The sequence below is a fragment of the Phyllobates terribilis genome, unplaced genomic scaffold, assembly GCF_046119375.1.
Source record: "Phyllobates terribilis strain yellow unplaced genomic scaffold, ASM4611937v1 Scaffold_10__3_contigs__length_209671492, whole genome shotgun sequence".
Classification (NCBI taxonomy): domain Eukaryota; kingdom Metazoa; phylum Chordata; class Amphibia; order Anura; family Dendrobatidae; genus Phyllobates; species Phyllobates terribilis.
Genome location: NW_027362770.1, coordinates 134,515,554 through 134,659,732, shown reverse-complemented (window position 1 = coordinate 134,659,732; position 144,179 = coordinate 134,515,554). Strand labels below are relative to the sequence as shown.

Here is a 144,179-nt window from a genome sequence, read left to right as displayed (position 1 = left end):
TAGCGAGGGGTCGCACCAAGATATGATCACGACCGCCGGTCCTTGGCTGAGGATTAGTCACCTCCACCAACTTGGGATCCGGTACCCTGTTCTGCCAACCCGTCACCCGCAATCTCCTGGGTCCTTAGGGTTCCTTCTGCCTTCGAGTCTCTGGGCCTCTCTTAGTGTTCTGTTCCTTTCTTCCTTTCCTCTCTGTTCCTCTCTGTTTCCGTTCCTCTCCTCTGGCTCTGGCCTCCACTCCAGGCCTGCCTCGTGGAGCTGGGCCCAGACTGAGCCAGAGCTCCCTGTCAGCCCTCTCTGGCTGAACTCCTTCTCTCCTCCAACTCGCTGCACTGACTTCTTCTCTTCCAGTGCTGGCTGGGCCTCACAGGCTAGGCCCGCCCCCGGAGCAGAGCTCCACAGAGGCCCTGCTCTGTCACTTCCTCTCTCAGACAGAACACTGATCTAAGATGGTGCCCACCTTATATACCTCCCTCTCTGTGTATGAGCCCAGGTGACTTGAAACCAATGGGCTCCTACCTATGCCCAGAAACCCAACCCCTATCTGCTCCTACATCACTGGGTTTTCCTCCCCCCTCCCCACTCCAGCCAGGGACAGATTCTGTCGTGCCTGCATTACTGTCTAATGGGAGCACCGCTGAGCTGTCCCCCGGAAATGGGGTGTGTGTGATGCATGCAGCTAAACGATCCCTGGTCCACACTCCATCCTTACCCGGGAGTGGGATATCACACCTCTGGTTTGAGGTGCAATACCCCTGTAGCTGCCGAACCCTCGGGGCGCTACATTCCCCCCTGGTAAACCACAGCACGTTCTCGGGCTGGAAAAGAGTAAAGACAATTCAAAAACATGCAATACTTTTTCAAAACTTTTCACATTAGAAACCTGCCGGCATTATTCAACTTCCCTTTATGGGAAACACTTTCTCTTTACTAGACATTATACTGCACTTTTAATATTACTGGAACTCTTTTGTCATATAACATTTTCTAGCCGCATATAAAACTATTCAGTATATCAAACTTTTTCAGGTAAAACATTTCATTTTTTTAGTAGATTCTCTTCTTCACTGGCCACTGTGCAACTTGCGACCAGGTGTCCATTTTTCTATTAGGGGAATGGCTGCTCTCAGTCCTCAGCCAGGTAACAGTTCAATCGGGATCAACTTTGTATCAGACAAACAGTTCCTTTTACCCTGACGGGCAACTATGTACACAGGTACTCTGCCACTCACTAGTAGCGGTATCCTCCTGATGCTCCTTCCTCATATTGATCTTCGGACCCGTCTGGGTCCTCTGAAGTGTGACTCTCTGCGCCCACCCGGTGGATGTTGAGGGCATACCAGCCCCTTGCGCCGCGGTGCAGTGGGCCTTGCGGCGGGGCCTGGAGAGGGCCGCTGTTTATGACGCCAGGGGTCAGAGGGCGCAGGCTGGTGGTGGCAGCGCCCAGGGCTGGAGGGCTCGGCTGCAGGGCTTGTTGCGGGGTCTGGAGCAGGTCGGTGTCTGCAGCGCCCGGGATTGGCGGCTCCACCAGGGGGCCCGGGATCAGGCTGACGCAGGCAGCGTCCGGGACAGGGAGACTCCTCTTACCTGCTCCCGCGACCGCTCCTGCGTCACGCGTCTTCTCCTGGCGCTGGTCGGGACCCGCGACGGCTGGGGCACTGCCGATGCTGGGCAGCTTAGTCTGCTGCCGGTCCGCCATCTTCCTCTCCGTTCCTGAGGTCTTCCTCCCCCCGGTTAACCGTGGCCTACCTTCCGGCGATCCTCTTATGTAGGCCGCGGCTCCGCGCGCGATGGTCTGCATTGAGGACCTGGCGTCGCGCGCTGCTGACGTCAGCGCTCGCTGGGCTCCTTCCAGGACCTTGTGTGGCGTCAGCGCGTGGGGCGGGGCTTCGGACTTCGCGCGTTTTTGACGTCCACGCCCCTCTTCTTCCCGCGCGGCGTCCTGAAGATGGCGTCCGATGGCGGGAAAACGGCTGAAGATGGCGGGAAACGACTGAAGATGGCGGGAGACGGCTCCCGATGGCGGGAAACGGCTCCGGATGGCGGGAAACCTCTTTCAGGTAAGTGCAAAGTCTCTTTCAGGCACGCAATACCTGTTTGTGGCGGGTTGGTAACGATCCTGCCGACTACGCCAAAGTTGACGCGCCCCCTGGGCCTAGCGTATCGTGTAGTGGGTTACCCAGAACCAGGTCTCTTGGGGGGGGGGGTTGTAGTCTCCGTGGCGGCGACCCGGTCCCGTGGCTCAGGGTGGTCAAACAATGGCAGTCTTTATAGGGTTTTAAGTTAATTGTCCGACTACGCCACCCGTGGATTGCGGTCAGTGTGGACCGCCGCTGCAAGGTAGACCGCTGGGGCTGATGGTGTATGCAGCTGAGGTAGTGTGACTCCCCACGGGAAGAGTGCAGCCCCAGGGCAGTAAGAGTGGATGATGGGAGTGATGGTGCACGGGCGTCCCAGCACTAGTAGTGCTGGTGCGGCAATGAAGCACAGAGACGTGGGGTTGCAGTTCAAGTTCTTTACTCACAGTTCTATATATTCCAAGTCACTCCGCTGACAATGACTGCCCGAGCCGTGCTGCGTCCACCAGATGCGGGGCTCGGTCAACCCCCAGGCAATTCCAGAGTGTGTCACAGGACTCCCTTCTATTCCTTTCTCTGGCTGTGCCCCACCAGTGACACTACGTCTGTCCAGCTCCCGCGGGCCTTCTCTTGGGAGGGCTTCGTGCTCACCTCCCTGACCCTATGTGGTGTGCCTTTCTAGTAGGTGTAGCGAGGGGTCGCACCAAGATATAATCACGATCGCCGGTCCTTGGCTGAGGATTAGTCACCTCCACCAACTAGGGATCCGGTGCCCTGTTCTGCCAACCCGTCACCCGCAATCTCCTGGGTCCTTAGGGTTCCTTCTGCCTTCGAGTCTCTGGGCCTCTCTTAGTGTTCTGTTCCTTTCTTCCTTTCCTCTCTGTTCCTCTCTGTTTCCGTTCCTCTCCTCTGGCTCTGGCCTCCACTCCAGGCCTGCCTCGTGGAGCTAGGCCCAGACTGAGCCACAGCTCCCTGTCAGCCCTCTCTGGCTGAACTCCTTCTCTCCTCCAACTCTCTGCACTGACTTCTTCTCTTCCAGTGCTGGCTGGGCCTCACAGGCTAGGCCCACCCCCGGAGCAGAGCTCCACAGAGGCCCTGCTCTGTCACTTCCTCTCTCAGACTGAACACTGTTCTAAGATGGTGCCCACCTTATATACCTCCCTCTCTGTGTATGAGCCCAGGTGACTTGCAACCAATGGGCTCCTACCTATGCCCAGAATCCCAACCCCTATCTGCTCCTACATCACTGGGTTTTCCTCCCCCCTCCCCACTCCAGCCAGGGACATGGTCTGTCGTGCCTGCATTACTGTCTAATGGGAGCACCGTTGAGCTGTCCCCCGGAAATGGGGTGAGTGTGATGCATGCAGCTAAACGAGCCCTGGTCCACACTCCATCCTTACCCGGGAGTGGGATATCACACCTCTGGTTTGAGGTGCAATACCCCTGTAGCGGCCGAACCCTCAGGGTGCTACATAATGACTCTATATAATATATGAGTTTCACTTTTTGTATTGAAGAACTGAAATAAATTAACTTTTTTATGATAATCTAATTTTGTGGAAAGCACCAGCATATACAACGTACTTTTTTTTACATTTTTGTATTGTATTAAGCCAATTAAATCTTTAAAATGTTATGTTTTTTTACTATTTTTAAAAACTTTTTTAATCTCCGCAGACAACTTGAACTTGCGGCCTTTTGATCACTTTATACTACATACTGCAATCAGTGGCCACATGGCCACTATGAGGCCCATGACTCGGGGGGTACTTGGGCTCTGCACTCTAGCTGGTGTTTTAGTTACAGTAGTATCTATAAGATACAGTTGAATTTAGTGGTGGAACAAGGAGCCATTCAGCCTGTGCCTAAGTCTCAGCACAGCAGGTGCGATGATGTCACAAGATCACACCTCCTGCTTGGAGGCTCTGTCTGCACAGTGCATAGAGCAGAGAAGTGCATCGGGGGAATCGGTGCAAGATAAATACTTTTTATGTTGTCAGTACTTGTTGGGGGCTTTAGGGGCCATGATACTGTGTGTGGGGGCTGTAAGTGTCACAATACTGGATGGGGCATCTGTGGTGGCCATCATACTCTGTAAGGAGACTTGTTGGGACATCATATTGTGTGGAAGGTGAAAGGAGCATCTGTGGGGGTGACCATAATGTGTCGGGGGCTATGAGCAGGAGCAGACATATCATTGATGCAACAGGGGCCCAAGAGGTGAGGGGGCCCATTTCTACCTCCAAAGCAGGTGCAATTTTGCATTTTTTGGAGCTATTGGGCTGCAAAAGGCCCATATATTATTCTTGCACAGGGGCCCTTTTCTGTCTGTGTCCGCCAGTGGCTATGAGATATCATATTGTATGTGGAAGAACTATGAGGACATCATACTTTGTGGGGAGCACTTTAGGGACTTAAAGATTTTGTGTTTTATAGTCTGAAAAATATGGCATAAGCCGGTGTCATCTGGCTTCGATTGCTGCTGTTGGAGGCTTGCCCCATGTAGGGTGTGGACTCCCTCTTTAGACACACCTGACATACATCATACATGTAAGGCCGCGGCCCCACTATCAGTATTTGGTCAGTATTCGGTCAGTATTTTTTCTCAGGAGTGGGAGCCAAAACCAGGTGAGGAACAATCAGAGAAAAGGTATAATAGAAACAAGTCACCAATTCTGCATTTATCACCCACTCCTGGTTTTGGCTCCCACTCCTGAGAAAAAATACTGACCGAATACTTACCAAATACTGATAGTGGGGCCATGGCCTATGATGGATGTCAGCAAGGGGCTAAGCAGGAAAATATTTACTAGAGATGCAGAGGTCACAGTTGTAACCAAACCATTGTATCTAAAGTAGCCCAAAGCCTGCTCAGGCACATGTGGCGCATGCTAGGTGAGGGGCCTTGTTGCAGATTTTGCATTGGGGCCTAGGAATTTCAAATTATTTGTTTATTGCCCATAGCAACCAATCACAGCACAGCTTTCATTTTTCAAGAGCAGAATGCAAAATGAAAGCTGCGCTGTGATTGGTTGAACAACATAGACAGTTTTTCTTTCATTTTATAAGTCCCCGCTGTTGTTTATCAGTTTATTAGTCACATGATGATCAGCATCCCCACCTTCCCTGACTCCTGTGTGACAACGCGTTTATTTTTGTCTCCCCTTCTACCAAGAGCCATAACTTTTATATTTTTTTCTTCGACATTACGATTTGAGGGCTTGTTTATTGAGGGTCGAGTTGTAATTTTCATTTTAACATTCAATGTACTGGGACATGGGGGGGAAAAATGTGTTTGTTTTTTATTGCATTTTTTTAACGCGAGAGCGGTGACGAAAAATTGCAATTCTGACATTTTGATTTTTTTTTCTCCTTACAGCTTTTATGGGTAGACCACCGATTTGGGCGCCACATTTAAATAGCGTCCGCGACCAATCAGCACAGCAGTGTTTAAATGTGTCTGCAAGATCGTGATTGGTCGCGGCCGCTATTTAAATGTGGCGCCCAAATCGGTGATTGGTCGCGGGCAGTGTCCGCGACCAATCAGCACAGCGGTGTTTAAATGTCTCTGCAAGATCGGTGATTGGTCGCGGCCGCTATTTAAATGTGGCGCACAAATCGGCGATTGGTCTCGGTCTTTGGCCGCGACCAATCACTGATCTTGCTGCAAAAGTTAAACACCGCTGTGCTGATTGGTCGCGGCCGCTGCCCGCGACCAATTACCGATTTGGGCGCCAGATTTAAACACTGCTGTGCTGATTGGTCGCAGACGCTGCCCGCGACCAATCACCGATTTGGGCGCCACATTTAAATAGCAGCCGCGACTAATCACCGATCTTGCAGACACATTTAAACACCGCTGTGCTGATTGGTCGCGGATGCTATTTAAATATGGCGCCCAAATCGGTGATTGGTCGCGGGCAGCGTCGGCGACCAATCAGCACAGCGGTGTTTAAATGTCTCTGCAAGATCGGTGATTGGTCGCGGCCGCTATTTGAATGTGGCGCACAAATCGGTGATTGGTCGCGGTCTTCGGCCGCGACCAATCACTGATCTTGCAGCAAAAGTTAAACACCGCTGTGCTGATTGGTCGCGGACGCTGCCCGCGACCAATCACCAATTTGGGCGCTACATTTAAACACTACTGTGCTGATTGGTCGCGGACGCTGCCCGCGACCAATCACCGATTTGGGCGCCACATTTAAATAGCGGCCGCGACCAATCACCGATCTTGCAGACACATTTAAACACCGCTGTGCTGATTGGTCGCGGACGCCAGCCGCGACCAATCAGCGAGCTTGGCGCCAAATTTAAACAGCGCTCTGCTGATTGGTCGCGGTTGCCAGCCGCGACCAATCAGCGAGATTGGCGCCAAATTTAAACACCGCTCTGCTGATTGCGCCCGGTCGGCCGCATACATATTCTAGAATACCCGATGCGTTAGAATCGGGCCACCATCTAGTGTAATATAGTTGGCATCTGCTGCGTATAGAGGGAGCTCAGCTGAGCCTGAGCACTGTGAGCTGTGAGGTCTTATATAGACAGGTGTGTGCCTTTCCAAATCAAGTCCTATCAGTTTAATTAAACACAGCTGGACTCCAATGAAGGAGTAGAACCATCTAAAGGAGGATCACAAGGAAATGGACAGCATGTGACTTAAATATGAGTGTCTGAGCAAAGGGTCTGAATACTTATGACCATGTGATAATTCAGTTTTTCATTTTTAATAAATTTGCAAAAATTTCTACATTTCTGTTTTTTTTTCAGTCAAGATGGGGTGCAGAGTGTACTTTAATGAGGAAAAAAAGAACTTTTTAGAATTTACCAAATGGCTGAACACTTTTTGTACCCACTGTAGTATGATCCAATTCTCTTGGATGAGGAGAAGATGGAGAAAAGAAATTCTCCATCTTCTCCATTCTGCCAGTATGTGGAAATCGGACTGCACTCAGATGACATCCGAGTGCAGTCCAATGTTTTCCATGGACTCATTGACTTGAATGAATAGGTGCGATCTGAATATCGGATTAAATTCAGTCAGGCATTTTTTTTTTTACTCGAAACCACCTTTTCCGAGGAAAAAATTGGGCATGTGCACAGCCCCACAGAATAAAATTTTTCCAAGTGTGAACCAATGTTTTGTCGGAACGCACTCGGACCGAAAATATGGTAATTTTCACAAGCCCTAAAAGTGATCTTTCAGTTGACAAAAATAATCATCTGGTCCCCATTCTCCTCTGGCCACAAAATTGTGACCTGGACCATTTGAGTGAAGAAGATGCTACAGGAGTGTCCATGATACAGCATATAGTTATCAGAACTGTGATTGACAGCAAGCAACGATTTTGAAAAACATGAGCTGTATAAGTTTTCTTTATACAATGAATAAGTTTTATTTGGCGAAAGCAGAGTGCCTCTTTTTAGTTAGCAAGAAGTTGAGTTTTACAATAGAATATGTGAGGTTTAGTTGTGTGATCCCAGCAGAGCTGCCATATGTATGATGAGATCACCTCTGCAGCCTGACGGGGCAAGTCCAAATGTGATAGGTTTCCAGTACAGAGCCACATGTCGGCACAGTGAGCCCATCTGTCCATCTGCTCCGGTACCTAGAAGAGTCATCTCTGCCAGACGATGACGGAATGTAGATAAAGGAGAAAAAACAAGAACTATCTGTACCTGGATGAGCTAATATATGACACAGGGAGAAAAGAGAGGAATATTCCGATTCTTAGTAACAAGCTATTTAATCCTGAATCGGATCACATACAAGCAACATTTTCAGAAATTTGTTTTTTTAATTGAAGGGGTTTTATATATATTATATATATATATATATATATATATATATTATACAGATCATAAACAATTAACAATATTGACCATTTATTTGCACTATAGGGGTATAATTCTGTGTATCAGTGGCATAGCATGGATGGGGGCACAAGTGCAGTTGCTGGGGGCTTAATATTCTTTGGCAGGGCTGGGACAAGGTATTTTGGTGCTCTAGGCAGATGAAGACGATGGTACCCCCCAAATGAACCCTCAGCCTCCAAGTAAAGCAATGGGTCAGAGACTAAAGTAATAGGACCAATAATGCACCCCCTTCGATGGCTCTGACAACTACTTCCACTGGAATTGTTTTCCTTTTCACCCAAAAATAACAGCAAAAGTAAAAAGTAAGTAGTGTACTTCAGGGGTGAGGCTCAACAGGGAGTGGGTTTTCACATTTAGATAGGATTAATTATTGTTTGCGGACCATTTACACAATACAAGAGACAAATAGCGATATTCCTCCCTGACATCCTATATTTTAAATGTCAGACCCAAGGACGGTCACGGAAACTAATATACCGTAACTATAATGGGGGCAGTTTGGTTTCAATTAAGGTGTTCCTAGCGAGGGGTCCCTAAAAGAACTAAGGACTAGGACAAAAATGGGACACCTCCTAAACAGAGAAATTGTTGCAGAGCACAAAAAGACAAACTGACAAAAAGGTACTAGAGATCCCAGAAGGACCAAGCGAACTGACAGAGAAAGACACCGAAGCACCTGGCTAGAGAAACAGTCAAACACTGAAGTCCAGCACAGCCAAAAGGGCGGAGCTGGAAAATAAAGGAAGGTGGTCACATGACCGCAAAACACAAGAAGGAAAAAAAAAGAAACAGGAGAGTTCTAACATTGACATATTCATATAGTGATGGTTGTTCTGGTGCTGTATTGATTTACTACTGATGGCTCTAGTGACGTATTCATGTAGTGATGATGGTTCTGGTGCTGTATTCATCACTGTAACCATTATCAGTACATGAATACAAAATCAAAATCATCATCAGTACATAAATAGAACACCAGAGCCATCAATAGTGCATAAATACGGCATAAATATGGCACCAGACCCATCATCAGTAAATAAATTTGTCGCCAGATCCACTGTCAATACATGAGTACATCACCAAAACCACCAACAGTACATGAATATGGCACCAGAAACGCTATCAGTAGATAAATGCATTACCAGAACCACTTCCAGTAGATGAATATATCACCAGAAGCACTATTAGTACATTATATTGTCACCAGAACCTCCACCAGTACATGAATGCATTGCCAGAACCATAATCAGTACATGAATACATCACGAGAACCACCGTCATTAAATACAACACCAGTACCATCAATACATGTATACGTCACCAGAACCCCCATCAGTTCATGACTACGTCTCCAGAACCACTATAAGTACATGACTACATCACCAGAACCACCATCAGTACATGACTACATCACCAGAACCACCATCAGTACATGACTACATCACCAAGCTTAGTACAGCAATCAATTTTAATGTCAAGTCAGTCCCATATACATTTATATTTCATGAACCTACAACGACCAGTATGTCCTTAAAGGGAACACTATTAACCTGCAGATATAGGGTTAATCTGGAGGTTAATAGCGTTTTTACACCCCTATGACTGAACGCTGAACATTGCCTCTGGGAAGTTCATTTCCTCCCGGCAGCGGGGCTTACAGTGTAGCTGCATGGTATCAGAATGCTATTAACGTACATATTAACCCCATGTCTACAGGTTAATAGCTTTATTTTAGATGACATGTTCCCTTTAACATTGGTAAGGAGATGCTGGGTGTTGTTATCAGTCATTATCAGACTGCGTACTATACAAGAACCTCAGTACTGATGAGACGAAGTCAGTATCACACATGAACATTTACTGCACATCCAGGTAACTTATAGGTGACATCTTCTCTGAGCCATTTCTTTCTTTTCATCTCCATCTTGTCTAGACACCATGATGACTTTTCACATTCACAAGTCTTTTCTGTAGACTTCCATCTTCTGTGGTCTTCTGCAGCATATCCCACACAGTGCCTTTAAAAATAAGAGCGTTATTAAAATGCCGTCTGCATAAAAATATCTGTCCATACTAAGCACTAAGTAAGTCTCTTATGGTATATGATCTCCACACTGTCCGTCTTAATGAGCTATAAGCACCATAAACTGCCATTATCAGCTATAACCACCTCACCATCCGCTCCTTTGAATCGCGGCCTACACCATGGCTGTCCCCTCTCCACTGTTTAGCCTTACACGCTCTATATCTCCATACTGTCTCTCTGCCATGCTAGACTCTCTCCATATTGTGCCCATTTCACGCTGCCCCTCTCTCCATATCAATTCTGTGCCCACTCTTCACACTATACCCTCATACTGCCCACCACGTTGTCCTCTCCAAACAGTATCCCCTCCTCACACTGTCTGCCTACATGGTCTGATGGTAACCACTGCCACCCAATATACACTATGATGTCCACCACAGCACCCCATACAGTATTATGGCCCCCCAGTAACTGATACAGCAAAATGGCCACACAGTCCCTTATATATAGTATAATGTCCCCCACAGTCCCCCAGTATACAATATGACATAAACCACAGCCTCCTATACAGTATGGTCCCTACAGACCCCAATATAAGGTCCCTAACAACACCCAGTACAGTATGGTCACCACAGGCTCCAGTATGTCCCCAACAGTCCCCTATAGAGTATGGTCACAATAGCCCCTTTTACAGTATGACGTCTCCACAGCCTCCAGTATAATGTTCCCCCACAGCCCTCTATATAGTATGATTCCCCTACAGCCACTAGTATAATGTCCCCACCACCCCTCTTTTGATAGCCCCCATTCATTAGGAAAATAATATAAGAAAAATAATTTAAAAGAAAGCTTATACTCACCTAATCCAGGCTCCCCATCCACCGCAAACTCTGTCTCCTCTTCTGTCTGGCACAGCAGTGGGCGCTGGACAGCACTATGATGTCACTGCATCATGCCATCTGATGTCCCCTGCATGCGCAGTCCCCAACAGGGCGCAGGCCAGAAGTGGCCTGTGTTCTGATTTGGATCCCGGCAGAGTAGGCGGCTGATGACAGCTCCTCTGCTCCTGTTTTGGGCAACGCTTACAGCAATTGTATTTGTGTCTGATGTGCTTGCCATTTTTTTTTCTCACACCCATCAGATTTTGGAGTGAAATTGCAACATGCTGTGATTTTTTTTTCTCATGCTGAATACAGCTGATAAAATATGTAAATCTGCACTGCATCATTGAATAACATTGGTCCGAGTTCAATTAGATTTTTTTATCAGATTGCACTAATCCAAGTTATATGCCAGTGTGAGTGAACCCAAAGCTCTATGTAGAAACAGGAGGTCAATTTTCCCTGCGTGAGTCATCTTTAAAACTACAATCCTATGTGACTGACTAAAGGAAGCAAGGATGAGAGATAAAACCAAGGGGGTGGTGGGAGCAGCGGGGTCAGGAGTTGAAGAGAAGGTGAATCTGGGCTACCAGGGACTTTTCAGTTATGTACAGTGGTGTGAAAAAGTGTTTGCCCCCTTCCTGATTTTTTATTCTTTTGCATTTTGTCACTTAAATGTTTCAGATCACAAAGCAAATTTAAATATTAGATAAAGATAACACAAGTAACCACAAAATGCAGTTTTTTAAATGAAGGTCTTTATTATTAAGGGAAAAAGAAATCCAAACCTACAGGACCTGTGGGAAAAAGTGTGGACAATGCTCTTCAGAACCGGATGATTAATGCCACACAACTCCAGGCACATTTAAGAGAGGTGAGAGGCACCCAAGTATCACCTCAGACCATTTGAAACCGTTTACATGAGTGTGGTCTGCGTGCTAGAAGACCTGCAAGGGAACCTGACCACACCACCAGGCACAGGCATCATCTACACTGGACGAGGGTCCAGTGGGCCTCAGTGCTGTTCACTGATGAAAGTTGATTCACGCTGAGCAGAAATGATGGCCGCCAATGATATTGGAGACATCAAGGAAAGCGCTATGCATCAGCCACTTGTCACCAGACGAGCCTTTGGCGGTGGTGGTGTTAGTGTCTAGTCAATACAGAACTGCCCTACACTTTGTGAATGGTACAGTGACAAGCCCCTACTACTTCAATAACATCATTAATCCAGTCATTGTGCCTCTGCATGAACAACACAGGCTTAATTTCATCTTCATGGACGTCAGTGCTCCAGTTCATCGAGATCGCATCATTAGGGAACAGCTACTGGAGACTGGGGAACCTCAAATGGAGCGGCCTGCACTTTCTCCAGACCTGAATCCCATAGAAAACCTATGGGATCTGCTGGGTCGCCGTGTAGAGGCTTGTAACTCTGTACCCCAGAACCTCAATGACCTGTCCTCAGGGGTGTAACTACAGTAGGTACAGGGGTTGCAATTGCACCGTGGCCCTGGAGCCTAAGGGGCCCCAAAAGTCTCTTTGGCCTGTATGAAAAGACTAATAATATTAAAGACTTGCAATAGTTGGGGGCCCTGTTGGAGCTTTTGCATTGAGGCCCATGAACTTGAAGTTACGCCACTGCCTGTCTTTATTGTTTGTACAAGTCTCCTCTGAAATGTAAAGTCCTGCAGACTATAGAAATAAAAATTATTATTATGATAGTCTCATACAGAGCCTAAATTAAACTGCCCCATAGAGATCAAATACCAATGCTGTAAAGTGCCCAAACATTACCTTCATACAGTGTCCAAAAATTATCCCATGCAGTGAGAAATACTGATATATAGTAGAAATACAAAAATGTGCATATATATATTTTTTTATTTTATTCACTGCATCAACCAAAAGCTTTAGGCGCACGTTCTTCGGCCAACAGCAACTTCCCTACAGTGTCTTCTCAATTTCTTGTGAGGTTAAGAGTCAAGTCATCTATAGGTATTCCGTATTTCCAGCATTTTTGTGTATCAGCTTCACAGACGGTTTTTGGTGTGGGTAGGGATACTATTCCATGTGGGCTAGTGAGGGATAGATTTTATGTCACGTATCATTACTAGACTTGCGGACACATTTGGGTAAAGGTGTTTATCGCCCCCGATAGACAAGGGAAAATCCTGCCTGGACACGTACATTAGCCTCCAGGCTTAGAAAAGCTGCATGCCACCAGCTCCCTGAGCGCTGTATATCCTTTCCTCATTTCCCAAGCCCTGGAGCTCGCATTCACAAACACAGACATCCAGACACCAGTCGCTGGTATCTTGTGGCCAATCTACTATCTGAAATTTTTATTGCTTTGAACTTTACATCGGTCAGTAAATGGATCAGTAGGGCAAAGGCTGGCGATATCACCCAACAAAGTCTTCATTCTGCAGCGCCAGGTCTGAAGAGGAGATACCGGGGTCTTGTATTAAGGCGGTCAATAATGATTGACCAATGGGAAATATGGACAGTCATTATGTTGTGAAAAGTTCTGTATCTGTGTAATATTTTCTATTTCAGTCCTTCATCTTGAATAAATTTGACTTAAATGGATAAAAAAAAAATCCTACAGGCATAACATTTTCAAAGCTGAGAGGTTTCCAAAAATTTTTTCCATTGTATGCAATTTTTGAGACGTACAAGAGTAGGGGAAACATTTCTCCAGCCTTGATAGTTTGTTACAATGTATCATGGCAGGTAAATAGATCTGACTGCTTGGATCACAGAGGATTGAGATCAGTTATTCTCGATTTCAGTTTTTAAGGTCAGGTGCACACAAGTGTATTTGCTGTCCGAGTGCAATCCGACAAAACATCAGATCGCACTCAGACCAATGTTAGTCTATGGGGCCGTGCATATGTCCAATTTTTTCTTCGGACATAGACTGTCAGCAAAAAAAATCACTTCATCTCCGAGCTTGATATTCGGATTGCACTCGGCCATGCAAGTCAATGAGTCTGTGGAAAATATCGAAATGCACTTGGATGACATCTGAGTGCAGTCACTGACACAATGGAGAAGATGGATAATTTTTTTCTCTCCATCTTCTCTTCATCCGAGAGAATTGGATCACACTATGCTCAGAGTTAGATCAGAGTGTCATTTGAATTGTCTACTCAATTCTCTCAGATGAGAGAGTCTACGGCCGTCTGCTTCTGCCCTAAGTCCTCCTGTAGTCGTTTTCACACATCCAACATTCACAGTTCAAGTTCTCATCCTAAGGCTACGGCCCCACTATCAGTATTTGGTCAGTATTCGGTCAGTATTTTTTCTCAGGAGTGGGAGCCAAAACCAGGTGAGGAACAATCAGAGAAAAGGTATAATAGAAACAAGTCACCAATTCTGCATTTATCACCCACTCCTGGTTTTGGCTGCCACTCCTGAGAAAAAATACTGACCAAATACTGACCAAATACTGATAGTGGTGTTGTGGCCTAACCAATAAAGTAGCACTCTGTAGCACTATAGTATGCAAGCATGAAATATATGAAATTTGAATTGGATTTCTGCTCTAGAAAATAGGAATAATAGAGAAAACTAAGCTCATAAATTGGCCAATTCATATGTACCCAGCAGCCAAGAAATAATTTGAGAACACTTAGCGAATTGGCCAATTTATGCGCTAAGTATTCTCTATTATTCCTATTTTCTAGAGCAGAAATGCAATTCAAATTTCATATATTTCATGTTCGCATACTTAGCGTTGCAGAGTGCTGCTTTATTTGTTAGTTATATATGGAGATGGCTACTCTTAGTATACAGCAGTACCACCAGTTTTCTGCTTTGGAAGTGACGGTCAGTCTTTTGATATTTGTATACACACAGTTGTGCTCAAAAGTTTACATACCCCGGCAGAATTTTTCCTTTCTTGGCCTTGTTTCAGAGAATATGAATGCTAAAAAACCTTTTTCTCCACTCATGGTTATTGGTTGGGTGAAGCCATTTATTGTCAAACTACTGTGTTTTCTCTTTTTAAATCTTAATGACAACCAAAAACATCCAAATGACCCTGATCAAAAGTTCACATACCTTGGTGATTTTGGCCTGATACCATGCACAGAATTTGACACAAATTGGTTTGAATGGCTACTAAAGGTAACATCCTCACCTGTGACCTGTTTGCTTGTAATCAGTGTGTGTGCATAAAAGCTGAGTCAGTTTCTGGGATCCAGACAGACTCTTGCATCTTTCATCCAGCCACTGACATTTCTGGATTGTGAGACATGGGGAAAGCAAAAGAATTGTCAACGCACAACTGTAGGCTTTCTAACTGAGCACTCCACCCCTAAGCTAATTATAGCAGGATCCTACCTTCCCATATACATGTAGACTTCAGACTAAGAGAGGATTCACATTAGGTAGGTTCCTGGCAAGGAGAGTCGCCTTACCGTGGCTATCAGGTATACATGAATTGGCCAATTTATGCGCTAAGTATTCTCATTTATTTCTATTTTTAAAGCAGTAATGCAAATCAAACTTCATATATTTCATGTTTGCATGCTATAGCGTTACAGAGTTAAACTTTATTTGTTAGTTATATATGGAGATGGCTACTCTTAGTGTGCACCTGTACACACCAGTTTTCTGTTTTGGAAGTGACGGTCAGTCTTTTGACTTCAAGTTCTCATCTGTGGTTCTCCTCACTCGAACTCAACAGCCTTAGGTGCTATATGAAATTGTTGAGTTCAGGTCAGGAGACCTGCGGCCAGTCGGTGCTTTGTGGTCCATACTTGGACCGTGAATGTCGGGCATGTGAAACCTGTCTAACAGGTTAAGTATTAAGAATTTCCTTTGCTTTGTAAAGTTATGGTCTATAGGAATTGCCACTGGTGTTCTTTCAGTGGGATAGCCTCAAATCATGTCCTGTTTGGAAACCTTCAAGATGCAAATTGATCTAGGAGGTGGAAGACAGTTTTTACTTGTGGAGACCACCAGCTGGTGAAGGTTTAGAGGCCAGGCAATGCTTCCTGGGAATAGGGTATGCAAATTAGCTCTCCCCTAGGTGAAAGAAATGGGTCTCTTTAGTGCCACCTACTGGTATAGCCACTCTATAAGTGATTGTCTGACCATTTAAAGGGAATCTGTCACCAGGTTTTTTCCACCTAGCCTGTGAGAGGCATAATGTAGAGACAGAGACCCTGATTCCAGTGATGTGTCACTTATTGGGCTGTCTTGCCAGCTTCTGTTTTGCATCTGTTCTGCATAATTTTTTAGACACTCGTTAGTAGGTCATCATGCACGTCACAACAACAAATTTTTCCATTAACATTCAATCCTCATTTTGATTAGATTGTCAAAAAGGGAATTTATTAGTTTTCTACTTTAATAAGAGCATCTTACTTTTATAGTGTACTCCTTACTAGCATGGTCACCATCTCCAGTATGTTAGCAGTGACCAGTCTTTCTGGCAAGGAGCGCAGCACTTACAAACTCTTTGCTATAGAGCTTTCAAGCGCTGCTCTGAAGCTTGGTCCGGCAGCTTCAGTGCTAGTAATATTGGAGAGCGCACAGTTTGGGACAACAGAGGACTGTCAATCAGTGCGCTACTGGAGACTGAAAGTGAGACAACCTCTTTAATGGCTTTCACAAAACCCAAAATCCAAAAAAGTTCAATTATATCCCTTGAATTTCCCTTTTTCAATAAAAAAAATGAGGGATGATAAGAAATTGTAATGGCGAAAATGTCAGTGTTACAAAGCTGACTGTAGGGATAAGTGCAATATGAACCTAAGACAAGGATTGAGTGGCAGTCAGGGGCATAACGACCACAGTAGGTTCGACCATGACCAGGCCCGTGGGTGAGAAGTACCCATCGGGGCCACTGCTGTTTTCAATTGGAGGTGTGTCCAGTTCCAGTTAAAAACTATTGTGGAGCAGAGATCCACTGGCTCCCTGCACCTTACTCTACAGTCGCAGGCCTATCAGTAGCCCGCGGGTGCTGAGCACTCTAGGTCCTGTCACAGGCCCCGCCTAACATCATTATGGTGCCTCCGCACTCTGCAGCTGCGGCCCTCATAGGACTGCGGATGTAGAGTAAGTGCGGTGCAGGGAGACAGGAGAAGAAGTAAGAGGATCGAGCCACTCTGCGTGGGAGCATAGACAGGTAAGACATTGGGTTGTTTTATCTTAAATAGTAGCAGAGGACCATGGTGGCAGACTACAGAGAGCAGAAAGAGGGCCAATATTAACTTATGGACTCCAAAATTGGCTGACATTATTACAATATGGGGACCACATTGGGGGACATCATTTATGGGACCAGAATTGAAGTACATTATTACTAAATTTGGGCCATCTAGGAGGACATTACTACTATATGGGGACACAATGGTGGCAATTATTGATTTATGGAGGACATTATAACTGTATGGAGGCCATATGTTTGATGTAGTTAATGTATGGGTTCCATATAGGGGAAAATCAATACTATACCTGAGCCACAAAGAGGGGTGTTACACCTGTATGGGGGCATAATAGGTGGACAGTATTACTGAATGGTTACCACGACAGGGGCAAAGGGGACAGAAGCATTACTACTGTATGGGGGACACATAGGGGAACATCACTATTGTATTGTGTTTTATTTTTGGAGATACTGTTTCTGAGGGACAAAAGGAAAGTACTGTTACTGTAGAAGTATGGGGATAGTGGAAAGGGTGGTCTAGAAGCGATCAGCCATATAAGTCTGTGTTGTATTTTGCCGAGACAAGTCGTGGGTGGATGAAGTCATAGCGGTCTGTCCCGGGTGAAGAAGAAAAGTGAAAATGAATTACTTCAATTGGAGAAGTCACTGGTGAGTATTGGAGTTACCTTTACTATATTTACTGATACCTTCCTCTATACGATCATTGTATGGGAGTAATATTAGTGTTAGTACAATTATTTTTATTAGAAATCAGTATGGTGGTGTTATTCCATCATTATTTGGTGGAAATATATGGTCATGGTATTACGGTATTATTTATCACTTATATGTGGTATTTTTGGTTTATTGGTCTTGTCAGTTTTGCTCAGTAACAGGATGGTGGTTACTTAGACATTATTATTAGTGATGAGCGAGTATGCTCTGTTAACCCTTTCGGCGAGCATGCTTGGGTGCTCGCCGAGTATCTTCAGCGTGCTCGGGTGTTATGTTTTAGTCGGGCTGTGTGTATGATTTGGGACTGTTTGACAGTTTTAATACATGTGAGGAATGCCTAAGAAATGGGCATTCTTCACATGTATTAAAGCTGTCAAACAGTCGCAAATCATGCACACAGCTTGACTAAAACATAACACCCGGGCACACTGAAGATACTCGGGGAAACATCCGAGCATGCTCGTAAATCTCGAGTAACAAGCATGCTCGCTCATCACTAATTATTATATATGCATTTTTTTATTTATTAATTTTTATGAAATCATTCAATTATTCCATTGTCTTATACATGTGAAAAGGGTTTAGCAGTATTACTTAGAAAATGATTTTATTTTTCTGTCCCATTTATATATGATATTTGTATTTTTTCCATTGGTGCCTAATACAGACTCTATCAACACTACTGGAGCCCACGCAACTATTCTGGTGGGTGAGATGGGGGACTCATAGGACTCTAGTTACGCCACTTGTGGCAGTGATATAGTTCTCAACCTGGAGCCAAATTTTACTAATGGTATGATGACCCTGGTGTCATAAACGGACAGTAGTATCTGAAGCTACCAAACAATTGGTGGATTAAGGAAAGTTGAGGTTTCCATCCGTCTGCTGTCTATTTGGTTTTATTTGTTACTGCCATAATATTAAGAAGTTAGGTGTGGTACCTTAAACCTCCATGATAATAATACCATGGCGTGTGATGTTTTGCACACAAACATGTTTGCAGATAACTAGAGTTGGTCATTTGTGTAGGCAGATAATGGCAGCTAACAGGGCTGATGAATGATAACTCAATGCTCGTCACTTTTTCCTAGAAAATAAAGTTACTAAAAGGTTGGTTTTGGGAGGAAAAGGATGTCCTTTGTGTTTGTGTCGAGTTTAAAACCACCTTTAGTTATGGAGAAACCTTGGAATCTCTCAAGGTTTCGCAAGGCGTACTATTTCCTTGAAGCATTGAGGTCCTTGGTTTATGAGGATTGTATGTCCTTCCTATGGTCACACGGTTTTCCTCTGAAGTCCAAAATTATATCTATATACAGTACAGACCAAAAGTTTGGACACACCTTCTCATTTAAAGATTTTTCTGTATTTTCATGACCATGAAAATTGTACATTCACACTGAAGGCATCAAAACTATGAATTAACACATGTGGAATTATATACTTAACAAAAAAGTGTGAAACCACTGAAAATATGTCTTTTATTCTAGGTTCTTCAAAGTAGCCACCTTTTGCTTTGATGACTGCTTTGCACACTCTTGGCATTCTCTTGATGAGCTTCAAGAGGTAGTCACCGGAAATGGTCTTCCAACAATCTTGAAGGAGTTCCCAGAGATGCTTAGCACTTGTTGGCCCTTTTGCCTTCACTCTGCGGTCCAGCTCACCCCCAAACCATCTCGATTGGGTTCAGGTCTGGTGTCTGTGGAGGCCAGGTCACCCCATCACTCTCTTTCTTGGTCAAATAGCTCTTACACAGCCTGGAGGTGTGTTTGGGGTCATTGTCCTGTTGAAAAATAAATGATGGTCCAACTAAACGCAAACCGGATGGAATAGCATGCCGCTGCAAGATGCTGTAGTAGCCATGCTGGTTCAGTATGCCTTCAATTTTGAATAAATCCCCAACAGTGTCACCAGCAAAGCCCCCCCACACCATCACACCTCCTCCTCCATGCTTCACGGTGGGAACCAGGCATGTAGAGTCCATCCGTTCACCTTTTCTGCGTCGCACAAAGACACGGTGGTTGGAACCAAAGATCTCAAATTTGGACTCATCAGACCAATGCACAGATTTCCACTGGTCTAATGTCCATTCCTTGTGTTCTTTAGCCCAAACAAGTCTCTTCTGCTTGTTGCCTGTCCTTAGCAGTGGTTTCCTAGCAGCTATTTTACCATGAAGGCCTGCTGCACAAAGTCTCCTCTTAACAGTTGTTGTAGCGATGTGTCTGCTGCTAGAACTCTGTGTGGCATTGACCTGGTCTCTAATCTGAGCTGCTGTTAACCTGCGATTTCTGAGGCTGGTGACTTGGATAAACTTATCCTCAGAAGCAGAAGTGATTCTTGGTCTTCCTTTCCTGGGGTGGTCCTCATGTGAGCCACTTTCTTCGTAGCGCTTGATGGTTTTTGCAACTGCACTTGGGGATACTTTCAAAGTTTGCCCAACTTTTCGCACTGACTGACCTTCATTTCTTAAAGTAATGATGGCCACTCGTTTTTCTTTACTTAGCTGCTTTTTTCTTGCCATAATACAAATTCTAACAGTCTATTCAGTAGGACTACCAGCTGTGTATCCACCAGACTTCTACACAACACAACTGATGGTCCCAACCCTACTTATAAGGCATGAAATCCCACTTATTAAACCTGACAGGGCACACCTGTGAAGTGAAGACCATTTTCGGTGACTACTTCTTGAAGCTCATCAAGAGAATGCCAAGAGTGTGCAAAGCAGTCATCAAAGCAAAAGGTGGCTACTATGAAGAACCTAGAATATAAGACATATTTTCAGTTGTTTCACACTTTTTTCTTAAGTATATAATTCCACATGTGGTAATTCATAGTTTTGATGCCTTCAGTGTGAATGTACAATTTTCATAGTCATGAAAATACAGAAAAATCTTTAAATAAGAAGGTGTGTCCAAACTTTTGGTCTGTACTGTAGGTTCTCTGAAAAATTGGCTTTAGTATATATGTGTGTGTCTGAAACGGGAGAATTAGGGTGTGAGACTCACCAGGTTCTTGGTGATGGAAAGAGTGACAATCTCTGCACATTATAAGAAGATACGATGGAGATATATGTGCAACCCAAAAACAAAATAAAGTGCTATCACAGTATAGGGGAAAACACAGTGATGCCACAATACAAAGGTCCTCATACAACTTAGACACCTATTGGCAGAATGTTCCTTTGGCCCCCAGCTAAAGCCACTCCGTACAGGCGCATGCTAAAGTCAAATGAATGTGCATAATGTTATTGATGGGGCAGGGAAGTAGATTGCTCGAGAGTCGAGAGGACCTCATATACATTAGACTAGTGTTTCCCAAACTCCAGTCCTCATGGCCCCCAAAAGATCATGTTTTCAGGGTTTCCTGCAGAGGTGATGGCAATATTCTCAAGGATCTGGAGTTGCCAAAGGTTCTCTCACCTGTGCAATACTAGGGAAATCCTGATACATGATCTGTTGGGGGCAGCGAGGACTGGAGTTTGGGAAAGATTGCATTAGATGGTCATCTAGTCCTGGTGAAAACAGAAGTCCTGGCATATTACATAATGTGAAGTCACAGCACAGAGATTATCAACACAGTCATGTCACAATAAAGGCACAATACAAGGATTAAAAATACAGTAATGTCACAGTACAGGGATAATGCAGCAATGTCACAATACAGGGATTATAACAAACTGTGAAAGTGCTGTACAAGGATTACAAACAAATTGTAGTCATGGTAGAGGGTTAAAAAACACAGTGATGTCACATTACAGAGATAATAAACACAGTGATGTCACAGTACAGAGATAATAAAGATAGCGATGTGACAGTACTGACAATAAACAGTGAAGACACTGTAGAGACTCAGTGATGTCACAGAACAGGGATAATAAACACAGTGATGTCACAGAACAGGGATAATAAACACAGTGATGTCACAGTACAGAGATAATTTACATAGTAATGTTACAGTATCGAGATAATAAACACAATGACGTCACAGTACAAGTATAATGAAGATGGTGATGTCATAGTGCAGACAATAAACAGTGATGACACTGTAGAAGCTATAAGCTCAGTGATGTCACAGAACAGGGATAAAAATAGTGATGTCACAGTACAGGGATAATACACACAGTGATGTCACAGTACAGGGATAATGCACACAGTGATGTCACAGTACAGAGATAATAAACACAGTGATGTAACAGGAGCAGGGATAATACACACAGTGATGTCACAGGAACAGGGATAATAAACACAGTGATGTCACAGTACAGAGATAATACGCACAGTGATGTCATAGTACAGGGATAATACACACAGTGATGTCACAGTACAGAGATAATAAACCCAGTGATGTCACAGTACAGAGATAATAAACACAGTGATGTCACTATACAGGGATAATAAACACAGTGATGTCACAGTACAGGGATAATAAACACAGTGATGTCACAGTACAGGGATAATAAACACAGTGATGTCACGGTACAAAGATAATAAGTTCAGTGATGTCAGACTACAGGGATAATACACACAGTGATGTCACAGTACAGAGATAATAAACACAGTGATGTCACAGTACAGAGATAATAAACACAGCAATGTCACTGTACAGGGATAATAAACAAAGTGATGTCACAGTACAGGGATAATAAACACAGTGATGTCACAGTACAGAGATAATAAGCACAGTGATGTCACACTACAGGGATAATACACACAGTGATGTCACAGTTCAGGGATAATACACACAGTGATGTCATAGTACAGGGATAAGAAACACAGTGATGTCACAGTAAAGGGATAATAAACACAGTGATGTCAAACTACAGGGATAATACACACAGTGATGTCATAGTGCAGAGATAATAAACACAGTGATGTCACAGTACAGGGATAATACACACAGTGATGTCATAGTACAGGGATAATACACACAGTGATGTCACAGTTCAGGGATAATACACACAGTGATGTCATAGTACAGGGATAATAAACACAGTGATGTCACAGTACAGGGATAATAAACACAGTGATGTCACACTACAGGGATAATACACACAGTGATGTCACAGTACAGAGATAATAAACACAGTGATGTCACACTACAGGGATAATACACACAGTGATGTCACAGTTCAGGGATAATACACACAGTGATGTCACAGTTCAGGGATGATACACACAGTGATGTCATAGTATAGAGATAATAAACACAATACAAGGATTAAAAATACAGTAATGTCACAGTACAGGGATAATGCAGCAATGTCACAATACAGGGATTATAACAAACTGTGAAAGTGCTGTACAAGGATTACAAACAAATTGTAGTCATGGTAGAGGGTTAAAAAACACAGTGATGTCACATTACAGAGATAATAAACACAGTGATGTCACAGTACAGAGATAATAAAGATAGCGATGTGACAGTACTGACAATAAACAGTGAAGACACTGTAGAGACTCAGTGATGTCACAGAACAGGGATAATAAACACAGTGATGTCACAGAACAGGGATAATAAACACAGTGATGTCACAGTACAGAGATAATTTACATAGTAATGTTACAGTATCGAGATAATAAACACAATGACGTCACAGTACAAGTATAATGAAGATGGTGATGTCATAGTGCAGACAATAAACAGTGATGACACTGTAGAAGCTATAAGCTCAGTGATGTCACAGAACAGGGATAAAAATAGTGATGTCACAGTACAGGGATAATACACACAGTGATGTCACAGTACAGGGATAATAAACACAGTGATGTAACAGGAACAGGGATAATACACACAGTGATGTCACAGGAACAGGGATAATAAACACAGTGATGTCACAGTACAGAGATAATACGCACAGTGATGTCATAGTACAGGGATAATACACACAGTGATGTCACAGTACAGAGATAATAAACCCAGTGATGTCACAGTACAGAGATAATAAACACAGTGATGTCACTATACAGGGATAATAAACACAGTGATGTCACAGTACAGGGATAATAAACACAGTGATGTCACAGTACAGGGATAATAAACACAGTGATGTCACGGTACAAAGATAATAAGCACAGTGATGTCAGACTACAGGGATAATACACACAGTGATGTCACAGTACAGAGATAATAAACACAGTGATGTCACAGTACAGAGATAATAAACACAGCAATGTCACTGTACAGGGATAATAAACAAAGTGATGTCACAGTACAGGGATAATAAACACAGTGATGTCACAGTACAGAGATAATAAGCACAGTGATGTCACACTACAGGGATAATACACACAGTGATGTCACAGTTCAGGGATAATACACACAGTGATGTCATAGTACAGGGATAAGAAACACAGTGATGTCACAGTAAAGGGATAATAAACACAGTGATGTCAAACTACAGGGATAATACACACAGTGATGTCATAGTGCAGAGATAATAAACACAGTGATGTCACAGTACAGGGATAATACACACAGTGATGTCATAGTACAGGGATAATACACACAGTGATGTCACAGTTCAGGGATAATACACACAGTGATGTCATAGTACAGGGATAATAAACACAGTGATGTCACAGTACAGGGATAATAAACACAGTGATGTCACACTACAGGGATAATACACACAGTGATGTCACAGTACAGAGATAATAAACACAGTGATGTCACAGTACAGAGATAATAAACAGTGATGTCACACTACAGGGATAATACACACAGTGATGTCACAGGTCAGGGATAATACACACAGTGATGTCACAGTTCAGGGATGATACACACAGTGATGTCATAGTATAGAGATAATAAACACAGTGATATCATAGTATAGAGATAATAAACACAGTGATGTCACAATTTATAGATAATACACACTGAGATGCCATAGAATAGAGATAATGAGCACAGTGATGTCACTCTACAGGAATAATAAATACAGTGATGTCATAGTAAAGGGATAGGGAACAGTGATGTCACATTAAAAAGCCCCAAGCAGAAAATGGACAAGATTTACACAAACTCCACCCACAAATGGGTCCTTCCAGATGAAATGCATGGGACTGGGGCTGGGACTTAAGTGTTCCTAAAATTCCAATGTCTAATAGATGCCGGTCCCACCTCTGGCACTGACAATTATCTCCAGAATAGGGGTTACCTGATCCTCTGTTCCAAGTGGTGTCAAACCCCAGTTGCAGGAGATGTGACTACATATGCAGAGGTGGGAACTGAGCAGACTAACTGTATTCAACATTTATGGCTATGAGACCATACCTCTAGCCAGTCATCAGGGCTGTATTACCCATACAACTGACTAATATGAAGCTTAGAGCCCCTCAAGGACTAGGGACCCATCAATTTTATATTTTTGGAAGCACTGCAACCTTGGGCTCCAAAGGTTAAAGCAACACATTAAAGGTGAAATAATTATATAAATTGTGTAATTTGTTAACAGTAGTCTATGGAAACCATCAACCAATTGATGCCCGGATTCCAAATCACAGATTGATTCCATGAATTTCCTCATGACAACTCATAATATGACTCAGTATTGTGTATGTGTGGCGCCCCTGAGGGTTCAGTCGCCACAGAGGTACTGCACCTCACCCAGAGGTGTGGTGTCTCCTTCTCTCAGGTAAGGAGGGAGTGCTGCCCGGAACCCCAACACCCGCATTTGTCGCGTCCCCGGGGGCCTTACTGTTCGGGGACAGTATATATATCACGGTGGCTGGCCCAGGGCGGACAGTGCACAAAAGGGGTAGCGATTACTAATAAAGTTCCGAGAAATTCATGACGTCACCTGTGGTGTCTGGTGAAGGTCACCAACGCTGCAGCAGTCCTCTGAGGCAGGTGACAAGGCAGCTAAAGATGGTACAGCTCCCCACAGGTGGAGCGGGCCTCAGGGCAGTGTAGATAGATAGATGGTGGGTGCGCTGGGCGTTGTTGTGCAGGTAGAGAACGCAGCAGGAGTAATGGACCGAGACAGGGGGTTTTGCTTCGTTACCTTTACTGGTACAGCTGGTAGATACGGTCCAGGGTACTCTAGGTGAAGGGCGCAATTTTGGACTTCTCCCCAGGGAGCGGGTATAAGGCCTCCTGATCCGTGTCTGCCTCTGTGTAAGCTCCTGACCTGCCTGGAGCTAGGCCTGGCTTCTTTGCTAGATCTCTCCTTCACCTGCTGACTTGGTAGTAGGACTTTCTCTTTGAAGTTCACTCTCCCTGGACGCTGGGACCTCTGTGATTCCTAGTCCTGTATATGAGTTCAGCTTGGTGCTCCTGGGACCTGTAGTTCTCCAGGGGTTCCGGTTGTCCCTATTGGGTGTAAAGGGTCCCTGTAGGCTCGGACCCGGTGTCCGGTATATATATCGGGGTGAGCTTACTATGCTCCTCTGCCCCCTGTATCACTCCTTCCTTCCTCTCGCCTTCGACCACGCTCGGGGCCCTCACCAGGCTTCAGGGCTGCTGGAGGCCTAGATTGCCTCACACAGCAGTCTGCGTGCTGCTACATCCTGAGCACACTCTAAACTCTCTGTAGACTAACTAAGAGCTCCCCTGCCTGGCTCCACCTTCCCTTTATATATCCCTAACCGGGCTCCCTCTGCTGGTATGAGGTGGAAGGTGGAGGTGTTTGCATGTAGTGAGGGCCTCTTGTGGAGAAATCCCTCCGTGCATCCTTCTGGGTTCTGTGGCACCATGCGCAGCAGGGCGCCACATTCCCCCCTAGTAAAACTCAGTACTCCTGGACTGAAGTATTTTGTAAAACAAAGGTTAAAACAATAATAATAACAATTACAATAATAACAACAACAATAAGGTTACAGCAAGTCCCGTAACCTGGTGTCCTTTTCACCAAAAGTACATGGTAGTATGAGGGACCCGTCCGCAAACCCTCCACGTAGGCCCTGGGCGTGGCTGCAGGGCATAGGTGATCCAGGTGATGGACCACGTCTTCCGCCACGCCAAACGGGTTTTTGTTCATTGGTCAGTAACAAGGCACTCCAGGGAGTGCAATTATGAACATGAACAGTTTTTGGGCTGCTCACGGTCCTCAGCCACAGAGTCCTTGTACCCTTACGGGTAACTAAATGCACAAATGTTACTTTTTCAGTTCAAATAAGTAAATGACAGTAGGCAATACCCAACTGGGTAACTATTTACAGAACCTTTCAGCAGTTCAATAATGGTGCTCCCTCCGGGGAAGCACCTGTCCACGATTGGCTGGCCCAGCCGGGTCATCAGCTCTAGATGGCGAGGGTTTGCTCTCCTCCACCACTCTGTGGACATTCAGGGCGTATCAGCCCCTTTCACCCCTATGCCTGGTGTAGGTGACGTAGTCACCAGGGTAGAGATTCCGGTCGGGAGCGTTATCCGGTGCTCCGGCGTCTTGCTGGTCATCGGCCATTGTTGCGCCCCGCTAGTGAACCGGAGCCTACCTTCTTTAGCAGGTCGCCGCAGCTCCGCGGGCAACGGTCTTCTTTCAGGACCCTGCATCGCTCGCGTCTGACATCAGAGCGTCCTCTGGCTCCTTCCAGGACCTGATGCTTCCTGGTACGACGTCAGGGGCGGGGTGTGTCCTCGACTTCGCGCGCTTCCAGCGGTTACGCCCCTCTTCTTCCCGCCCGGCGACCCGAAAATGGCGGACAATGGCGGGAAACAGCGGCAATTGGCGGGAAAAACTTCACCACAGTAAGATTTACAGTCCTTTAAGGCGCACAGTACCCGGTGGAAATGGGCACGCAATCCTGTTCGTGACACCAAGTGGGATGTCGCGCCCCCGGGGGCCTTACTGTTCGGGGACAGTATATATATCACGGTGGCTGCCCCAGGGCGGACAGTGCACAAAAGGGGTAGCGATTACTAATAAAGTTCAGAGAAATTCGTGACACCACCTGTGGTGTCTGGTGAAGGTCACCAGCGCTGCAGCCGTCCTCTGAGGCAGGTGACAAGGCAGCTAAAGATGGTACAGCTCCCCACAGGTGGAGCGGGCCTCAGGGCAGTGTAGATAGATAGATGGTGGGTGCGCTGGGCGTTGTTGTGCAGGTAGAGAGCGCAGCAGGAGTAACGGACAGAGACAGGGTGTTTTTCTTCGTTACCTTTACTGATACAGCTGGTAGATACGGTCCAGGGTGTAGCATCGGCGTCTCTGCCCCGTACTAGGCAGAGACGCCGTCCCTCTCACCTCCCCGCTCCTGGCGCGGCGTCCTCCAGCGCTTCTCTCCCCGCTGCTTCCGGCATGCGCTCCTTCCCCGGCAGCGTGTTTAGGGCGCGCGCGCGCGCGCGCTCCCCCTCTCTTAAAGGGACCGCGCGCGCCGTCCTAAGGAGTCCCCGGGCCAATTGCCGGAGGACCTCCCATATTTAAGGCACCTCCTCCAAAATGGAGGTGCCCGAGCAATGTTGTTGCAAAGCCTTCACTCTGCTTCAGCCCTCAGGTCCCGTTACCAGTTACCAGCCAGTCACCTGCCAGATTCCTGCTTGTTACCTGCCAGTCACCTGCCAGATTCCTGCTTGTTACCTGCCAGTTACCTGCCTGATTCCTGCTTGATACCTGCCTGATATCCGTTTACCTGCTTGCAAGCCTGCGGTCCGACGGTCTGCTTTCCTACACCTGTCAGTCTGTCTATGGACCAGCCTGCTCGCTCACCTGGGAGCGCTCATCTGCTACCTGTCTGCTAGCCTACCTGGAGGCTCTGCCGTCACTTGCCGTGACCACCTGCCTGTCCACAGACTCTTGCCTGCTCACCTGGGAGCGCTCACCTGCTACCTGTCTGCTAGCCTACCCAGAGACTGTCCCTGTCACTTGCCGTGAGTACCCGTCCTTTTACCCAGAGACTGTCCCTGTCACTTGCCGTGACTACCTGCCCCTCTACCCAGAGACTGTCCCTGTCACTTGCCGTGACTATCTGCCCGTCTTCCCTGGGAGCCACCCGCTTCCTTACATGGACTGCCCCCTTGTATAGTTGCACAGAGGTTCCACCTCCCAGACCCGTTACACAGGGTACTCTAGGTGAAGGGCGCACTTTTGGACTTCTCCCCAGGGAGCGGGTATAAGGCCTCCTGATCCATGTCTGCCTCTGTGTAAGCTCCTGACCTGCCTGGAGCTAGGCCTGGCTTCTATGCTAGATCTCTCCTTTACCTGCTGACTTGGTAGTAGGACTTTCTCTTTGGAGATCACTCTCCCTGGATGCTGGGACCTCTGTGATTCCTAGTCCTGTATATGAGTTCAGCTTGGTGCTCCTGGGACCTGTAGTTCTCCAGGGGTTCCGGTTGTCCCTACTGGGTGTAAAGGGTCCCTGTAGGCTCGGACCCGGTGCCTGGTATATATATCGGGGTGAGCTTACTATGCTCCTCTGCCCCCTTTATCACTCCTTCCTTCCTCTCGCCTTCGGCCACGCTCGGGGCCCTCACCAGGCTTCAGGGCTGCTGGAGGCCTAGATTGCCTCACACAGCAGCCTGCGTGCTGCTACATCCTGAGCACACTCTAAACTCTCTGTAGACTAACTAAGAGCTCCCCTGCCTGGCTCCACCTTCCCTTTATATATCCCTAACCGGGCTCCCTCTGCTGGTATGAGGTGGAAGGTGGAGGTGTTTGCATGTAGTGAGGGCCTCTTGTAGAGAAATCCGTCCGTGCATCCTTCTGGGTTCTGTGGCACCATGCGCAGCAGGGCGCCACACATTCAACACTACACTGCTCCAGGCCGGCTGGAAGGGCAAGATGCACTGTGTTCTGCTGAGCCCTGTCCCTGGATGGAGTGGGGGGAACCAAAGAGAGGGGGGACCAGTAGTGGGTGAGGCTGGAGGAAATAGAGAAGGGGAGCACCATTATAGGAGGTATATAAAGGGAAGTCATCTTAAGGTGGAAGGAGAGGACAGTCAGTCAGTGAGTAGTAAGGAGAGGAGGGGAGCAGAGTCTCTTCAGGAGCTCTGCTCCATGACTGGGGCCTAGTAAGAGAGGCCCAGGAGGGGAGCAGAGAAGAAAGGCTCCGGTAACATAAGGGATCCCAGGGGGTACGGTGAGTGCAGGACGGCACCCGTACGCCCGAATCTGCCAAGTGTCAGAGGGATCAGGCCGCAAGAAGAGAACCGGTCCCTGAACCAGCCGTGTTACTCCAGGTCTCGGCTGGAAAACCGGAGGCTTCTGCACTTCCATGGTGCAGTTGCCACAGTCTCACCCTAGTCACCGTGAAGGGCATCAAGTAGGTCCGGGAACTCCAGGTTGCCCAGAGGGACTCCAGAGCACCCGATCGGGACTGTGTGGGAAGCGCAGGGCAGGAGGGAGAAGACCCAGCGCGGGAAGTTGGTCTAGTAAGGAACATAAAGAAAGTGGGGTTCCGTCAAGCGCTCCTGATATACTTGAGAAAGTGCTGGACCCCTTGTCTGGTAGACGCAGTGCGACGCGGGAGGCGGACACCCATACAGTGTACCTGAGGAACTTGAACAGAACTGTGAGTAAACTCGGATGACTGCACTCCACTGCCTCCGTCAGTTATTTCTGCTGCGCCATCTCTCCTGCACCACAAGCCCCAGCATCACCATATCCATACTATACTGCCCTGGGGCCCACTCCACCTGTGGGGAGCCGTTCCAACCCGCTCCAGAGGTCAGCAGCGCTGGTACCTATTACCAGAAACCACAGGTGGCGTCGCTCACGAACACTTCCTAAGAACTACAAATCCCATATATATATTTTCCCTTCCCCTTTTTGTTGACCGCCCTGGGCCACGGATCGGGGTGCCGCCACTGTGACATATCCCTTCCCCAGCATCTATAGGCCCGGCACCGAGTGCCCCACGGCACTGGGGGCGCGTCATATGACCCCCACTTGGTCCTGATGATGCATCAGATGGTGTCTTGGGGGATCTCCACCCAGACCTGGATTAGGGTAACAGTGAGCTACTTTCCAAAGATATGCCTCCTCAGACTATCACAGTCATGCCACTAAACCGGTCATGCTGGATGATGTGGCTGGTAGCATAACGTTCACCATGATGTCTCCAGACAGTTTAACATCTGTCACATGTGCTCTCATTTGTGAAGAGAATGGATCGCCAATGGTGGGTCTTGATCACATGTGCTTGAACTCTCCTAATGGGCATTGGGATTAGCTTAAACAGTTAATATTTATATATTTTTTTAAAAGAACAAATGGCAGCCAACATGAACTGGCACATGTGCACGTCAGAATTTCAAAGAAAAAGGAAGAAATACTGCACAGAAAGAGGTTGGCAAACTCTATTTTAATTGCATGTTGATTGATATGCCAGAGGGGCTCCAAGATACATGAAATCTTAAGGGCCATTATGGGTTAGTACAGCCCCATTAGACTTACACATAAGTCAACGATCTTCTAGAACATATTCAATCAATCATGCCTAATTTAGGGAGCTTTCCCATTGTCCGGGGAGGTTGGCGGTATGTCCTGACTTCAACTATATATATATATATATATATATATATATATATATATATATATATATACCATTCCGTATCGCTAGAGACTGAAGAACCTGAATGGGCACACAGGCAAATGGGACATTTGTGTGGGGACTACTGTGGGAAATTCGTAGTTTGCAAAAATTCTACTTTGTGGGGATAACTTGGGGCATCATACTGTTTGTGGGGGAACTGTGGGGGCATTACACTGTGTGTGGGTGAATTATATTGTGTGGCAGGACTGTGGGTGTATCATATTGTGTGGCAAGGCAATGTGCTGTCATCATACTGTGTCTTGGGGGCAATATAGGGGCATAATACTGTGAGGGGACTGTGGGCATCATACTATGTTTGGTGGACACTATGGGGACATCATACTGTGTGTGGGGGAAATGTGGAGGCATCATACTGTTTGTTGGTCAATTTAGGGCCATTGTTCTGGGTGTTGGTCACTTAAGGACTTCAGGGGAGTCATACTGTGTGCATGTCACGGGGGTGTCAGATGTAACAGACAGTCGTTCTGCAGTTGATTGCAGAAGGTCACTTTGTTTGGCATTACAAACGCCTTCTTAAATCTGTCTTACTTTAGGACCCAGTGGCTACCTCCCTCCTGCTCTGATTGACACCCTGGCCTGGGTGTTTAAGTACTTTCAGTTTTCTGCAGGGAGGTGCCGGTGATATTCACATGTTCCTTTGTGAAGGCTTGGAGCTGTTGCAGTCGGCTTACTTCCTCTCAGGTGCTTTGGAGGACGTTTGGTGTAATCTCTCTGAAGTCTTCTCAAGCTAAGTTTCTCCCCCCTGTGTTTGTCTCCCTTGCTGTCTTTAGTTTATAGTGGGGATTGACCAGTGCTCATTCCCTATCCAGGGCCTAGCTCTAGGGCTATACAGGGCTTAGGTTTCCTGTTTGGCGATTGGTGAGGAATAGTGATGAGCGAGCGTGTTCTGTTTACCCTTTTGGCAAGCATGCTTGGGAGCTCGCCGAGTATCTTCAGCATGCTCGGGTGTTATGTTTGAGTCACTTCGTGTGCATGAGTTGCGACTGTTTGACAGCTTTAATACATGTGAGGAATGCCTAACAAGCAGGCATTCCTCACATGTATTAAAGCTGTCAAACAGTCGCAACTCATGCACACGAAGTGACTCAAACATAACACCCGAGCATGCTGAAGATACTCGGAAAATACCTGAGCATGCTCGTAAATCTTGAGTAACGAGCATGCTCGCTCATCACTAATGAGGAACTAATATAGGGACGGTAGGGGAGACAGAGTGATATTAGATCAGTCTAGGGGTCTCCACTTTCCCTTTCCCTAGTGTCTGGGCTTCCCTTCCCCTCATCCCTTCGTGTTACACTTTGTCTTACCTACATCATGTGTGACAGTGTGGTGGGCAATGTGGAGGTCATGAAAGGGGTATCGTACTGTGTGAGATCTCTAATGGGTTCCACTAGGAGCAATATTTCTGTTTGGTTGCATATAAAGGACTGGGCGAAGTTCTTGAAATGGCTTAGCATAAAGTAAACGGGTTCCACTGGATGTGTCCCTCTTTCCTAACTATCAAAGTTGGGAGGTATTATCATCCTTCAGGTCATTTGTATGTACGACTTGACCATCATATGCGGAACTAAACAGTTCCCAATTTTAGCATCACAAATGATTGTTCGTGTACAATTTCCAAACATCTAAAATGGTCTAAAGTGTTCATTTCAGCCAACATTTATCTGATGTGTATGGGTCGCGTCAAAGAAATAGAGATGCTACTTAGGCCCTAGTGACTCCACCACCAGACCTGCAAATTTCGATCTACACAGTCATACGGCATGTCAACCACTTACTATGCAGGTCAATTGCGTCAGGTTGCAATACTTTCAGTGCATGATGTATATTTTACTGATTGCTACCAACAATGCGATTTTCATTAGAAAAGTTTTTTTTTTGCACGGTTTGTAACAATGCCTTACGTTTCCCCCACGGTAATTGCTGCAGTGAATATAACTATCTGCATACAGATCTAGGATTTGGCTCTGTCACAATCCCTCACCTTGGGGGAGAGAAGCACTCCCTCCTCCTCCTCTTCTACCCTAGCCTGTCTGACAGGAGCTGGGCTTACAGGACACACCTCTCCTGCTTGCTAGCCCTATGCTTCTACCTGTTCGGCTTTCACTGTAGGACACTCTTACTTCTATACCAGGCGTATCTCCATTCAGTAAAGACATGGATCAGTGGACTTTCCTGCATCTTAGGGGAGTCAGACACCCCCTGTCTATGGCTGCCAAGGCCTAATTGACCCTAAAAAAAAAGTCAAACCCCTCACGGTAAGTGATATATTTTTTTTATTTGCAGAAAGTTATTGACGTTGGGATAGGAAAGAGTTAGCTGTAGTGCACGTGGAAAAAAAGCATTCAAACAGGAATTTACAGTAGGTCAAAAAGTAAAAAAGAGTATTGCAGAACAAAGAGATAACAAAAGAGAAGGTCAAACAATGGAACGATGCCAGAAGGCATAAGTGAAAGAAGACCAGGAAAAAAGAAGAAATAAATTGGTCATTATCGGTGCTGGTGGGAGTCCTATGGCGGTGGAGGATGCCCCTTTTTGAAATGCAAAAACACTGAAAAGGAACTTAAGTAAAGACTTTAATGATTTCATTGCACATAACACTGGCATTGTTAAGGTTTGTGGAAAGTCTTAGCTCCAGGCTTAAGCACCCTACAAGGGTTGAGCTCCTTGGATTTTGGAAGAAGTTAGATCTTGAAGCTTGACCTCTTCTAGTTTGGTGTGGCTCCTTGGATTTTGGAAGAAGTTTGAGCTAAGAGTTTGAGGTCTTCTAGTTTGTTGTGGCTCCTTAGATTTTGTAAGAAGTTTGAGCTAGAAGCTTGAAGTCTTCTAGTTTTGTGTGGCTTGTTTGATTTTGGAAGAAGTTTGAGATAGAAGCTTGAGGTCTTAGTTTGGTGTGGCTAGCATGGATAGCATGGAGTAACTTTGACAGATGCACATTGAAGACCATCTGGCTGCGCAACATGGCTAATCCTCACTTCCAATTTTCCACTCGAGCAAAGTTTGTCTTTCTATGAAGCTTAAAAAATATTAATTAGGAAGATAGGAACTGACTAAACCTGCTAGAGGCATTTTGGATCTAGATAGGACAACTGTGGCTAGTGCTGAGGAACAAGTCTTGGAGCTGATGAACAAGGTAGGAATGTCTAAGAATGTAATTGGTAATTTGGATAATTATTAATTATGAGATGTGACTGCGGTATGTGGAAAAAATGTTGTTGGGTAAAATTATTAGGTTTCCATACACATTTGAGTAAGGTTGATGAAAATGAACGATTTCAACTATTTCTTGTCGCGTGGGATTTAACAAAGAAGATTTTTGCCGTCCGTTGAGACACCTTAATCTAAAATGAAGTCGGTCGTGTTTGATTTCTTTGGCTGATCAGATCACTCGACTTATTATGAAAGCAATATTAACTAAAATGTGTATATTGGCAGAAGTATCGTTTGCCATACGAATGTATATGGTTGGTCATAGTTATACATCACTGGTAGAGCACACATGGCCGAGGTGTAACTCAATTAGACTTATTTTTAATTTTTTTCCAATTTATAGCCTTCAAATAGCAAAATTCGGAAAACAGAAAAATCTTCCTTAGATTTTCAAGAATAGGTCTTAATTTCTAATGCGCCAACCCAAGGATATAGCTAGTTGACCACACTTAAAAACATGGACTAAGAACATGATGAAATGTCCAGTAGCCAGGTGTTATCAACATTTTTAGGATTATTAGGACTGTTCCAGGGTCTGTGTCTTCTGGCTTAGAGCAAAGGTTGTTACATTTTTATCTTAGAGTCAACAGGGAAGAAGTAGATACTTTAGGACTTTAGATAATCTGTGTTGGTTATGACACTGAGATGGGAGTTTTTTGAGAGCTATATGTTTCTCAGTTTACATAGGAGATATACGAGTCATAATGAAACCCGGCCTTTTGTCCTTCACCATAAGTGCATATGCACATGGATGTATTGTAGTGTTAAACTGTTCCATAATTTGGTGGTGCTCATAGATTGCAATGGGCCAGTACTTCACCTTATCTGGAGGTACACGGAAGTTTTGGCATGGTCTATCAGATACCGTATCCTGCAGGTGTCCTGTCCTACTGGGCACACGGAGGGTCTGCGGGTCTATGATATGAAGCCATTGGGACCCAATGTGCCGCCAAAGCCCAAGTGTCCCATAAACAAACTAAAAATTTACTATGAAGATACAAGGCGAAGTATTACCCTCTTCTCTCGAGATCATAATCACCCAATTTGATGGGAGAAAACATATCATGGGACATCAGCAATTTTCCATTACAAGCAAGATGACATGCAATGTTCTTCTATCTATTCTCATGCTATATTTTTGCATAGTAATACTTCTCCTGATTGATATGTAAGGTATTGTTCTCTTGCTTTGTCAGTCTGCAAAAGTTAATGCACGGAGGGGTTAGTTTTGAATGCAGGCGATGTTTACAATGACCTATTTTAATGGACGTGTCAATCAGCGAGCGCTCTATGTCTATAGCTTGCCACGCTTGCATATCGGTGTTACTAGAGGTCTTTTTGACTATAGTGCTATATATATAGTATATATGTAGTGAGTGATAGGAAAAGTGTATTGTGAGCTTCACTGGTAGCAGGGACTGATGTGAGTGGATATTTTTTTGGACACGATATCTGTGTTTTATATCTAATGCATAAGGAAGATGTCATTCTATATGTTGTATTATAAGTTTACTGTTCTCTATGTGTACCTTGTTATGTATCTGTACATACTACTCTATATCGGTGTACCTACCTGTAATGACTTCTAAAAAGGGTAAAGCTGGCCATAAAGAGTAACCCTCATTTTAATTATTTTTGTTTTACATAAATCTATAGTAAATGTGAAAATAAGAAACTTTGTACTATATGTTATTAAAGAAATCAAATTGTTTCTCCTCCTGGACTGATCTTACATTCTCAAAATTATCAATGCACAGGTAAAATGTATCTTCAGTGAATACAGACTTTGCCATTACTGAGATAGGAGATGACAGTTGGTGCTTATAAGGTTCTATGGAGAAATGTAACTGTAACTGTTAGAAGTGTAACTGTAAAGTGTAAATGTAGTTTCAGGAGAACTTGCAGCAAAATTTCTATGTCTGACTCTACTCCCTCCCCCCATACAACTTCAAAGCACCAACTGTCATCTCCTATTTTAGTAATGGGAAAATCTGTCTTCACAGATTTTATCCATTAATTGACAATTAATGATCAGTCCAGGAGGAGAAAGAAGCAGATTCGTCTGATAAGATATATTACAACGTTGTTTATTTTCATGGTTACTCTTTAAGATTTCAGCGAAAATGCGGCAATCGATCAAATATCGATTAATCAATCCAGACTGAACTAGCGGATCACAGAGGGAGCTCAACAATAGAGTAGACTTGCACAAAGTGGAGAATGGTATCCACTTTTGGACATTCCTACCACACACTTGTATCTTCAGCACAAGTTGACACAGTCAGAAGAGGGCCCCTGTGCAAGAACAATATATGGGCCCTTGGTAGTCCAATAACTCATCATAATGCACAATTCCCCCTGCTTTGGAGCTGAAATGGCCCCTTAACTCATGGGCCCCTTGTGTAGCTGCACAGGTTGCACCAGTGGCACATTTTTGGCAGAAAGTAGTCCAGTGTAAACGATCATTCATGTACGATCTTTAAACAATGGTTGGTTATAATGGTCAAAATCGTTACATATCTATTGTATTTTGTATTAGTAAAATGGTATACATTGTGATCCCTTAAATTTCCATTCACTTTATGAAAATTTATGAAAATTCAGAGGTAGCTGAGCTGATTTCGAAATTTGGCACAACTGACTTCACAGATGGTATCACAGTGACCCACATTTCAGTCTAAATGTAACTCAGTGGAGCATGTTGTCGGTTAGACCAGTTTTGCACATTCGACTTTAATTTCCCAACAACGAACCGCGATGTTTGGACCAACCGGAGGTCTACTGACCCGAAGTCAACAACCTCATACCAACTTGTTAAGTTCAGGGTAACTGATCCACGCCACTTTGGACATTGCAGTCCATACTTGGAGCATGGAAGTCGGCTATGTGATCTATGTGAATATGCCTTAGTTGGCTTACTCTAGGCCACAAATATCAAACTCTGGCCCGTGGGTCAAATCTTGCCAGCAGGGTGGTTTTATTTGGCCGTCGACACCAGAACGACAACCCTATGTGGAGCCTGTTATTCTGTATGGAGAACTTTGTGGGGCCCATTATTCTGTATACTTGTTGGCCCACAACTTTGTCCAAGTTTTTCATTTTGGCCCTCTGTGTGTTTTAGTTTAACATCCCTGCTTTAGGCCAATATTTTGCTCCTGTAAACTATCGCACACCAATAATACATTTCGGGCATTTTTCATCCTTTGCCCCTTTTTTTAGACACTTTGAAAAAATTGTCTAGCGATGTGCAAAAATTTTCTGTAATATATTTGTCTAAATCGATATATGTCAAAATGGCAGTGTTACCTACTCCAGATTTCCAGCGCATCCACATTAGTAAATGTGAACCAATATTTTACCTAATCTTTTACATAGCTTCAGGTAGTGGTGTAACTTGAAACTCATGGGCCTCGATGCAAAATCTCCAACAGGGCCCCCTAACTATCACAGGTTTTTAATAGTAATAGTGTATTCATATGGGCCAAAGAGATCTTTCAGGCCTCCCTAGGCTCAAGGACCCAGGTGTGACTGCAACCCCTGCACCTACTATACTTGCGCCCTTGTTTCCAGCTACTGGGGCTGATGGACCATGTGCCCAACGGCTTGGATGCCAACAAGTCATGTTGCCTTGTCCAGGGTTTTTAGATCCAGAACTAGGTTAGCAGACTGAATTTTTGTTGAAGGGAAAGAAAACTCTAGCAGAAAAATTAGGTTCTGTTGCATCGATGTAGCTACTGGGGCTGGTGGGCCAGGGGCTTCGATGACAACAAGTCATGTTGCCTTGTCCAGGGATTTCAGATGCAGAACTAGGTCAGCGGACTGGCAGACTGAATATGTGTCGAAGTCAAAGAAGACTAGCAGAAAAATTAGGCTCTGTTGCATCGATGTAGCTAATGGGACTGGTGGGCCATGTACCCAGGAGCTTCGATGACAACAAGTCATGTTGCCTTGCCCAAGGTATTTAGATCCAGAACTAGGTCAGCAGACTGAATTTTTGTCGAAGGCAAAGAAAACTCTAGCAGAAAAATTAGGCTCTGTTGCATGGATGCCATCAATAGTGTCGGTAACAGCCCTGTACAAGGTGTACCATGAAAACTCGTCTCAATAAGCTCTTACTAAGTGATTTCATTAGAATACCATTATTTTACTTCACATTCTACCCATCCCCCATCATCACAAAAGGGTGTTGATAATAAGTAGTAGGGGGTGTGAAAGTGGTCAATGGAAAACCAAAGTATGCTCAAGGGAAGAGGGAATGAAAAAAACCCTTGAGCCGTGGAGCACGTGGGGGAGGGTTGTGTATAGGACTCAATGCCAGGCCACATGTGTGTGCTGGGATAGGACTGAACTCCTACCCCTGACATGTCAATACGACCCTACAGATAATCTCCTCATTATGAATTGTTTTGTCTCCCAGTTCATTGGTGAACAGGGCACTTATCTGATGGGGACAAGTCCGAGAACATGCTGCTGGTGCAAGCTATTGCTTTCTCGTCAATAAATACTACAAAAGGGCATGGAAATACAGGCAGCATGGAAGCCTTTTGTTATTCCACCCCGGATGCTTGAGGCTCATAGTGTTGCACTCACTTGTGTATTCTTCCATTAGCCCAGCTAATAAGAGGTGTCATATTGCATTTCCCTTTATGATTTTGTTTTCCCAGGTAATCTCGATATCTCTGGGTAGATGTAAGGAAATATTTCACACTGGTAGATATTTAGAACTTTCCACAACCAGAAGTGGTAGAGTTGGTCTAGACATTTGATTTCTGTTGGCAGATTTCCCTGATTTCAATGAGATTGGCCAACAAGTCAGGCTCTATGAGAACTGCCAGGTATTGACAACCAGCATCGGGGGACAATAGCTACATACAGAACAATTATTCTGAATTTGTGGGAATGTACCAATTTTTCGCAAACAGTCCTGGCAGGGTAGAGCTAAAAAGGGATAGGGAGCACATAAATCCCACCGATAAATCATTATTTCAGGGCAGGGTTCGGGGGCTTGACTACCAATGTTGAAACCATTGAGAATATGGCATGAACTGAACACCCAGGCTCTGACACAAGGTCCAGATGACCCTACAAAGGTCTATTTCTTATCGGATGATTCACAAATAACTTTTTAATATCATGTTCTGTGTGTTCAATGATAACAACAAATAGGGGTATAGCTTAAGAGGGCAGTCAACCAAGATATTTAGTTACCGGGCTAAGGAGTCAAAATTAGCATTTTTGCCCGGTGAATAAAAGTCTGCCCAAGTTTTGTATAGATTAAGGGTGGGCGCTCTTATGAGCCCAAGGAATCCCAGTCCAGTAATGTTCTAAATTATAAAAAAATGGCTAACTAATTTAAGGCCCCATACACATTTGGTAGTTGTTGGCTAAGCTAGAGTGACATGCCAGATCTGGCAGACCAGTATGAGGAGAATCCCAGTCCAGTTATGTTCTAAATAACAAAAAAAAGGGCTAACTAATTTAAGGCCCCATACACATTTGGTAGTTGTCGGCTAAGGGAGAGTGACATGCCAGATCTGGCACACCAGTATGAGGAGACTTAAATGCCTTGCATGCTCCTCTGGAAAAATAAAAAATGCAAATTGTCTCACCTATTGGAAGTAGCAATCCTATAAGTCAATATCGACCCCTTAACAAGGTTTGCAATATGACTTAGGATAAAAACCAAATCAGAATCTCAATTTGCAGACACTGTGTTTTGGGGTAATGCCCCTCATCAGTGCAAAGTATGAGATCTGATTTGGCTAAGTGAGAGCCTAAGACTGATATCTAAGGGGTAGGGTTTCTCCTTGTGGAGTGTGACATGCCAGTATGAGGAGACTTAAACGCCTTGTAGTTGTCAGCTGAATGATTGTACTGCCAACAGCTATCTATCCCTCATACACTGCAACTTATGTTCTCTGTTAGAGCCACTGCCTGGGAGAATAAAAGGACCCAACGTTGCAAACCTCCTTTTCCCAACATTATTTGTCGGGGAAGAGTCGGGAGGTCTTCATACAATTAGATGGTCATCCTGTAGATATAGGTGGGTTCTGAAGACTTTAGGCAATGTATGGGGGCCTTTACAGATCTGAAGAAAGCTGCCCATACACATAAGATGTATATTGGCTAAACTCAAGGATTTTGGTGGGATCCGTCAACTGTGTTATGTGAATGAGGGCATCCCAACTAAACCCCGACAGTAAATGGGAGGTCAGGATTATGCCGGAGGATTTCAACTGCCTGATCTTTTGTTCTTGGGCAGATAAGTCTCTTCCAAGCCTTCTCTTTTCCAAGTCTGGGTTGGAGAGTTAGCTATCACTGAATGAGCTCTTGGCTGGTGGCAGCAGTCTAATGTGTATGGATAGCCTAACCTAATGAAGTGAGTGCTCTGGAAGATGACTGCCCAAAAATCACCATTCTTTTATATTTAGGGAAAACAAATATTTTTCCTAAAACTGAAAGTGATAACTGACTGACCCCCAGCAATCCTGACAGCGGAGCAGTGCAAAGCCTCATCTGAATGGAGAGGGGGTCTCGTATGTACACCTCTGCTCCATTCATTGTCTACAGGACTTCTGGAGTAAGCCAATATTTGTTTCCCTAAAGATAGGGCAAAGCTTCCAATCCTGGGAAGACCCCTTTAAGTTCAGTCTATGGGGTCAAGTGTTGAAAGAGTTCGGAGGGTTTCCAACTCTAATTTCTGTAGTTTTTGTGCCATCTACACAGATGAGTTTTCTTCAACGGCTCCAAACTGTCATTGATTAACGACATCTTAAAAATGTTTCTCTTTGTCATACATTGGGTAGGGTGCATGGGGGCTAACAAAAAAACCCAGCCCCTATGCCGAAATGGTGCATGTCCTTGTAACAATGCAGTAAACTGACAAAACATAACCCCCGCTGTGCTCTTCAAGAAAACACTGTCTCTGCAGGTAGCAACAAGGCTCACAATAATTACCCCAAGGTAATGTGGCACTTTAAATAGCTAACTAAGCCTTTCTCCCTAAAATGAAAAATGTAAAAAAGCTAAAAAAAAATTAGTTAGTTTTCCGCTACTATGAAGTAGCATACATTTTTGGTAGTGACAGTGTCTTCATTGCATCTCCGCCAAGGGCTGTCCTTTAGGCTTCTCAGTGGCAATTTATACGGGTGATGTCCTGCCAATAACAATATATTTTAAGCCGACTTATAGATCATGTTTTCATGGCCTGATAGTTGGGAATGAGCATTCCTAGGAGCATTCCCCAATTATGGGCCCATCTAATTCAGCATCAGTGTGTCCAGACCCCCATACATATATATTCTTGTGATCACTATAGGAAGAGGAGAAAAAGCCACTTATCTCAAATGATAACAAAAGGATCAGACATGTTGAAATTAGAGATGGGAAAACCTGAACAGAAATGTTCGGCGTTCGTACTGGACAGTCACCGTTCGGGTCTTTCTTCTGAAGTCTGGTGCAATGTTTGGGGTAAAATCTGTGGTCGTGGAAAAGAGAGAGAGAGTTCGGGTTCTGCTGGAAGTTCGGGTACTGTTCTGATACCCAAATCAAACTTTTTCAAAAGTTCGGATCAGCTACCAGAACCTGAACTTCCAATGGTCCACCCATCCCTAGTTGAAATCCAACAGCTTGATTCTGCTTTCACCGAACATCTACCACTGAAGGATAGCAGGGACACCCCCATTACATGTTGTGTTTGAAGCACCTCTACAAGGGCCATTAGTTGTCCAAACCCAAACGAGCGTTCATAAGAATGTTTGTTTCCAATCAATGGCCCTTGCAAACAGGTCTATGACCAGCCAATAAACAAGCTTCATCCAATCATTTGGCCAACGGCCATCTCAACTGTCACTCCCATGCACAGGAGCCCTCGTTTGGCCAAGCCCTCTTGTGTTCTCTATTGGAAAGCTACCAGTTGACTCGTCAGTCGGCGGCTTATCTAAGGAAGAACGATCTGATCGATGATTCGAAATAGGACATGCGCAATTGGCTTCTCTCCTGAACATCAGTTGGCCAGCGCCCCCCAAACACATTACACTGTCAGCCGAATCCATCGATATTCATTCGACATTAGCCTAATGTGTATGGTTTTAAAAACTATTTACACTCCCCGTGTAAACAGGTTCCAACAAAATGCAAACTATATGGGGACCGAAAAATTGTTTGATACCCATACTGATTGCATTAGCACATGTAGAAAGGACTTGCAGAAATCGGCAAGACAAGTAGTGCAAATGGTGGCTAACTGCTGTTGAACCCTCTTTTTTTTAGGACATGTGACAATTGCATATGGCCAGTTTAGGATCAGAAGATTGGAGTTGGCATCAAAACCATAACTTTAGTGTTATCATCAGATTGGCAGGTATCCACCCAAAGAAAGCTTTGTACATTTCCAGGCATCGGAGTGATCTGCCTGCACCTGTATAGTAATATAACCTGCACCATTTTTATATCAGGTCCTAATATGCCCTAAATACCTTCCCTATGTAAACAGATCATTAGCACAATCCGGCTGTGATCATAAAGTGTAAAGCGCTTGATCTTAAGGAAACTGTGTCTGATTATATTATGACTTTTAAAAATTTCAAAGTCGATGTGAGGTTGATTCTTCTCCAAATGATTCCCCTATATGTGAGGTGACCCATGAGTCATGATCACTGCACCTTCAAAATGACAGTATAATTTGTGTTTGTAGTTGTGATCTGTATCTTTCGTTGGTGCTGTCATCTAATATGACAAAATGCTTGGTTTTACTTGTAATTATAGCAGTCGTCAGAAATACCACTTCAATGGAGAATATCTTACGCTACAAAGTGTTTGGGTCAACGACTATATACAGATGTAAAGCCTAAATCCTATCGTGACTGGAGATAACCCCGATGCAGGAGGCTGAGATGTGGTTGGTGGGATCCATAAACTCTAGAGATACTCCTATGTTTGTGACGTAGAGAAAAAAACGCACAGGATTAGTGATAACTTACTGATTGGTGGCGGTTCTAACGCTAGGACCCACTCCGATCGGCAAAACGGAGAATTTTGATCCCGATGGAGCACTTTTATCCCGTTACAAAAAGGAGCGGCAGATCAGATGACCCACAGCCTATGTGGCTGCTGAAAAAAGCCAAGCACAGCATTGGGAGTGAGAGGAACGGTGGTTGAGCATGTGCACTGGTGCTCCATTCTAACTGGGACAAAAGTGCTCCATGCTGAACATCGGTGCTGGTCTCAGCAGTCGGACCATCACTGATGAACAAGTTGTCACCCGTCATGCAGATACAGTGGGGGCCAAAAGTATTGGCACCCCTGCAATTCTGTCAGATAATACTCAGTTTCTTCCTGAAAATGATTGCAATCACAAATTCTTTGGTATTATTATCTTCATTTAATTTGCTTGCAAGGAAAAAACACAAAAGAGAATGAAGCAAAAATCAAATCATTGATCATTTCACACAAAACTCCAAAAATGGGCCAGACAAAAGTATTGGCACCCTCAGCCTAATACTTGGCTGCACAACCTTTAGCCAAAATAACTGCGAACAACCGTTTCCGGTAACCATCAATGAGTTTCTTACAATGCTCTGCTGGAATTGTAGACCATTCTTCTTTGGCGAACTGCTCCAGGTCCCTGATATTTGAAGGGTGCCTTCTCCAAACTGCCATTTTGAGATCTCTCCACAGGTGTTCTATGGGATTCAGGTCTGGACTCATTGCTGGCCACCTTAGAAGTCTCCAGTGCTTTCTCTCAAACCATTTTATAGTGCTTTTGGAAGTGTGTTTTGGGTCATTGTCCTGCTGGAAGACCCATGACCTCTGAGGGAGACACAGCTTTCTCACACTGGGCCCTACATTATGCTGCAAAATTTGTTGGTAGTCTTCAGACTTCATAATGCCATGCACACGGTCAAGCAGTCCAGTGCCAGAGGCAGCAAAGCAACCCCAAAACATCAGGGAACCTCCGCCATGTTTGACTGTAGGGACCGTGTTCTTTTCTTTGAATGCCTCTTTTTTTTTCCTGTACACTCTATGTTGATGCTTTTTCCCAAAAAGCTCTACTTTTGTCTCATCTGACCAGAGAACATTCTTCCAAAACGTTTTAGGCTTTCTCAGGTAAGTTTTGGCAAACTCCAGCCTGGCTTTTTTATGTCTCGGGGTAAGAAGTGGGGTCTTCCTGGGTATCCTACCATACAGTCCCTTTTCATTCAGACGCCGACAGATAGTACGGGTTGACACTGTTGTACCCTCGGACTGCAGGGCAGCTTGAACTTGTTTGGATGTTAGTCGAGGTTCTTTATCCACCATCCGCACAATCTTGCGTTGAAATCTCTTGTCAATTTTTCTTTTCCGTCCACATCTAGGGAGGTTAGCCACAGTGCCATGGGCTTTAAACTTCTTGATGACACTGCACACGGAAGACACAGGAACATTCAGGTCTTTGGAGATGGACTTGTAGCCTTGAGATTGCTCATGCTTCCTCACAATTTGGTTTCTCAAGTCCTCAGACAGTTCTTTGGTCTTCTTTCTTTTCTCCATGCTCAATGTGGTACATACAAGGACACAGGACAGAGGTTGAGTCAACTTTAATCCATGTTAACTGGCTGCAAGTGTGATTTAGTTATTGCCAACACCTGTTAGGTGCCACAGGTAAGTTACAGGTGCTGTTAATTACACGAATTAGAGAAGCATCACATGATTTTTCAAACAGTGCCAATACTTTTGTCCACCCCCTTTTTTAGGTTTGGTGTGGAATTGTAACCAATTTGGCTTTAGGACAATTCTTTTTGTGTTTTTTCATTGAAGACAAATTAAATGAAGATAATAATACCAAAGAATTTGTGATTGCAATCATTTTCAGGAAGAAACTGAGTATTATCTGACAGAATTGCAGGGGTGCCAATACTTTTGGCCACCACTGTAGGTGATAACTTGATTTCTCTGGCCATCCTTAAGTAAGGATTCCCTCAAACTAGACTCTCCAACTACCTGATTGAGCATATCTAGATGTACATGCAACTTCAACATCTGATGGCTCACAGCCATACCTCTCAGCTCCCTCATACACAGGTATGCTTAGATAGGCCAAAAGAAAGGACACAGTATAAGTCGCCATCAGATTCTTTTGGCTTTTGTCATTTGAGAATGAAGGTTTGGCCATGTTAAAATCCAACATGCCCGATACTTCTTTCTTCTGCTATCTGCCACTGGGGAGAGTCAATGTACCCGGTCACTTCCATCAAAAATCATCTAATTTGGTCAAATTACAAAAATCTCAAAATCTCAGATTTAAAATTTAGATTAAAAAAAATCTATGACCATAAAAAAAATGAAGTAAAAAGTGTGCATCAAGGCTGACTCTGGGCATTGTCTTGAGCACTTTTCTTTGGAAAAAAGAATTACAATAGGTCTGTATTACTGACCAGTAGCCACCCAGGGTGGTGGCATATGACACTTCCGCAAGCTGCCATATTCTTCACTAGAAGCATCATGAGAATATTCCCAGTGAATCCTTGAATATAAATACCCTATAATCCCCCATATCAAGTAGTATCAGGAGGCAAATAAATGTGTAGGCCTATGACAGAGTTGTATGGCAATGGCTTTTTCCCCAGTATGTGTATAAGGGATCGTTATCTAAGGTATATGAGGCAATTCTTCTTGTCTCTAATCTCCTCTTAGTACTTTTGATGCCCTCCCTCCACATAAATCTAATTCTGCATGCCCTAAAGGTGTTGACTACTCATGTGCTTGGAGCTATATCTACCCCTCCTGGTCATAATTACTCTACCCAAATTAGGAAAACATTATCAAAGGGTATGAGATCAAAGGAAGAAGGGAACACCAAATCCTCTAGTAGGAGATAAGGTGAGTCCGGGCAGAGCTCATTTAACAAATCCAGGTCTGGCTGAGTCTGTTTAATGACCTTTGCTTGATCATGAAGAAAGATTGCAATGCAACAGTGGATAATGCAATCAATATCTGAGCACACACTGGCATACTGATGTTGATCTTGAGGAACACTTCTAAGCAAAATGGCATAAAACTACTACTGATACCATATCCTGGTAATCCGTAATAAGCTAATGATAGGGAATGTGGGACAAGACCTTTCCTCCAAGCTAGGCCAAACAGATTGTGATGAGAATTTGTTGACATGGTCTTAATAAATAAAATCTATCACTTGCCATAAAAATATATTTTTTTCCCCTGGTGTAAATGCCGCTGTTGTCTTGAATCCTGCTGTTATGCTTCTGGTTTTGAACCTTTGGTTCTGTGTTCAGCTGAACCACAGCAGATTCACCTTTTCTTTGGGTGTTTTAGTTCTTTTATCTTTGTTTCTGTTTTGGGTAACAGGTGTTTTTCATTTACTCTGTGTCTTTCTTATCACCTTTTGGGTGCAGCTTGAAATACCTTTCCCTACAGGTGTGTTTCCTTGTGGTGAGAGACTTTGTTGGATTCATTCACTTTGCTGTAGTTTGTGTTGGTTGCAGTAGTTTTGTGTGTGATTCCTTTATTCCTTAGGGAACTGCTACTCTAGCGATCCTAGGAGCTGCTAAGCACATTCAGGACAAGCCGCCGTCGAGTGGGGGCGCTATTACGTTATCTTAGGGTGCCAACCTCCGCTGTCAGGCATGGACAGACCAAGGTCAGAAAAGAGATTTTCCTAGTCTGAACAGGGACCTGTTAGGTTCAAGTAGTTGCCTTCCCGGTTTGTACTTTACTCGTGTGAATGTGCTTTGGCAGTCATAACACCGGAGTTGTTCTTCTTTTGTTTCTGACACTCTCTGTTCCGGAGATATGGCCTCCTCTTCCCTTTATATAAATCTGGCCTTATTAGTCATGTGGGTGTGGTCAACAACTCTTCTTCATGGGTGTCTTCTTGAAGATCACACCCAGTTGCCTAAAAAGATTAGATTAATATACAGGGAAGAGAGGGCCATATCTCAGGAACGGAGAGGAGCAGGAACAAATGAAAAACTACTTTAGATGCAGGAGAATAGCGACATTTAGACCAGGTAAAAAATGTCATATTTATGGGAAGCCACAGCTTCTTTTTAAGCCTTCTCAATGCATATATGACTGTATCCATTGCTCTTTCGCCTGATTCTTTCCTGACGATTTTTCTTCAGCTCTTCCTACTATTTTTTATCTTGTCTTGCTTCACATTTCTATACTATTTTTGTTGCCATCACTTGTTCTTCTAGTTAATTAAGTTGAAGGTTATTTCCACCAAAATCCAATAAATGACCAATGAATATAAGCTCTTGAGTTGTTCTCTTCTATCTCTTTTTTCTACAGCTCTATTCATTCATTTCTTAGTTCTGTCTTTTTCTAAAACAGATAACGGCCGCCTTATAGAGGTTGTCACCTACTGTTGTCAGGTTCCTGAATGGCAAATCAACCTAGTTATGGTGTGATATATGTTCAAAGTATTATTGCATGTGAAAGCCTGGAAACTTATGTGACAAATGTCTTTGATATAATGTTCCATTGCCATTTTTGGAAAAATTAAAGGGAACCTGTCACGTTGGACGTTATAAGGGCAGTCTGTTATAGAGTCAAACAGAATGATATATGACTTGTGGGAGAAGAGTCAGTATATCTTATATTTTTTTTCATTGAAATCCCTGCACTTTCAAAACTGAGGAGTCAAGTGGGCGGTCCTACTCAGAGACTAATAATAATATCTGTATGTGCAGTCATATAAGAAAAGCTGTCAATCATTCAGTCAGCATCCATCTTGGTATGTCTACACTGGCACTGGTCAGACTAACATCAGTCTTACACCCATCATCTATCATTGGCATAAAAAATGTATCTTTGAATTTCAAGTTTCTATGGCAACAAGATCACTGTCCACTGAATTTTTTTTTTAAAACAGAGTTCCTCCTAAATATTGCTGTTGTTCCACTGATTCTGGAACAGTTTTCCTTTTTCTTCTGTGCCCCTCCATTGCAAAGTTATGTCCCCAGAAATAAGGATGCAAGTTTTCCCTTCAATCAACTGGGCGTGTACCACAGAATTTCTCTGTGGGCGTGGCCATGTTTTGATAGGTCAGCATCAGAAGAGAAAACACAGACTCCCACAGAGAAGTTCTGTGCTACACACCCAGTTGACTGAAAGGAATATTTGCATCTTTATTACCAAGGGGAATAACTTTGGATTGGAGGGGCACAGAAAAAAAAGAAAAACTGTTCCAGAATCAGTGGAGTAGTGTCAATTGGAGGATGTACTCAGTTTAAATTAAAAAAAATAAGTGAAAGGTCCCCTTTAAGAGATTTCAACTTTCATAATATGTGTGCTTGGGAATCCACACAGGTCTGTGCGTGTCAATGATCACCTGCCAAAAATATTCAGTAAAGGAAGGACACAACATATTGTGCTACTGGGTATGTAACGCAACAGAAGTGCAGCATACATACTGTATATATATGTATATACAAATATATATATATACATATATATCGGAATATCCATATACATATACAGTATATGTGGGCATCATGTGTGTTCTCCAATGGAAGATGTCATGAATAACAGACTGGAAAAGTAGCCGTTGGGCAAATGTGTTTGTCTGGCAACCGACATCTTATTTAGCCAGCTTTACCCTCAGTCTGGTACCATTAGGTCTTGAGGAGTCATAGTCAGAGACAGATTGGTTTCTAATAAAACCCTTTCTGACAACCTTGCAGTTGTCAAATAACAGCTCTAGGATGAAAAACAAACCATTCAGATAAGAAACAGCGCCACTCTTGTCCTTAGGCTGTTCTTAGTATTGCAGCTCAGCTTTAGTTACTTCATCTGCAATGTCAGACATAGACAATGGACAAGACTAGCTCTGTTTTTCCTCTTTTTACTAATCTCAAACACCCCTTTTGAGTGTAAGATTGGGAATAGTAAATCGGTAGCAACAGTCACAGAAAATAGATCAATTAAGAATTGTTACACACGTGGTCAAAATTGTTGGTACCCCTCGATTAATGAAAGAAAAACCCACAATGATCACAGAAATAACTTGAATCTGACAAAAGTAAAAATACATTAAAAATCTATGAAAATGAACAAATGAAAGTCAGTCATTGCTTTTCAACCCTGCTTCCATAGAATTAAAAAAAAATTAAACTCATGAAATAGGCCTGGACAGAAATGATGGTACCCCTGAAAATAATGTGACAAAAGGGACATGTTAAATTAAGTTGTGTCCACTAATTAGCATCACAGGTGTCTACAATCTTGTAATCAGTCAGTGGGCCTGTATATAGGGCTACAGATACTCACTGTGCTGTTTGGTGACATGGTGTGTACCACACTCAACATGGACTAGAGGAAGCAAAGGAAAGAGTTGTCTCAGGAGATTAGAAAGAAAATTATAGACAAGCATGTTAAAAGTAAAGGTAGACCATCTCCAAACAGCTTGATGTTCCTGTGACTACAGTTGCACATATTATTCAGAAGTTTAAGATCCATGGGACTGTAGCCAACCTCCCTGGACGTGGCTGCAGGAGGAAAATTGATGACAAATGAAAGAGACGGATAATACTAATGGTAACAAAAGAGCCCAGGAAAGCTTCTAAAGAGATTGAACTTCAAGCTCAAGGAACATCAGTGTCAGATCGTACCATCCGTCGTTGTTTGATCCAAAGTGGACTTCATAGGAGACGACCAAGGAGAACACCATTGTTGAAAAAAAAAACATAAAAAAGCTAGACTGGAATTTGCCAAACTACATGTTGAAAAGCCACAAAGCTTCTTTGAGAATGTCCTATGGACAGATGAGACAAAAAAGAAAGATTTTGGCAAGGCACATCAGCTCTATGTTCACAGACGGAAAAATTAAGCATATCAAGAAAAGAACACTGTCCCTACTGTGAAACATGGAGGAGGCTCTGTTATGTTCTGGGGCTGCTTTGCTGCATCTGGCACAGGGTGTCTTGAATCTGTGCAGGGTACAATGAAATCTCAAGACTATCAAGGGATTCTAGAGAGAAATGTGCTGCCCAGTGTCAGAAAGCTTGGTCTCAGTCGCAGGTCATGGGTCTTGCAACAGGATAATGACCCAAAACACACAGCTAAAAACACCCAAGAATGGCTAAGAGGAAAACATTGGACTATTCTGAAGTGGCCTTCTAAGATCCCTGACCTAAATCCTATTGAGCATCTTTGGAAAGAGCTGAAACATGCCGTCTGGAAAAGGCAACCTTCAACCATGAGACAACTGGAGCAGTTTGCTCATGAGGAGTGGCCAAAATACCTGTCGAGAGGTGCAGAAGTCTCATTGACAGTTATAGGAATCGTTTGATTACAGTGATTGCCTCAAAAGGTCGTTCAACAAAATATTAAGTTAAGAAGAGAATCATCATTTCTGTCCAGGCCTATTTCTGGAGTTTTAATTTTTCTTTAATTCTGTGGAAGCAGAAAAGCAATGTCTGACTTTCATTTGTTCATTTTCATAGATTTTTAATTTATTATTACTTTTGTCAGATTCAAAATATTTCTGTGACCATTGTGGGTTTTTCTTTCATTTAATGAGGGGTAACAACAATTTTGACCACGTGTGTATATAATACTGCAATTTATCAGCTGACCCTCATCTGGCCTATAGCTGGAATGGAGTACCCTTCCAGATTCCATCGTGTCATACCTTTGAAGTATAAGGATTGCCCTCAGCCCTCAACCCTTTGACAGATGTTGAATATCTGTGTGTCATATCAAGAGCTCATGAAGAGTGATTGGATACATTCTAGTCCATTCCAAACATTTCCATCTCCTTCTCATGACAGACGTTTAAAAAAGACAACCTTAACATCTCATATATAAAGCTGAACCTCTAAAAAAGTTTTTCCAAAGTTGACTGAATGCATGTTGACCTTAATCATAAATCCCTGTACCTGACAGAAACATGGAGATATTTTATTCTGGATGTTGTCAGCTTTAGTGCTCCTCCAAAACACCTTAGAAAAGTGATTCTCAAAGGGGAATTATGTTTTTTTTCAATAAATAAGGCTCAGTTAGATGCTATAACTTTATGATAGTTTCTTAGTTCCTAGGCATTGACCATAAGTCAACAACAATCGAAAGGAACCTGCTCATTCATAGACACGTTAGGGATCCTGGATCCATGGACAGATACATCATTCGGACATTATAGAGCGTGCCATGGTCAGAAAACTCCGTAGTCGGTTAAAGGGGTTGTCTACTGACATGACCTCCAGTCGATATGATTTATAAGGGCATATTGACTGTAGAGAGTTAGGAGTCACCAGCTGGAGATCTTCCAAAGCGACAAAACATTTAGCTGCTCAACAAAATTTTAGAGATTCCACTTTGGTGGGCCCAATAGATGTCTACTTTCTTCCAAAAACTGCACCACATCTGCCAAGAGGTAAGTGTGATATTGCAACTCATCTCCCTTTCCTTGTATTGGCAGACACATCCTATGGACAGGGTTGGAGCTGTTTCTGCAAGAAATCAGCCATGATTTTCTAATCCTGAACAACCTTTTTAAGAATGTAGCTCATTAAAGGGGTAAAACTTCCCAATCTCTGGGGGTTCAATTACTGGCACCCTCACCAATCTTGAGAACCAGGGTTCTGAAGAGCCCTTTGTGAATAGAGACATGGTCAATCCTGATCACTGTGGCTCCATTGTTTCTTAATGAGACCACCAGAGATAGCCAAGCATCGTGTTCTGTTGGTCTTCGGCACTCCCATGCACAACCATCACTTGCTCTGTAGGACTGTACATACAAGAGTCCCAATAGTCCTAGAGATGGCTGGGGGCCACACTGAGTGACATTTTTGGCTGCATGTGGCCCCCCAGTCCATGGGTTGTACACCTTGATCTAACCCTTACAACACACCATGTAGTTAGAGGGGTCATGATTAGCAAACATCTAGAAGTAACTCATTCCATCACGTGCCATCACTGAACCAGTTCATTCTGTCAAGAACATCAAAGTAACCAGTTTTTCCGTAAGTTCTCCTCTCCAACCCCCTCCACCACTTCTCATGTCCTATAATAAAGATTTGGCTGTGCCTCCTCCTATTCCTCAGTAACCCCAGGCAGAATGACTGCAGTAAAAAAAGTAGTGTAACCAGAGAATTCGCTCCCAGCAAGTCTCTGAAAGTAAGAGGCGTGTGCTCACAGGTCTTACTGGGAGAGCTTTGGGAAGCTTGTGGTTGGAGCTGAGTGACACCTTCATAATGCTGGGTACAGGAGCATGGAGACAAGGTCAAGCTGGCCTCATGTTCGAGAGTGCCTCTCCCTCTGTAGTGCGTACATGTAGTCATCATTTACCCTTCTATAAAGTACTCCCTGAATGTTGAAGTATAACCGTGACGCGCCCCCTGGGCCTGTGTTGTGCAGGGGATACCCGGAGCCAGATCGCTGGGGATTGTAGTCTCCGTGGCACTGACCCGGTCCGTGCCCAGGGTGGTCAATTCAGTGGCAGTCTTAGTGTAATAACAAATGTCCAACTACACCACCCGTGGATTGCGGTCAGTGGGGACCGCCGCTGCGCTGCAGACTGCTGAGGCTGATGTTGTTTGCGCAGCCGAGTATGGGATTACTCCCCACGGGAGAAGTATTGCCTCAGGACAGCTAGTGTGGATGATGGGAGTGATGGTGTGTGCGTCCCAGAACTAATGGTACTGGTGCGGCGATGAAACACAGAGACGTGTGGTGCAATTTCCAATGCTTTACTCACAGTTCTCATCCAGGTCACTTGTGCACATGAAGGACCGCCTGAGCCGTGCTGCGTTCACCAGGCAAGGGGCTCGACCAACTCCCAGGCAATTCCAGAGCGTGGCACAGGGCTCTCTTCTCTTCCCTTCTCTGGCCGTCCTCACCAGTGACCCACCTTTGTCCAGCTTCCTCGGGCCTTCTCTCGGCGAAACCTATCTCCGGTTTCCCTGACCCTACGTGGTATGCTTTCTTGGTGGATGTAGTGAGGGGTCGCACCAAGATGTGGTCACAACCTCCGGTCCTTGGCTGAGGAATCTTTTGCCTCCACCAATTTGGGTCCCGGTACCCTGCTCTGCCAACCCTTCACCCGCAATCTCCTGGGCCTTTGGGGTTCCTTCTGCCTTCGTGTCTCTGGGCCTTTCTCTGTGTTCCAGTTCCTTATTTCCTTTCTTACTTCCTTTGCTGTTCCTTCTCCTCTCTCTCTCTCTCAGGCCCCGGCCTCCTGACAAGGCCTGCCCGTGGAGCAGAGCCCATGCAGCAGCTCTGCTCCCTGTCACTTCTCTCAGGCTCAACTTCTTCTTCTTTCCCCTGACTGGACTGGACTGAACTCCCTACTCTAAGATGGTGCCCACCTTATATACCTCCCTCTAGCACCCGAGCCCAGGTGACTAGCAACCAATGGGCTCCTACCTATGCCCAGAGACCCACCCCTATCTGCTCCTACACCACTGGGTTTTCCTCCCCCTCCCCACTCCAGCCAGGGACAGAAGCTGTCGTGCCTGCACTTCTGTGGGAGCACCGTTGAGCTGTCCCTCGGAAATGGGGTGTGTGTGGTGCATGCAGCTTACTGAGTCCTGGTCCACACTCCATCCTTACCCGGGAGTGGAATATCACACCTCTGGTTTGAGGTGCAATACCCCTGTAGCAGCCGAGCCCTCGGGGTGCTACAACCGTATTCCATAAATCAATAGTACACGTGAAAATAAGCAACTTTATAAATTATCTTATCAGAGAGATCTGCTTCTTTCTCCTCCTGGACTGACTTTTCCCTCTCAATTCTGGGGTAAAATCTGTTTTCACTGAAGACAGATTTTACCCGTAAATTGAGAATTTTGAGAGAGAAAGTTGATTAGTCCAGGAGGAGAAAGAAGCAGATTTTTCTGATAAAATATATTACAAGTTGCTTGCTTTCATATGTACTATTGATTTATGAAATCAAAATTAAAACGACTGTTACCCTTTAAGTGTTGTGAATGAAGATGTCACAATCACACAATACACCATCAAGTATGAATGGTAAAAGCTGACCCAAGGTGCTAATTGGAAAACCGCCTCCATCACCCAAAATCTGGAAAATCCATATGTGATCCTTCAGAATATGATCATTGAATCTATTTTTCCTTGTAATTGGCTGCTATGCTCGTGATGTAGAATTGAGAATGCCAGTGGGACACCAAATCAGTGCCTTGGCTATGGTGTTTATCTATACTGTCCTGGACAAAGGAAATCCTAGCAATGACTTTTCCTGAAATAACTCTTCTTATCCTGATATGTAAAGGGCTTTATTATGGTAGTCACCAGGCTTTTTTCCTTGTCTTCCACCATGTGGCACTGGTGGTCTGCAGCTTCTGTGATGTGACATTTTTCTGCAATTTCCAATAGCATTAATCCATAGTGATCTTTGCAACCTTAGGAAGGCGATGACATGGGTGGCTAATGGAAGATATAGAACAATTCAGCTTACCACCGTAGACCTACTTCTAAGTATACTTTTCATAGAGGAGATACTTGTTGAATAGCTATAGCCCATAAGAAAATTTGGATGGTACAAAGTCAAAGCTTGGCACATGTCATGCCATTAACTTAAGGCCCTCATAAAAGTTAGATAAAAGTTGGCCAGACCCACCAATTTCGACATCTGATGTCTATGGGGGCATTCCGACTCTTCACCAACAGAAGATGTTGGTGGACAGAAGAATGAGGCCTGTTGTTACAATTTCAACAGTTGATCCTTTTGTTAAGGAAAATAAACTGCTTCCACTGGAGTCTGGCAGCAACTTTCCCCTCTATTCCCATGGAAAACACGAGTGCTCTACTGAGTGCTCCATGCTTGAACTACAGGGAGAAATCAGATTACTTGTCAGTAGCACATAGAGTTCTTATTGACCATGTGTTTGACCATGAGTACTGGGTGATGGGCGCTGTAAGTACGACCCTCTTAGGATCCGGACTTAAAAGCTGTGAATAAGTATTTACTATCCTCAGAACAGAATCAACCTTCTCATTTTGAGGAAAATCTTGTTAAGTAATTTTGTCCGAAAGTCTTCCCATCATGAACATAAGGAAGGAGAAAAATAATGTTGAGGATGAGAAGGTAAAACATCTAACAATCTCTAGATGCCCAAAGTAAACCCCCATGCTTACTGTTCCATGTCAATCTTAGTTTATTTTCCTGCTCATGACCGCTGCAAGCAATCAACACGGAGGTCAGAGATTGGCTGCAGTGGTCAAGTACATCAATGCATCAGGAAAGGAAAGAAAGACAGGCAAGGAACATCTCAGCATCGCCACTGGAGCAGCAGAGGACTTAAAGAGAATGTGTCATCAAAAAATTACCTATTATTTACATCAGTTTTTTTGTGTTACATGTATTTTTTCTTTAATTTGGCAACAGTTTTTTTTTTCAAAATTCAATAAATATAACGAAAAAAAGAGAAGAGTTTCAATTTTCACACTGACCACTGGGACTATTTTAGACTCATATTTCCTGTTATTTTTAGAAGACTTTTCAGAAGTCTCCTTATCATCACAGACAGGATCATATTGACAGGTAAGTAACACCTAGAAGATTACACAGCGTCCACCAATCACAATAGTTGAAGTCATCGCTGCCCCTGCTCCCCTTCTCCCTTCACAATGACCTTTGTACACGCTCATTAGATGCTTCAATACAAAAGATAAGGTCTGAGTCAGTCTATTGCTGCTAATGTACATGTGCATTTCCTGAATGAATGGGAAGTATGAATCTAGAAGAGCCCTAGTGGCTAGTGTGAAAATTCCAAAATTTCTCATTTTTTACTACAGATCATGATATGAAAAATAATAAAAAAAATAATATCAATAATTTATAAGAATGCATTTAACATAAAAACCCGATTAAAACCATAGGTCATTTTTTGATGACACATGCCCTTTCTTTTTATTTCATTTCATTTTTTAAACTCTGTGACATTCCCTTTAAGCAAGAAATTTCTCTTAAACACCTAAACCCTGAAGAAATAAAGAAAAGCATGATTTATGTCAGCTTTGATTAAATCTGTGTTCCCATGAAACTCCGCCACGTGTTGCAAGATTGCAGATTGTTCAGTACCTCGGGCTTAATATTTGATTCTGCAGCTTGTTCAGTGAGATAGGAAGGAAAGTATCTCTGTAAGTGACACTGTGATGTCATTGGAGTGTATTGGTGGTATCTCTAGTATCCCACCAATACACTGCAAAACAATAACAGAGGGAAACCTTTCCAAAAGACCACTCCTATGAGAGAATCACACAGAATGTTAACCAAAACCACCCTTCTAGAAGACTAATGCAAAAAACACACCATAGATAGGTATATAGATAAATATGAGAGAGAAAGATGGATAGATAGATAGATAGACAATAAATAGATAGATGATAGATAGATAATAGATAGATAGATGATATATAGATAGATAGATAGATAAATAATAGATAGATGATATATAGATAGATAGATAGATAGATAGAAGATAGATAGATAGATAGATAGATAATAGATAGATAGAAGATAGATAATAGATAGATAAGACAGATGGATGGATAGATACAGTTAGGTCCATATATATTTGGACAGAGACAACATTTTTCTAATTTTGGTTCTAGACATTACCACAATGAATTTTAAACAAAACAATTCAGATGCAGTTGAAGTTCAGACTTTCAGCTTTCATTTGAGGGTATCCACATTAAAATTGGATGAAGGGTTTAGGAGTTTCAGCTTCTTAACATGTGCCACCCTGGTTTTAAAGGGACCAAAAGTAATTGGACAATTGACTCCAAGGCTATTTCATGGACAGGTGTGGGCAATCCCTTCGTTATGTCATTCTCAATTAGGGTATGTGAACACGATGCAGAAATGAAGCAGAAAATTTCTGCATCATTTCTGCATCTCCCTGGCAGAAAAAACGCATGCAGATTGTACATGCGTTTTTCCTGCAGAATACATGCGGATCCACATGCAGATTCACATGCGTTTCCACATGCAGATTGACAAGCGCTTTCCAGGCGATTTGAGCATCACCTGGAAAGTGCTTGACAACTAGGTCACACTGTATAAATCCATGCAAACAGCGTGGATTTATATAGTGTGACCCGAGAGAGTGTATATACTTACCTCTGATGGCCCGCGCTGTCCTGCTCTATCCGTTCTCCCGGCTGCCGGCAACTTTGAATTGAAAGACCTGCCGACGTCAGCGTCACGTGACCCGTCACATGACTCTGACGTCAGCGCAGGTCCTTCAACTCACTGCAAGTGCCGGGAACCAAGCAGGAGCACAGCGCGGGCCGACAGATGGTAAGTATATATATATTTTTTATTTTATTCTTGTTTTACAGCTTTTTTAATGGTACCTGGGTGTGGATGAGACTCTCCTCTCCTCCACACCCGGGTACCATCCGCACATTAGAACGCGCCAATAACGCAAGTACAGATGCAGTCTTGCGGAATTGGAGCGTTCTAATGCTAGTCAATGGCGGCGAAAACACCGCGTTTACGCAAAATTAATTGACATGCTGCGGATTTTTGAGCGCAGCGTTTACGCTGCGGAAAAATCCGCATCATGGGCACAGCACATGCGGATTTCAATTGGGGAACATTGCTGCCCTTCTACCATGCGTTTTTCATGCGTTTCCGCAACTGCAAAAACGCAGCGGAAACGCATTAAATACGCATCGTGTGAACTCAGCCTTAAGCAGATAAAAGGCCTGGAGTTGATTTGAGGTGTGGTGCTTGCATTTGGAAGGTTTTGGTGTTAAGTAAACATGCAGTCAAAGGAGCTCTCCATGCAGGTGAAACAAGCCATCCTTAAGCTGCAAAAACAGAAAAAACCCATCCGAGAAATTGCTACAATATTAGGAGTGGCAAAATCTACAGTTTGGTACATCCTGAGAAAGAAAGAAAGCACTGGTGAACTCATCAATGCAAAAAGACCTGGGTGCCCACGGAAGACAACAGTGGTGGATGATCACAGAATAATCTCCATGATGAAGAGAAACCCCTTCACAACAGCCAACCAAGTGAACAACACTCTCCAGGAGGTAGGCGTATCAATATCCAAATCTACCATAAAGAGAAGACTGCATGAGAGTAAATACAGAGGGTTCACTGCACGGTGCAAGCCACTCATAAGCATCAAGAAGAAAAAGGCTAGACTGGACTTTGCTAAAAAACATCTAAAAAAGCCAGCACAGTTCTGGAAGAACATTCTTTGGACAGATGAAACCAAGATCAACCTCTACCAGAATGATGGAAAGAGAAAAGTATGGCGAAGGCGTGGTACAGTTCATGATCCAAAGCATACCACATCATCTGTAAAACACGGCGGAGGCAGTGTGATGGCTTGGACATGCATGGCTGCCAGTGGCACTGGGTCACTAGTGTTTATTGATGATGTGACACAGGACAGAAGCAGCCGAATGAATTCTGATGTCTTCAGAGCCATACTGTGTGCTCAGATCCAGCCAAATGCAGCCAAACTGATTGGTCGTCGTTTCATACTACAGATGGACAATGACCCAAAACATAAAGCCAAAGCAACCCAGGAGTTTATTAAAGCAAAGAAGTGGAATATTCTTGAATGGCCAAGTCAGTCACCTGATCTCAATCCAATTGAGCATGCATTTCACTTGTTAAAAACTAAACTTCAGACAGAAAGGCCCACAAACAAACTGCAACTGAAAACCACCGCAGTGAAGGCCTGGCAGAGCATCAAAAAGGAGGAAACACAGCGTCTGGTGATGTCCATGAGTTCAAGACTTCAGGCAGTCATTGCCAACAAAGGGTTTTCAACCAAGTACTAGAAATGAACATTTTATTTACAATTATTTAATCTGTCCAATTACTTTTGGTCTCTTTAAAAACAGGGTGCCACATGTTAAGGAGCTGAAACGCCTAAACCCTTCATCCAATTTTAATGTGGATACCCTCAAATGAAAGCTGAAAGTCTGAACTTCAACTGCATCTGAATTGTTTTGTTTAAAATTCATTGTGGTAATGTCTAGAACCAAAATTAGAAAAATGTTGTCTCTGTCCAAATATATATGGACCTAACTGTAGATAATAGATCGATAGATTGATAGATAGATGATAGATAGATGATAGATAGATAGATAGATAGATAGATAGATAGATAGATAGATAGATAGATAGATAGATAGGTGTTTTTTTGTCTTTGTAACCAGTCATAAAGCTGGGAAAGATAAATGCTCGGTGTGAATTACCACTTGCACAGCATGTCAGCAAGATAGATGTGTCAGCGATTCGTGGTCAGATCATTTTGGAGAGGGCGTTTCATTGAAGGAACACACCTGGCAATCATAAGGAAAAAATACACGTCCAATTCAGTCTGTACTGTTTGCTTAATATTATGAAGTATGTATAATAGGTTTATAGACCTAATCCCAGATGTGACTCCGAACATTAATATATAACCAGGTGACTAATCACTCAGCATTTCCATCATTTTCTTCAACTGTCTTTACAGGAAACTCTATATAATTACTATCCAAGATACATACGTACATGAAATACATGAATCACTTGTTCTGTCCTGACCTTCTTATAGAGCACATGAAATCAGTCTTGTGTCTGGACACACTGAGAATATTCCTTGTGAAAGACTTTAACGAAACAAATATACCCACATGGGTTCATCTATAATTTTCAAACATCACCTATATGATGATCAAGAGCTTCTGCTTCCCCCGATAGGCAATGGCTTATTCCCCTCTACTTGATATGCAATCACTTATCTCCCTCTCCCAATAGGCAATGGCTTATCTCCCTCTCCCCAGTAGGCAGTGGCTTATCTCCCTCTCCCCAATAGTCAATGGCTTATCTCCCTCTCCCCAACAGGCAATGGCTTATCTCCCTCTCCCAATAGACAAAGGCTTATCTCCCTCTCCCAATAGGCAATGGCTTATCTCCTTCTCCCAATAGGCAATGGCTTATATCCCTCTCCCAATAGGCAATGGCTTATCTCCTTCTCCCAATAGGTAATGGCTTATTTCCCTCTCCCCAATAGACAATGGCTTATCTCCCTCTCCCAATAGGCAATGGCTTATCTCCCTGTCCCCCATAGACAATGGCTTATCTCCCTCTCCCCAAATAGGCAATGGCTTATTTCCCTCTCCCCCATAGGCAATGGCTTATTTCCCTCTCCCCCATAGGCAATGGCTTATCTCCCTCTCCCCCATAGGCAATGGCTTATCTCCCTCTCCCCAGTAGGCAATGGCTTATCTGCCTCTCCCCCATAGGCAATGGCTTATCTCCCTCTCCCTAATAGGCAATGGCTTATCTCCCTCTCCCAATAGGCAATGGCTTATCTCCCTCTCCCCCATAGACAATGGCTTATCTCCCTCTCCCCAATAGGCAATGGCTTATCTCCCTCTCCCCAATAGGCAATGGCTTATCTCCCTCTCCCCAATAGGCAATGGCTTATCTCCCTCTCCCTAATAGGCAATGGCTTATCTCCCTCTCCCAATAGGCAATGGCTTATCTGCCTCTCCCCCATAGACAATGGCTTATCTCCCTCTCCCCAATAGGCAATGGCTTATCTCCCTCTCCTCAGTAGGCAATGGCTTATCTCCCTCTCCCCAATAGGCAATGGCTTATCTTCCTCTCCTCAATAGGCAATGGCTTATTTCACTCTCCCCAATAGGCAATGGCTAATCTCCCTCCCCCCAATAGGCAGTGGCTTATCTCCCTCTCCCCAATAGGCAATGGCTTATCTCCCTCTCCCTAATAGGCAATGGCTTATCTCCCTCTCCCCAATAGGCAATTGCTTATTTCCCTCTCACCAATAGACAGTGGCTTATCTCCCTCTCCCCAATAGGCAATGGCTTATCTCCCTCTCCCCAATAGGCACTGGCTTATCTCCCTCTCCCCAATAGGCACTAGCTTATCTCCCTCTCCCCAATAGGCAATGGCTTATCTCCCTCTCCCCAATAGTCAATGGCTTATCTCCTTCTTCCAATAGGCAATGGCTTATCTCCCTCTCCCAATAGGCAATGGCTTATCTCCCTCTCCCCCGTAGACAATGGTTTATCTCCCTCTCCCCAATAGGCAATGGCTTATCTCCCTCTCCCCAATAGGCAATGGCTTATCTCCCTCTCCTCAGTAGGCAATGGCTTATCTCCCTCTCCCCAATAGGCAATGGCTTATCTTCCTCTCCTCAATAGGCAATGGCTTATTTCACTCTCCCCAATAGGCAATGGCTAATCTCCCTCTCCCCAGTAGGCAGTGGCTTATCTCCCTCTCCCCAATAGGCAATGGCTTATCTCCCTCTCCCCAATAGGCAATGGCTTATCTCCCTCTCCCCAGTAGGCAATTGCGTATTTCCCTCTCCCCAATAGGCAATTGCTTATCTCCCTCTCCCCAATAGACAATGGCTTATCTCCCTCTCCTCAATAGACAATGGCTTATCTTCCTCTCCTCAATAGGCAATGGCTTATTTCCCTCTCCCCAATAGGCAATGGCTTATCTCCCTCTCCCCCATAGGCAACGGGTTATTTCCCTCTCCCCAATAGGCAATGGCTTATCTCCCTCTCCCCCATAGGCAACGGGTTATTTCCCTCTCCCCTGATTGGCAAATCGGGAATTTGGCTAATATTTTGTATTTCAAAGTTTTACTGATATTGGAAATGCCACTTTAGTTCTTATTTGCCAACTCTCTTAAAATTTCTGCAAGGCTTCCAGAAGAAGGGACTTCTGCATAAGTGAGCAGAAGCCTCCCTGAAAGCTCAGCTCCCCAACTCTTTTTTTATTGGCCTGACTCCAAACCTCAAAGTCCAGAAGTCAGGTGGGCGTGGAGTTGGGGGTGTGGCTTATAAATGGAGGCATGGTTAGACTTATACAACTTGGCAGGAAGCTTTTTTTGACAGAATCCCCCAGGTCCTGCAAAACTGTTTTAAAAAGGTATCTTATGGACCATAGTATTTCATGCAAACATTATCCCTCCCGGGTTGAAGAACATATTTCCTTACTTATCTCAGGACTGTCTGAATTTTTGCCACAGTGGCCACTTTATAAACAAGGCTAGCCGCATAGTGATAAGTAGGTTAAATTACTTCTTCGCCATCAGTCAACTGTGATGTATTGGTTTCTACACACCTTTCACTTAGTACATGATGTTATCTCTCTGACCTCCTTATCAGACATTTCTATTAGACACTCACTTAGCTCCTCCTGGAATATTCTGCTGTGTTCTGTAACAACCACGGAGTCACGTCATCATCTTCTCCTCTTATAAACCATTGTGAATCTAATTATGAAAACTAGAACGATAGCTTTTCTCAGCTCTTTATCTATCCAAGAGATGCTATCGAATTTTACAGCCTAGATCACAAAAGAAGATGACTATGCCAGCACTTACTGTATCATGTTTTTTTATGTCCTAAGGTCTGGAATTTTGTGATATAAATTTGTAAAAATAAAAATCTAGTGTGATAATCAAAAAATTCTGATAGGTGAATTCATCATCTATACCATTGTTTCCCAAACTCCAGTCCTCGCGGCCTCCCGCAGGTCGTTTTCAGGATTTCCAAAGTGTTCTACAGGTGAGAGAACTCCTGATACCTTGATGATACTTCCATCACCTGTGCAATCCTGAAAAAAAGATCTGTTGGGGACCGTGAGGACTACAGTTTGGGTAACACTGATCTATTCGAACAACCTCATTGGGATTGGGTTGACCCATCAGTAAACTCTGGTTCAAACATAGGGTCACTAAATGGTTCGTAAAGGTCCAGTAGAACCTATTCCATCACAAAAAAAGAAAGAAGATCATCTACCACTGGGGGAGAAGGGCTAATATTTTTGCCAGCCAAACCCTCATGTGTGCGGGGAAGTCGGGAGACAACTGACCGTATATTTAGACCCATCAACGACATGGCCTTTGTGGTCCAGCAGAAGACAACCCAATCTAAAGATGTCTTTGGAGAGGTCTCCATCCCCAGAGTTCTAAATTGGGTCAAGCCAGTGATCACGACCTGGTTTCACAGTAACTTAGGGTACATTTACTTTGGCCAATTATCGTGAATAAGCATTCCAGCCAACCGACAAATGAGAAAAGCGCTCATTCAATCGAGTGACATGTTTTTTAAAGCTTGCTTACTAATAATTGTTCTCGGCATCACATTGACCTGTATAAACAGGACATGTGCTGCCGAGAACAATGACAGTCTATGCACACAGGATGATCTATTACCTGTCATTTTGTCCACATGAAAAGTACGGCCAACCAGTCTAAAGAGGCTATTATACGACCGCCGATCACTTTCCTTCTAGCCGATCGTGGGTCGTTTAATGGATGCTAAGTGCAAGTGTTAACAAGCTCCTAGCTATGGGCTTAAAGAAGTTTTTCTGGAATTTGATACGTCATCAATACTAAATTGCTAGGAGTCTAGCTCTCGCCATGTTCACCAATCTGCTCATTAAAGGCACCATGCGTCGTGAATGGGAGAAAATTTGCAGTACCAGTCACAGCCACTATGCAATGTATGGAGCTGTGCCACTTCTAATCAGCTGATCGTTTGGAAGTTAAGCCTTATTTTATGGATAGGCTATCCATATTGAAGACCCTAAAGACCCCTCTAGACATCTAGCATTGGTATTCTGCCATTACCGAGAGAGGGTGACTGTTAACCAGACACAACTACTGTTTCCTTGTGTGCTTCAGGACAAATATATGCAACATATGTCATGGAGCATATGGCTTTACAGTGAATAACACCAAATACTCCAGTGTGGGTAATATTTGTATGTTTTGTCAAAGATTAAGGGGTTCCAAGCAGAGGAACCCACCTATGACGCCCATGTACACTCATAAGACAATTGGACAAAGGTTGTCCTAATGAGACAATCTCATACTAACAAATTAGGATAAATTTACCTAACTTAACGGATAATGTAATTAAAACTTGACTTTTATTGAGATTATTTAATATGGTCTAACAAATAAAAATTAAAAATACTTAAGTGGTATTGCTATATGAGATTTCTTTAGGACTCCACTATGGGATACCACTCTCCTACAGATAATAATTCTCCTACCTAGATTAATGGCTGCAGTCCACTAGCTAGGATACCTTTTCTAAGGCTGATTTATAAATATCAATTGCAAGACCACTAAAGCTAATTTACAATATGCTTATGTTTCGCCTTGACTGGCTTCATCAGGGGGCTGAGGCTAGATTAAATGAGACAATGTCCACAAAACTATTCTTTGGATATACGGCAGCGGTAGGAGATATTGTAACAGGAGAAATCCCAAATCCTGAGCTAAACTTTAACATATATTTGGCTACTTAATCTCTACCCTCAGATTAAAACCTTATGAGGGTCCGATGGTCAGCCATCATTTCAAACATAGCAGGTATCCATCATCGAGCTTTATGTTTGCGATGAATAGTTTGTAGACTCAAGTGGTCTCGGCATTCTTCTTTTCCCGTCGTACGTGTTATGCATCTGTCTTCTCTGCAGAGGTCACAGAGTCAAAGATGAAGCAAGACGGTGAATGGCTGCTACATGCCCCAACCTGCAGAACGCCTAATCATCACGCCAGTCAAGTCATGAAACAGAACAGGTCACTTTAGTATGACATGGCTGCTTCAATAAAGACCTTGGAGCTTGTCAATCTCTATCGTACAGGCAATTAAAATATTTCATTAAATTGCTTATTTCCTCCCGGCAAAATCGGCAGCGGCCTAATGGCATCTTACTGAAGGGGCTTATCTGTTAAATGGAAAGTGATAACACATTTTTTTGGTGAAAACACGTTCATTTTTGACCCATGTCAATTCAAAACTCTGCGTTGTGTCATTCAATATAACACAACGGAATATAATTATCTTATGCGGTGTGGTGCCTAAAGGAATTTTAAGTCATCGTCCATAAAATAAAAAATTCCAGAGGTTTCTTTGAATCGTAGATCATGGAATTTTACACCCAGTGATCTCATAATGAACTTCTATGATCAGAAATAGTTGACAGTAGAGCGGAGAACTCAGAGGAACCTCGTTTCCCAAACATATGGGACACATAAAACATTAATTTGCTGCAATTTACAATGCAGGGACACACAAAGGTATTCAGAAACCTGTGAAATCTGCACCGAACTGGTATTACACAATGCCGGCTGCCAAGGCATAGGCGTAATGAAGAGCCAAAAAAGACCTGCTCTGTGCATGTTCTGAATCTCAATCGTTTCTCAACACAATCAACATGAATAATTATTTTGCCAGTAGGTCAACCGTATCTTATCATCATCACCTGTACATGTGTTTTGTTATTATTGCTATGCACTTTATATATTTTGCATTACGCACAATATTGCACTTTATGACTTTTAGGTCCTAATCTGTTGACTTAATTGGTCCCGTTTCACTGTCAGTGTTAGGCCTGTTGTGCACGTACACCCCCGTCTCTAACCAGCCCATTCCCAGCACTCGGCATCTTGGTGCTGCCTGCGCATGTCCGTAAACCTTCTGGTGACGCATCCCTACTTCCAGAGATGCAAGGTGCGTCTTGATGGCTTTCAGTCTGGCGGCTGACGTGCGAGGCTGGATGCACATGATCCACACTGATTAATTTTGGGACTGTGGAGTTGCTTGTTCTACTGCACTCCCTGAGGAATCAAATGTGAACATGCGAAACGTACACTCTATAGAGAATACTATAGTTGTATTTACTACTGAGTGTTACAATTTGTTACTTATGATCTGGTTATGTCGTCTGGTATATCTTTAGCCTTATAGCCATTTTTTTTAAAATATACATTAAAATAAATACTTTTTTAGCATCGACAACTTTTTTTGTTTTGTTTTTGTTCGGTCTTAAACATACATACAGTGGGAAAAAATAAGTATTTGATACACTGCCAATTTTGGAAGTTTTCCCACCTACAAAGTATGGAGAGGTCTGTAATTTGCTCTGTAATTTTTATCGTAGGTACACTTCACCTGTGAGAGACAGAATCTAAAAATAAAAACCAGAAAATCACATTGTATGATTTTTACATAATTAAATTGCATTTTATTGCATGAAATAAGTATTTGATCACCTAACAACCAGCAAAGATTCTGCCTCTCACAGACCTGTTGGTTTTTCTTTAAGAAGCCCTCCTACTCTGCACTCATTACCTGTATTAATTGCACCTGTTTGAACTCGTTACCTGTATAAAAGACACCTGTCCAATCACTCAGTTAATCACACTTTAACCTTTCCACCATGGCCAAGACCAAAGAGCTGTCTAAGGACACCAGGGACAAAATTGTAGACCTGCACAAGGCTGGGATAGGCTACAGGACAATAGACAAGCAGCGTGGTGAGAAGGCAACAACTGTTGGCACAATTATTAGAAAATGGAAGAAACACAAGATGACTGTCAATCTTCCTCGGTCTGGGGGACCATGCAAGATCTCACCTCGTGGGGTAAGGATGATTCTGAGAAAGCTCAGGAATCAACCAAGAACTACACGGGAGGACCTGGTCAATGACCTGATGAGAGATGGGAACACAGTCTAAAACATTACCGTCAGTAACACACTAAAAATCCTGCAGGGCACACAAGGTCCCCCTGCTCATGCCAGCACATGTCCAGGCCCGATTGAAGTTCGCCAATGACCATCTGGATGATCCAGATGAGGCATGGAAGAAGGTCATGTGGTCAGATGAGACGAAAATAGAACTTTTTGGTAGCATGGTGGGAGAAACATCATACTTTGGGGATACTTTTCTGCAAAGGGCACAGGACGGCTGCACCGTATTGAAGGGAGGATGGATGGGGCCATGTATCGCGAGATTTTGGCAGCAACCTCCTTCGATCAGTAAGAGCATTGAAGATGGGTCGTGGCTGGGTCTTCCAACATGACAATGACCCGAAACACACAGCCAGGGCACCTAAGGAATGGTTCTGTAAGAAGCATTTCAAGGTCCTGGAGTGGCCTAGCCAGTCTCCAGACCTGAACCCAATAGAAAATCTTTGGAGGGAGCTGAAACTTAATGTTGCCCAGCGACAGCCCTGAAACCGGAAAGATCTGGAGAAGATCTGTATGGAGGAATGGGCAAAAATCCCTGCTGCAGTGTGTGCAAACCTGGTCAAGAACTACTGGATACGACTGACCTCTGTAATTGCAAACAAAGGTTTCTGTGCCAAATATTAAGTTCTGTTTTTCTATTGTATCAAATACTTATTTCATCCCATAAAATGCAAATGAATTATGTAAAAATCATACAATGTGATTTTCTGGTTTTTATTTTTAGATTCTGTCTTTCACAGTTGAAGTGTACCTACGATGAAAATTACAGACCAAAATCGTCAGTGTATGAAATACTTATTTTCCCCACTGTAAATGGCTGAAATTTGCAAAAATAATGATGCCCATTTTTTTCATACACCTCTTACACTTCTCTAGACCTTGTTCCTCTATTCTTCTTAGACAGACACAAGAATATTGGCCAAGATTGTAAAGAAAGATACCATTTTAGCAACAAAAAAAGAGATAATAATCAAGAGCTTTGTTTTAGGCAGGTCCCTACAATTTAGCTGGAAATGATAGATGCTTAGATCATACTAAGGTCATATTAGTGACCACCATAAGGCTGATCATAAGCTTGAAGGCCCCTATACACATTAGACCAATGTCGCCAATGTTTACGGGTTTGGCCAACAGTTTAATGTGTATGAGGGTAGCTGTAAGGTGGATGTTGAAAAAGATAAAGTTCTGGCATGTCCAATTTCGAACTGCTGATGCTTTTATTCTCTAAAATATAAGCCACTGGCAGAACGAGTGCTCCTGTGTATGGGAGAGACAGGCGATATAGCAGCTGGCCGAACAATTGGCCAAACTATCGTTCAAGCCGATAATAATCTTGAGTGTATGGAGGCAACCTGACACCTCCATATGCATGTAGGATCAATGGGACAAAGAAATAAGCCACTGCTAGACACTTCTGTTATCGCCTTTCATCTATAAGAACAACAAAATCGGTATTTTGAAATTCAAAGAGTTGGGTTCTTTTCTCCCGACGTCTGCCGTAGAGAAAAGTCAAGAGGCCTGAATACAGATTAGATGGTTGGCCGGTTCAGCCAAAATCAGTAGGTTTGGCCAACGTTAATCTAACGTGTATTGCCCACTTAAAATTTATGATGAATTCTCAGTGGGTTGCACTCTTAGAAATTCTAAATGGTCCTTCCTTCTACTTTCACTTCATCAGTCAGTGAAATATAATTAAAACAGGTAGACTTTCCCCTACGGCAAAAATTTAATTTGCTGATATTTATCTAAATATTTTGGCAAAGGCAAAATGGCTTGTTGGTACCCATCTTTCCTTCATGGCGGCCAGCCTAGCTATGTCACAAGAACCATGCTTCCTTAGCTGCACCTGGATATACGTGCCCATATATATTAGCGAAATGCTGGCCAATCATTCGTTCAGCTGACAGCTATTTTTCTCCCACTTTCCCCGCAGGCATAAACACTTGGCATCTCCCAGCGACTTATCTGCCTGCAGAACAAGAGGATAACCTCAAACCACAAGATTGGACAGGAGTTTTTGGGGAGAAATGTTCTCATGGTTGAATGCATTTACTGGATCCTTTTGTTTTGCCGGGAGACAAGCTGAATGTTTAAGATGCTGAATGTTCTTGTGTATGGTGGACTTGGGAGGTCCTCATATTCATTAAATGGTCAGCGAATCATGCCAAAATTGGCAGATCCTATCCAATGTGCATGGAGGCCTTACGATTACAAGGCTTAGCAAAGGGTGACTAATCTTAATGAAACCATGGGATAATATGCTCAAAGACATTTCAACAAAGTTGGCAAACTCACTGATTTCGAAGTGTGTGTGGGGTCTCCCTACTCTCCCTTGACATGTGATGATAGAGGTGTGAGGGGGAAGAAGGATCGGCATGCTAAATTTCAACGCCTGATTTGATCTCAGAAGAGATAAGCTGCTATCTCTTGTGTATCAGGGGCCATCTGTGTTCCTCTAACTTTTTGGCCTAGTGCAACCTCATATCAGGTAGGTATGGAGGGTTTAAAGTAAATATGCGAGGACAGAAAAGAAATAAGGAGTAAAATTACAGAATAACATTGAAGGCTTGCAACAACTCCAAAGTAAGCCTTTTTTCTATCATGAATATTGAAACTTTTTTAAAAATCCTGAAAAACAATAAATATGGGGCATTTAATGAGCCATTTATAGTTTCACTCTACCTTCTGTGCGTACATGTGTGGCGCCCTGCTGCGCATTGGTGCCACAGAACCCAGAAGGGTGCATGGATGGACTTCTCCACAAGAGGCCCTCACTACATTCATACACCTCCACCTTCCACCTCAGACCAGCAGAGGGAGCCCATTAGGGACATATATAGGGAGGGTGGAGCCAGGCAGCTCAGTCTGTGAGGAGTTCAGTTACAGTGAAGTCTAGTTTTAGTTTCAGTTCAGTGTTCAGAGAGTGAGCAGAGAGCGTGCCGACGCTCAGAGAGCGGTGAAGACGCAACACGCCAGCTGCCGAGTAGTGAGGGCCCTGAGTGTGGTCGACGGCGAGGAGAAAAGGAGAGTGGAGCTAAGGGGGCAGAGGAGCATAGTAAGCTCACCCCGTTATACAAACCGGACACTGGGTCCGAGCCTACAGGGACCCTTTACACCCAGTAGGGATAACCGGAATCCCAGGAGGACTACAAGTCCCTGGCAAACCTGAAGCTAGACACCTACAGGATCAGGAATCACGAAGGCCCCAACGTCCAGGGAAAGTGGTTACCAACCAGAGGTCCTACTTCTGAGCAACAGGTGAAGTAAAAGCAGGACACATAGTCTAGGCTCAGTTGCAGGCTGGCCAGGAACATACACAGAGACAGACACGGATCAGGAGGCCCTATACCCGCTCACTGGGGTGAAGTCCAAAAGTGCGCCCTTCACCTGGAGTACCCTGGACCGTACCTAACAACAGCACCAGTAAAGGTAATGAAGCTTACCCCCGTGTGAGTGTCCGTCCTTCCTCCGGGACCATCCTGCCGTCTCTCCCCTGCACCGCCATCCAGTACATCCCCCACGCTGCCCTGAGGCCCGCTTCACCTGTGGGGAGCCATTCCATCACAAGCTGTCCTACCATCTGCCTCAGAGGACTGCTGCAGCGCTGGTGATCTTCACCAGACACCACAGGTGGCGTCACGAAAAATCCCAAAAACCCCATATAAAAGTATTCCCCCATTTCACTGACCGCCCTGGGCCACGGACCGGGCCAGCCACCGTGATATCCCCTGGCAACCAGAGGCCCGGCTGCCGAGTACCCCCACGGCCCAGGGGGCGCATCACATGACTTAATCTTTGAGATAAGCATAGGTAGCCCTCACCATGACGGTAACGTTACTCTATCCATCCCATGTATCTGTTGCTCCTGACCTTCCCTTATCTATGCATACTTAGCTGAGCCGTACAGTTTTGTGCTACAAATTACGAGAGGGAAGTAAGCCGCTGCCAGACACCTCTGGCTGAGGCTAATCATAATTATGAAAACAAAAGGATTGAGTATGCTGAAATCCAACAGCCTGATCCTTCTTTCACCTGTAAAGGAGTGGAAGATGGCTGACACTCCCCTGAAGACCTGTTATTGCCAGTCTTAAGTTAAGTTGTATGATCTAATGTTGTGTCTTATGTGACAATATGCACCTTTGACGTTTTAGTCTAGAATTATGACTGTTGGCAGTTTTATAGTAGGAAATATGTTAAGGCAATTCATTTGGGCAGGAAATGGTTAGCAAGTAGCCAATTCTGCAGTGGGCAGGAGCACTGGTTGGTAGTTAGGCTGTGTGCCCACTATGCATTTTTCAACCGTTTTTGCCTCAGAATTTCCGCAGCGAAAACGCTTAAAAACCGCTTGGTAATACGTGCCCCATGGTCCCCAATGATAATCCGTATGTGCTGTGCACATGCTGTGGAAATTTCCGCTGCGGATTATCATTGCGGAAAAATACGCAGCATGTCCATTAATTTTGCGGAAACATGCAGCATAATTGCCGCCATTGACTTGCATTGAAACGCATTTGCACACACGGATATTATGCGATTCTATGTGCGGATGGTACCCGGGTCTGGAGAAGAGGAGACTCTCATCCAGACCCGGGTACCATAGCACCAGTAAAAAAAAAAGAGTTTAAAATAATAAATAAAGATTATACTTACCTTCCGATGGCCCCCGGTATTTTCTCCGCTGCGTCCGGTCTGTTGTATGGGTTGCGGTGGTGTGAAGGACCTGCGGTACAAAAACGCTTGACAAATGCTTCTACCTGGCGGGAAAAACGCATGTAAAATCCGCATGTACAATCTGCATGCGTTTTTCCTGCCAGGGAGATGCGGAAAAAATATGCAGCATTTCGGCATCGTGGGCACTTAGTGTTAGTTGGTGTTGCAGTGAGACTGAGAAGCAGAAGCAAAGGCTGCATATTGGGTATCTTAAAGGAAGGAGATTTTTGATAGGAAGCCTGTAACAGGATTAAAAAAGTGATAGTTTTGGACCATTGATGCCCTGAGAAATGGAGCGGAGAGAGGGGAGAGCTCAGCTGCAGCCGGGAGCCCTGGAAGGTAAGCTGTGGGTTTGTGGGGACCCAGAGACAGCAAAGGAAAATTTGGGGGCTGAAGAAATGTGTAGGCCAAACCAGGAAGTGATAGTGAAGGAATACTCGACTTGTCAGGTTGTCCTGCAGGGGTCCTGCACAAAGGTGGGCTGTGAACAGTGATAAGATAAAAGAAGACCTGATTATCAAGTTATGTACCTACTAACAATTGTATATTCTGTACATTCCATCAAGTTCATCAGTGAAATCCAGTTTATTTTCATAATAGGGACTGAATCCTTTCTTGTCTGTACATTATATCTGGGGTTCCTATGTCATCTTAAAGTATGCGGTCATAGTGGGAAATATCTGCAGCAAGTAAGTTCACACATACCGAGAGGAACCTGTTTGATGTCTAGGGTTCTCAGCAGAACACCTCTGCCTGTGCAACCCTTATACCCCCAACGTCTGCAATTGGAGGAAAATCAGGACATCCTGAGGCACATGAATGTTCAGTCAGTCCCACCAAAAATGTTTGATTTCTGGGGATCCCACTCCCTTGACCTTCATCAGTTATTAAAGTAGGGGTCTTAAGTCCACATTTCGCTTCACCACAAGATTAAAATGAGAAAGAACATGCATACTCCGTCCAAGATCTACAATACTGATGAATTGAGGGATTAGGTACTCAGGACACCCGTTCTAGTGATTTGTGAGATTGCAGTAATAACACCCTCAGTGGTCATATATGTATAATCTATCCTTAGTAAAACCTAGATTAATTACGTAACTCTTGTTACAAGACAGTCTTGGTATGGTTGTGTTTTTTGCATCTAAGGTGCTAAATCGAAGAAACGTTTGACAAAGATATCAATGGTTCACCACAGACACCAAGGATTAGGTTTCTGCTAATAATCCAATTCACACAATGAAGGTCTTGTTCGTTTTCCCGGCTCTTTATCCTTTCTGTCCCACCAGTTGTGTGCACAAGCCACCCACGGCCAGACTCTTCTCTCAATGGGAAACAGGATGTTTTGGGGAAACTTCACTCCGTTGGCTGCTGGTAGCAATCACGTAATGATCAGACGTGGGATGTCTATGTTGTGGGCAGTGTGAAGGACAAACGCCCCACACTCCAGTGAGCAGCGAGCTGACATGTGTCAACGTAAATGACGGGCAGTGACAGACTGAACAAGTCAATTAATTTCATGACCGCTTTGGTGATTCTGAGACATCCATGAGTGACATCCAAAGCCGTGAGAATTATTATCAACCAGATCCCAGTTTTACAATCATTTATTACTAAATCATATTTAAGGGACATGAGCTTAGATGGAAGGAGAAATTAGAAGTGTTTGGTTAGACTTAGCATTGTACAATAATCGGTATGGAAGCAGAACACGGAAAGGGAACGAGAAAATGGCAGTACATTGGGTTAGTACTTCATGATAAAAAAGGTATATGCGTCAGGATGGCTCATCCCAGAGAGTTTTGCTGTAGATAGCCACAAAACTATTACATGGCATGTCCACCTATTATGGGTTCTTAGGAAGCAGTTGAGAACTTCTCTGTGGGACATCAAAAGTAAAAAATGCTAGAATCCGGTACCAGAATATTTGTATCCTGGTGCAAGAACCTAGAGTGAATCCGAAAGCCCTAGTTAGAAACCAGTCCTTTTTATTAAAATCTCTTAAAATACAACACATTTTAGGGCATTGTAATCTTAAGAAACAGAGATACAAGCAAATACTGGTGTTACTTGAAAAAGGGGCGAAACGCGTTGTATTTTAAGTCTTAATAAAAAGGACTTGTTTATATCCAACGATTTGGGATCCACCTGAGGTTCTTGCTTCATAAAAAATAGCAAACTTTATTTGGGCATAAATTTAAAAAATATCCAAAAACATGATTGTGAGAGGCAAAGCGTTTTGAACGCAGACTGCGTCCTTTCTCAAAGCTACCTATTTTTTTTCCTTCACCTATTTTCTACAATTTTGGTCACATGAGATCCGTGCTTCAACACTTCTAGTGTCTGGATGAGCTGATTTTCTTCTTCTTTATATACTGAGGTTCTTGCGCCAGGCTACAAGTGTCCTGATACTTTTTAACTTGGTCTTTGATGCTGGTTTCCAGCATTCTGGTCTTCAGGAATAAGTATGACTCTTTCATTCAAGGCTTTTCTTTTAGGGTGCATTTAGAAGGGGTTTGAGCAAATTTTTGTCATTATTTTAAGTCTTGCTTACTATGAATCCTACAAGGATGTTAGTGGAGGTAGCAGATCGTGGCTCAAAGCTGAAGAAGTTAAGACTATGGTTCTTGAGGGAGTAAAGGTGTCCATACACCTAAGACGGCAGCCGACTGAAGGTGGCTAATCCTCACAACCCATAATACATATGGAAGCTCAGCTCGACAGATCACAATGACATGTTTCTTGTGACATGGACAATATCAACTCACCAGACACCTCTGGCAGAGAATTGTCTTTTGTGGAAACAAAGGATTTTACAATATGTCAGGGTTTGGAGTTTGTAACTCTTTTACCTGTCTTTTTGTAAGCTCCTCTCAGCTGATTCATGACCACAGATCCCATCGAAGATGAATGTGCAGGAGAGCAAAGAGGCCCTCAAAGGCAAACGGTGCTACATTTTTAATTGAACCTAATTGCAAAATTTATTTTTAGCCCCAAATACAACATGTATTTAAGTTCAGGAAAAAAACCATCCCAAAAACTGGACAAACAATTTTATAAATACACCTGAAGTATACCTTTAAATGTGTGGACAAACAAGTGAACATAGTCTATAGGGGCACCTTGAGGGTAAGTGTACCATGTGTATGCAGCAAATGGCAGAAACAACACCTAGAAAACTAATGAACTAAGAGGAAAAAAAAATCCATAATTGGTTTACCTGTTTTCCTTACACCCATGAACCTGTGTCCATAGTAGCAGCTGCCTGACACTAGATTTTAAAAGTAATTTTACTTATTACTAAAATCCCTTGTCCCTTTCGATGTTGGTTTAACCCAGTATTTAAATTTTCAGCCAAGGAACAAAGCCACAAACTGACCCATTGTTACACCTCTCTAGCACTTGTGACCCAGAATGTACCCTTACCACATTTTTTGCTATCCTTTAGACCAGGGTTCCCCAACTCCAGTCCTCAAGGCCCACCAACAGGTCATGTTTTTAGGATTTCCTTAGTATTACACAGGTGATAATTCCATCACCTGCACAGGCAATAATTCCATCACCTGTGCAATACTAAGGAGATCCTGAAAACCTGACCTGTTGGTGGGCCTTGAGGACTGGAGTTGGGGAACACTGCTTTAGACAGTAAAGATGACTTATTACTTGGTCAAAAATATTTACCTTGTAAAAATCCCTGAGCTACCCTGACTCTGCTGTTGTTTTTCGTATTGCGCTGCTTTTCTCCATTGCAGAGATATTCACATTGGTTACTTTAAAAGCAAAGTATGTGAAATCTCTGCTGAGCATTGCAACTGGGCGTTTCTACAGAGTCTTCTCTGGGGGCGTGCACTTTTACCCCTCCAATCCAGATGCAGCCAATTACAGCTCAGCAATGTCTGAGACCAATAGACCACTAGATCAGCTGCCAAGCTGTGATTGGCATCATCTGGGTGGATGAAGGTGAAAGGGCACGCCCCCAGAGAACACTCTGAAGAAACACCCAGTTGAACTACAAGCAGAGATTTCACATAGTGCACTCCAGAAGAAAAAAATATATATATCTGTGCAATGGAGTGACGAAACGCAAAACGGAAAATAGTGGAAGATTTAGGGGAGCTCAGGAATTTTTACAAGGTACCGTATTTAACTCAATTTTTTTGAGTGATTATTTTTTAAATGAAAGGTGTACAATTTCCTTTATTTCCCAGCCTCATTTTATGCAGCATGTGGCACCATAGTATCTACTGACAAGAATATTCTAACACAAATCTCATACACAGGTGTCTTATAGGCAGGAGAGGGAAAAGCAAATAGCTGGATGTTTGCTTAAGAAAGGGAAGTCATATTTTTTGCTTTGATGCGTTTTAGTCACATGAAGTAGATGAAAGCATACATCCGCTATTTGCTTCCTATACACATATTGTTTAACTATTCAGGCTTTTCATACTTTGCAAAGTGCACTCTGTTTCACACAATGTCAGTAAAGCGCTACGGAGTATATTGGCGCTCTGTAAGGAAGCATAATAAATGAAAAAGAAAAGTCAAAACGTAACAGCAAAGCTGTGTCTTGTATATGCAGTGCGCATCATGCATCCAGATTTATATAGACACATGTATATATATATATATATATATATATATATATATTGTAAGGATTCACGCTCTCAGGTAGGCATTAGGTAGCGTTCTCACAGGCACTGGATTCATAGGTCAAAACAATGTGACATTTATTTCCTCTGGTTGCACAGCACCAAAACAAAACCATAAACACAAGATCCCTAGCCTTCTACAGGTGCTAACTAAACAAAATAGACCCTGGCTAGTCAGACACAGCTGAGCTAGTCCCAGTTCGGTCAAACCCAACAGATGTTGTCCATCGAAACCAGTGATACTTGCAGTTTGGCGCACACGGCCTGTGCAGTCTCTTCTCTAGCTCCAATCCAATCCACTCTGGTCAGCTTCCCCCAGCTGACTGACTAAGGTAAACACCTAGCCTGGTCACATGCTGAGCCAGCCAGGTGAACATAATCAGAAAATGTAGAGCTAGTATTTAATTCTAGCCTACCTGATGGCTTTGCTACACAATATATATATATATATATATATATATATATATATATATATATATATATATATATCCCCATGACAGGATCTTATACAACCATGTTAAGAATGCAAATCCAGGTAAATGGGACAAAACTATGACTATGCTCTGCGCGTTATTCCAGTTTAATGGTTATTCTCAACTTGTCAATATATTGAAATTCACAGGATAGGTGATAACTTGCTGATCACTGGAGGACTGACTACTGGGACCCCCATTCATTCTGAGAACAGGGCTAAAATACTCCTTTCATTGTCTTTAGGACCGCTAAGGATAGCCGAGCGCCTAATTAAAGTACATCTTTATAGAGTTGATGCAAATTGATTCGCAGAACCCGGTCCAGCCGCGAGGTTACTAATCTGTGGCTCCAATCTACCGGCTTCTGCAGCTCTTCTTTTGATTAACCAACCTTGCACAATGTCACATGTGCGTCACACCGCAACAATGACGTTGCGTTTAGCTGGCTAATCAAAAGAAGAGCCAGCCAAGGATGTCGTCATGTAATAGGCGGTTCCCATCCGGTGGCCACAGACTACTGACCTGGCTGCTGGATCGGGTCCTGTGAATCAATTGCACTATCTCTAATCTTTGTCCAAAATGTAAAACAAAATGTCTTAATATTTTCTAAAATTAGAGTTTGGAACTTCTAGAAGCTGAACCATAAAGAAAACGGGTTTAGTAAACATTCTCCTATTCAGATTGTGGAAGTAAAACCACAATTAGGGCGTTTCTTGGCTGATTTCCCGATTCTGAAAAAGTCAACAAGTTTTCCATACGTGAGCCTTCTCGCTGTTTTGTTTCTCTATATTTTTAGCCTTTGGCATTAAAAGTTTTGAATATTTAAAGTCTTTGTGGATGCTTACCCTGTAAATTTGATTATTTTTTTGTGTACAACTTGAGCATTTAAGGTTACAACTGAACATGAATATATAACTATGAATATATTACTATAGTATGTACTGAAATGCTGAGGAATCCATGTACAGACATTCATTTTAGATAACCAACATTTACCACTTGGTTGATTTGGTAAGATTCTCATCAGGTAGATAGACAAAATTAATATAGCTAGTGGTCTCGGTTGCCAAACGAGACTGATCCCCCTTCTCAGACAAGAAAACAGAATTGCCGAAACAGACCAGTTATACTCACCAATGCAATATTATATTTGATGTTTGATTAAATATTCAGACTACATTTTGACTTATAAAGTGTCTTTGTTCTTTTTCTAGGGAGACGTCACACAATGGCTGGCTTCACCACCACCACCCAAGAAGCTCTGGTTATTGTAATATTGCTTCTTCATTACACGACTAGTGAGCAAAGACCCAACAATGAAGATTCTTCTTCATTGAGTTTTACTCAAAGTTTGTATCACACAACCATCCATGAAAATTCTGCTCCTAAGACCTATGTACTGAGTCATGTAAAGATGGGTGTTTACTTGAAGGATCCTCAATGGACAGTAAAGTATCGGATTGTATCTGAAGACCCTACTGGACTTTTTAAAACGGAGGAGATGGTGGTTGGGGATTTCTGCTTTTTACGTATTAGGATAAGGAGTGGCAATACAGCCCTATTAAATAGGGAAGTTAAAGACAATTATCAGCTCATCATTCACGCCTCTGAGAAATCCTTGAATTATGAAGCCCGGACTAAAGTTACCATCCAAATTTTAGATATGAATGATCTAAAACCTCTGTTCTCAACAACATTGTACAAATTTATGATTAATGAAGACGCTCCTCTTAAAACTATCATTGGTAAGATAAGTGCTACAGATGCCGATTTGGGTCAGAATGCTATGTTCTACTATACCTTCAACGCCAAGTCCTCATTCTTTAGTATCCATCCAACAAGTGGCATCGTCATGCTAATTAGACACTTGAATGCAACTGAAATAAGTCATCACAAGCTGGAAATTTTAGCTGTTGACCGTATGAGAAAAATTGCAGAGGGTAATGGATTCGGGAATGTAGCTTCACTGGAGGTATCGGTACAACCAGCTCTGAGGAAACCTCCTTTCATCTCATCGGTTACAATGACCATAGCTGATTCATCTGAGAGGCTCCTTTATGCCACTGTAGTCATGAACTACTTAGATCCAGGGTGCAGCATAGATTCTGTTGAGATTGTAGACGGAGATTCCTTTGGTTACTTCAAAGTTTTAAGGTCCTATGTGGGGAAAAATGAATTTACTGTGGTTTCCACTGCACAGATCAACTGGCTGGAACACTCGCAAGGTTTTAATTTAAGTCTTAGAGCCAAAGATAAGAGCAAGCCACCAGTTTATTCCCCCCTCAAAACAATTTACATCCCTCCATGGAGATATGCCATGGCAAGATTTGAACAGGATATCTATAAAGTCCGGATTGATGAATGCTCCCCACCTGGCAGTCAAGTGGCTACGGTTAAAGTTAACCCTGCAGCTCCGTCGGGTGGATATTATATGAAAACTTCAACAGATAATTTCCGACTTATAAGCAAAAGTGGTTTGATATTTACCAGTAAACATATGGATATGAAAGATCAATCTCAGTTCCGATTAGAAGTTACGGCACTTGACGGCCAAGTCTCCACTACGGTTATAGTTGACCTTATAGACTGTAATAATCACGCCCCTATATTCACTCAGTCTAAATATGAGGGTACTTTCAATGAAAATTCTCCCATTGGAACAAAGATATTAAAAGTTTCTGCAACTGATGTAGACAAAGGGAACAATGGCAAGATAAACTACAAGCTACTTAGTCCAAAATCTTCTCCTTTTGTAATTGACCCAATATCAGGAGTTATTTCTAACAGTAGGGTGCTTGACTATGAGTTGAATCAAAGGATATATAATCTGAAAGTCTGGGCATCCGATTTAGGCTCACCTTACCGTAGACAAACTGAAGTTTACGTTTCTGTTAACATGAACAATCTGAATGACAATGCCCCAATTTTTGAGAAGGTCAACTGCAACATAAGCATCACGAGAGACATGTCTATTGGGGAGAAGGTGGTAGAACTCTCGGCAGTGGACGTAGATGAACTTCAAACCATACAATATCAGATTTTATCTGGTAATGAGCTAAAAAAGATTCGATTAGACCCCACATCTGGAGAAATCACTATCAGAGGTGACTTGTATGACTTATCATCATCAGACCCTCATCTTTCCTTAGTTGTCACTGCTAGCGATGGAGAAAATGAAGCTGTACCCACATTTATCAATATCACAATATTAAATGAAGGTTCACCCAAATATGTCCATTGTGAAGAAACCGGTGTGGTTGACAAGATAATGGAAAATATGAAAACTTCCTTTGGCTTTCAATCTGAAAAGCATAATTACGAGGAGGATACATCATTTAATAATCATCTGATAAATAATCATGCACCTCAATTTGATGACAATTTTCCAGGATCTATCGATGTGGCCGAGGATAGAGTTGTTAATTTTTCCATTGCTTTGTTGACTGCCATTGACCTGGATACTGGTTTTAATGGCAAACTAGTCTATGCCATATCTGATGGAAGTGATGATGGGTGCTTTGAAATCAATATGGAGACTGGAGATCTTTACGTCTCATCACCGTTGGACCATGAATCCACAAGTTCATATATTCTTAATATTACAGTTTATGACCTTGGAACACCTCAAAAATCTTCTTGGAAAATACTAGCCATTAACGTGTTGGATGTAAATGATAATGAACCGAAGTTTCCTTCATCAGGATACTGCGTGATGGTAAGAGAGGATGCTAAGATTGGTAGTGTTGTTGTTAAAGTAAAGGCAGATGATGTTGACAAAGAGGACAATGGCCGGGTAAGGTATTCACTTCTAATGCCAACTGATAAGTTCACCATTGACACTGTCACAGGTGACATAACAGTTAAGAGCATGTTGGACAGGGAGCTATTTCCAAAATATAGACTCAAAGTAGAGGCCAGAGATCAATCAAAGAAAGACAGGCAACTTTTTTCGGTCACTGATGTGGTTATAACATTGGAAGATGTGAATGACAATGCCCCATATTGCCGTCCAGTAACGGCCAATGTGAAAATTGCAGAGGACATTCCTGTAGGAACAGTTTTGTACTTTGTGGATGCTCAGGACTCTGACTCTGGACCTAATGGAGATGTATCGTATTCCATTATTAACGATGAGCAAGGGATGTTTAACGTGGAAAAGTTAACGGGAGCTTTGATATTAGAGAAAGAACTTGACTTTGAAACTAAAACCTTCTACAATTTGACTGTCAGAGCTACAGATGACGGCCACCCATTCTCACATTCTTCTGTATGTCATGTGGAGGTGGAAGTCCTGGATGTAAATGAAAATCTACAACCACCTATATTTAAAACTTTTGTCTTTACTGGGTCAGTATTGGAAAACTCACCACCTGGGACACAAGTCCTTTCAATCACGGCTCAGGATGAAGACAAAGGAAAGGACGGTGATATACATTATTCCATAAGGGATGGAACGGACCTCTCAGTTTTCAGCATAGAAGAAGAGACAGGTGAGTTATAAAGAGACAAATATGAAAGTGTAATTTCATTATATTTCATTGTAGCATGTATCGGCCATTGGCTTCCACTGTAGGAAAATGCATACTGAGCGGTAAACTTTTCTTGGCAAGGTCCCCTTGTATCTCAATATAGTTTAAAAAAAAGCTCTATATTCCATATTATATTTTATGGACATGTTTAGCATATACCTTGGGAGCCTTTTCTTACAAACATACCAAATATAGACTACTAATGTGGCTTGAACATACCCTAAGATGTAAATCCTATAAAGGGAATCTGTCAGTAGGAATCAACCGTCTTAAGCCATCTCTATGGGCATGTAGGTCATAGAACTTTGAATAAAATCATACCTTGATATCTGCGATCTGATGTCTTATTCCAGAGTAATCCATATTTTTCTTAATATGTAAATGAGCTGTTACGATCTAAGGGCCGGACATAGATCTCCCAAAGAATCTGCCTCCAGAGCTTATTTTAAATGAAAGGGGGCGTTATCAATGTGAGTCATATAATGATTGACTGTCTGCTCGCCTGATCTCACTGCAAAGCTGTGTGTTATTATAACTAACACTTCTTCAGCTTCCATCTCACAAGCAGCCAGTGTGGGGGGAGATACAGCAGAGCTGAGCTTTGCCTCATTCATTAAAAACATATCTGAATTTGTAGCTCTCCTCTTACAGTGCTATTAGCTCTGCTGCAGAGCTGTGCCTGATTACAAGTAACACTTCTTCAGCTTCTCTCACAGGTAGCCATTATGGAGGGAGGGGAGAGTACAGCTGAACTCACAGCACTATGAGAGGAGAGTGGGAGCTGCAGATGTGTTTGTAATGAGACAAAGCTCATCTTTGCTTTACTGTGTTAGTTCTAATCAGGCACAGCTCTGCAGCGAGATAAGCTGTTTTAGAATAAATATGAGAAATTAAGAAATGTTTTCAGTTGTGGCAGAATAGTTACAGCCCCAGCTGCAATCTAATGGATGGAAAACTTTATTTAAAGGTCTTTAATGGCAATTTCTTTGTAATTATGTCTTCTATAATGAGTAAACTAACTAGTAACCTTTGATTAATTTTTAAGGATTAATTCGGTCAGTGGCTCCTCTAAACCGAGAGTCTGCGTCACGCTACTGGTTGACCATCTGTGCTACAGACTTGGGTTCGTCTCCTCTGTCTGCTGTGGCTGAAGTCTACATCGAAGTTGCAGATGTCAACGATAACATCCCTCAATTATCCAAGGCTGTATACTATGCTTCAGTACTGGAAAACTCTGCTCCAAATGTCTCCGTCCTTCAACTAAATGCTACCGATGCAGATTTGGTTTCAGCTGGCAAACTTTCCTTCCATTTCTCCAGTGGAAATAATCAAGGGTTTTTCACACTGAACCCAAGCACTGGTAAGTTTTACTTGAATTAGTGTTTCTTTTTTCAGAATTTCGAATTGGTATTTTTTACCTCACCATTATGGGACTTTGTTATGTTATCAAACGAAATGGGTTTCTCTTAGTTTTACTTCCAAGACGATGGTCATTGTATGGTAGCCTACACATTGGGCTAAAATGGACTCAACCTGAACCTGGCGATTTGCTGTTAGGCCAATCATCATTTGACTGATGCTGAGAAGAAAAGGAATGGACATGTTGATTTGTAGGTAAATAAGCCAACTGTCTACTTGTTGACAACTCATGAACATTGAGCTGAACTGAGCATTCATGTCTAAGGATCGGGAGCCACCGATACACTATACTGCACTGTATGAGGACAGTGTGAGCACACCCTACAGTCATGGCATGTAAGCCCCTGTGGTGCACCTACCAACGATTAGGAACCTGTGGAGAAGTCACCGAGGTGCCATTTGGCTCTATTTAGGCTTAGAAATTCTCAGTATTATAGCTGTAAGCACAAAATTGATAAAATTGTAAGTTCCTGAGCCAAAGATTTGAGCTCATAGACTACTTGACTCCAGACCTGATACTCTAAATAGGTCCTACAGATGATATATTAGATGGCCCAAAATCTGATCCAGGAGTCCCTTGAAATAATTAAACAAAATCTTTTTACAGGTTTGTGATACCCAATCTGAGAGCCACATGATGTAAGGGCAGAGACCATGATTAAAGAAATGTATCACTTACTTTACTGGGTCTTACAGTTTTGATTAAAAAATGTTTTTTTCTGCTGCAGATCTAGCAGTTCTCTGAATGCTGAGCTCTGTATAACCCCGCCCCCAAACCACTGATTGGCAGCTTTCTGTGTATGCTGTGCATAGGCAGAAAGCTACCAATCAGTGATGGGGGCGTGGTTTGACTACCTGGCAGCAGGTTTACTAGTCCTCTTGCTGATAAAAGTGATTTTATAAAAACTACACTAAGCAGACCAGTAAGTGACACATCACTGGAATCAGGGTCTCTGCCCCTACATTATGCTGCTCTCAGATTATGTAGCAAAAACCTGGTGACAGATTCCCTTTAAGACATTTCTTTTTCGACAGCAATTTATTCAGTCTAATAAAGGCTAATATAGGATACTACCAGACTCATTATGTTACAAACCTGTCCTGCACCCTTGACTTCTCCTCGCTAATCTTACTCCTCCACATAACCACTCCCGAAACCGCACACTGATCCCCACTCTGATCTGCTGTGTACTATGGAACAGATTAGGAGAGTGAAGTTGCTGGAATTGTTTGTCTTGCATGCTTACACTTTCACTGTAATTTACAGTTTGATCATATATGCAACCCATCTTTTTTTGTCATGAGTGCATTAATGGAGAACAAAAGATGTCTTTAAAAATGCATTTCAGGCCTTGACGTTCCCATATTACAGCTATCTCTTTCTAGGAAGCATTACTGTAAGGCTTGTGAGAACAGGTGATCGATGCATACTAAGCTTTGTCTGGCATTTAGGTTACATAACATATATTTCAGCAAGGGCTTAGCTATTGGGGCGCATCTGCTGACATACCATTAGTGCAGTCACTTAGGGGCCCAAGAGTTAAGGGGGCCACTTCTACCTCCAAAGCAGTGAGTGGCTTCTGTCACTGGATTAAAAAAGACCTGTTCTCAGAGAGGGGCCGGATTTGGTCTGTGTCCACCCCTGAGGGGCTGCATAGGTTGCAATCACTTCTAGGTTCCTGCTGCTTAATGAGCCTGATGGAGAACACTAATACTACTTATGGCCCTTTACAAATTTTTCATTGGTGCCCAAGAGCTTCCAGTTTTGCCTAATTGCAGCAATTTTTTTTTCAAAACTCTGGTGGTAGTTTTTCCAAAATCTCAACCAGCTTGTTGTTAAAAGGTCTCAAGCATGAACATACAACTTAGATGGCCACCAGAGAAGAACTGATTTGATGCATTCAGACATTGGTGATTGCTTTGGGATTTCTAGTAAAGAGGTTGTTGACATCAATTTAGGATAGGACATCAATGTCAGATCAGTGTGGGTCCAACATTGGGCACCGCCATGGACAGTTGTTGCCATGTCCCGTGGCCACCAGAAGGACACACAAATAGAAGCTAAGCTTCAGTACCCAATAATGGTCACTGCAATGTCCATTGACCTGTGAGGTTCTGGCTCCATATACTTTGTACTTCTACGCCTTGTGGCTCGCTAGTGGGGGTATTGGTTGTTGAGGATAGGTCTTAATTAATATCTTAATCCCAAGCAACTGCTTTGATGTAATTTTTCTAACTGTCGCTAAATAATGATGGCCATATGTTCTCCAATAGTTGTAGGTCACACGTAAGGAACTTGGTTTTTAGTTATCCAAAGCAAGGGCAACTGAACTGTACATTTCATGTATAGCATGGAGTTTTCCGATTTTTTTTTAAAAAAATGGCCACAAAGCAAGGAGTACAGCCAACCATAGCCTTCACCAATGACGTACCATCATTGCTACCATTACTACAAGGCCAGTGACTGTCTACTGTGGTTTGGAATGTCATTAGTTCACGACAATCGGTGGAACCATCTTGAGTAGTGCTGGAGTGGTCGGGGATTTACCAAGTGACTAAAGGTTATTGTATTATCTGATTGCATTCTGTGGTTTATGACCATTTTTTTTTAATCTAAGTCAACCTTTCCAATTTAGGGTCTTCATAATCTTTTGATCACAGGAATGTGACACGTGTTGGTTGTTTGCTTTTTAAAGGGGTTTTCTTGTTTCAGAATTCCCCTCTCCCTTGGCTGCATTTCATTTAAAAACCAACAACTATTCTTTACTCACCCTCCCCAGGTCCAGTGCTAAGTTTCTGCTGCTGCTCCCAATGTCTTTTTTTTGTCTGCAGCCCTGACATCATGTCAACACCGCTGCAGCTAGTCAGTGAAATTAGCAGCTCAGCTCACTCATTAATTGCAGTGCTGTTGACATGATGTCAGCCCAATAACTGATGCCAGTGACGGAGAATAACACCGGACCTGTGGATGGTGAGTAAAGAACAATTTGTTCTTTTAAAACAAGCTTCTCCTAGGGGAAAGGGATTTTCCGAAACTCTCAACAGGTCAACCTCAACTAGGGTCAAAGATGTAAAAGCAGATGCAGGGGTAAAACAGAATCATAGCCACAAGGCTAGCCAAAATCAAGTGGAGCATTCAGAAGCCAAGCTAAGGGCACAAATGGATAAACTCAGAAAGTATGCCATGGATCAATAAAGGTAGAGGTAGGAGTGAGGGTCAAAGCCAGGGGCGGTCATACCATTGATGCAACCTGTTGAGATGAGGGGGCCATTTCCACCTCCAAACACCTAAGTTCACTTATATTCTCAGCCTTTTGAACCACCAGCCTGACATCTCCATCTTTTTTTAACCCATTATAATGGCAGGGGAATAAAATGCATCAAAACAACAATTCAGAAAAAAAAGGGAAAATGTGGCAAATAATGCAAAAACGTGTGTTTTTTTATGCAGCGGTTTTCCTGCCAAGAGACACATTTTTTATGTAGAAATGTCTGCAACAAATACTTAACCTGTGCACAAACCCTATGAGGAAACACATAGAGAGTTCTCTCTGATGCAAATATTAAGTGAAAGTTCAGCACCAATATACTTATATGTATTACCATATTTTTCAGACCTTAAGACACACCCCAAATTTTCAGGAGGAAAATAGGGAAAAAAATTTAATGTGTCAAATGAGGGTACGTTTTGTAGTCCAAATTCAGCTTACCGGCGGGGGGCAGAGGCGGTGGTAGAGCGGGGTCACAGGAGGTGCGACGCTGCGGGGTGATGCTGCGAGTCCCATCCCAGGCTGGTAGAAGGGCTGAAGGGGGTGTTCGGGGATGTTCGGCGGTACTCAGTGGTGCAGGGGCTCCGCCGACATTTTGTGAAAGTCCGGAGCCCCCGCACTTCAATGGTTACAATGCGATGGCATCTGTAAAAATGGCAGCCAGAGGCGGCGCATGCGCAGATTGAGATCTCGGGAGCCAAAATCTCGGTGCCGATATCTCAATCTGTGCATGCGCCGCCATTTTCCCGGAGTCCACTGCATTAAAACCATGTAAGTGTGGGGGTCCAGGCTTCCACAAAATGTCGGTGGAGCCCTCGCACCGCCGAGCACCCCCTTCTATTTTTCTACCAGCCTAGGATGGGACATGGAGCATCACCCCGCAGTGTTGAGCACCGCCGAGCACCAGCCTGGGACTCACAGCATAGCCCCGCAGCGTCACACCTCCTAATACGTCCTCCTCCCAGCCCAGGGCCCGCAGTATCTCCCAACTCCTACCGCCGCCGGTCATCTGCTTTCGGTCTATAAGACGCACCCCCATTTATAATTAAGCAGTAACATGTACAAACAATATAGACAGTATAAAGTAACACATAGTTCAATAGTTACAGGAGGAGTGAGGTTCCTGCTTGCAAGCTACAATCGATAAGGAAATAGGGGGACACAATAGGTAGAACGTGCTTGTCATGTATGGTCCGGCCATCATTATAATAAATAAGTGCAGTCACCAAGTGCTATTGGGTGCATGGAGGATGTGGGGACAGATGAGTACGAGAGAGTAGATTTTGAGTAAAATTTAGAAAGAAAAAACAGAGGAGAGTTAATTTAGTGAATTGAGGTGATAGTCCTGTCTATAGAGATGTGTTTTTAAAGCATGCTTAAAAATGTAGGAGCTAGCTATTAATCGGATCATCGGGGGTATTACATTCGAGAAAAGTAGATAAGTTGCATAGGGTGATTGACATAGATGAAGAAGGAGATGTAGAGTGGTGCAGATCTGTGAAGAGTAGGGAGTGAGCGGACCCATGGATGTTCGGGTTTGTTGGGTTCGACCGAATTTTAGTTCAAAGTTTGGTTCAGGTTCCAGAACTCTACCCGAACTTGAACCCTAACCCCATAGAAGTAAATGGGGAGCTGAAAGTTGGTGCTGTACAAGGGTTGTAAAATGGTCGCAGTAAGGGCTAGGAGGCTGCCAAAGGAAGCAGAGTGAATCCACAGAGTCAGTCTCACTCTCGCTGTATCCGAACTCTGAACACTAAAACAGACTTCCAGGAGAAGTCTGTGTTCGGAGTTCAGCACCAGACACTAGGTGTTCGATACAAACCCTGAACTTTACAGTTCGGGTTCGCTCATCTCTAGTGAAGAGCTTTGTGGATGAGATAAGTTTGTATTATATTCTATAGCAGATGGGTAACCAGTGCAATGACTGGCACAAGGTGGAAGCTTCGGTGTAGCAGCTGGACAGAAATACCACCCTGGCTGCTGCATTCAGGATGGATTGGAGAGGGGAAAGTTTGGTTAGAGGGAAATCGATCAGAAGAGAGTTGCAGTAGTCCAGATGAGAATAAATAAGAGCGAAGAGTTTTTACAGTTTGAAAGGTGAGAAAAGGTCGGATTCTGGAGATGTTTTTAAGATGCAGGTGACATGAGCGAGTGAGTGATCGGATGAATAATAATAAACAGATTAAGGATAGATTTGCACTGTGATGTTATTTGAAACTCATCTTATCAGTTTATCTCATCTAATCTTCTCTGGAATAAAACTCCACCCAATGCATAAAATATAGATATGGATGAAGTTCAAAGGGAGTCAGAGTTTGGATGTTTCACTGAGATCACTTTCTAATTAGACTGGAAGGATCCATTAAGTGAAATAACAGTAAAGTCCGGTAAGAAATAGGTTATTTCCATTGTAAAATCGCTAGGATATACCATAAAATTGTGATTGGTGGGGGGGTCCGACCTCTTGGGCCACCATCGCTGATGAGAATGAGGAGACCTGTATCCCACCAACTTTTACTTTGGACAACACTGAAAAGCTATGGTTACTCCTTCATTATGAGCATGTCCAAGCTGTCCTCCATAATCAGGAAGTGATGGCATATCCTAGCAATATGATATCACTTACTGTCCTTGAATTACCCATTTAAGTGATGGGCTGAGCTTGATTGAAAATTGCATTAACTCCAGATCTTAAGTTAACAAGAAGACTTAAAGATGTTGCCCCTTTCTTCTGACTCTTCCAAGCCGAGTGTTCCTGTGTTCTCTATGAGAGAGCTGCTGCCAGAATCCTTTGTCCCCCTTGTAGCAGTTTATATCCCCACAGAAGTAAAGGATCATCCATTGAAATTTACCACCTAATCTCTTCCTTGACATCATCAGGGGAGAGTCAGGAGACCCCCATATACAGTACAGACCAAAAGTTTGGACACACCTTCTCATTTAAAGATTTTTCTGTATTGTCTTGACTATGAAAATTTTACATTCACACTGAAGGCATCAAAACTATGAATTAACACTCGTACTTAACCAAAAAGTGTGAAACAACTGAAAATATGTCTTATATTCTAGGTTCTTCAAAGTAGCCACCTTTTGCTTTGATGACTGCTTTGCACACTCTTGGCATTCTCTTGATGAGCTTCAAGAGGTAGTCACCGGAAATGGTTTTCACTTCACAGGTGTTCCCTGTCAGGTTTAATAAGTAGGATTTCTTGCCTTATAAATGGGGTTGGGACCATCAGTTGTGTTGTGCAGAAGTCAGGTGGATACACAGCTGATAGTCCTACTGAATAGACTGTTAGAATTTGTATTATGGCAAGAAAAAAGCAGCTAAGTAAAGAAAAACGAGTGGCCATCATTACTTTAAGAAATGAAAGTCAGCCAGTGCGAAAAATTGGGAAAACTTTGAAAGTGTCCCCAAGTGCAGTTGCAAAAACCATCAAGCGCTACAAAGAAACTGGCTCACATGAGGACCACCCCAGGAAAAGAAGACCAAGAGTCACCTCTGCTTCTGAGGATAAGTTTATCCGAGTCACCAGCCTCAGAAATCGTAGGTTAACAGCAGCTCAGATTAGAGACCAGGTCAATACCACACAGAGTTCTAGCAGCAGATACATCTTTACAACAACTGTTAAGAGGAGACTTTGTGCAGCAGGCCTTCATGGTAAAAGAGCTGCTAGGAAACCACTGCTAAGGACAGGCAACAAGCAGAAGAGACTTGTTTGGGCTAAAGAACACAAGGAATGGACATTAGACCAGTGGAAATCTGTGTTTTGGTCTGAGGAGTCCAAATATGAGATCTTTGGTTCCGACCACCGTGTCTTTGTGCGACGCAGAAAAGGTGAACGGATGGACTCTACATGCCTGGTTCCCACCGTGAAGCATGGAGGAGGAATTGTGATGGTGTGGTGGTGCTTTGCTGGTGACACTGTTGGGGATTTATTCAAAATTGAAGGCATACTGAACCAGCATGGCTACCACAATATCTTGCAGCGGCATGCTATTCCATCCAGTTTGCGTTTAGTTGGACCATCATTTATTTTTCAACAGGACAATGACCTCAAACACACCTCCAGGCTGTGTTAGGGCTATTTGACCAAGAAGGAGAGTGATGGGGTGCTACGCCAGATGACCTGGCCTCCACAGTCACCAGACCTGAACCCAATCGAGATGGTTTGGGGTGAGCTGGACCGCAGAGAGAAGGCAAAAGGGCCAACAAGTGCTAAGCATCTCTGGGAACTCCTTCAAGATTGTTGGAAGACCATTTCCGGTGACTACCTCTTGAATCTCATCAAGAGAATACCAAGAGTGTGCAAAGCAGTCATCAAAGCAAAAGGTGGCTACTTTGAAGAACCTAGAATATAAGACATATTTTCAGTTGTTTCACACTTTTTTGTTAAGTATATAATTCCACGTGTTAATTCATAGTTTTGATGCCTTCAGTGTGAATGTACAATTTTCATAGTCAAGAAAATACAGAAAAATCTTTAAATGAGAAGGTGTGTCCAAACTTTTGGTCTGTACTGTAGATCGTCAAATCCTAACAGAATTGGTGGGTGCAGATGACTTACCTAATATGTATGGAGGCCTTTAGTTGACACTCACTGAGGGATTGGCCCATGTCATGAATACCCCAAAAAATTGAAAGCCATACCTAGGCCACAATGGTTTTGGGTACAACTTTGAGTCAAAGAATAATCAAAACAGTATGGGAGTTTTAATAGAGCAGCACTATCACGATCTACCAAGTAATATTTCACCTGCAACCAAGAATGCTAAGAACCAAGAAACAATGCAGGAACATTTGGGCATGATGTGTCAAAAGATATGGGGTTCCTGTAAATCCCATCCAAAAATTTACTTTTCCACTTGATTTAGAGCAGCCTTTCAAATTTTGGTAAGAATGTGCTACTACTGATGACCACAGATATTGAGTCTGTGGTCTATGATGTGTATGGACAGTGTGGTCACCCATACAGGAAGTCAACAACTGAAGAGGAAGCAGGGTACGGAAATGGGAGATCCAAGTGTTTAAATGTACTCTTTCATCACAAAATTACTGTTCAAACCAAGCACAGGAGCTAGGTGCCCCCTTGGCATGGTCAATCAGTTAAGTGCACCCCCCAATCTATCTCTGCCCTCCTGTGGCTCCTTTTAAACCAGAGCCGTCAATCAACGAAGAGGAGGGTGGAAATAGATGGAAAACCAGTAGGTGAGAAGGTACACTGATCTGTTTGGCCACACCAAGGGTGCACTGAGCATCTGTCCTTGGTTTGAACAATTCTGTGCTGCCAGATTCTCGTCAGTGCACAGCAGCAGAGAGCAAAGTATCCTTGGGTTTTAGATGGCAGAAAAGTTATAGCTAGTGGAACTAAAATTGTGAGAAGACCGCAACCGAATGTCGGTACAGGGAGGGAATATGCAGGTTAAGAGTTAGAGTTAAGATGACCTTTCATATTCCAAACATACCTGACAACAGCTTATCTCCCGTAGGAACAAATTATTGGCCATGGTGAAATATGACCAACTCTTCTTACCTCAGACATCTGTCTTTAGGGGACTGTCTCGGGTCACAAGAAATTAGGTAGATTCTGCTAAAATTACTGAATTTAGCCAAGGTTTTTAAACGAGTAGGACAAGATTACAGTGTCCTTATTACGGGAATTTAGGGAATTAATATTTATACAATCCCACCCATTCTAGGCCTCCAAATAATAACTTGTTTTGTAGGATCTGAAATGCGTGAGTGATCTCTTATTGCATGTTCAGCTACCGCTTCACAAATCTCTTTGCAATTTGTCAAGTGAGCGGCGGCTAAAATTCGAGAGTGATAGTTTACTGTTAGGAACATGACACAATGATGATAGTGGCAGGACTGAGGGCAGCGCTAATTGCACCTTTTCTGTCATAATCATAACTGATCCCTCAGCAAGTATCAGGCTCTATCTATCTCTGTGCTCAAACGACACAAAGACTATTGTAAGGGATGAGCCGCAATGTTCTATGCTCTATTGTTTGACTTCTCGGCTTTACAACAGATAACCTCAATTTTGGGGGGGGAGAGAGGAGAAAAAAACTCTTGAATCAAAATGACAAACACTGCTGTGTTCACTTCTCACTTGTGGACTTGTACATAATTGAGGGAGGCGGCAGGTAAAATGTGGGTTTTAGAAACAAAAGCCTGAAGGATTTGTATGAGATACAGAGTCTAATGGCAGGTCAGGTCTTGTTTGGTACAAGAGTTAGAGCCTGCGGAGCTCTACACGGACTGCACCATGTACTGAACCTTACAAGGAGAGGAGATACATTGTGCCTGTAGCATTTGACTGTCTCACCAGAACTGCAAAAGCTCATGCTCTAGGCTTTCACGCAGCAAGGGTACCCAAAGGTCCAGCAGAAGACACCCCATTTGGAGATAACTTTGAAGCCAATCACTTGACACTAGGAACTATCTCTTATGAGATGGTTCACCATTGACCTACTACATCTTATTGATGATAAGTCCTTTTGGCACAGTGATAATTACAAAGATTACGAGCAGTTGGGTGTGGTCGTGTGCATGTTCTGTAGAGATGGAGGTTGGCCCTTAAGCCACATTCGACAGCCAGCTCAGCCGAGTGATCCTGTGCACTCTATGATTTGTCTGCCAGCAGTGGTTTATCTCTGCGAGAACAAAAGGATCGGCCATTGGAAATCCAACAAACTGGATCCTTCTCTCCCCCAACATCATCATCAGGCCCCAGGCCATCATACATATAAGACTGTTGGATGATTATGCTGGTATTGGTGGGTTGGGAAGACTTTAGTGTAATGTGTATGGGACTTTTAGAATGATTTTCTCATTGAGCCATATACGATAGATACTTTCTTTCACTCTACATTGACTTCGATAGAAGAAAATTGCTACCTCGATGGAAATTCGCACATTTCTTTCCACATTATGACATATGGAGCCCATATAAAAACATCTCGGCACATACATATAACATCACAAGGAGGTACAAAAGATCGGATAACACCACCATATTGTTGCACTGCACCACTCAGAAATGGTATGGGGCCATAAAAGGGGTTTTCTCGTCTCATTAAGTAATGGCATATTACTAGCATGTGCCATCATGTTATAGAGAAAAATTAAAATCCATACAAACATCTCCAGAGAGGGGACATGTCCCCCTCACATTGAACATAAGGGGAAGTGAGAACTAATTATAACTGATGAAGATAAAAACTAATTAAATCAAGGGAAGAGAAAGAGAGTTGACACTTCAACCTCCATTGAAGTAGAGGCCTACTTCAGTGACCAGATAATTAAAACTGGAGATTTGCTGGGAAAAAGACAAGAAGGCTGAGATTTGTTTACGCAGAGGAGAAGAATTGTCATTCCCTGGCATGGGGCTTCCTCTGATCAAACAAAAACTGGACAATTGCAGTAAGACTCTCTCCGGCGTCCAGATATGAATATTGGGGTTTGCAGCAATCCGATATTTATGGGAGATATATTTTTGGGACGAACAGAACGCATTCACTCACATTACTGTAAGGCCGGCAGAACCCCTCCAACGTAATAACGGTCCAATGGATGGTGCTATCCAGGTCATGTTTCATCTCTATAAAAAGATAAAATCACAATAGGAAAAGTGACAACAATATCTACCACCTGGGACCTCCAAGGGCAAAGATATCCTGTAAGTTGTGGATCTAATAAAATTCCAACAGACCTAGCACATCGCACAATGAACCCCCACATGAGCTCATCAATGGGAGGTATGTGGGCGTAACCTTAAGCTAATAAAAAGCATAAAGTGATCAAATTCTGCAATCTAGCGAATATGACTGACTATATAACGACTTCAGTGTAGGGTTTTTCACCTTTTTGTGATGCTGTCTGTATGTACCTATATGTATGTCAGTTCTCCATTTGTCACATGTTGCCAGGAATCTGTGGGGGTCCCAGAGGTCAGACCGCAATGGATCATAAAGCGATGGCAAATCCTAGCCATACACCATCCTTTCATGAGTAGGGAAAGACTCTTTAAGTTGCTTGTAGTCACTAAATTAGGGTGCATTGTTGCAAAAGATGGCAGCTTCCCTGTTGGGGATTTTGGTCGGTGCATTGCAAAATTGGATTTTTTTTTAATTTGTGGCACCGTCATCACATTTACAAAGCTGAACTTTATATATTGACACCTCAGAGCTGCCGAGAGATTAAACCCGTGACCTGCTAAGCTTCTAACTTAAGATCTTTCCCTTTAATTGGTGATAATGTTGTCATATGGTTGCCATAATGTAAAGAGCTCCTTGACAGTCATGAGCTTAGATGATAGGGTAGGTCAAAGTTAAAAGTGACGTAGAGGTTAATAAAGAAACACCTGCTTTGCAGAATGTATGTTATATCTTTCCTTTTGCTCAGCAGTGCCTCTCTTGTCTATTGGCTGTGTATAGTATTGCACCTTACCCCTATTTGGGAGTGTTGAACTTAATTCTGATACCCGGCAAAGCTCATCAGATTTTCACCTATAATTTTGAAAGTTGGGCTATTACGGACACTTGCATGATACCAATGTGGGCGTTTTGCACGCCAGTCCTAAGGAAGAAAGTGCTGGAGTGAGATGCACCTTATTCTTTAAGAGGCACGCACCACTTAATGAATTAGGCTCATCTTACAACCGGGGTACGCCTGGAAGTGGAGTATTTTTCAGGCATAAGTTTTGCCACCGTAACATTTGATGAATCTGCCAGGCGGGATGCACCACACCCCGTCTCGCCCTATCTCCGCTCACTTTGGCAAAACTAGCCGGGACTGACGTAAAACCGGAAAGTTGGTAAATCTTTTACAAAAATTTTACGACATCTCAAGGTGTTTACGCCGAAATTCTGAAGAGTCAGGGCCTAGGCATTTTTCTTTTCTATTGTCCATATGTAGATCAGAAATCTTGCAATTTTCATATTGGTCACTAGATCTTCTACTAAATTTTCTGTTCTGGATAAAAGACTTTTCAGCAGTTTCATTATCATCACTGACAGGATATCAAAGATAGGTAACACCCTGATAGACAGTAGATAATCCAGGATTAAATACTTCATTACAAATCAGTAGGGTCTGAATCAGTCTATTGCTTCTAAGGTCCATGTGCTCAACAGGAGTAGGGGTCTAATATCAGGCCTAGAGGCCAGTGTGAGAATTGCAAGACTTTTTGTTTTAATATAGATAGTGATACGAAGAGTAAAAATACATATATTTTTTAAAATTTTATTTAAACAATAAATCATTTTACGATCACACATTCTCTTTGACAAGCTAGGAAGCACATTCAACATGAAGTCCAAAACATGATAAGTTTATAAAAAGGGGTATGTCAATAAGACATGCCGTATTGTCCAATATATGCTGGTCCCACTGCTTGAATTGACAACCATCTCATGAACAGGGTGCTGTTAGGAATGGAGACGCTTTAATGAGCCTCTGCCAAACCAGAATCTCAATTTGCAAACAAATGTTTTGGGTTGTTGCTCCTCCTCAGTGCAAAACAAGAGTTCTGATTTGGCTGTATTAGGGGCCTCTGACTGGGGTCTAAAGGGTAACGTTTCTCCTTATGGATAGTGGCATGTCTGACATGGCAATGTAAGGAGACTTATAGGCCTGGCATGTCACTCTCTATAAGGTGAAACGTTACCCTCTATACCCCAATCAAATAATGAAATGCAGGATTAATTACAAAAAATATTAAAACAATATTACAGCAAAAAAATAAATTCGAAGACAAGAGATAATGTCCACACCGGGGTCTCCATAATTTTTAGTGGGAACATTGGTTCTACCTTTTTATCTAGCGCTATCAACTTGGATAGTGGATGCTATGTGCTGTTAAATGTCTTTACACCCACGACTATCCTAAGAGAAGCCCTATCACCACCAGCCCTAAACGCAGATGTTCACTCTAACCCAACTCAACACAAAACTCCTAAAAGGCTGCCGAAGTAGACAAGAGGTTGCATGCTTAGCATACCCAGCTGCGTAAATGGCTTCACACAATATATAAAGTGTACAACACAACCTACAGTGAATCAGTGCCAACATTTTTGATGGTTCCTTTGTAAAGGAGAATATTTGGGGTTAGGCAAAGCTATTGTCTGCTTGTCTGCACCCAGCACCTACAGATTCTTTATTTGTAAGAGTAAACATTATACCATGGGGAACGTTTTTTCTCACGTTGGCATTGATAGACTCTCCTGTCTGAAGTAGGTTAAGCCCTAAAATTCCTGGCTTTCATTCACACAGATAAACAACCCAACAAACCTCTGGTGAAAGGTTCTGCTTAACAAATAACAATACCCCAGCTGATCCTCCTCCTGCCTGTCCCAACACGAGCTTCGCGCCAACAATGCCGAGCAGCTATTCACTATGGCTGTAGGCACAATGCTCCCCTCCCACACAGCTGTGTCCTTTCAAAACGGTGCGTAAAGGAAGAACGGCGTGCAAAGACTTAAAGACGACCGGTGCTTCCCGATCTATACCATTGAAGTGCTCAACCACCATGAACTTTTTTTTTTTTTTTTTTTAGAAATTTGGGCTTCTAGTGCCAACATATTCTGCAGCACTTTATAATTAAATCAGACAATATAGAGTTACAAACTAATTGACCCTACAGTCAAAACCTAAAATCTCACAATTCACGGCACATGGTGGGCTCCTTACGGTTCATCTCCTTACGAGTGGCATCCTGCCACCCTACCTCTATTTTGGCTCCCAGTTATTCTCTTCCAAAATTGGATGTTGCATATTCAAAAATCACTATGAAAAGCGTTAGAAAAATCTAACATGAACCCCTACCTCTTCCATCTCCCTTTGATGGGCAAGCAACTAGGACATCATCGGCACAGGTCTAGCTGGAGCCAAAAGGGAAAATGTTGGCAGAGGATGCTTCATAGGAATGGCACCATGAGCCATGTATAGTTAATTTTTGGGGCTTTAAAGGAGGATACTTACTAACTTTAGTGTTAGGGGGAAAGGGACATTTATGTCCCACTCCCAGCCAACCTGGGAACATCCCTAATCCTCTTGGGAACACCCTTAATCACTCAGGAATACAGTTCTCCACATGTGTTTGGTAATGCAGCTCAGCCCTATTCACTTCAATGAAGGAAAATATCAATAGCAGGCACACCTCATGTACAGATGTTGTGTTGTTTCTTGAATATTGCAATCATGTTTTATTAAAGAGGTTATCCTGGACTTTATCATTGATGGCCTGTATTTAGGATAGGTCATCAATGTCTGATCGGTGGGGGTGTGGCACCCAGCGCCACCGCTGATCAGCTGTTCCCGGTGTCAGCTGCAGCCAGAACTGCTGCTCCGTCGACAGAATAGTGGCCGCGGTTGGGTACTGCACATCCACCCCCTATTGATATGGCTAGGTGGTGGATGTGCAGTACCCGGCCGTGGCCGCTTTACAGTCGACAGAGTTGTGCTGTATAGCTCCGTAACTGAGCAGTTCAACCTGCCGACGACACCAGGAACAGCTGATCGTTGGGGGTGCTGATTGTGACACCCACGCTGATCAAACATTGAGGACCTATCCCGAGGATAGGTCCTCAATGTCGGACAACCCCTTCATTCTTGCACAATTCCTTGTCTTACGGACAACTCCTTCAATCTTGCACAATTCTTTGTCTCCTTGGCAACAGACTACAAAGTGGCAACTTGTAGTCTGTTGCTAGGGAGCCACTGAAATTTAAATTGGATGTGTCATATCTTAGTGTTGTGATGTTCAACCTATGGCACTCTTGCCATAAAAGTATGAAAATATGTGGAATTGTAGTTTCCCAACATCTGGAGAGACACAAGTTGTAGAATACTCTCTCATCGAGACTTTATTAACAGCATTTTATATTTTAAGCATTTCACCCAATTTCAAGTGCTGCATAAAGTTTAGTATAAATTTATTATGTTTTCCTCCCTTTTTAGGTTTGATTTCTACAACTGAGAAACAGTTAGACCGAGAAATACGTGAAGAACACATTCTCGAGGTAGAACCTCAAATATGATTTGCTTAGATTTCGGTTTTTATTTTAGGCTCGGATTGTAATCTATATGTTGCCTTTCCCATAGGTCACGGTGTCAGATAACGGGGCGCCTCTTCTTCAGTCCGTCTCTCGTGTTGTCATACAAATCTTAGACGTGAATGACAATACTCCAACATTCTCCCAGAAACTGTTCACTGTACAACTTCCAGAACGTGTTTCTTCCCCTGGACCTTCTCCCATCTACCGACTTATAGCTATGGACCGGGACAAAGGGATCAATGGCCAAGTGACACATAGTATCATGGAACAAAACGACGAAAAATTTATTATGGACCCCAACACTGGTGTCATCTCCTCCGCCGCTTCATTTCCATCTGGAGAGTATAACATACTAACGGTAAGTTAAGGAATCTGCAGAAGTATGTGATCAACTATACATTTTTGGTATAATTTTTGCTAAAATACAGCCAAGAACATTGGCTATCCTAAGGGGAACTGTGGATATAATACTCTTTAGCTGTTGATGTATTTTGCTAGAAGGGTTGTCCAGAATTAGAAAACCATGGAATATGTGTTATATTTTAATTACTTTTCCAATTTACTAGATTTGAGCTCTTTATTTGCCCAGGAATTAGAATATAGAGATTCAAGGCTTCAAATTTGAATATTTTTGGTCAATTGTCTAGGTAAAAGCTACAGATGGTGGTAATCCCTCTCGATCTTCCACTGTGAGACTTCACATCCAGTGGATCAAAAATCCCGGCCCTTCAGATGAATCTCTAGCATTCGATGAGCCGCAGTTTGCCTTCGAAGTCATGGAAAGCGATCCTGTGAACCACTTGTTGGGGCTGATCAGTACAGAGCTGATGTACAGTCAATATTGGTTTGATATTACAGGTAAAGTTTACCCTTTCAACCCCTTACTATAGATTGTTTGCATTTTTTGGTGGTGTCCACCCATTTTGGCTCACTTTGGTTTCCAGTATCTTGTCTTCTCTATGAGCTCTGATTAATCCCACACATGTCATTGATTGACAGTTCTCTATCTACTCTGTGCATAGACAGAAAGCTGCCAATCAATGGTGGAGGGTGGGCGTAGCTGAAGCTCACAAATATCGAGGACTACATAGTAGATGCTCATCATTGAGAATACTAGCAGAGCTGCAGCAGATAAAACAATGTGTTATCAAAACTATAGCAAGAAACCCAGTAAGAGACCCATCATTGGAATCCAGGTCTCTGCCCCTACATTATGCTGCTTTCAGGTAGGACAGAAAAGCCTTGTTGTAGATTCTCGTTAAAGCCAGAATAGAGGTTTGATATAGTTGTGTGATATATATCTAGGAGCAATAAGGCCAACTAACATTTTTAACATTACATGGAGCTCAGTGTTATTTCCAATTTTTGTCCCAAGGTGGCAACAATGACCTAGACTTTGACATCGACAAGAGCACAAGCGGTTTGGTCATTGCTCGACCTTTGCAGTCAAGCAGAAAATCATTCTATAACCTCACTGTACAGGTCACAGATGGCTCCCGTTCAATAAGCACCCAGGTAATTTTTCATAATGTCATTTTTATATATTTGGATACAGTCTGTGGATTCATATCTACTGAACACTTCAACGCTTCAACGTCGAGATGGTTTATATTGCCATATTTAATTTTAATATACAGTTACCAATCTAATATTGGTCATACATGACCAAATTCGGCTATTTCTGATCATCTTCCAACCACAATTTCATGCATACCTGACAATGAGGTTGCAGAATTTTTTTGAGGACCATACATCCTTTAGAACTGGTATAAATCCCTAAAACCTGCAACCATATAACAATGTGGGTGGCCTGGTTCTTACTGCCTTGGATCAAGCCAATTGGCTTATCCATAGCAATGATCATGTATTTGGAAGACACAAATTTGAAAGTCTTTAGCAGATGTGGCTGTAGTAATAGCCCTAGTTGGAAATGTGATGGACCAATCCAAATTCCAAAGCTGTTCGTCAATAGTCACCATTCACAGTTTTACATTGTTCTCTTCTATCTGCTAATACTTCTTCTACATGGTGTATTGCTCTCATTATACTCTCACCTTCACTGATGCATGGTCCCAGTCAAGCCCTACATGAGCACTTGGCGACTTCTTCTAAAAAATTGAATAATGGATGAAGTATGTCATCATCCTTGTAATTAACATAATTATTACTCTTCAGATCGTTTCAGTTAAGGTTAGTGAATCAGCAATTGATTACATACTCATTTATATTACGAATAGTCGGGAATGCATTAGTTGACAGGTGGATTATTGATCTTCTGCCTATAATCCTGGAGAACCCTATTTTATTGTCTATACCTCCTCCATAGGTTCACATCAATGTTCTCCCGGTTAATCACCACCGTCCAGTGTTTGTAAAAGATCACTACAGAGTTCAGGTTCCGGAGGATGTGCAGTTGGGAACCAAAGTGTTGAGCGTTAACGCAACCGATGAAGACAGTAGGATCAGCCTGGTTTACACTATACAAGGCAGTGCAGACCCAAGAAGTTCCAAAATGTTCAGGTTGGACTCCAAAACCGGTGCTTTGTACACCACAGAGACAATGGACTTTGAGTCAATGCCAATTCACAATCTCACAGTTATGGTAGGTTCTACAGTTGTTCACAAACCAACCAGATTGAATTACAGAAACAGCATTGGACTGGCGTTCCTCTGCCCATCAGATGATTCTAAGGGCCCATTCTTCATTGATACAGAAGATGTACTCGTCCATTTCTAATTGCAAAAAGTTGAATGTTCTCATTGCACACACAGGAGATATCATAAGTCATATCTAATTGGTTCTTTGTATGGTAACCCACAAAAAGTAGACTCTAGTGGCAAGTGATTGGTTCCAAATCGGGTTGTCTTCTGCTGCTAGACCATTAGGTCCTTTATTGTAGATTGTGTGTTCTCCACCATGAAACATGGCACTAATACTATTTCATTGGTGACTGCAGGTATTTTTGAGTACAAAAAGTTTCATACACATTGGAAAATAGGCTATGGGTAAGACAATGAGGGTAGAAGCTTCCATGTGGACCAGAATCTGAGGAGGCCACTATAAAAGGGGCTTTGGAGGTGATAACTATGCAAAAAGAAATGAAAGACAGTAGATGATGGGGCACAGGACATTATAAGACCATCAAAGAAGGGAAGGGTATGAGCTGGTTATTTTCAAAACTCATGGTGATCATTGCGTAACTCAATCCAAGTTTGGCTGTGGAGCACTAAGGAAATCTCCAGAGAATCATTGACCATGACAAATGTGTTATATGTGGACCAATGGATTTGAATGACTAATTTGCACATTTTTTTCTCTTCTAGGTGCGAGATCAGGAAGCTCAAACAAAGCGAGATTTTGTAAGAGTCACCATTCAGGTAGAAGACATTAATGACCATTCACCTCACTTCATTAGATCTGCATATGAAGGAAGTGTTTCAGACTCATGGAGTGCTGGAGCTGAGGTTCTCCAAGTACGTGCTACAGATAAGGACCAAGGACTTAATGCAAAAATCCAGTACTCCATACAGTCAGGTGATTAGTCCATTGAAATATTTACTGTGGTTTTTCAGCTAAAATTTCTGTAGCACTTTGTATTTACACATATTTTGTTAGTACTGTAAAGGATTATGATCCCTTTTTAATTAGAAAGGGAGGTGAGCAAAAGGTTTCTCTTACAGCCCCAATTCCAAAAAAGTTGTGTAGAAACCAGAATGCAATGGTTTGGAAATCTCTTATAGCCATATTTTATTCACAAGAGAACATTGATCACAGATCAGAAGATGAACGTTGGACATTTTTCCAGTCCATCTGAAAAAAATTAACTCATTTAGAAATTGATGGCCAATGCACCTCAAAAAGGTTGGGCTCAGGCCATGTCTACCATTGTGTAGTGTCCCCTCTTCTTCTTACAACAGTCTGTAAATATCTGGGAAGTGAGGAGACCAGTTGCTGGAGTTTTGGGAGAGGAATGTTGTCCCAATCTTGTCTGATGTAGGATTCTCGCTGCTTGTCATCTTTGCTGGACCCGGCATGCCCATACATTGATCAGATAGTCAATATACTTAAATTGTAATGATTTATTTCTCCTGTGGTGGTGCCGAGGAGAAATTAAACACTTGGTGCTGGGCTCTTTAGAATGTTATAACTGATCTCTTGGGGAAACAGTGATCAACTTATTTTCAGGGAAATCCTTCTAGTAAATGAAAAAAAATTCTGGGTCCTATGTCTGGTGGAAATCCAGTCTATAGTTTTAGACTAGAATATGGGTCAACATAATAATGTAGAATAACCCTTCTTAAGCCCCCGTCTCACATAGCGAGATCGCTGCTGAGTCACGGTTTTGGTGACGCAACAGCGACCTCACCAGCGATGTCGCTATGTGTGACACTTTGCAGCGATCAGGCCCCTGCTGTGAGGTCACTGATCGCTGCAGAATGTCCTGGACCATTTTTTGTTCTTTGCCCTCCCGCTGGTCAGCACACATCGCTGTGTGTGACCAGCGGGAGCAGCGATCAGGCTGGTAACCATGATAAACAGCGGGTTACTAGGGGCGCACGCGCACTTAGTAACCCGCTGTTTATCATGGTTACCACTCTGCTACGTGAGCGGTAACCTCCCGCTCACTGTAGCAGAGTGGTAACCATGATAAACAGCGGGTTACTAGGAGCACGTGTGTTTATCATGGTTACCAGCCTGCTCCTGCTTCAGCAGCAGGCTGGTAACCAGGAGCAGAACATCGTGGAAAGATTCTTTCCACGATGTCGCTGCTCCCCTGATCGCTGGTGAGCCTGCCTGTTTGACAGCTCACCAGCGACCACATAGCGACGCAGCAACGATCCCTGACAGGTCGTATCGTTGTCGGGATCGCTGTAGCGTCACTAAGTGTGATGGGGCCTTAAAATATATCATCTGAATCCTTCCGCAAATGCACTGAATGGTTTGAAACAATAGTTTGTCAAACCGGATAAACAACAGCCTTCTACGATTGAGACAAAGGATTTTATTATCAGAAGAATGTGCTGAGAGCAGTATAGTAGATAGGTGTGCAGACTGCTGACTCGACATTCCTGTCCTGTAATCAGCTGAGTTGTATCCAGTTGTGCCATAACAGCGCCATTCCTCGCTACAGCTACAGCGTTCCATGTGAACTCTAGCATCAGCAGAATTAAATGATCATGGTCCTCTTTTGTTTACGCCAGGACCCCATGGATCACCATAATGGGGTCCTGTGTCCTCTGTTTGAATGGAGCAGCAGTCAGTCGTGTCTATGGGGCTGCCAGAGGATTACTAGTGAAATCCATAGTCCTTTCATTATTTACGTAGACATAGCACCATACACAGGTACAACACCATCCATAGACACAGCACCATACACAGGTACAACACCATCCATAGACACAGCACCATACACAGGTACAACACCATCCATAGACACAGCACCATACATGGGCATAGCACCGTGCATGGGCATAGTACCATACACTTGCACAGCATCATACACAGGCACAAAACCATACACAGGCACAGCACCATCCACAGACACAGCACCATACATGGGCACTGCCCCATACATGGACACAGCACCAGGACCCCACGGATCACCATAATGGGGTCCTGTGTCCTCTGTTTGAATGGAGCAGCAGTCAGTCATGTCTGTGGGGCCGCCAGAGGATTACTAGTGAAATCCATAGTCCTTTCATTATTTACATAGACACAGCACCATACACAGGTACAGCACAATCCACAGACTCAGCACCATACATGGGCATAGTACTATACACTGGCACAGCACCATACACGGGCACAACACCATACACAGGCACAGCACCATCCACAGGCCCATCACCATACGTGGGAACAGCAACATCCACAGACACAGCACCATACATGGGCACAGTACTGTACATGGGCATAGTACCATACACAGGCACTGGATCAGAACCCCACGGATCACCATAATGGGATCCTGTGTCCTCTGTTTGAATGGAGCAGCAGTCAGTCATGTCTGTGGGGCCGCCAGAGGATTACTAGTGAAATCCATAATCCTTTAATTATTTACATAGACACAGCACCATACACAGGTACAACACCATACACGGACACAGCACTGTACATGGGCATAGTACCATACACTGACACAGCACCATACATGGGCACCACACACACAGGCACAGCACCATTCATGAGTGTGATTTTGTCTGGGACTGCACACTTATATCAAAGATAATGAAATTCTCACGTTTCCCCACAAGTGCCGTAAACTATGAATGAAGCAGCCATGCTCACACATGATCACCACTCCATTCAAAAATAGGACACAGGCCCCCATCTTTAGGATTGAAGGAGGGGGAAATCCAAACCATCAAGCACCATAATAGGTGATAAATAATTTCTAATTGTGGGATAACCTTTTGTAAAGGAGTTTTCATTTTTATAAAAGCTCAAAGCTGAACATATGAATGTCGCTCTGCCTGGTAATGCAAAAAAACTTAAAGAGATTTTCTGTTGTTAAATAATTTTATTCTATGGACTTGGGAAGGTTAAAAATATCAAAAGCTTCTATTTTCACAGATCGCTGCTCTAGTGTGGCCTGTCTGCCAATGTCACCATTTTTTATTGATAAGCTGCAGTGGTGATGTCATGACTACAGCCCAGTGATTGGCTGCAGTGGTCTCATTTGGGGTAATTGTGTCACCGCTGCAACCTGTCAACAAAGACCAGAGTAGCGGCAGAGAGGAATAAAATAGAGCATAGAATAAATTATTTGAATCACAGAAAACCCATTTAAGTGCGCTGCAATACCAAGCAAAGCCACATTCATATGCATGGCGCTGTAACTTTGTAAACAGTGAAGGAGCCATCTCCCCAATGCACCTATAGTCTGGACCCAGAATGTATATCCTCTGATGTTATACAGGGTTTTTTCTCGTAGATTAATATGGAAAACATAAAAAAGAACCTTACCCAATTTTATGCTGCATTGCACCAGAAGATTTGCTTGTAGGGGAGAACAGAGGCACTTTTTCGGGCCAAGCTAAATATCTATGGGTGTGTTATATGTAATTGTGAGGACCTCAAATGCCACTACAAGACCATAAGTATGAACCCTAATTGAATGGAGGTGTGCTGCAATGCCAAAAACAGGCATGGAAAAGGGCCGCGCTGTTTCTAGAAATTAAGAAAGAACTTTTTGTTGTCATACAACTGTAGAAATGTTTGACATTTTTCTTTTGTTTTTGCTTGACAGGTAACAATGAAGGATATTTTCATATTGATGAATCTTCAGGTCTGATCACCCTCACAAAACCACTGCAGCAATCTACAAAAAGCCAAATTTCCTTGAGCATCCTAGCAGTAGATCAAGGCACACCACAACTTCAAGATGTAGCCTCCGTCATCCTTAAAGTCAAAGCGTCTGATGCGTCACCACCCAAATTTATCTCTACTGAACACGTAGTGGAGATAAGTGAGTCAGTGCCTGTTGGATCTTTTGTCACTATGGTGTCTGCAACCAGCTGCTCCTCCATCAATTACGACATCAAAGATGGGAACAAGGAGGGAGTCTTCTACATCAATTGCTATTCGGGAATTATCACTACTCAACAAAAATTGGATTTTGAAACAACCTCATCTTATCAGCTCAAGATACGCAGTTATAGCTCCCTTGGATTTTCCAGCGACGCAACAGTCTTTATCTATGTCATCGATGAGAATGACAACGCCCCGGTCTTCTCACGGACCTCTTACTTGGGTCAAGTCAGTGAAGATGCTCCAGTTGGAACCATGGTGACCCATTTGGACCTTACTCCTCTAATCATTCATGCTACTGATAATGACACAGAGTTGAATGCTTTATTAACTTACCAAATCCTAGATCCTGAAATGCAGAATTACTTTAGGGTCAATCCAAGTATGGGAACGATATTCACAGCAGTAGAACTTGATTACGAGCAGATTACACAGTTTTCTTTCTATGTACATGTCTATGATTCAGGAAATCCAACTTTGTATGCCTCTCAGCCAACCAAGATTACCATCCAAGTCACTGATGTCAATGATTTCCCACCTCAGTTCCGACAAGACATGTATGAACTCAATGTATACTCACCAGTTTATGCCCATATGCAGCTCCTGAACTTGTCGGCCGAAGATAAAGATTCCAAGGTGGAGTACAGTATCTTAGAAGGCAACACAGACAAGACCTTTTCCATTGATCCCAACACTGGTCTCCTTGTTGTAAATGATTCTTCCCACTTAAGTTCTTATCGTGAACTCTCAGTAAAAGCTTGGGATGGGATGTTCCAAGATACCGCAATAGTAAAGATTAACGTGACGGAGATGCAAACAACCAACCTAAAATTTGATAAGCCATTTTATACAGTAAATGTTACTGAAAATGATCCTCGCATCTTGGATTTAATGGTGGTAGATGTGGTGGGAAACCAAATAAATGAGCCAGTTTATTTCTCCATTCTTACTTGCACAGAGCAGTTCCAGATAGGTGCATCTTCTGGACTTCTCCAGACTAAAGGCTTGGGGTTTGACAGAGAGTATCGGGACAAATACGATGTGATGGTGGAAGTAAAAGACAGTAGAAATCCACCTCGAGTATCTCAAAGTAGGGTTGAGGTGTATATAGACGATATCAATGACAATGCTCCAGTATTCATGAACACCCCATATTACGTAGCTGTGGAAGATGACCTAGAGCCTGGAGATGTTATTTTCCAAGTGTCCGCTATAGATAAAGATTATGGAAGAAATAGTGAACTGTCATACCAGTTGAAAGAAGATTTCAAATATTTTCGGATTGATCCTTCGCTTGGAGACATCATTCTGAAACAACCCTTTGATTATGAAGCATTAAATCAGTATGTTCTGAAAGTGATTGTCAGAGATCACGGTAAAATAGTGCTGCAAGCGGAAGAAGAGGTAGTCATCATTGTCAGAAACAAATCTAACCCAATTTTTCAAAGTTTGTACTACAGGGTGACTGTGCCCGAAAATGTGCCAACTTACACTCCCATACTGCACATCCAGGCTCGGAGTCCCGAGGGGTTCCGGGTGATTTACAATATTGTTGAGAATGAGGCCCTTAGTCTTTTTAGCATTGACTTTAAGACGGGGTCCCTAAGCGTTTTAGGGCAGTTGGACTTCGAGACCAAAGCAAGTCATCTGATAACTGTAAGAGCTACAGACTCAGCCTTGGGTCACTTTTCAGAAGCAAAGGTCTCAGTTAATGTGGAGGACATTAATGACCACTCCCCCATCTTCTCACAGTCCGTTTACACTGGCCATGTCATGGAAAAACTACCTCCTTACAAAGCCGTAATTCAACTTCTAGCTTCAGATCAAGACTCAGGAAAAAACCAAGAGGTCTCATATCACATTATAGGAAATGACACAGAAGGAAATCATGAATTCTTTCACATAAACCACAAAACGGGCGAAATCTCTACCGCCCAAGAGCTGGACTATGAAACCACCCGTCAGTTTCAACTCAAAGTGAGGGCTACAGATAATGGTGTTCCTCCTCTGTACTCAGATGCTCTGGTTATCATAAATGTTACTGATGTGAATGACAACCCTCCAAAATTCAGGCAAGAGAAATATGAGGCCAATGTAAGTGAACTGGCCAACTGTGGACATATTGTTGTGAAAGTCCAAGCTCTTGACATAGATAATATTGATGCTGGAAAGTTGGAATATCTGATCCTTTCTGGTAATCACCATCGACATTTCACCATAAATAAGGCATCTGGAGTTATATCCCTTTCGAACCTTTGTCGGAGCAATTTAAATGTGTCTTACCTTTTACAAGTCTCAGCCTCAGATGGTGTTTACAGGGATATTGTACCAGTATATGTCAATATCACCCATGCAAATAAGCACACCCCATTCTTCCAACAGGATGCGTACGAGGTAGAACTTGCCGAAAATGCAGAAATTGGGACAACTGTGGTTGAAGTGATAGCAAACGATCCTGATGAAGGACCTTATGGGACTGTGAATTATACTATAATAAATAAGCTGGCTTTGGAAATGTTTTCAATAGATAATACAGGCCATATTGCAACTTTAAGAAAATTGGATCGAGAGAATGCAACAGAAAGATTGATAGCTATTAAAGTCATGGCCACGGATGGAGGTGGAAGGGCTTCTTTCTGCACAGTCAAAATAATTCTCACGGACGAGAATGACAATGCTCCGGTGTTCATAGCAAATGAGTATGTATTATCTGTCCAATCTAATCTAAGTAAAGGAATGCCCATTATCCAGGTGGTTGCTTATGACGCTGATGAAGGACAAAATGCTGATGTCACATACTCTATAGATAAATATGATGAAGATCTGGTTCAGATTAATCCCTACAATGGTACCATCATAGCCAAGAGAAGTCTTTTTGGATTGGAGAATAAAGATATTAGTTTTACAGTTATAGCGAAAGACGGGGCACCACCCAACTGGAGCTCATTGGTACCTGTACATCTTCATGTTGTGCCAACAGAGGTCAATTTACCCAAATTTACAGAACCACTGTATAGTTTTTCAGCATCGGAAGATCTGCCTACAGGTACTGAATTAGGTTTGGTGAAAGCAATGGCTGCAGAACCAATCGTCTACAGCCTGGTTGAAGGAACAACCCCAGAAAGTAACAAAGATGGGGTGTTTAGTTTAGATAAGCACACGGGAGCAGTGATAATGAAGAAGGGTGTAGATCATGAGACAACCAAATGGTACCATATTGATGTTCAGGCCAACTGCCCTCACTTTGGGAAAGACTTGGTGAGTTTAGTGTCAGTCAGCATTCAAGTGAAGGACATTAATGACAATCAACCTGTTTTTGAAGCAGATGTTTACCGAGCTTCATTAATGGAAAATTTGCCTGCAGGAACGACTGTAATACAGGTTACTGCCAATGACCAGGACACGGGCTATGATGGAATAGTGGTTTATAGTCTGAAAGGAGATAATAACTTGATCCATACATTCTTTACCATCGATACTAACAATGGTTGGATCACAACCCTTAAGGAGCTTGACTGCGAGAATAAAGAGGTCTACCGTTTTTATGTGGTGGCATCAGATCTAGGCAAAAAAATACGTCTTTCTTCAGAAGCACTCGTAGAGGTTACCGTTACTGATGATAATGATAACCCTCCAAGGTTCACCTCTCAGGTCTACCGAGGATCTATAGCTGAAAACAGCCAACCAGGACAGGTCATCACAACCATCAAGACAGGGGACATTGATATAACCGAAAGCAACAGGAAAGTCATGTGTTACATAACAGGTAAGTGAGACACATTTCCATAATATACTGGTGTGTTTACCCTTACCTTTCCTCTTGACTCTAGATACCCCAAGTGGAGTGAAACATCACCTGTAATGGCCAACAGAGTAATTTAAAAGTTGTTTTTTTAATTTTTAAATCTTGTCATCTCGTGTCACTCATGTTGGGTCTATTAAACCAAGAGGAAAAGTAAGAATAAAAAAACATGTAGACCTTCTAAAGTGTTTGTCTATAATCTGTAGACTCCATAGCCTCATGCAGTTTCTTTACACCATGTCAGTAGAGATAGCAGTCATCAATGGAAATATAATGTTCTGTTGACAGACGGAGACCCATATGGCCTCTTCAGCATCAATGAAGTTGGGAACCAGTGGGTGATTTTATCTAAAAGCTCCTTGGACAGGGAAGAGACAGACAGACATTTTTTGAGTGTGACAGCTTCTGATGGGAAATTCCAGGCAACGACTGATGTGGAAATCACCGTGTTGGACATCAATGATAATATTCCTGATTGTCAGCAGGTAAGTGGTCGATAAATAGGTGTTATTAAAGTTAATTAAATAATATAAAATTATTATATTTCTATAAATTTGGCAAAGTTGCTTTGTTTAAATTACATTTTTGTTTTTTATTTATTTTAAATTTTATAATTTTTATATATTTTTGCTTTTTTGAGACAAAAACAAGAGAGAAGCCTTAAGGCAGGAAAAACATATTAGCGAGTTTTTTTTACATTTCCCATTTTAGGGATCTATGCTGAGCTCTTGTGAACAAGGCCTTTTCCACAATTTGGCAATTGATTAGCCACAAAAAAACTACTGTTCATCCTACATCAAAATTACCACTAAATAAATACCATTTACCATAAGTTATATTAATAAGGACCTAAATGTTTTTTTTCTTGCCCTGCTGTAATTGCCGCTGTTCTCCTGAATCCGGCGCTGTTTTCTTTTTGTCCATGCCCGTCTCTATTCCTGAGATATGGCCCCTTCTTCTCTGTATATATCTAGTCTTTTTATCCAAGTGGGCGTAGTCCTCAACTCTTCTCTATTCATGTCTTCATGAGGACCACGCCCAGTTGGATGAGAAGACAAGATTTATATACAGGGGAGAGGGGGCTATATCTCGGGAATGGAGAGGAACAGGAAAAAAAGAAAAACAATGCAGGATTTGGGACAACAGCGGCAATTACACCAGGTAAAAAAATGATGTATTCCTGGCAAGCAATAGGTTCTCTTTAAAGGGTAACTGGTGTTTATTTTTTCCCCATAAATCAATACTAAAGGCAAATGTAAGAAGCTTTATACTATATTTTATTTAAGAGAAATGCCTCTTTCTTCACTTATCAGATTCCTCTTCTCCTATCCCTGCCATTTGTGATGATCATTTCAATTAAACCAAGTTAGCCCTTCACTGAGGGATGAGGTTAGAGCTGCAGCCAATAGAATAATAAGAGAAGAGTTAGTTACAAAGAGACTCCTATTAAGTCTTTTATCTCTGCCCGATGCTGGATTCACAGCTACACTGCTCAGCACTTCTGCATAATGTGTTTCATGCCACTTCTGAAGCTAGTACAGAGAGACAGGGAAGCAGGAATCCCTTGTGTTTCTTTGTACTGTGTGTAGGAGACATAATACCAACAATTTTCCACCTACTAGCGTAGGTAAAACTGACAATTAGTGATGGAGCCTACAGAGGGAAAAATGTTGTTCTTGGTATAGCACTGCACAGGAATTCAACGAACACTAAAAAGAAAATTCATGGAATGTCCGCCACTTTTGGCATAATACAGTACATCAATTTTGCACACACATTTCTTTAAACCTCAACAGTATGCATGACCCCACAATGTAGTATAGGCCCAAAAATGTATTTTTCAGACATCTGTTCCTGTACTTTAGGGACAGTTATACAGTGGATTTTAGAAGTGTACATGCTTCAAATGAGGAAGACTTCTGAAAGACACGTTTCTGTGATGCAACATTTTTCATAACTCTCCTTGGGCTGACATTAAGAGATAAGAAGAACCAGCTCTCTGGGGCCTGAAATTTCCTTTTTGTTTTGGCTCATTCCAAAAATTGCACATGAAAGGGGCTGTCAATGTGAGTTGCTCTGATCACCCTGATAATAAGCCGCAGCATCTTGATACGTGTCTTGTTTGAGTGCATGGAGAACCTGGTTGAATCGTTCTTTTTCCCTCAGTAAGTAGGAGATACCTAGTCCCCGCTCAGCTAGAAATAACAGCACGTTACAGAACAGACGCTCTTATTCAGCTTTGTTTAGGATTTCACATTCCTGAAACGGTTGAATTGCTTCCATGGAGAATTAAGAAGAAAAAGCTAAGATAATTCTCTTCTTATCAGATGCTTCATACAGCAAAAGTAGCTGAAGATGCCCCTCCTGGTGTATTTATCCTCAAGATATCAGCTAGAGACTCTGATATAGGTAATAATGCCATGATCACGTATGGACTTTATGGACTTGGAGATGATCAGTTCCGACTGGATCAATATACTGGTAGGTATTTACCAAAAAACATTGCTTTGTGTTTTTGTTATATAGGTATCCACTTTTTCTGAATCTCTTATTTGCAGTTATGGTGTCTATTATGGGATCCAAAGAGTTCAATTTTGGTCTCATCTGACCAAACTATATTCTCAAAGTATGTCACAGGCTTGTCTAAATTTTCAACAAACTTTAAACGCGCTTGAACATGCTTTTTGTTCAGAAATGGAGTCTTGTGTGGTGAGCGTGCATACAAGGCCATGGAGGTTGAGGGCAATACTTATAGTTTTCTTTGAAACAATTGTACCTGCTGATTCCAGGTCTTTCTGTAGCTCTCCACAGGTGGTCCTTGGCTCATGGAAAACTCTTCTGATAATTCTGTTCACTCCTCTATCTGAAATCTTGCAGAGCAACTGGTCGTGGCCGGTTTATAGTGAAATATTGTTCTTTCCACTCCCAGATTATGGCCCCAACAGTGCTCACTGGAGCTTTCAGTAGTTTAGAAATTCTTCTGTAACCAATGCCATTAGTATTTTTTCCAACAATAAGGTTGCAAAGGTCTTGAGACATCTCACTGGGTTTATCCATCATGAGAGTTTTTTTTGTGTAGCACATTGGTAATGAGACACCTTTTTATAGGCCATCAGTTGATATTATTTTTCACTAAGTGGCAGGATCGCTTTCTAATTACTGAAAATTTTCAGCTGTGTCGTGACTTCCCATGGCTTTTTGCACCTCTCTTTCTTCATGTGTTCAATGCTTTTTCCCTGTGTCATTTCTCATTATTACACATACAGTAACTTAATTTATAGACATCTATGGTTTGATTTCTTTGCTTGTGTTTGATTGGATGGGTTGTTATCAGCATCTAGAGAGAATTTCATGTCAATAGCACCTTTAACCCCTTTCCGACTTGGTCAGTAATAGTACGCACCAGGTCGGAAAGGCGGGTTCAGCGGAGGCTCCGGAGGCGAGCCCACACTGAACCGGGCATATGTCAGCTGATTCTTACAGCTGACATGTGCCCTCAACAGCCGCGGGTGGAATCGCGATCCACCCGTGGCTGTTAACCAGTTAAATGCCGTTGTCAATCTCTGACAGCGGCATTTAACTCGCGCTTCCGGGAAGCGCGTCCTAGGCCCCGCCCATCGGTGACCCCGTCACGTGATCGCGGGTCACCAATGGGTGGGCATGACAACCCAGGGTCTGCAGCAGAGCCCTGTGGTTGTCATGTCTCAATTGCTATGAGCGCCACCTAGTGGTCAGCGCTCATAGCAAGTGAGCATTTCTGCTGCATACAAGCGATCTGCTCAACGCCTGTATGCAGTAGAAGCAATCCGACAACTGCTGCTTCTAGTCTCCTATGGAGACTATTGAAGCATGCAGTAAGTGTAAAAAAAAAATGTTTTTAAAAATATTAAAAAAATAAAAAAACTATAAAAGTTTAAACCACCCTCCTTTCGCCCCATTAAAAATAAAATAATTTAAACAAAACAACACATACACATATTTGGTATCGCCACATTTAGAATCGCCTGATCCATCAATATAAAAAAAGAATTAATCCGATCGGTAAACGGCGTAATGAGAAAAAAATTCTAAACGCCAGAATTAGTTTTTTTTGGTCGCTGCAACATTGCAATAAAATGCAATAACGGGCGATCAAAACAGCAGATCTACCCCAATATGGTATCAATACCAGATCCCGAAAAATGGTGGGGCTACGGGTCTCGGAAAATGGCGTCATTTTTTTTTTTTAGCAAACTTTGGATTTTTTTTTCACCACTTAAATAAAAAAGAACCTATACATGTTTGGTGTCTCCGAACTCGTAATGACCTGGAGAATAATAATTTCAGGTCAGTTTTAGCAATCAGTGAACGTGGTAAAAAAAAAAGACCCAAAAAACAACTGTGGAATTGCATTTTTTTGCAATTTCACCCCACTTGTAATTTTTTTCCCGTTTTCCAGCACAGGATATGGTAAAACCAGTGATGTTGTTCAAAAGTACAACGCGTCCCGCAAAAAATAAGCCCTCACACCACCATATTAAACGAAAATTAAAGAAATTCTGGCTCTGGGAAGAAGGGGAGCAAAAAATGAAAACGCAAAAACAGAAAGACCCAAGGTCGTTAAGGGGTTAAAAATAGAGTTACTTAGAAAATTGGTGACGTGTTCACACCCATTGTTTTAGATGATTGTTGAATCCAATTTGTATGGGGGTGTCCAAAGTCTTCCCAACAACAGAAGTTGTGAGAAAAAAAAAAGACTGGCCACCATAGACTTCAATTTGCCTTTTGTTTCGCCTGGACAACCATCTACATACATGCCCCGAATTTTCAGACACATCCCAGAAAATTTGGGGCATCCTAAATCCATAAGGGTAGAGTTTATGTAAACCTAGCCCAAAATGTGATAATTTTTGGGTAGACTGGGGGCATTACTGGGCAAGGTTGGTCCCTATTTCGCCAACCGAAATGTAGGAAAGTATGCATCCAGTGCAGATGTTGGAGGAAAGAAGGATTAGGCATATTGGATTTCACCATGCTTGATCCTTTTATTTTCATGAGAGATAAGCCTCCAGATCTCTGAAGCATTTTGCAAGTTTATGAAAGGTTTGGGGGGATAGCTTTGGCCAACAGATATCTAACATGTATGCCCACCTTTGAGCTAACAATTCACAGGAGATAAAAGTAAGCCAAATCCACAGTTTTTGATGGGGTTGCGACAATGTCCGGCCATTGTTATTCCGGTCTCTTTTTTAAAGAATAACAAAAAACATGCACAAATGGTCAAAAACTATTCCATGTTTGGCCTGATAGCATATACCCCTACCAATTAAGAGAATGAAGGTGGTCTTCACAATGAAGATCCCATCAAGTGCCGAAAAGACAGAGGTGCTTATATGGAAACATATCAGAACCGTGGTCCTCACAATTGTTGTTGTCCCACCTAACAATTAGTTAGGGTCTCAGCAGTCGGGCCCCCAATGATCAGCAAATCCTAGGAGTATGTCATTATTTGCTATTATTGGAATAGTCCATTAAGTATCTGAATTATATTTTTTTGACTGATATAGCCATTTAATGTTTCATCACGTCCAACAGGTGAGCTTACAACGTTGGCTCCACTGGACAGAGAGAAGAAAGCCTCTTACCACATGATTGCTAAGGCCACAGATGGGGGAGGACTGTCATGTCAAGCAGACATTGTCTTATATTTAGAAGACGTTAATGATAATAGCCCCGCGTTCTCCATGGACCACTACTCCGTCACTGTCTTTGATAACACTACTTTGAAGATTCCTGTTGCAGTGGTTTTTGCAAGAGATCCTGATGAAGGTAATAGAAGATAACTATGACACTGTACTTGAAAGTCAAAATAAACATGTCGATGGTCGAATTCTAATATGGGATTCAATTAAAGGAAGGAATTGATTGAACACATTTTTTATGTCTTTGTAAGCGGGCATCATCATGGCAAGGGTGTCCTTCAGACATTCTTCATATCAAGAATAAAATTGTTCTGTTGGTTTTGTGCTTTAGGTTTCAATTCTGAAGTTCGATATTCCCTCAAAAACTCTGCCAACGGACTATTCACAGTAGACGAAAACACTGGAGTGATCTATCTTGAAAAGCCTCTCGAAAACATGGAAGACCAAGTGATTGAGTTGACCATCTGTGCCACGGACCGTGGTTTGCCCCGTCCACTTTCAACATGTCTACCCATTTCAGTATCTGTAGTGTCTCTGAGTTATTACCGGTCGGTTTTCGGAAACCCTGAAAAAATTATATTGGTGCCGGAAAACCAGGCTGTAGGATCGGAGCTCTTGAATCTGTCAGAGTTGACTCAAGACTTGGATGGCAAAGCGAAGATCACTTATGAGATCTTAAGTGGGAATGAAAATGGGATATTCCTTCTGCATGATACAGGTATGGTGGTCCGTATGTTTAGAAGTTTAGATTTACCGTACATGACTACAGAAATTAGGTCAAATTAGTGGGGAGACAGGTTGTTTTGGCACCCCGGGCACTAACGTTGGAAAATTCTTCAATCCCTACCGGCTAATTTCCTTGTTGTAAACTAGCAAAACCTGTAGTTTATGCTTTAGTCTTGTTTTCTAGTAAAACTAAGAGCAATATGTCACGAAAAGCTTTGAACTCTCCATCTAATTATAAAACAATTCTGAATGTAATAACCTAAGGGGAGACCAAAAATACTTGCACTTAAAGGGAATCTGTCAGTAGGTTTTGTTATGTAATCTGAGAGAAGCATGCTGTAGGGGCCGAGATCCTGATTCCAGCGATGTGTCACTTACAGGGCTGCTTGCTGTTGTTTCAATAAAATCACTGTTATATCAGCAGGAGATATTCACTAAGGAACTAGCTGTGTCGTGCCTCCTAGTCCTCCTGCTGTGTAACCACACCCCCACCACTGATTGGCCGCTTTCTGAGTACACTGCATAAGCAGAAAGCTGCCAATCAGTGGTGTGGGCGGGGTTATACAGAGCTCAGCATTCAGATAGATCTGCAGCAGAGAAAACAGTGATTTTATCAAAACTGCAGCAAGTAGCCCAGTAAGTGATACATCGTTGGAATCATTGTCTCTTTCCCTACATCATGCTGCTTTTAGATTACATAGCGAACATTTGGTGACAGATTCTCTTTAAAGGGACTAGTGGCTGTTTTTTTTCCCAAAAGCACCACCACAAATGTATGAGCTGTATCTATGAAGCGAAGCTTTTATCACTTGACTGGAGGTGAGCTGTAATACCATACACCACCCACTTACAATAGTGGCGCTGTTTCTGAAACAAAAACAGTGATTTTAATCTGATTTCATAAACTTTTTTAATGATAAATTGCTAAAAGTAAGCCTAGCGTACCCAATATTTCTTGACCTAGATGATCCATCTTCCACCCCAGTGTGTGGAGACATTATTTACTTGTTCCATTTGCTTCAAGTTTCATTCAGACACGTGTAACTTATTGTTATTTTTCAAAAACTTTTGATTTCGATCACAGGCAAGTTGTACTTGAACAAAAAGTTGGATTATGAATCTCAGCATCAGTTCTACCTGTCAGTCGAAGGCACAAGAGCGAGTTCTCCACCCCTGAGTGACGTCACTGTCCTTGTGGTCAACATCACCGATGTGAATGACAACAAGCCCATCTTCAGCCTGGAGGAGTATGAGACCGAAATCCGAGAGGATGCTGTTGTGGGCGACCTAATTGTGATGGTGAATAAGATCATTCTTCAATTGCACTATACACTATAAAATAGCTAGGATCAGTCAGGATGTTATTCTTCTTGAGTTCTCAGGTTCTATACGAGGACTTACAATTTCGTAGTGACATTTTATTGAACTGGTTTTAAAAAGGGCAAAACTACATTATTGAAATCAAGGGAATACACCTGGGCCTTTTTCCCTGAATGGCCCTAAAGGCCCTTTTGCCACATGAGACACCAGTATTGGTAAGTGGTATGTTAGACCCATTGCCTTCAAACTGAGCCTATAGACAAAAGTAGGCCAAAATGGCCAATTTTGACCATAACAATCGGCTGTTTTAGTGAAACTGTCGATTGTTCATTTTGATCATCGCCTGATCTCCAATTATTGTTCAAAACATCACTTTCGGCCAATGATCAGAACTAGCTGCGTCATTGTCTGAAAAAAATCTAACACTGTCCATGAGGTCTGAGATACTTTTTATTACCACCAACGAACAACCGTTCTTCTGATCGACGAAACGTCATTCATCGCTCCACCTTTATCTAATGTGTGTGGTGGCCTTATGACTATGCTCGTCCAACAATGAGCTTTATTGTTCAAAACACTAATCGAGCATGTTGGACGTATTTCATCGGAACATCAGCACTGGATGCATCATCTGCCGAAAAAATCTAGCAAGGTTGATGAGGCCTGAGATGTTTTTTTTTTCTAACCGAACAGTCATTCATTGGTCCACCTTTATCTACTGTGTGTGGTGGCCTTATCTCTAGAGTGTTTACAGCAGGAGACAAGTATGTTGATATTGCAGAAGACAGTGACCTGACATGTTGTATGTATGTGTGTTTTTTCCATTGGTTACATATTTTTACCCCCTGTAGGTATCGGCTGCGGATCTGGATGGACCAAGCAACAATAAGGTCACCTTTCAAATTGTGAGAGGGGACCCTCTGGGCCACTTTTCAATACATCCCGAGCGAGGAGACCTAAGGGTTTTAAGTCGGCTAGATAGAGAGAAGGTGAGATCTTCTGCACAATGTGGTTGAGCTTGTCTTGCGACTTTGAAAGTCCAACATCTTAAGTAAAACGCACCGAAACGTTTAAGACATGTCTGGTTTTGTTCTTCAGGCTATTTTTAGAGTTTGATTCAAAATGTTATGTGAGTGTTTAGCTTTGATGTATGTCCTGTTCTGCTTAATTTACTCTTCACATGCTATGCTGCCTGTATAATGAACGTCTTATCACATTGAAGCATCTTGTTCCATGTACTAATGTATGTCAGTGTAAGGCCCCTTGCGCATCATTTTTGAGAGATTGCTCTTCCATACATCATTTGTACGAAGATAGGATTGGATTTAAGCCCATGGGGATGGTAAAGTACTCCATATGTAAATTTTGCCCATTTTCTTGGACCATGAGCAGGGTCTAAAAAGATTCACGGCGCAGATCTAAGCAGATCCGATATTCTGCTGGTGATAACATAAAGTATGTAGCTAAATATTAACAATAAACACCAGAGAAAATGTAATAAAATGCTTCCCAAGATGAGACAATCAAGTTCATATAGAATTTTTGGAAATTCATTAGACCTGGCAAATTCGAACAATCTGAGATTTTACGTGAATCGCGAAATGTGCCGACTGCTACAATTCAGAATCCAGACAAAAGGAGATGGCCCTAGGGCCAAAATAAATGACAGAGAGGTCATATTAACCAAAAATAGAAACACTTTATTAATTACAGCTATTCAGGATAAAATGAGAGGGATACACCGGACAAATACATGATTTAAAATGGCTAGGGCGCACATAGTGGTGGGTGTCCAGGCTAGACATCATTTACCAATACAAATAAATATAACATACGTATTAATTACTATATCCAAGGTAAGGATGTCCAAAAGTCTCACAAATACGTCCTACCATGAGATGAGACTGACACATATAAATACAGGGTAAATAGACCCATACATTACCTCAAAGGACAGAAGCCTGAGACCAGCACGCTGCGCACGTCCCCCAAGGTGCGTTTCGGCATCAGCCTTTCTCAAGGGGTGATCCAGAAGCCAGAGAAGGCTCACATGCCCTTTGGCGCAATCGGGCACTATAATGCCTGCCAGCTATCACATTATATAGTATAGCACAGCCTGTCGTAGCCCAAATAAAAGCTGAAGCAGGGAATGAAGAGCTGCAAACATTTTGGGGTGAATCTATTTAGTGAGAGGACTTCACTGTTTAGCAAAAGAGATATGGTGAAAAAGTAAAAAATCTCTAAATAAACTGTACAGATAGTGTGAGTGACAAGTCAGGAGAGAAGAACCATTAGCATATGTTTACCCAAAGCCATACATTTTGGGTCACTTTGACATTGCTAAGCTGTATTAGGAGTCCTCAAAGTATTACACATGTTTTTTCAGGGCAATTGGAGTAACTATTTTTGGGAAAATCACTAGGAAATTTGAATTTCAAAGTATTTCACCATCTCTAAATGTTTCCTTCTCCTGGAGACCATCTAATATGTAAATCTCTTCCTCTCCATGACACATATTTCTATGTTCTTCATCCTTACCAGAAATCCAAATATTCCCTTGCGGTACGAGCCACAGACAATGGTGTCCCATCTCTCTTCAGTGAAGGACTCGTCCATGTGCATGTACTGGATGTGAATGACAACCCTCCCATGTTCTTACAGTCCAACTACAGTCTTGTGCTTCAGGTACTGAACACTAGTGACTATGTGTGAGCTTCTTCATCTACTCAAAGATTTCTCTTAATTGACTTTTCACGTCATTTCCTCAGAACGGATCTCCAGCCGGTACAACTGTTATGACACTTATAGTCACCGATAAGGATTCCCCCAAGCATGGACCACCCTTCAATTTCCGAATCCTTAAAGGAAATGAGGACAATGTGTTTCATATTAGCCAAGATGGTCTCCTGTCTACAACGTCTATTCTCACCAAAAGTGTGAGGGAGAAGTATGTGCTAAAGATCCAGGTAAGAATGGGTTCATAATATTAGAAAATATGATTAACCACAATCTCCTTCAAGTGGAAAAACTAGAAGAATAAGACAATAATAAAATGTAATTTACAAACCTCCAAGCATAGTGCCCAATCACTTAAAAGGACCTGCAGGCACCATGTTTTAGAGAAAAATAAATTGAGAAGATTGAAATATATTTTGTAGTAAAAGATTCACTAGGACAACTAATTTATAAACTTCTGTTCACTGTGTTTAGGAGTCCAGTATCTGGTCCTACTCAATGTTCTTCAGATCATAGCACCATCCACTGGACCCCTAAACTCAAAATAAGCATGAACAAATTATCGGTTTGACTAAATTCCATAAAATATGTATTAGTCTGTTTGGTGCCTACAGTGTATAGTGTATTTTCAATTAGATGGCCATTTTCAATGGGAAAGCCTGTAGATGCCTATGTATGAAATAAGGCTTAGTAGGCGACCAGGGTCATCTGAATCGAATCCTATGAATTATTTTTCTTGAATCTCATACTAATAGAAATCAATAAGTAATGTGTCCATAGCTCATGGTCTATATTGAGTATGCTGTGCCCATAAGTGTATGAAGGCAGATATAATCATGTGTTCAAACTTGGATCTTGCCAACTTCGGGAATAAAAATTTATTAACAGCTTGGGTTCTCGAAAATAGTAATAATTTCTAATTATTATTTTATAGGTTACTGACAGTGGCACTCCACACCTCTCATCATCCACATTTATGAGTATTCAAGTCATTGACCAAAGCCGACACTCTCCAACAGTGCTGCCATTAGAGATCTTCATCACCAGTAGTGAGGTGTCTTTCCATGGCAGTGTTTTGGGCAAGCTTCATGCCACAGACCAAGATCCCCATGACACATTGATGTACAGGTTGGCCGAAGAGGAAATGAGAAAAGGCCTCTTCTCAGTAGGAATAACAGATGGCAAAGTGATAGCTCTTGAAAGTCTTCAACAAGGACATTACTTCTTCAACGTCACAGTCAGTGATGGGACATTTTCATCTACAGCTTCGGTACATATCTATGTATGGTGTTTTAGTGATGAAGCTCTTCAGCAAGCGTTGGTCCTACGTTTCAGAAAACTATCTCCGGAGGACTTCATAGGTGACCACTGGAGAAGTTTCCAAAGGTTCCTTGGCAACCTTCTAACCATGGACCGCCAACAGATTCAGATGGCCAGTCTACAGAAGAATGAGGAGTCTTCTTCTTTGGACCTTGTTTTGGTGACTGGAACAGGTTCCAACTCAATTGGAAGTCCTCAAATTCTTTCCGAGAAAATCAGTGCGGCCAGGCGTGAGCTGGACCAGACTGTGGGGTTACACATGGACAACATATTTTACCTACCCTGTCATGGAGCCCACTGCAAAAGTCGTACCTGCCATGAAGTGATAAAACTGGACCAGTCAGTATTATCTTCTTACAGCACTGCCCGACTGAGCGTTATTACTCCACAATACAGTCTACAACAAGTCTGCACATGCAACAGTAAGTCCTTTATTGTAGGCGTATCCTTACGGGAAGGGAAGGGGCTTTCTTAATTCCTATGAAGTTATTTTGGGTTCTCTTTGACAAGAAGGGCAAGAACATGTCAAAGTCTTCTGCATACAGAGTGATATCTGATAACATCTAATGTTTTATCCAACTCTTTTATCATTAGGCACAGCCTCAAGATTTGATGGGCAAAGTTTTTTGCATTATCGCCAAGACATCTCCAGAGAATGGAAGATCAAGCTAGGGCTTAAGACCCATCAACCCCAATCTGTTCTGCTGTATATTAATGGTTCTGCCTCATCTCTACTGGAGGTAAGCTAAAAAGATGTGAGAATGGAAAAGCTAAATGGATGTATGCAAAAAAAGTATATCTAAAAAAACTTTTTTTTATCTTAGGGTTACGTAAAATGTTATGTAAAAATTAAAGGGGTATCTCTATTAGAGATGAGCGGTGTTCGACTAGAACTGTTCGCCAATCTCAAATTCGAGCTGTTTTGGGCGGTGTTCGAGTTGTTCGACGAACCCGAACGATTTGCAAAAAATTCGGCTGTTCGAGGTTATGTTCGATAACTGTTCGTGCACCAAAAGCGTGTCCTGCATGTCTGGCGCTATTTAGAGCACCAATCATGCAGGGATTGTCTGCCACTCACTGTAATGCCACAGCCATGGTGGTTGTGGCATTACAGTGATTGCCCAAATCGATGGGAACAGTGCCAACAGTGAAACATGAAAAGCCGGCAATTCAGCAGCGGCATACACCTGTACCCGACAATTTAGAACCGAAAGAATAGAGCTTCACACATAGATTAGATAGATATAAACATGTCAGCCACATATATACGAAGTACAGTGAAAGTGCTGCTTACTGTACTTGTCATTTAGCGTAAAGGATTTATCAAAAAAAATAATAGTGTTTTCATGCACCGTCTCTTTAAAAAAGCCGGCCGGCAATTCAGCAGCGGTACCCGACAATTTAGAATAGAAAGAATAGAGAATCACACATAGATTAGATAGATAGAAACATGTCAGTCACATATATAAGAAGTGCAGTGACAGTGTTGATTACTGTACTTGTCATTTAGTGTAAAGGATTTATTTAAAAAAATAATAGTGTTTTCATGCACTGTCTCTTTAAAAAAGCCGGCCGGCAATTCAGCAGCGGTACCCGACAATTTATAACAGACAGAATAGAGCATCATACATAGATTAGATAGATAGAAACATGTCAGCCACATATATACGAAGTACAGTGACAGTGTTGCTTACTGTACTTGTCATTTAGCGTAAAGGATTTATCAAAAAAAATAATAGTGTTTTCATGCACTGTCTCTTTAAAAAAGCCGGCCGGCAATTCAGCAGCGGTACCCGACAATTTATAACAGACAGAATAGAGCTTCACACATAGATTAGATAGATAGAAACATGTCAGTCACATATATATGAAGTACAGTGATAGTGTTGGTTACTGTACTTGTCATTTAGTATTAAAATAAAGGATTTATTATTAAAAAAATTGGCGTGGGGTTCCCCTTAATTTTAGGCTCTAGCGGAGGTTAAGCAGACGGCTGGGGCAGATGTTTGAAGCCTGGGAAGGGGGTAATACCCACGGAGCTTCCCAGGCTACTAATATCAGCCCCCAGCTGAATACATAGCCTTTACTAGCTATTAAAATGGGGGACCCCCCAAAAAAAATGACGTGGGGTCCCCCCTAATTTAATAGCTAGCAAAGGCTAGGCAGACAGCTGGGGGCTGATATTAATAGCCCAGGAAGGGAGCCATGAATATTGGCCCCCTCCCAGGCTAGAAACACCAGCCGTCAGCCGCCCCAGAAATGGCGCATTCATAGGATGCGCCAATTCTGGCACTTAGCCTCGCTCTTCCACGCTGCCCTGGTGCGGTGGCAGGGGGTAATAGGGTTGGGGTTGATGTCAGCTTATAATGCCAGCTGACATCAAGCCCAGGTTAGTAATGGAGAGGCGTCTATAAGACACCCCCATTACTAACCCCATAGTCAAAGTTAAAAAAAACACAAACACCCAGAATAAAGTCCTTTAATTGAAATAAAGACACAATCCTTTATTGTTCTAAATTAAACCATACTTACCGTCACGCCCATTCCAGCTGAAGCCAACGATCTCCTGCAATAAAAGAAAAATAATAAAGCAACCTCATCCTTACCTTTCCATGGTTCCCACGACAGCTTCAGCTCTGCTACATCGAGATGACAGGCTGGACCGCAGCAGAACGCTGCCATCCAGCCTCTCATCCCGCAGACACTGAGAAGCGCAGGCTTGCTTGCGCTGCTCAGCGTCTCTCTGTGACGACATCCAGATGAGCCGAGTTCATGTCCAATGAACTCGGCTCACCTCATGCACGTCACTGACAGCGTGGGAAAATTCTCAAGCTGAAGCGGTGAGTGCAGGAGAATTCTCCCACGCTGTCAGTGACGTGCATAAGGTGAGCTCATGTCCAATGAACTCAGCTCACCTCCTGCACGTCACTGACAGCGTGGGAGAATTCTCCTGCACTCAGCGCTTCAGCGTGAGAATTCTCCCGCTGAAGCGCTGAGTGCAGGAGAATTTTCCCACGCTGTCAGTGACGTGCATAAGGTGAGCTCATGTCCAATGAACTCAGCTCACCTCCTGCACGTCACTGACAGCGTGGGAGCATTCTCCTGCACTCAGCGCTTCAGCGTGAGAATTCTCCCGCTGAAGCGCTGAGTGCAGGAGAATTTTCCCACGCTGTCAGTGACGTGCATAAGGTGAGCTCATGTCCAATGAACTCCGCTCACCTCCTGCACGTCACTGACAGCGTGGGAGAATTCTCCTGCACTCAGCGCTTCAGTGTGAGAATTCTCCCACGCTGAAGCGCTGAGTGCAGGAGAATTTTCCCACGCTGTCAGTGACGTGCATGAGGTGAGCCGAGTTCATTGGACATTAACTTGGCTCATCTGGATGCCCTCACAGAGAGACACTGTGGAGCGCAAGCAAGCCTGCGCTTCTCAGTGTCTGCGGGATGACAGGCTGGATGGCAGCGTTCTGCTGCGGTCCAGCCTGTCATCTCGATGTAGCAGAGCTGAAGCTGTCATGGGAACCATGGAAAGGTAAGGATGATGTTGCTTTATTATTTTTCTTTTATTTCAGGAGATCGTTGGCTTCAGCTGGAATGGGCGTGATGGTAAGTATGGTTTAATTTAGAACAATAAAGAATTGTGTGTTTATTTCAATTAAAGGACTTTTTTCTGGGTGTTGTGTTTTTTTTTAAATACTTTACTAGAAATTCATGGTGGTCATGTCTAATATTGGCGTGACCCCATGAATTTCGGGCTTAGGGCCAGCTGATAATGCCAAGCTGGCCCTAACCCCTTTATTACCCAGTGAGCCACCGCATCAGGGCCCTGGATGAGTTGGGTACAGCGCCAGAAGATGGCGCTTCTATGAACGCGCCATTTTCCGGGGTGGCTGCGGACTGCAATTTGCAGCGGGGGTGGCCCAGAAAGCTTGGGCCTCCCTGCGCTGCGGATTCCAGCCCCCAGCTGCCTAGTTGTATCTGGCTGGACACAAAAACAGGGCGAAGCCCCACGTCAATTTTCTTTAAATTATTTCATGAAATAATTAAGAAAAAAAGGGCTTCCCTATATTGTTGTGTCCGGCCAGGTACAAATAGGCAGCTGGTGGTTGGGGGCAGCCCGTTCCTGCCTGCTGCACCTGACTGGACACAAATATAGTGCGAAGCCCCACGTCAATTTTTTTCTTAATTATTTCATGAATTTCCTGAAATAATTAAAAAAAATTTAAGTGGGGCTTCGCACTATATTTGTGTCCAGCCAGGTACAGCAGGCAGGAACGGGCTGCCCCCATCCACCAGCTGCCTATTTGTACCTGGCCGGACACAACAATATAGGGAAGCCCTTTTTTTCTTAATTATTTCATGAAATAATTTAAAGAAAATTGACGTGGGGCTTCGCCCTGTTTTTGTGTCCAGCCAGATACAACTAGGCAGCTGGGGGCTGGAATCTGCAGCGCAGGGAGGCCCAAGCTTTCTGGGCCCCCCCCCGCTACAAATTGCAGTCCGCAGCCACCCCGGAAAATGGCGCGTTCATAGAAGCGCCATCTTCTGGCGCTGTACCCAACTCATCCAGGGCCCTGGTGCGGTGGCTCACTGGGTAATAAAGGGGTTAGGGCCAGCTTGGTATTATCAGCTGGCCCCAAGCCCAAAAAATTCATGGGGTCACGCCAGTATTAGACATGACCGCCATGAATTTCTAGTAAAGTATTTAAAAAAAACACAACACCCAGAATAAAGTCCTTTAATTGAAATAAAGACACAATTCTTTATTGTTCTAAATTAAACCATACTTACCATCACACCCATTCCAGCTGAAGCCAACGATCTCCTGCAATAAAAGAAAAATAATAAACCAACCTCATCCTTACCTTTCCATGGTTCCCACGACAGCTTCAGCTCTGCTACATCGAGATGACTGGCTGGACCGCAGCAGAACGCTGCCATCCAGTCTGTCATCCCGCAGACACTGAGAAGCGCAGGCATGCTTGCGCTCCTCACTGTCTCGCTGTGACGGCATCCAGATGAGCCGAGGTCATGTCCAATGAACTCGGCTCACCTCATGCACGTCACTGACAGCGTGGGAAAATTCTCACGCTGAAGTGCTGAGTGCAGGAGAATTCTCCCACGCTGTCAGTGATGTGCATGAGGTGAGCTCATGTCCAATGAACTCAGCTCACCTCCTGCACGTCACTGACAGCGTGGGAAAATTCTCCTGCAATCAGCGCTTCAGCGTGAGAATTTTCCCACGCTGTCAGTGACGTGCATGAGGTGAGCCGAGTTCATTGGACATGAACTCGGCTCATCTGGATGTCGTCACAGAGAGACGCTGAGCAGCGCAAGCAAGCCTGCGCTTCTCAGTGTCTGCGGGATGACAGGCTGGATGGCAGCGTTCTGCTGCGGTCCAGCCTGTCATCTCGATGTAGCAGAGCTGAAGCTGTCGTGGGAACCATGGAAAGGTAAGGATGAGGTTGCTTTATTATTTTTCTTTTATTGCAGGAGATCGTTGGCTTCAGCTGGAATGGGCGTGATGGTAAGTATGGTTTAATTTAGAACAATAAAGGATTGTGTCTTTATTTCAATTAAAGGACTTTATTCTGGGTGTTTGTGTTTTTTTTAACTTTGACTATGGGGTTAGTAATGGGGTTGTCTTATAGACGCCTCTCCATTACTAACCTGGGCTTGATGTCAGCTGGCATTATAAGCTGACATCAACCCCAACCCTATTACCCCCTGCCACCGCACCAGGGCAGCGTGGAAGAGCGAGGCTAAGTGCCAGAATTGGCGCATCCTATGAATGCGCCATTTCTGGGGCGGCTGACGGCTGGTGTTTCTAGCCTGGGAGGGGGCCAATATTCATGGCTCCCTTCCTGGGCTATTAATATCAGCCCCCAGCTGTCTGCCTAGCCTTTGCTAGCTATTAAATTAGGGGGGACCCCACGTCATTTTTTTTGGGGGGTCCCCCATTTTAATAGCTAGTAAAGGCTATGTATTCAGCTGGGGGCTGATATTAGTAGCCTGGGAAGCTCCGTGGGTATTACCCCCTTCCCAGGCTTCAAACATCTGCCCCAGCCGTCTGCTTAACCTCCGCTAGAGCCTAAAATTAAGGGGAACCCCACGCCAATTTTTTTAATAATAAATCCTTTATTTTAATACTAAATGACAAGTGCAGTAACCAACACTATCACTGTACTTCATATATATGTGACTGACATGTTTCTATCTATCTAATCTATGTGTGATGCTCTATCTTTCTGTTCTAAATTGTCGGGTACCGCTGCTGAATTGCCGGCCGGCTTTTTTAAAGAGACAGTGCATGAAAACACTATTATTTTTTTAAATAAATCCTTTACACTAAATGACAAGTACAGTAAGCAACACTATCACTGTACTTATTATATATGTGACTGACATGTTTCTATCTATCTAATCTATGTGTGAAGCTCTATTCTTTCTGTTCTAAATTGTCGGGTACAGATGCTGAATTGCCGGCCGGCTTTTTTAAAGAGACGGTGCATGAAAACACTAATATTTTTTTTAATAAATCCTTTACACTAAATGACAAGTGCAGTAACCAACACTGTCACTGTGCTTCTTATATGTGTGACTGACATGTTTCTATCTATCTAATCTATGTGTGATGCTCTATTCCTTCTTGTCTAAATTGTCGGGTACCGGTGTATGCCGCTGCTGAATTTGCTGGCCGGCTTTTTTAAAGAGAGTGTCTTCTGAGCAGTTTGTCAGCTTTTGGACACTTTTGCAGGTGTTTTCTATGTGTTTCTATGTGTTTTTGTTTGCCTGCCATTGGTTTTAACGGTGTTCGACGGTGTTCTAAGGTGTTCGACGAACAGTTCGACGAACAGTTCCTCGAACATCCCGGTGTTCGACGAACCGAACCGAACCCGAACACTACGGGGGTGGCTCAACACTAATCTCTATCTTAGAGATTTATGACCAATCCATGGGAAATTCCATACATGTCAGATAGATGCAGGTCCCACGTCTGAGACCTGCCCCTGTCTCTAGAATGAGGGTACCTGACTTTGTCCAACTGAATTTAAGTCTGGAAAGGAAATAGGTGTTAGAATATAAGTATTATTATAAGTGTTATTTGGGGTTCTAACCCCCAGAAACCTTTCCATTCACTAGAAACATAGATTGGCGGTCAAGCATGCCCACTACCACTCGATACAGTTCCATGATAGTTAAGGAAATAGCCAAGAGACAGGGGCTAGTAGAGAACGTGCTCCACCTCCTCTCCACCAAGCACTGTCATCCAAGTTCTTTAATGACTCCCATAGAGTTGTATGGAGCAGTAGTGGGCATGCTCTATCCCCAATTCATACAAATCCAGTTGGTAAGTGGTATTTCTTTTGTGGTATTTATCTTATATACTGTATATGTATATATCTTACTCCTATAATATGTAATATTATAAAATTTTACCAACAATTGCGGAACTAGTTAACTGAGAATCCATCAGTAAGCAGGTTTACTGATGGATTCTCAGTTAACTCATTCTGCAGCCGACGACAGTATAACACAGACTATAGAAGGCAAATGGTGCAAAATTTGTAATGAAACCCAGTTGTAAAAATAATTTTTAGCCCAAAATACATGCATTTAAGTAAAAAAAAAAAAAAAAAAAAAAAAAAAAAAAAAAAAGGTCCCAAAAGGTGCATGTACGCCCCCCCAAAAAATGGGTAAGTTCAAAAACTGACATTTTGGTTTCCATTTTGCATCTGTTTTCGTTCCGGTTTTACTACTGTATAGCTAATATTCTGGGCGTGGATCCGTTAGCATATTACATAATTGATCTGTTTCTCAGTTATGATCCATTTTTATGGCCGGACAAAAAAAAAAAAACTTTGCGCAGAATCCGATTTTTTTTTATAGCAGCTAGAAAGCAAGCAAATATAAGAAATTTTATGACTTTTCAGTCTCCGTTCAGATAAATGTGTTCTGTACTGGATCGCTTTACTTCTGTTTTTTTTTATATACCAAAACCATAACATGTGAACAGAGCCTTAGCATAAATCAGCTTCAGGATGGAAGATTATTAGACTTTCCGCCAATTAGGGAATTCACAGAAATGTGAGCATTGTCGAGGCCGTTTCATTAATCTCTCTCGCGCAGGTGGCAGAGGATAGTTGAGGTTTTCAGCCTCTGTAATCTCATGCCTCGTCCTCCTCCGCTGTTATAGTAGCCGATGTTACTTCTGCCAAATTCCTGCTATAACAGGATGCCAAGTTTTCAATACCAATCTCTAATGCTCACCTCCAGCTGCAGAGAAGCGTCTCCAAAACAGAACCCCACTAATCTTTTACACCTTGTTTAAAGGGGGTTTTCCAGGATTAGAAAAAAAAAAGTCTTTTTTTTCCCAGAAACAGTGCCACACTTGTTAACAGGCTGTGTCTGGTACTGCAGTTTAATCCAATGAGGCGGCATACCAAATGTCAGACATAGACCTTTTTAGAAAATAAAGCAGATTATTTAATCTTTCTGCCCCCTTTTTAAATGCTGATATAGCTGGTGCCATTACAAATCTTTCAGTAGGGCAATCCACAAACTGCAAAGAATCCTTTCCTGAGTTCTCTCCTTTCTTTGTAAGGTCATTGGTAGAAATAAATCATATGCCAGGTCTACACGTATTTCGGCATGGAATTGAGATCTTCTATAACGCGTCTTTTTTCGCTAGTCTCTTATTTTAAAGTTATGAGCACATGAAGTTTTTTAAGTTTTTTGGAGCAGGTCCTCTGTTTATACGTTAAGTCTTTGGAATGTTTTTTTTTTTCGACTTCTAGGTTTTGAAAAACGCCTAAAGGTATGTTCACCCTGGTTCTTTTCCGGGAATAAAGCAGTAGATTTTTGAGGAATCTCTCTGGAATCTTATAAAGCTGAAACATCTTTTTTTGAGTGCTTTTTCAGCCTGTTTTATTGAAGAGTTTTTTTCTGCTTTTTATTGACTTTTTTAAAAAACTCCTTAAACCATGAAAAAAAAAGGCTAGCTAACAAGTACGGTAATTTTCACCTAAAAATAGTAACATTCTTTTCCATTGTTTTGTTAGCTCTTTCTCCGCCTTTTTTTTGAGTGGACCCGTTGAAAAACAAGTGGCAAAAGACACAGTAGGAACATACCCGTAGTGGGAAAAAAAGGACGTGCATGTCACCATTTTGAAGTGCCACAAAAAGACTACAAGCAAAAAACTCTTCCAAAATGCTTTAAAAACTCTTCAAAAGCGCATCAGGAAATGTAAAACTCCTCCAAAAACTCCCTCAACAAGGAGGTTTTCTTAAACGAGTTTATATGAAAAACTTGTCATTTTTGGCCGACCTAAGGGTATATGCACACTAAGTCTTTTGGCTGAGTTTTCGGAGCAGAAAGAGTGGAAACCTCCAAGTTTTTGAAGAGGATTTAGAGAGATTCCACACAGTTTCTGCTCCAAAAACTCCTAAAAAAACTCAGTGTGAACATACCATAAGAGTGCACGCAATGTCTTTTTTAGGTGGATTGATACGGTAAAAAAAAAACTGTGCAAACAATTAACATAATGCCCTGCAATGTAAAATGTCTTGCAGTGCACGTTTTCTCTTTTTTCACCTCTTTTAACCACTTCAGGCTTCGAAAGTCGGGAAGCGGCTAAAAGAAGTAGTAAGTTCATTTTTTAGGTGGTGAAGGTGTTGCAAAAATTAGGAAAAAAATGCCAATGGAGTCCCATTAGGAAAAAGACTGACTTAATTTTCCTGAACTGTCTTCATCTTGGAAAACTTGGCGGCTATGCGTGTGCACATGCCCTAAGAGAGATCTTCTACCCCATTCCTGTTGCTCGCCTTTGAGCCCTCTCAAACGCTTAATTTTTTTACTATGTAGAGGCCAAAATTGGACTCCATATTCAAGATGTGCTCCTAAAAGAGATTTTTAGAGGGGTAATATTACATTGAGATACAAGTTTTTGCCCTTTTTATATACCGGTACCCTAAAATGTTCTTTGCTTTTGCAGCTGCTGCTTGACATTGAGCTTTCTTGTATCCAGAACACATAAGTCCTTCTTCGTTTTTTCCTATTCAGTATATATACAGCATACAACGGCTTAGCTGCATGACTTTAATCAGCATTAAAGTTCATCTGCCATGTTCCTGCCCGTTGTTGAAGTTTTTATAGCTACGAAACAAGACATAATGTGACCAGGAAGGATATATGGATGAGCAGGCAGCTTTGCCGAGAGGCATCCTGATCCCGACACGTCTCCGCTTGCCCAGATGTCTTTTTAACTAGAATTCTTGTTCTTTTTCTTGAAACATGGAAAGTGAAGACTTCATGATTTAGCAGGAGATGAGACTCATCACTGCAGACTCTCATACGTTGGTGGAGGACATATCAGAAATGTCAATCATTACATCTACAACCAGTCCCTGATCTGCTGCCAAACCAACGAGCAGGAGACTCCGAGTTCATGCACCTCAGGCGGCGGCGGCTGGCATGGTCTCTGATCTCTACAAGAGAAAACAAGTTCTAGGTGTTTTTGACATTTTGTAGCTGATAAAATAAATTAGTTTCAAAATTTGTCCGTAAACGTGTGCGCCGCCGGACTCGCTGCTTCTGTTTCTGCTTGCTAAGTGCTTGAAGATATGGCACCTGGTACGACAAGTAATTAAGACAGCTCACTTTACTCCTACAATTAGTTTGTGTCCTTGAAGAAGTCATTCAGTTACACAATCACTTATCAAAGCCATACTGGAAATGGCGCTACGGTGTTATGACTGCCCCCTGCTGGTCACTCTGGGTACTGCTCTTTAATAAGCAGCGGCACTTAGCTTCAATGATTATTTCACCATGTGACAGGGTGCCAGCGCCGCAGGCACTGCTATTACGTTCAGACCTGAACGCCAGATACATTTTTCGTCTTGTCAGGATTTTTTTTTTACTATTTCCGAGCTGCATTTGCCCCATTTAAGTTGTAAAGGATTATTCTTGACTTATTAGGTGATGGCACATTACTAGGATATCTCATCACTATGATTGGCTGGGATCAGACTTCTTAGACATGTACTGCCTTTCCCCTGAGCAGCCCCATGCAAGTAAACAGGAGCCACTGCTGTTTCCAATAAAGCCAAGAGTCCTGCAACGTCTGTAGTCAGAAACGGTCCAGAGGCCCAAGTGTGAAAATTAATCCCGCTGCCTCTTTACTCTTAGGATCGATAAAGATCCTAGACTGCAGACCACTACTGATCCCAGAAATATGCCACCACCTAATCAGAAAACTCCTTTAAAGTGAATTTCCGACTTTTCACATCATGTTATTTTAGAAAAATTAAAGAATATTGTTTTATTGTTGAGTTCAATGTAGATGCCCCTCCTAGTGGCGGCTGCAAGAAAACCAAAATATTGTCACTTACCATAAATATGTCATTTCTTTACCTGGCATAAATGCCGCTGTTCTCCTGAATCCGGCGATGTTTTTCTTTTGTTTCTGCGCCTCTCCGTTCTTGAGATATGGCCCCTTCGTCCCTGTATATAAATCTAGTCATTTAAGCCAATCGGGTGTGGTCCTCAAGAAGACGCCCACAGAAAAGAATTGAGGATCAGCCCGCTTGGCTAACAAGACCAGTTTTATACACAAGAATGAGAGGGCCATATCTCAGGAATAGAGAGGCCGAGGAACAAAAGAAAAACATCACCGGATTCAGGAGAACAGCGGCGTTTACGCCAGGTATAAAAATGACACATCTATGTGGTCCTCTTTAAAGGGATTGTCTCATGAAGATAACACCTATTCAGATGTTATAGTAGAGCACATGGACATTATAATAAGGTCCCCCCACTAGGAAGCCCATCCGTGAGTCAGATCGGAGAGCTGTTTGCCAGGGATGACAAGAGAGCGACCTCCCAGGCGATCAGCTGGTCACCCCAAGGGCTGTGTTCTGCATTCTCACCTCTGATGATACCGCCCCTTTAATGCTCATCAGTACTACTAGATCCATTTAAACAAAAAAATAAATAGCTTCAATAGGATTTTTCGGACTTAAATAGAGAAAATACAGTTTGGAAATATTGTCTTGTCACATATGAGTATATGATCTATTGCAAAATAATAGTTTCTAATTTTTTTTCTTTTACCCTTTCACAGATTGATAATGGTTATCTGCGTTATAAGCATCTCTGCCAAGGAACTACCAGCCACAATCTGTCACTGAAGTCACTGGTAAATGATGGGGCTTTTCATACCATTATGCTGGAGGTAACAAGTGGCACAGTCAAATTGCATATGGATGGTGTGGACACGGAGCAGCCGCTACCACCATGCACTGGGCAGAAATCTCACCTGATCATTGGTGGTCTCATGCTAGAAGACCTTGTCACTCAGGGATTTCAGGGCTGTATGGATGACATAATCATTAATGGGCAAACAGCGGCAAGCCTGGGACCAACTCTTCATCAGAAAGGGATAATGCCCTGTTGTGAACATACCCACGCCTGTAGCCAAGAGCCGTGTGCCAGCGGCAGGATGTGTGTAGACTTGGTCAATGGTGGTAAGTACTTAACTGAAAGGTTACGAAGAGTTCTCTGATCTGTGCTTGGTCTGCAAATATATATATACTTATATTACCCTTATTCCTCCAGGATATTCATGCCTTTGTCATTCTCCATTTATGGGTCCAAAATGTGATCTGGACGTAGACCCATGTGCCACATCTTCCTGCATGCAAGGTAGAACATGCACACCCATGTCCAATGGTTTCACCTGCAGCTGCCCTCAGGGATATCAGGGTGAGAGGTGAGTATCCAGCACTATTTTATACTATATTAGGTAGCTTTTAGAGCTAGTATGATGCCCTGGAGAATTGGGACCAAGGTTTGGCCATCAAGGTGGCTTTATCCACTTTTCTCACGTTGGGTGCGGGTATCAACTCAAGAATTCTTGAACAGGAGAGAGCTAAGAAGCATTACGTCAAGTACTCTGCTCTACAATGGTTAAGTCTGTGATGGTGTCAACCAGCACCAGAAGTGGTTCCATTTACTAAAGATACAATTTTAAAGAAGTGGAAAGCCCCTTTAATGTGAATGTCAGCCATTTTGAATTCAGCCATTATAAAATATCCATTTTTCTTGCAGATGTCACATTGCGGTGAGAAGCTGCCAAAATGGTTCCTGTGGACCGACTGACCTCTGCACACCCAGCAGCACGTGCAACTGCAGTGACTTTAATGGTGGGCAGCTGTGTGCTGAGGTGGACATGCCAGGAAAAGATAAAAGAGCCCTGATCTCTGGAGCTCAGGAGATCGTTGAAATCCTAGGAGGTGTCCTTGCAGTCCTGTTCTTAGTGGGGCTTTTCGTCATTTTCAGAAAACGTATTTGTAGTCGAGCTAGTAGCCATAAAGCTACTCCACAAGAAGATCCAGACATCAAGCAATATATATCCAGAGACATAGGAGTTGGCACCCAAGGGGCACCGATGGAACTTAACCTTCTCAGTTCTGTACCTCGGAATCAGTTGGATGCTGAAGGTCAGTCAAGGAGAAACAATGTTCCAGAGCTACTTACCTTCTGTAAACCACAGGGGACCCGGGGTCCGGCCGTCTGCAGTGTGGCACCTAATCTACCTCCAGCACCTCCGTCCAGTTCTGACAATGAGTCCATTGCCAAGAACAACTGGGATTGTGAAGAGAGCAGTAAGTGTTTCTTCTATGTTCTCAGATGCCAAGCTCTACTAGATGGTGAAAAACGAGTAGGCAGTAACTCAAGCAAGGGTCCATTCACACTGACCTAAAGATAGCACATTGATGTTCTCTGTGAACCTATCTGTATGATGCATGGATAAAAAGGGCTAAAAAAAGGGGCCCAAATTGAGAAAACCAGTCTATTATATTTATATGGTCTAATGTTGCAGTTAGAAGGAACAAATAGATGAGACAGAACTATAGATTGGCTTTCTTGGGGCAAAGGACCAGATCGTAGACAGGCAATTTAGTCAAGATTCAGAATATACTCTAATATTATATCTAGTAGTGAAATAATTTTTTAGAGTATCTGTCATCAGGTTTTCCCTATTAAAGACGTTACCACTACGTTCTTCAGCCTTTTAATATATTCCAAACCAGCCCACTACATCCAAAGACAGTGACGTATACCTTAAAAAAGTTTGGGAGTTGAGCACCGAGAGGTCCAATGGGCCTCTTCTGACCATGCTCGGTGCCCCATCCCCCGCCTTTTAATGACATTTTTAATGACACCCTTCCACCCATGAATGATGTGGAGGATGTCTTCTATTTCATCCACCACAAATCTGGCAAAGCCATCAATCATAGGTGGAGCAGTGTTACAAGAGGGGGCACCAAACATGGTCCAGAGAGTCCCGGCAGACCGCTTGGTGCTCATTACAATGCAGCGCTGGACAATTTCAGTATAACCCCGCCTTTACCAGTGATAGGCAGCTTTCTGCCTATGCGCAGTGTACACTGCCAATCAGTGATGTGAGTGGGGTTATACAGAGCGCAGCATTCAGAGAACTGCTAGATTTGCAACAGTGATTTTATTCAAAACTGCAGCAAGCAGCCCAGTAAGTGATATATCACTGGAATCAGAGTTTCTGCTCCTACAGCATGCTGCTCTCAGATGGGATAGCAAAATCCTAGTGACAGATTCCTTTTAAAAGGGTGAAGAACATGTCGCCAATGGCTTTTATGGGGGAAATTTGATGACAGGTTGCCTTTAAAGAATCAAACATAAGGGTTTTCTAGGACTACCGTATTAAAGGCTTAAAAATACTAAAATCAGTGGGGGTTTAATTCTTGGCACCAACATTAATCAAGTACCCTTATTTGATTACCAGGCAAAGCAGTGTCTGCACTTTGTGTTACAGTGAGTAGGACTGAGCTGTAATACCAGGCACAGCCACTAGTAATAGTATGGAGCTATGTCTAGAAAATTTGGAGGAGCACCACAGCCTGTTGAAGCTACTCTTTAGCAGTGGTGGCAGAAGTCAGACCCCCACCAATTTAATATTGATGAACTATCCTAGAAATTAGTAATCAATTTTGTACATCCCTTTAAAGCTGGCTATCTCCAGACCTTACACTTTTCAAAACTTTTATACCAAGTCCCTTTAAAGAAATGCCAATCTACTAGAAGGCAGTACTGCGAGGCGTAGACTTGTGATGTTACTGACCCCTCGTGGCCGGAGTGAGTGACAGCAGCAAAGATGCTACTTGTTGTCACTCGCTTCAGTCAGAGGCCTGGAATTCCCTGCAATGTACCTACATGTTTTTGATTGACAGCCCTTACTCTCTCTAAGCTCCAGGAATGTCGGAGTAATTTCGCTACCTTTGTTTGTCGGCTCTGTGAGTGGAAGGCTATGACATTATCACACGTTCTGGCTTTACCCTTGGTGACAAGTAGTCTAATGAATGCAAATTTTTTCCCATTCAGTAAGGAGAACTAGGTCTATCATTTTGTATAGCATCCAATCTTTTCCAGATATGGAATTGGAGGATGGAAACCTGCACAACTGGGCAGATCTGCCAATTATAAAGCTGGGTGTCAACTCCTGTTAAATCTATAATGCCGATCATATTGGTTTACATTCAGTTTTTGCACAATATACCTAAGAAATTACTAAAAAAAAATTTTTACTCAGTTAATATAAAAAAATAACTAATTGGGGACTTAATTGGGGATTTCAGATGAAAATGCCCTTTTTGAGCTAGAAGCATAATCCATAGCCATTATCCTCCTTCTTATACTGCTTTTCTTCTTATGTTCCAGTGTATGCAGGAGACTCATCATTTTGGCAGTCCACCTATAATCCTATGGAAATACAGAGATATCCACAATCAAAACCCTCAACTGCACCGCCTATCCCACCTCTTCCAAGACAACCGGAGCAGGAGCCTTTATTTGGTGGGTTCCCATTTCCTTTGGAACCAAACAGGAGAGCCCCAATTTCTCCCTGCTATAGCAACCACAACTTGGATGATTTTCTCCCACAACCATCTACCTGTCATGACCAATACACTGCCATCAGCTATTATCCCTCTCAACTCATGCAGCCTAAAGGCTTACCTTACCCAACCGAGAACGGAGTCCGACGTCTTAATGTACGACTGAGCGTGGCACAGCCCTCTTATGCCGACTGTAATGCCCCACCAATGACCAATTCAAATTTCCGGGCTCCAGATCTGGCAGAAAGTGACTATGGCAGCTGTGAAGAAGTTATGTTTTAAAACTGACCAGTGATTGGTTATAAGAAAATAGAGTTGGAAAAGGTCAAGAGAAGACCTAGAGAAAACAAAGAAAAGAGGCTATACACAAGGTTGCGCTACAGTAAGACTAGATGATATAGGTACACTGCAGCAAAAAATTGGGAACCGCTGTGGGGTTCTCATCTATGCCATCATCAGGAGGATTGTGTTTAAGCAACTTGATACTATGTAATACTGTGGAGAATGTATTCATTCAGTTTGTGGAATAAAGGAACTATGGGCAAAGGGTAATATCTTGAAATAAGATTGTACAGAACTCAAATATTCCTATAACATGCTGAGCATGAAACATTTAAGTCCTGGTGACCCTAAAGAGCTGCACGGCACACAGTATTATTACCTCTGGCAGGGAATTTAGTTGTGAGCCCTTTGAAGGTGACCTCACCTTAAAGTCTTTTTTTTTAGCAAAAAAAAAAAAAAACATTTTTGGAAAACAGTGAATCTCATGACTAAGACATATACTGCCATCACCGGGGTGTATGCAGATATTACAATAGTGATGTGGCAAATTATGTATATTGTGTATGCTGCCATTGAGGGATATAAGGGTAATGAGCACTTCTATTCCCTCCATAAATGTATAATATTGTGATATTGTATCTTTTTGTGTATATAGCTGTATTTTTAAAAACATTAAAATATAATTTTTTATAAATACTTGTTAATGTAAATATATAATATATTCTTATCCTAAAGGATCATGCTCCTCGTACAAAAGCATGAGGTCCACACTTATAAACACACTTTTTTTTGCTGTGTGTAATATACCGTATAAACCTTACAAGCTATGGCCCAATACTGTACTTTTGTATGCAGAGGCATACAGCAGTTTCTCATGTGTTATCGTTTTGCCCAATTGAGGCACCCTATGGCAGGCTAGTAAAGAAATAGTAAAGCGGTAATGACCATAGTAAAGTAACAGACTAGGAAATATAGTCATAGTGATGGCATAAACAGAGATAGAAAAAAATAGCCTTACCAACTCCAGGTCAGATTACCACTGCACTGGCAGGATGCAGGAGACCCCATGATTTAAGGCGGGGGCAGCACAGGTACAAAATACCGATAAAGCAACCACTCACAAACCTACTAATTCTTGGAAGACGCGGTTGCCTAGTATTATAAATGCACACAGATGAGGCTTGCATATGGCGTCAGTCACATAGATACGTGTGATGCACAGTGTCTGGCTTACAGCCTATTGATGACACCCATACTATTAGATAAGGCAGGCTGCCCAGCACTATATAAGTGCACCCCACAAGGACAGACATCCCAATCACCCAACTGACACTATAGGGTCTGGCTGCATCCTGCAAAAAAATGGAAAAATTACCAATAAAAAGATGAAAGATGATGTATAAAATACATGAGGTATTGGTCGATATTTTGGCCAAAATACATAAACAAGCAACCCACGTCAAGTGTCCTCATACTTGCGAGTCCCTACACTAAAATCAAAAAATGTTCACATAGGACACAGATTCCAGAAAATCAATAGGCTGTAAGCCAGACACTGTGCATTACACATATCTGTGTGACTGGCACCCTATACAGGCCTCATCTGTGTGCATCTTTAATACTTGGCAGCCACCACCTCCATGAATTAGTAGTTTTGTGAGTGGTTGCTCCATCAGTATTTTGCACCTGTGCTGCCCCCGCCTTTATGATGGGGGGTCTCCTGCCTCCTGCTGTCACGGTTCCACCACTCAGTGTGTCTGGGATGCAGCTATTGACGGCTCAGCTGTCAAATCTAGTACAGGGGTGTGCTGAAGCTGGCAGTACTTTGACAGCTCAGTGTCTAGTTTGGTGCAGGGGCGTGCTGAGCTGTCGGTGTTTCAATTGACAACTCGGCCATCCAATCTGAGACTGGGAGGTGCTGGCTGTCTCCAGGTGTTCATTGTCTCAGGTGATTGCTCGGCCACTTAGCTGGGCTGTTAGTTCCAGACCTCCGCCAGACGTAGCTTCAGCTGAGTGTGTTTGGTTATCTCTGTGCCTTGTATTTTGCTAGATGATCTTTCGTTGCCTGACCTTGGACCTTGTTCTGACCATCCGTCTGTTTAACCCCTTTACTCTGATCCGCTATCCTCCTGGTATTCTGACCTCGAACCACTACCTGACTATGACTTGGTCTCATCCCTCTGTTTATGACGTACCCTCCTGGCTTTTGACCTCGGACTCCTTGACTATCTCGACTCACGGCTTGTCTAGGAGAAGTGACTCAGCATCACACCTGCCAGTGCATTGGTAATCTGACCTGGAGTTGGCAAGGCGGTTTTTCTCTGTTGTTTTTCCTGAATTTATGTCCTATGTGAGTGTTTTTTGAATGTCATGAACAGTGTTCATGATTAGAGTGAATCACAATGCAGGAATAATGCACATGGTGACGTCACAAATAAAGGATAGGAAACACAATTATGTCATAGTACACTGTGAGGTTAAAAGAAGAGTTATACAGTATGACAACAATGGTATAATGCACATAGTGATGTCACAGATAAAAAGTGATGTCATAGAAGTAATAGACATGAATATAATGGTAGAGCTAATTAATAATGTACAAGGCTAATAATATCCATGGATTAGGGGATTCTGGAAGAGGCGAGACCTCGTAGACTCCCATAAAGATGGTCAATTTCCCTGGCACCTGCAAAACCTCCTGGAAACAAGTACTTCTAGAAAGTGTCATGTGTGTGATATTGAGATGCTCTGTCATGAGATTGGACATACTGCTGCCCTATCACACATTCGGGGGGAGATCCCACTCTCTTTTAACCAGAGCAGAAAGTTGCTGAAAAAAGTGGGTTCATGCGCTCAAGGATCCTTGGTAGCCATCTACGGAGTTGATCTCAATGGTTGTCATACAATAATTCACAAACAAGTAAACACCAAGAGTCTCCAAGTGGAAACCACTTAAAGAAGATGGACAACACCCAAATATATATACGATATATCCGTCAGAATCAATATTGTTGCTTTGTAGAACACAGCCAGTTTCTGCTAGTCGGGTGGTGGGGTGGAAGAAGCAGTTGTGGATTTTCGATAATTAATTATTCTAGATTACAGGATTATCGCAGATCGGCATATGGCAAAAATATAATAATTTCCAGTCAAAACAATAAATGTTCAAAGTTGTTTCTGTGCTTTAAGGTCCCAGTCACCGGCTGTCATCTCAGCCCATCAATTATGTCAGCCATCGCCTGTTTGATGTGAGGAATCCCACATAAAGGTCAGCAGGTGCAATCAGTCCTTTTATGAGGAACCACCTATAATTTCAGGCCATCTACGTTAGTTTCAAGTGGTGGAATCCTGTTTGAATTAGTTACGGCCTTATATGATCAAGACGTAGAATACCAGGAATTAGAGCGATCAATGGCTGCTTGTTTGATGACATCATGTAAATAGACGCAAGTTGGGACGGTGACACAATGACTTAATGACAGGACAAGTTTCAGCAATCTCCTTGAGGTATAATAGTAGAGATGGTTAATACTCACGTTCTACACAAAAATTCCTGGCACATTATAAGTGTAAATCCATGGGTTTTATGCAACAAGACCCTTGAAGTGGAGACAAGACCCTTGAAGGGTCATCAAAGTCTACCCAACACCAAACGCTCAATGACTGGTCAACAATCCAAGGCTAAGAAAAGTATTTTAGAAATGTTTCAGTACTGTACATTAAAGTGTAGCTATCAAAAAAACGTATCACATGTGAAAAGTTATGCTAAACTAGATGGTGGCCCGATTCGAACGCATCGGGTATTCTAGAATAGGTATGCGGCCGACGGGGCGCAATTAGCAAAGCGGTGTTTAAATTTGGCGCCAATATCGGTGATTGGTCGCGGGCGGCGGCCGCGACCAATCTGCGAACCGTGTTAGTGAGGACTGGAGAGCGTGTTTAAATTTGGCACCAAAATCGCTGATTAGTCGCGACCAATCAGAAGAGCGGTGTTTAAATTTGGCGCCAATACTGCTGATTGGTTGAGGCCGGCAACCGCGACCAATCAGCAGAGCGTTGTTTAAATTTGGCGCCAAAATTGCTCATTGGTCGCGGGAGGCGGCCGCGACCAATCAGCGAACCGTGTTAGTGAGGAATGGAGAGCGTGTTTAAATTTGGCAACAAAATCGCTGATTAGTCGCGACCGCGACCAATCAGCAAAGAGGTGTTTAAATTTTGCGCCAATACTGCTGATTGATCTCGGCCAGCGACCGCGATCAATCAGCAGAGCGTTGTTTAAATTTGCCGCCAATCTCGCTGATTGGACGAATCTGGCGTCCACGACCAATCAGCAGAGCGTTGTTTAAATTTGGCGCCAAGCTCGCTGATTGGTCGCGGCTGGCGTCTGCGACCAATTAGCACAGCAGTGTTTAAATGTGGCGGCAAGATCGGTGATTGATCGCGGCCGCTATTTAAATGTGGCGCCCAAATCGGTGATTGGTCGCGGGCAGCGGCCGCGACCAATTAGCAGAGCGGTGTTTAACTTTAGCGCCAAGATCACTGATTGGTCGCGTGCGGAGAGCGCGACCAATCAGCGAATCGTATTGGTGAGGAGCGGGGAGAGGAATCGTATTAGTGAGGACCGGGGAGCGCCGCTGCCTGTGCGGCTACTTCCGCTGCGAGAAGCCGGGACATGAGCGACTGCTCGCAGCAGAAGTATCCCGACCCGCAGCGCCGCTCCCCGGTCCTCCCTTCACACCCTAGCCGCTGATGCCCCCACAGTATCCGCATGGTGTTACTAAGGTCCGGACATTTGTGTTAAAAATCGGTGATTGGTCGCTGGCGCTGCCGTGGTGCTCTTAAGTCCCAGGGCACAGACGCGTATTAGTACGTCAGATGTTATTAAGGGGTTAAATGTGGAGCCAAGATCGGTGATTGGTCGCGGCCGATATTTTAATTTGGCGCCCAAATCGGTGATTGGTCGCGGGCACCGCCAGCGACCAGTCAGCGATTTTTAACACAAATGTCCGGATCTTTGTAACACCATGCGGATACTGTGGGGACATCAGCGGCTAGGGTGTGAAGGGAGGACCGGGGAGCGGTGCTGCGGGTCGGGATACTTCTGCTGCGAGCGCCCGCTCATGTCCCGGGTTCTCACAGCGGAAGTATCCGCACAGGCAGCGCCGCTGACATCCATGCGGCTAGGGTGTGAAGGGAGGACCGGGGAGCGGCGCTGACATCCAATTGGTCGCGACCGCTATTTAAATGTGCCGCACAAATCGGTGATTGGTCGCGGTCTTGGCCCGCGACCAATCACTGATCTTGCGGCTAAAGTTAACCACTACTGTGCTGATTGGTCGCCGACGCTGCCCGCGACCAATCACCGATTTGGGCGCCAAATTTAAATATCGGCCGCGACCAATCACCGATCTTGGCTCCAGATTTAAACACCGCTGTGCTGATTGGTCGCGGCCGATATTTAAATGTGGCGCCCAAATCGTTGATTGGTCGAGGGCAGCGTCGGCGACCAATCAGCACAGCGGTGTTTAACTTTTACGCTAAGATCAGTGATTGGTCGCGGTCTTCGGACCCGACCAATCATCGAATCGTCTTGGTGAGGACCGGGGAGCGGCGCTGCCTGTGCGGCTATTTCCGCTGCGAGAACCCGGGACATGAGCGGGCGCTCGCAGAAGTATCCCGACCCGCAGCGCCGCTCCCCGGTCCTCTCTTCCGCATGGAGGTCAGTGACGCCGGCGGTCCTTCCGCTGCTACCGGCCGGGAGATGAGCGCCTCGCGCCGCTCATCTCCCGGCTGCATCTCCGTCCCGCAGATGGGTCCAGCGGTCGGGTTCCTTCTGCTGTTGCCGGCCGGGAGATGAGCGCCTCGCGGCGCTCATCTTCCGGCTGCATCGCCGCTCAGCTCCGTCCGGCAGATGAGCCGCTAACGGCCGCCATCTTTTTTCAGAAATCCCGCGGCGCTGATTGGCTGCTGCCGGACCAATGAGCGACGCGGGATTTCCTGGACAGACAGACAGACAGACGGGATAAGACGATTATATATATAGATGTGCTGACAACTCCATCAACTTTTGAAACAAAGACACAGAAGTGGCCAACTGTGCATGGTGTTTCTCGGAGACCCGTACCAAGACCCGTACCAAGCTCTCATCTCTCCGTCGAGACCCAATCAGAGCTGAAAGGGCAGAGAATTCTTCATCCCAGTGATCAGATGGGATCTTAGTGTCCCGAACCCCACCGATCAAACCTTCTAACATATCACTATAGCAGGGCACACTTTCAAAACCATATTCATGTGTGGGGTTATAATTGATGTTACAAGTTGAAACACTGGAGCTTCTAAGCTGGAATTGACAATACTACCTATGTGTATTTTAACAGTTCAGTCTTTCATAGGAATATTGAGGGGATCCAGATTCTCTCTCATCACTGTCCTATCTGATCTAAAGATGGCCACTAGTGATGAGCGAACGTGCTCGCCACTACTTGGTACTCACCCGAGCATCACGGTGCTCGACAAGCTTTGCGCTCTGTGAGTATTTCCGCGTTGCTCGGGTGGGAACTCAGGTCCCCGCCCTGCATGATCGGCGCTCTTTAGAGAGCCAATGAACATGCAGGGATTGCCTGCCAGACACTAATGCCGTAGCCATGGAGGTTGTGGGCATTACAGCGTCATCAGGTCTATACTGTATAAGACCTGGCGCCGCTGTGCTCATCACAGTCTACCCCGGAAACATGCCCAGTAGGGAGAGGTGCTGCTGAGTCAGGGAGAGATT

At 43.1% G+C, this 144,179-nt stretch overlaps 1 protein-coding gene across 2 annotated transcripts; it reads left to right on the top strand.

Annotated features, from left to right (window-relative positions):
* The first annotated feature begins 33,320 nt into the window (after window positions 1–33,320).
* On the top strand, window positions 33,321–138,045 carry FAT2 (FAT atypical cadherin 2). 2 transcript variants are annotated; one of them, XM_073649827.1, is made up of 24 exons: window positions 33,321–33,499; window positions 78,012–81,287; window positions 82,372–82,686; window positions 97,980–98,041; window positions 98,124–98,435; window positions 98,725–98,935; window positions 99,453–99,592; window positions 100,404–100,679; window positions 101,402–101,612; window positions 105,328–109,374; window positions 109,699–109,895; window positions 111,738–111,891; window positions 114,985–115,218; window positions 115,423–115,809; window positions 116,902–117,116; window positions 117,989–118,126; window positions 119,679–119,822; window positions 119,906–120,103; window positions 120,808–121,615; window positions 121,788–121,933; window positions 133,315–133,717; window positions 133,809–133,962; window positions 134,301–134,857; window positions 136,950–138,045. In XM_073649827.1, the coding sequence occupies exons 2-24, from the start codon at window positions 78,026–78,028 to the stop codon at window positions 137,405–137,407; spliced, it is 13,029 nt and encodes a 4,342-aa protein (XP_073505928.1). In that variant the 5' UTR covers window positions 33,321–33,499; window positions 78,012–78,025; the 3' UTR covers window positions 137,408–138,045. The 2 variants fall into 2 exon arrangements, with proteins under 2 accessions (XP_073505928.1, XP_073505929.1); XM_073649828.1 differs by having other exon boundaries at window positions 33,321–33,503; window positions 78,016–81,287.
* The last annotated feature ends 6,134 nt before the right edge of the window (window positions 138,046–144,179 follow it).

Excerpts from the sequence above, each read along its gene's own strand:
- FAT2 (XM_073649827.1), top strand. The coding sequence starts at position 78,026 with ATGGCTGGCTTCACCACCACCACCCAAGAAGCTCTGGTTATTGTAATA. Across the intron at positions 101,613-105,327 it reads CCAGTACTCCATACAGTCAG|GTAACAATGAAGGATATTTT; the intron begins GTGATTAGTCCA and ends TTTGCTTGACAG. Across the intron at positions 115,810-116,901 it reads ATTCCTTCTGCATGATACAG|GCAAGTTGTACTTGAACAAA; the intron begins GTATGGTGGTCC and ends TTTCGATCACAG.